The sequence below is a fragment of the Dasypus novemcinctus genome, chromosome 18, assembly GCF_030445035.2.
Source record: "Dasypus novemcinctus isolate mDasNov1 chromosome 18, mDasNov1.1.hap2, whole genome shotgun sequence".
NCBI classification, from domain to species: domain Eukaryota; kingdom Metazoa; phylum Chordata; class Mammalia; order Cingulata; family Dasypodidae; genus Dasypus; species Dasypus novemcinctus.
This window is the reverse complement of record NC_080690.1, coordinates 60,142,349-60,270,768: the sequence shown is the minus strand read 5'-3', so window position 1 is coordinate 60,270,768 and position 128,420 is coordinate 60,142,349. Positions and strand designations below refer to the sequence as shown.

The window sequence follows — 128,420 nt, the reverse complement described above, 5'->3', positions numbered from 1 at the left end:
TAAATTTGCCTCTCAGTGCTGCCTTTGCTGCATCCCATAAGTTTTTGGTATGTTGTATTTTCATTTTCATTAGGCTGAAGTTATTTCCTAATTTTGCTTCTGATTTCCTCTGTAACCCATTGGCTGTTTAAGAGTATATTGTTTAATGCCCACAGGTTTGTGAATTTTCCCTTTATTGCTCTGTTATTGATTTTTAGCTGAGCTTTCTTGGCCTGCCCAGCAAATGCAGCCCTTCAGGTAACTGTCCCCACAGCCCTGAGGAAACTCTGAGTCTTTAAATCTCTGCCCCTGCCCCTTTCCAGGAAGGGTTGAAATTATGGCTGTGCTCAGAGCCTGAACCTGGCAATCCAAATTCACTAATCAAAAGCCATTATCACTTTGAATGGATTGTACAAAGCATGGGACTGTGTAACACAGTGAATCCTGTGGTGGAAGATGGGTTGTGGTTAACAGAACAATATGAGAATGTTCTCTCATGAACTATAAAAAATATATAGGGAAAGCAGACTTGGCCCCGTGGTTAGGACGTCCGTCTACCACATGGGAGGTCCTCGGTTCAAACCCAGGGCCTCCTTGACCCGTGTGGAGCTGGCCCACGTGCAGTGCTAATTCGCACAAGGAGTGCCGTGCCACGCAGGGGTGTCCCCGTGTAGGGGAGCCCCATGTGCAAGGAGTGCATCCCGTAAGGAGAGCCGCCCAGCGCCAAAGAAAGTGCAGCCTGCCCAAGAATGGCACCACAGACACAGAGAACTGACGCAGCAAGATGACGCAACAAAAAGAAACACAGATTCCTGGTGCCCTTGATAAGGATAGAAGTGGTCACAGAAGATCACACAGCAAATGGACACGGAGAGCAGACAACTGGGGGGGGAGGGGAGATAAATAAATAAAAAATAAATCTTTTAAAATATATATATATAATACTAATACAGGGTGTTAGTAATTAGTGAGTTGGGAGAAAAATACACCAAAAATAAGGTATGGGCTATAGTTAATAATAGTATTTGATAACACTTTTTCATAGTTTGTAACAAATATTACACAACAATGCAATGTTGTGGTGGTGGGGTGACGTATGGGAACCCTGTATGATTATATGCATGTCTGTTTTGCAAGTTCACTACTTTTACTACACACTTATTGTTTATGTATGTCCATGAATGAATGATATACTTCATTCAATGAAGTATATTCAATGATATACTTCATTTTTTTTAAGGAAAAAAAAGGCCATGATCAGCAATCAACTGCACACTGCATTGGATATTCTAATACTAAAAATTTATTCATTATTTATTTGGAACTCAAATTTAACTGAATGCCCTGTATTTTATCTGGCAACCTCAGATCTAGCTGATTATCATTAATGGCTGTTAACATCACTAAGACAGATGCAGAAGACTCATTTAATAAAATTAAACATCAACTTATGATTAAAAACCACTTAGCCCGCACACTAAAAATAGAAGAAACTTCTTCAACACAATGAAGTGTATTTACAAAAATATTACTGCAAGTATCACACGTAAGAGCAAAGTGTTGAAATCTCTGCTTTGTGATTAGAAGCAAGACCAGAATGCCTCCTAACATCATTTCATTCTGTGATGCCCCCATCATGCCTTTTATTCAGTGATGTATTGAAGAGCCTAAAAAAAGATATAAAATTGAGAAAAGAAGGACTTTCTCATAATGAGCCCCTTATTCATAGACAACATTGTTGTATATGTAGAGAAGCCAAAAGGATCTCCAAAAAAGTTTTAAAATTAGTAAGTGGAGATTTCTGGCTCCAGATGAGATGGCACAGGCATATTTCTTCCTGCCCCTGTCTGCTAATACATCTAAAAATCCTGGAAATAATACAACAGGTGGTCATAGGGAGACTCTGAAATGTGGAAAGAAGGCAAACTGGCGAGGGCTTGAGAAACAACATGATGGATGGCCCAGTATCCCCAACTCCTCACCAAATGGCAGAAGGAGGCACAGGCCCGGTGGCTCTCTGGCCCACCATGTAACAGCTCAAGGCCCCCAGATAGGTGCGTCTCTCCCTCATGAGTGGCTCCAGCAGTGAGATCAAGCAGGAGCCCCGCTGGCAGCAGGCAGAGTGGGGAAGGGCTCTTTACCCCATCAGGCCAGTGTCTCCCATCCCCAACCTGGCAGCACCATGAAGCCGAGAAAGTACCTTCAGCCCCTACTGACTGTGAGCCCCACCCGCACCAGCAGATGAAAAAGAATAACACTACCAGGGCTCTGAAAACTTAATCATCATGGGACCCACAGTGCACAAAATAGGCCAGGACCTGCATGCTTAACCTAAAGAGGGTAGCTGCCTACTAACACAGAAGCATTAAATAGGATACAGAGTCTCCAGTCATAATATCTAAAATGTTCACGATATAATAAAAAAACCACATCATACCAAAACCCAAGGAAATCATAACTTGAATGAGAAAAGAGAGGTGCCAACACTGAAATGAATTAGATGTTGGAATTCTCTGATAAAGATCTTAATGTAGCCATCATGAAAAAATCCTTTACAAGATCGGATGTGGCTCAAGTGGTGGAGCCCCCGCCATGCATAAGGGAGGCCCTGGGTTCGGTTATGGTGCCTCCAGAAAAACAACAACAACAAGCAAAACACACACACACACAAAACAACTCAGAGGAGCTGATGTGGCTCAGTGGTTGAACATCGGCTTTCCACATAAGAGGTCCCTGGTACCTTAAAAAAAAATCCTTCATCTTACACAACACAGTAAACCCTAAGTTAAACCATGGACTTTAATTAATAGTACAAATATAAAAACGTGCTATCATCAATTTAACAAATGTTACATACCAATGCAAGGTGTTGGTGGTGTATGGTGTATGGGAATCCTGTATTTAATGCATGAATGTTCTGTAAACCCACAACTTCTCTAATAAAAAGATTGAAACAAGCAATTAAAAATACCCTTGAAACAAATGGAAAAAAATCACCAAAGAAATAGAAAATATAAAAAAGAACCAAATGGAAATTATATAACTGAAAAATAGAATAACTGAAATAAAATCTCACTGGAGGGAAGCAGATGTGGCTCAAATGATTGAGCTCCCACCTACCACATGGGAGGTTCCAGGTTCTGTTCCCAGTGCCCCCTGGAGAAGGCGAGCTGGAGCCACAGGCAGTCATGGCAAGGTGACACAACGAAGAAACACAAAGAGAAAAGACAGTGAGACACAACAAAGCAGGGAGCTGAGGTGGCTCAAACAATTGAGTCCCTGTCTCCCACATGAGAGGTCTTGGGCTTGGTTCCTGGTGCCTCCTAAGGAGAAGATGAGCATATACAGAGAGCACACAGTGAACGAACACAGAGAGCAGACAGCAAGTGCAAACAACAAGCGTGGGGGGGAGGGCGGGGGCAGATAAACAAACAAAATAAATCTTTAAAAAAATCTCACTGGAAGGGCTCAAGACCAGAATAAATATGAATGACAGAAGAAAGAACAAGTTAACTTCAAGATGGAACACGCAAATTAGCCAATCTAAAAAAAAAGAAAGAAAATAGGAAAAAAATTAAAAATTAATAAAATCTCAGAGAACTGCAGAACAATTCTGACAGATCTAAAATTGGCATCTTCAGAGTAACCGAAGGAGAGAAGAAAGAGAATGAAGCTGGAAAAGTATTTGAAGTGCAAGACAGTGCCATTCATCGGCCTCATGGGATCTAAGTCCCCTCTCAATCATAAGCGAAGTGGGCATCACCATCCTAAAATCCTCCAGCCTGAGGAAGGAACAAACATAAAGGGGAATGCAACTGTGTACTAAGGTAGACTTACTATTATTCTAGCAATGGAAGATCTTGTATAAAGACAGTGGTCACCAGAGGTTCTGTGGGGAAGGAGAGGGAAAAATGGGTGTAACATGGGGCATTTTTTTCCCTTTTTTCATTGTTTTATGGGGCATTTTTGAGACATTGGAATCATTCTGCATGATATTGCAATGACAGATCTAAGCCATTAGACATTTTGTCAAAACGTATAAAATTGTGCGGTGCAAAGTGTAAAACATAATGTAAGCTATAGACTATGCTTAGAATTAAAGCAATGTTTCAGTATGTGTACATCAATTGTAACAAAAGTATCCTACTAACGAAAGAAGTTATTAATGGGGGAAAGTGGGGAACAGGGAGGGGATGCGGTATATGGGGTATATGGGAATCCCCTATATTTTCAATGTGACATTTATGTCTAATCTAAAGCTCTTTAAAAATAAAGAAAAATAAATAATAATGACAAAGAAAAAGTATTTGAAGAACTCAATCAATATAAGAGCATTTTCATTACTCATTTTTATATGATGAGTAACTCCCCAAATTTGGCAAAATACGTAAACCTACAGATTCAAGCAGATATATAAGATAAATCTGAAGAAATCACAAAAAAAAAACACAGCATAATTAAACTTATGAAAACTAAGGTAAAGAAAAAAATCTTGAAAGCAGCAAGAGAGAAAACAAATTACCTACGGGAAGCACTGAGCAAATGATAGCAGATTTCTCATCTCAAACCACGGAGGCCAGAAGAAAGCCACACATAATTATCAAGTGCTAAGAGAAAAAAATGCTATCAACTGTGAATCCTATATTCAATGAAACTATCAGAATGAAGGAGAAGTAAAAACATACTCAGATGAAGGAAAACTAAGAGACTTTGTCATTAGCAAAACTAGCCTTAAAGAATGGCTTAAATTCCATATGATAACCAAAGAAGGCTCAGACCGTCAGAGGGAAGGAAAAATAACAGAATGGGTAGAAAAGGGGGGGGGGGGTAAATATAATACTACCCTTCTCATGAGTTTTTTCAATCATACTTGATAATTGACACAAAAAATTATATTATCATCTGCTGTGGCTTTCAATGTATATAAAGGAAATACTTAAAATGTATTTTTTAAAGTGGGAAGGGATAAAGGGACCAGTATAGAAGTAAAGTTTATACACTTCAATCTAATTGGTAAAACATTGATAAATTAGACCATTATAAATTATGTTTGCATATTGTAATATCTAGAGAAAGTGCTAAGAAAATTATACAATGCAGTATATTTAAAAAGCATATAAGTCAAAATAGAATTTTTTTCTTCCTCCCCTCCCCTTCCCCTGCCCTGCTGTTTTCTATTTTGCTGTCTGTGTTCATTCGCTGTGTGATCTTCTGTATGTATTTCTCTTTTTGTCTTCTCGTCTTTCTAGGATTCGATCCTGGGGACCTCTGATGTGGGGAGAGGTTCCCTGTCAATTGCGCCACCTCAGTTCCTGGCTGCTGCTGCACTTCACCTTGACTCTTGCTGCATGACTCACTTGCATGGGCACTTGGCTCACCTCGTAGGCACTTGGCTCTCCACACGGGCACCCACATGGGCACTCGACTTGCCACACAGGCACACTTTCTCTTCTTCTTCACCAGGAGGCCCCAGGGATCAAACCTGGGTCCTCCCATATGGCAGGTGGAGGCCTTATCACTTGAGCCATATCCACTTCCCTAGAATTTTTTTAAATGCCTGTGTAACCCACAGGAAGGCAAGAAAAGGGAAACAGAAGGAATACAGAGAAAATGAAAGATAAAATGCAAACTTAAGCCCAAATATATAAATAAGTACTTTATTTTGGGGGGAGGGGATTTTTTTATTACATTCAGAAAATATGAGGTCCCCATATACCCCCCACCCCCTTCACCCCACTCCTCCTCCCATAGCAACAATCTCCTCCATCATCATGAGACATTCATTGCATTTAATGAATACATCTCTGAGCACTGCTCCACCTCAAGGTCAATGGTCCCCATCATAGCCCACACTCTCCCACGTTCCATCCAGTGGGCCATGGGAGGACACACAAAGTCTGGTAACTGTCCCTGCAGCACCACCCAGGACAACTCCAAGTCCCGAAAACACCTCCACATCTCATCTCTTCCTCCCATTCCCCACACCCAGCAGCCACCATGGCCACTTTCTCCACATCAATGCCACATTTTCTTCAATTACTAATCACAATAGTTCATGAATAGAATATCAGTAAGTCCACTCTAATCCATATTCTATTCCTCCATCCTTGGATTGGTTGTGTCCACTCCACACCTATATCAAGAGGGGGCTTAGATTCCACATGGATGCTGGATGCAATCCTCCTGCTTTCAGTTGTGGGCACTCTTGGCTCCCTGGTGTGGTGGTTGACCTTCTTCAAATCCATGTTGGCTGAGTGGGGTAAGTCCAATAAACCAGAGTGTAGGAGCTGAAGTCTGTTGAGGCTCAGGGCCTGGCTATCATATGGTTAGTCCAAAGATTCAGATCCTCTGGGTATGTATTAAACCCCAGCACCAACTACAGTTCTGGTAAATGTAACAGGAAAGGCTAGTGAAAAAAGATCACATCTGAATCCAGCTCCATCACACAGAAGCACAAACTCCAAAGAAGGGCCAACTGACATGGCACTGACCTCCATCTGCCATGACCATAGAACTTGTGGGTCTCTGTAGCCCTCAGAAGAACCAATACCCGGGGTTGTATCTACTTTATCTGTCTCTGGGATTCTGCTCAGGTGTGCATAAGGGTGACCCCTCTGATGACCTCCCAGCTCTTTTTTGGAGACTCATAGCTATATAAACTCATTTGTCCTTTCCATTTCCCCCTTGATTCAGGTCAAAAAGCATTTTTAACTCCTGGTGTTATATGTAGACTGAGATATTCTGCTGGTCCAAATTGACCCTTGTATTCGAGGTTATTTTCTAGTTACATCATCAGCTGGTACTTGGTAGTAATCCCTCAGCACCAGGGAGGCTCATCCCCGGGAGTCATGTCCCACGCTGGGGGGAAGGCCATGCATTTACATGCTGAGTTTGGCTTCAAGACTGGCCACATTTGAGCAACACGGAGGCTCTCAGGAGTAACTCTTAGGCACCCTGCAGTCCTAGGCCTTGTTCCTATTTCAGGTGCACAGGCTCACAAGCATAGTCATTAGTATCAAGGGCTCATTGTTGGACCTTCATTCTTTTTTGGTCTTTGCCATTGCACTTGGGCAAATAAGTACTTTAAATGTAAATGGTCTAGATAAATAAAAGGCAGAAATGGTGGAGTAACTGAAAAAAAAAATCATCCAACTATAGATGCAAAAATCCTCAATAAAATATTTAGCGAACTGAATCCAGTAATGTGTAAAAAGAATTATGTCCTACAACCAAGTGGAATTTATTGTAGGAATGGAAGTCTATTTCAACAGAACAGAGAACCCAGAAATAGCCCCCCTAAATATTCCCAGCTGATTTCCACTGACAAATTCAATGGAAGAAGCCCAGTCTTTCAAACAAATGGTACTAGAGCGATTGGACATCCATAAGCAAAACAAATAAACAAAAAACCTTGGCCTAATAAAAAATTAACTCAGAATGGATCACAGATGTAAATGTAAAATGTAAAATTAAAAAAAACTGTTAGAAGACACAAGTCTAGGCAAAGAGTTCTTAAACAGAAACCTAAAGCAAACCCATAAAAGTGAAATTTGATGAATTGGACTTCATCAAATTTCAAATGTTTGCTCTGTGAAAGACCCTGTTTAAAATATGAAAATACAGCTATAGATTGCTGGGGGAAATGTGTGCAAACCACATATCTGACAAAGGACTCATCTATATTGAAGATCCAATTAGAAAATGGGCAAAAGACATGAACAGACATTTCATTGAAGATGATATATAGATGGCACATAAGTACATGAAAAGATGTTCAATATTAGTAGCCATTGGTCAAATGCAAATTACAACCACATATATTGGAGAGTGGTTATAGCTCAGTGGTTGAGTGCCTGCTTCCCATATACTAGTCTCAGGATCAATCCCCAATACCTCCTAAAAATAAAAACAAAACAAAATCTTTACACACCTATTAGAATGGCTAAAATGAAGGAAAAACAAACACACACCAAGTACTGGCAAGGATGTGGAGAAACTGGACCTCTCATACATTGTTGCTGAGAATATAAAATGGTACAGCCACTGTGGAAAATAGTATGGAGGGTTCTTATAAAGCTAAACATGCACTTAAGATATGGCCCAGCAATTGCTCATGGCATCTTTATTCATAATAGCACAAAACTGGAAACAACCCAAATGTCCTCCAGTGGGTGGTTAGTTAAAAAAAAAAAAAAAAAAGGAAAAGGAATGAAATCTTTACAATTTGGATGAATCTCAAAATCATCCTGAGTTTTAAAAAAGGCTAATCGCTAAAGGTTACATTTATTTATTTAACCTTCTTGAGATGGGAATAGGATAGAGACGGGGAATGGATTAATGGGCACCAGGTTGCCAGTAGTTAGGGATGAGGAGAAGAGGGCTATAAAGAGGTAGCACAAAGAGATATAAAATGGATGAAATCCGGGAATCGGATTTGGCTCAACTGATAGAGCATCCGCCTACCACATAAGAGGTCCAGGGTTCAAACCCCGGGCCTCCTGACCTGTGTGGTAAGCTGGCCCACGCACAGCGCTGATGTGCGAAAGGAGTGCCTGCTATGCAGGGGTGTTCCCTGCATAGGGGAGCCCTGCGTGCAAGGAATGTGCCCTTCAAGGAGAGGTGCCCCACACAAAAAAAGTGCAGCTTGCCCAAGAGTGGCATCGCACACATGGACAGCTGATGCAGCAAGATGATGCAACAAAAAAAGAGACACAGATTCCCAGTGCTGCTAACAAGGATGCAAGTGGACAAAAGAAGAATACACAGCAAATGGACAATGGGGGGGGGACGAAGGGGAGAGAAATAATTTAAAAATTAATCAGAAAAAAAAAGGATGAAAACTGAATAAAGTATAGATTGTATCAATGTCACTTTCTTGGTTTTGATGTTGCACTATAGTATGTAAGGTCTATTTTTTCTTAGAGAAGTTATGGGTTTATAGAACAATCATGCATAAAATGTAGGATTCTTACAAGTATGAAAACTCTTACCATTAGGGAAAACTAGGTGAAAGGTACATGGGACCTATCTCAACTATTTCTCAACTTCTTGTGAATCTATAGTTATTTCAAAATAAAAAAAGTTTAAAAACCAATAACTGAAAAAATTAATAGGTTAGTTTAGCAAGTTTCCAATTTTCAGAAGAAAGTGACTGTTTTATCAACCAGACTAGTTAGAAAATGAAATTTTAAAAAGATTTAAGTAGCATAAAAATATAAAATGCTTGGGAGTAAATCTCCTGAAAGTTATTCAAGACTTTTTCATAGCAAGCAAAAAAACATTGGGATAAATTAAAGAAGACAAAGAGATGGATCTACACTGTGCTCAGAGGTTGGAAGGTATTGATTCTATTAATTGTAAAGACCTCAGTTCTTCCCAAATTGACCTAGAGGTTCAATGCAATCCCAACTCAAGTCCCAGCTTTTTGGGGATATGTGTATGTAAGTGCTGACAAATTTATTCAGTAATGTATACGGAAATACCAAAGACTCAGGAGAGGTAAGACATTGTTAAAGAACAAGATGAGTTAACTATAAGGCCGTGGTAAGTAAGACAGTATGGAATTACTGCAAGGATCGACAAATAGACCGATGGAACAGAACAGAGTCCAGGAACGGTCATTGCATATATGAGGGGTCAGCAAACTTTTTCGGTAAAGAGCCAGATAATAAATATTTAGGCTCTGTGGGCCGTAAGGTCTCTGTTGCAACAACTCCATTCATTGCAACTACTCCAGTCATAACAGCCATTGACAATAGCAAATGAATGGATGTGGCTGTGTTCCAAAAATACTTTAATTAAGGAAACAGACGATGGGCTGGATGTGGTCCATGGGCCATAGTTTGCGGATCCTTGGCATATATAGTTGCTTGGTTTAAAATAAAAGTGCACCTGAGTCCAGGCTCCACATCAGCAGGAACCTGCCCCAAGCTGCCTTACCACGTGGACCACTGGGACCTTGCCCCAGGGGAGATTGGAAGGGGCCTGAAGCTGGGTGTGAACCATCAACCAGGAGGCCTCAGGTGACCTCTGATGTGGCAGAATCAATGCCTCATTAGCCATGGGGGATTTTATCCAGTTCCACCCATGGTGCCAGACTCGTCTTCCCCCAGTTGTGATAGAATAGCAAGAGGGTTTTACACTCTGTCAGGTAGTGTTGCCAGATTTTGTCTAGGTTCTTTTTGTTGTTGTTGTTGTTGTTGTCGTCGTCTAGGTTCTTGACCATGGTGCAGAAATGAATTTCAGGAGCACCTCAGGTGAGTTAGGCCAGTCATTTATTCAGGTAGGGAGGGAAGAGAAATGGAAGAAAATAACAGACCATGGGTCAAGGTAAAGAGGAAGGGGCTGAAAAGTGATAAAGCAGGCTGATTTACAGACTACAATTCCTCATTACAGATGATAATAAATGCCCAAGTTTTACTTATGTGTTGATCCATATGGGAGGAGAAGGTGGCTAGAATTGGGGTCCAAAGTGGGGGAGAGCAAGTTCAGGCCTTGCACCTGCTTTTTGAACCATTAATTATCCCACCCCTTTGCTAATGTCAGGGGAGGGGTTCCAACTCTTTACTGTTTTGATTGATTACCTCACCCATCAATCCTCTGGAAGGCCCAATGATAGAGTTCTTGGGGAATATCCAGGGCTTCTCCTGGCTTCTGGAGGAAATCTTGTTCTGAATGGCAGAATCTTGCGGGGGGGGGGGGGGGGGTCTTTCAGCAGGCATCTTGGGGCTATAGATGTTCACGTGGACTTCTCACCAGGTTCCAGATCCATCTATTGATTCCCTAGCTTACCTGTCAGCTTCAGTAGGATCTACTGCCCTTAAGCAGCAGGAAGTAACTACAGAAGAATGATCATCACCCCACAGCATCCCCTTAAGAATAAGGGCATGAACTCTCTGAGGGGGGAGTTGAGGCAGGTTACTACAGGGAAATGAGGAGAAGATGAGCTACAACATGGCTGGGGGATCCAGCCAAGACCTTGACCTTGACCGTGAGGTCTCAGCTGGGACTCTTTCCAGGTAAGGTAACCAGCAACAGCTGGGCCCCTCCCCTTAGCATTGGCAAGGGGAGGAGTAATCAATAGTTTAATAAAGGTAACCCCAAAAGCCAAATCCCTCTCTCTGCCAAGAGGATACCACATCAAATCTCGTTGCATATTTCCATCTTTCCATTTCTCAGCAAGCTCTGTTCTTTCCCCCATTTCACTGGCCTAACATAAAAAATAAAAAAAAAGTGGCACTGCAGAGCAGCAAGGAAATGATAATCTTTTCAAAAAATGGTGCTGGGGCAATTGAATATCTTGGAAAAAATTAAACTAAACCCCAATCTCACAACTTACACAAAAGCAATTCTAGACCAATTGTGGATCTAAATGTGAAAGACAAAACAATAAAGTTTCTAGAAGATATAAAATATCTTCTCTGACCTTGGCAAGGATTACTTAACCAGACAGTGATAAAATAGGCTATATTAAAATTAAGAATGTTTTAAATCATTAAGAAAATGAAAAGACAAGTCACAGTGTGGGAGAAATATTTCCAAGACATAAAACCAACAAAGGGCTAGTATCCAGAATAAATAAAGAATTCATACAGATGACTAAGAAAAAGAAAGACACCTCGATAGGAAAATGGGTAAGAGACTTGAATAAATATATTCCCAAAACCACAATCACACAATTTAGTACATTACCAAAACCACAAAATCACACAAAAAGGAGAGCCAAACAGCCAATAAATATATGAAAAGGCTCAGCCTCGTTAGTAATTAAGGAAATGCAAATTACAATTATATAACACCTCCAGATTTGCTCAAAGCACAAAGAACAAGGCCTTGAAGTGGTAACCAGAGAACGATGAAAAAACACTCATACGCTGCTTGCGGGGGTGCAAATTGGCACAACAGTCTTGAAACCTGGTAGTGTCTGCTAAAGCTGAGCCCGAAGACCTGGCAATTCCATGACTAGAAGGAAATGAAGCACAAGTGAACCAAAAGACAGTGTTCATTAGTCTAAACTGACAGCAAAAATAAAAGAAAATAAATAAATAAATAAATAAACTGACAGCAGTCCAAATGCTCAACAGCAAGAGTGTAGTTTTAAACACAAACAAGTACCATCAAGTGATGAAAACGTAATTACAGTTATGTGAACAAGGATAAGATTGAGTGAAAGGCGCCAGATACAAAACAACAGAGACTTAGGATTCCATTTACGTCAAATTCAAAAACAGGCAGAATAACCCGTGATGTTAGAAGCCACAATCACACTCAACCTCAGGAAGATAAGGCGTGGAGCCGATAGCGACAGGCAAGGCTTATAATGAGGACTTCTGAGGAACCAAAAACGTTCTCTTTCTCAAGGTAGCTGAAAGTCATAAGGGTGTGTTCATTTTTTCTTTTTTCTTTTTTCATTTTTTATTTTCTTTTTTGTTTTGTTTTCCTTTTTTAGTCTATTTTTTGTTTTCTTTTTTTCTTTTTTAGTCTTTTGGGTTTTTTTAATCTATTTTATCTTTTTATTATATTTTTGTTTTGTTTTTTCTTTATTTTTTCTTTCTATTCTTTGCTCTATTGGGTATGTTCATTTTGAGATAATCCCATGAGCTGTATAAATTTATTTGTGCCCCTTTTTATATATGTATTTTATTTCATTAAAACAATTAAAAATATACCTATTAATCATACTACAATGGTTGTCTATAAGGAGGAAATGGAAATAGAAAATGAGGATAAAAGGAAATAAACAGATGGGGAGGTGGGTGGACAGATGAGATGGGAGTGCCCTGAGAAGAGCTCTAGAATCTTGGACAGTAGGCACTATCTCCGGGTGACTATTTAAGTCTGAATTAATTTAAATCAAAATTAAGTTAAAATTTCAGTTCCTCAGGTGCTTCAGTCACATTTCAAGGGCTCAGTAGCCACATATACCTATTCCTGACTGTATTACATGGAATATAGAACATTTTTATCATCACAGAAAGTTCTATTAGACGGCGCTGCTCTAAGTGGCTCAGTATAGGTGGACATGGATGAAATCTTCCAGAGAGCGGGAGGAGTCAAGAGAAAGAAGCAGAGAGAGACTCTGAGAATCACCAAAGTTAAAGGGAAGATTACAGGAAACAGACTAAACTTGTACAAGATCCAGAAGGGAGTGATATCATGGAAGCTAAGGGATTAGAAACTTTCAAGGAGGAAGTGTTAACGGCGAATGTTACAGAGAGGAACTAGAGCCAAGTGGCAAGTAACAGGCCATTGGAGAGTTTAGCAAAACATTTCCAGTGCACATGGAATTCAGACTGCGGTGGGTAAACAAGCACAGGCAGGAGCACAGATGTACCAGGACCCCCTGTGTCCATGAAGTGAGGAAGTAGATAACCAGCGCCATAGAGGAGGCATAAAAGAGATCCGCTTCCGCTTGGGTTCTCAGGAGAATGACTCAAGCAAACGGTGAGGTCCAGGTTCCTGAAGCATGGAACGAGTGGGTGGACTGTGGGGAGGGGCATTCCAAGAGGAAGGGGCTGCATGGGTGATGGCACAGAGGGTAGAGCTTGCAGGGCGGAAGGTGCAGGAAACGGGACGATCACCCTTGAGATAATCCTGCCAAGAGTCTGGACTCAAATTCATAGGGACAGGAAGCCTGGAATGTTCTTGAGCAGGAGAGGAGCAAGATGAACCTCTGGGAAGTTAGTGTGGCAGTTTACGCAAGGTGCAGGAGTTCCTTATAGGAGTGGAGAGAACCCTCATGGGATCCAAAACATGAAGGAATGCAGTTAGAAATGAGCAGCAAACTGAATTTAGCTGGAGAGAGTCCCCCTGTGCCCTGGGTTTGTAAACCCGGGCAGGCCAGGGGGTCCCAGGCATCCGGGATGGCACAACCAGCACAGATCCCGCCCCTCCTGCCACAGGGAGAGGCAAAAAGGCTCAGACAAACAAATGCCCCTTGTTTGGGCTCAAAGTAGGGCTGTCGGTGGCGGGATGGGTGTGGTTTCTCTGACCATAAGGAAATGTCCCCAGAGAATGTTTCCGGGGTCACCAGTGGGGTTTCTGAGAATAGGTACGGTGGGGTAGGGCACAGGGATACGTCATACCTCAAACACACACCCCTTGGGCTCCGAAAAGAGTGAGAAAGAAGGTCCCAGTGGTAGGTGTCCAGAGACTGGCAAGCACAGGGTCTACTCTGTGAGATGTCCCACCAACATGCCATTTCCAGGAGCCTCAGCTACAGAAAGCAGCACGGAGGGGTGTCAGAGCAGGGCGCATCTCTCCAGGGTCAACCAGGGAGATCCCGAGGCTTAGAGGAGACTGAGGGTCAGAGCCATCCCTGAAGCTCACTCTAATTCTCAGCCTCCCCACCCCTCAGTTCTCGAAGTGTCTCAGACTACAAGATGGGGATCTGACCTAAAGGCTTTGGCCATTTCCTTCCCAGGAATCCTGGCATCTCTTCCCCCCAGGGGCCCAAGCATCCGTCCCCTGGAAAGCACCCACTCCCCTGGGGTCCCCCACCCCTGCCTGCTTCTCCTTATCTCTGGCACTTATCCCGCCTCCTGTTTACTCACTTCATTTTCCTGGTTGACTTTGGGTCCCAGTCAACTCTGAGCCTTTATCTTTCCTTGTGCCCTGGCAGGGGGGTGGGGGGGAGACAAAAGCCCCCACCCACCCTGGCCACTCAGGGACCCTGGGCTCAGTGATAAGAGGACAGGAGCCCGGGGGTTGGCATCTGCTGGGGCATTAACCTGGAGGTAACTCCAGGCTCTGCAACTGCTGGGTCCCGGGAGACTCCCCAGCAGACAATGAGTCTGACTTGTCTCAGAAATCGTACACCACCTTTTAGCCGGCTCCTTTTCTGTTCCCCCTGTGTGACCCGGACCCCCGTCTCCCATCCCAGTAGAACTCTGGGGCAGTGGTCACCCAAAAGCTGTCCAGCTAGGCCCTTTTGAGAGGGAAAGAAATAAACCTCCCCAGGAAGTGGATCTGAGAGTCTGTGTGGAACCAGGAACCGGAGGCCTCCGCCCCTCTTCACACATAGCCCCAGCCATCAGTTCCCACTCTGCCCCCCTGCCTAACCCTCCCCCAAGAGCCTGCCTCCCATGTACATGGTCTTTGAGAGTTTACAGAGAGCCCCTGGGAGGTAAATAAGCCCAGTGAAGCTAGTTGGATGTGCCCATTCCACAGATGAGGAGACAGGGGGCCCTGGTGGACCAGGGATGGAAGTGGGGGTGTTATGTCCCACCCCACCATCCTGGGTCAGGACCTCAGATTCCTGCTCCATCCCCCAGGCACCTGGCCCTCAGCTGTGCCCAGAAACAGGATGTGGGTGGCTGGGAAGCAGGGGACAGCCCTTGGGGGTTGGGGAGCAGCCAGGACCCGGATACAGGTCCTGTCTGGTGTTCCTGGCAAAAGCCAGCAAGCAAGACCAAACGCTGTCTCCACCATCTCCTTCCAGGGACCCTGGCCCTCAGCACCCTGCTCCCCAGCTGTCTCCCTTAGGGACACCACCCTGCCAGCACTGTGTTTCCAGGAGGCTCCCAGGGCACGGCCACCAGCTGTTCTCACACCCCTCCCAGGACCCAGGTGTCCAGGCTTGCTCCCCACCCTGCCCAGGTCCTCGGGCCTCCCTAGTCTTTCTGAGCCCTAAAACCAGCAGACGCTGGGAAGTTGGCACCATCTGCCTGGCAGCTGGCCCAGGGTGTGGCCTGAGGAGCCACGAAACTCCACTATAAAGCCCAGCCCATGGGTGGCCCTGCAGCTCCAGGGACCTGCAGGTAAGAACGGATGGGGTCCCCTTTGGCAGTGGGACATCAGGCCCCCTCCTCTCCCCCCCGCCCCAGGCCTCCCCATCCTACCCCAAACCCACTGGACCTCCGGTTCTCTACCCTTGTCCTTGGATCCTACCCTCCCTACCACCCCCCAGATTCCCTGAACAGCCAGCTCCCCCCCACACTGGCCCTTGGCCACTGGACCCTTGGGTCCTCTCCCGGATGTGGTCTCCAGTGGAGGGGGGCGGCAGACCAGCCTGCTCTGACCCTGTCTCTCCCCACAGACATGGGTTCGTGGTGGAGCTGGTGGGTGCTCTGGGCCGGAGCAGCCCTACTGTGGGGTAAGTCTCTCTGTGTCCTTGCCTGGATCTGAGGACCCTGCCTGCCTGATCAGCACCCTCCATCTGTGCCCCCCCGCCCCCACAAGCCCAGCTCCCCAGTGTCACCCCCAGGCCAGCTGAGATGGGAGAGGGGCCCTGGGGTTCTTCAGAGAAACGTGGTGGAATTCACCCTCTCTCTCTGCTCTTGGGGGAGGCCGGTGAAAACCTCAGGCCCCAAAGTCAAGTGTGCTAGAACTACCACTTTCTTGGTTTTCTGCAGCTCAGCTCACCTCAGCTTTTCAATGTTGAGACTTCATTCTGCTGGGGTGATGGAAAATTTTAGTAACATCATTTTTTGGAGGGTTTTGTCCTCAGTTCTCCCAAGGTTGTGCCCCTGCCTAGTCTCAGGCAGAAACAAAGGACTGGGGGAGGGGTCCTCCAGTCACCCTCCATCTAGGTGGCGTTGAAACGCCCACTGTCCCGGCCCTCCCACCCCACTGCCCAGCCCCGTGGGATGCTGGGATGATGTTCATGGCCCCTCTTGGTCTGCAGGCAGGCCTTCTGTGGCCCTCACCTCTCCGAGACTGTTTAGCCTCTCCCTCTCTCTCCTCTCAGCCTTGGGGAATCTCTTCCTGGTTGGGGTGCGTAGACTTCCGGGAGACATTTTGTTCCTACTCCCAGAATCCCCTTCTTCCTTAGCCCGGTCACACAGACCCTCACGACTTGTGGAGACAGACAACACAACCGGGCAGCTGAGTCCAGTCAGACTGGGCCCCAAAGCGCTTAAAACAATTTTGGGCTGGAGATTTCACACGAGAAGTCGGATTGTTAGCTTCTCTTGAAAAAGATACAGCATTAAAAAAAAAAACACAAAACCTGAGGCCACACCCTTCCTCAAAACAGTAGGCCAGTAGCAGTCACCCTCTTCGGAGGGCACGTGAGCGCGTCTCACGCCTCTGCACCCCTGGCGCGGCCAGCAGCGCTCGAGTGTGAGACATCTGTCTGCGTTGTCCAGGCTTTTGGAAAACAAAAGCCAGAAAGGCTTGCGGGTAGGTAAATCCTGCATGACGATCAGCAAAGGAAAGAAGAGAGAGGGCAACCCCGGAGTCGGTACCGTGTTCGTGTCATTCAGGCCTCAGGCGAGGGCTTGGCCCTCTGAAGGGGACGGCTGGAGAGATGGACCCTCCGCTGTGGTCTCTCACTCCAGGGCTGACCCAGGAGGCCACGGGGGAGGAATTCCTCACAGCCTTCCTGCAGAACTACCTGAGCGGATACAGCGAGGCCCAGCTCCGCCTCCTGGTCGCCTCTCTGTCTGACAGCCCCGCCTCAGTCTCGGTCCTCAGCAGGGCCGACGGCACCTCGCAGACGCTCACGGTGAAGCCCGGGCAGTCGGCTGTGGTCAACATCAGCTCCAAGGCTGAGATGACCGGCAGCGGCATCTTCCAGCATGCGGTCGTGGTCCGCTCTGACCGCCCCATCTCCGTGCAGTCCGTAAACAGTAAGCCCAGCACAGCGGAGCTGACCCTGCTGTGGCCCGTCCACGCCCTGGGCACGGAGTACTTTGTGCTCACACCCCCCGGCGCCTCATTTGGTAACGTCTATGAGTTTGCCGTGGTGGCCGGGCCAGCAGGTGCCTCGGTCAGTGTCCAGCTGAAGGGGTCCGTGACATTCCAGGGCAAGCTCTACCCATCGGGCAGTGCCCTGAGTGTGACTCTGGAGCCCTATGCTGTGGCGCAGCTACAGAGCACAGCTGACCTCTCGGGGTCCAAGGTCACGGCCAGCCGGCCAGTGGCTGTCCTCAGTGGCCACACCTGTGCCGTGAAACACACGCGCTGCAACCACGTGGTAGAGCAGCTGCTGCCCACGTCCGCCTGGGGGACCCGCTACGTGGTGCCCTCTCTGGTCGCCCAGGCCCGCTATGATCTGGTCTACGTCGTTACCAGTCAGGCCACGAAGCTGACCTACAACCAGGGGGGCACCGCCGGCTCCCGCGGGCTGCAGATGGGTGACGTGGCCAACTTTGAGATCCAGCCGTTCCGTCCACTCTACCTGTCCTCAGACGTGGGCATCCAGGTCCTGCTGTTTGGCACGGGTGCCACGATAGGCCAACTCACCTACGATCCCTACCTGGCCCTGGTCCCGGACGTGGCAGCCTACTGCCCCGCCTACGTGGTCCAGGGTATGCCAGACTCTCACGGCCCTGGTGGTGGCAGAGACGAAGGCGACCAGTGGGCTGGCCATGGATGGGCAGGCGCTGGGAGCCAAGCTCTCCTGGACGGCCGTGCCAGGCAGTGAGTTCTCGTATGCTCAGGTGGACCTTGGCACTGCCGGCCGCATCCACAAGGCCAAGGCCTCTACCGACTTCGGCATGCTCACCTTCGGGCTGGCCCCCGCTGTGGGCTACGGGACAGCAGCTGCCTGCCAGAGTGAGTGATGGGCAATGACCCCTGGCTCGCCCTGGCCACCTGGGAACCCTTCTGTACCCTCGCTCACTCTTTCCTCTTTGCCACGCACCTGCTCCTCTGTGGCTTCCTGGCTTTAGCTGGGCTGCCCCCCCATCTCGATCCTCATTGTCATTCCTTCCTGGAGGCAAACATTTGTAACACACTTCAAGGAGCAGCTGGCGAGTGACTAACGCTGTTTGAGGGGTAAGCTGTCGATATGAGGGTCAGATGCCAAGAGACTTTGCAGACGGGGAAGTGGGTGGAGGAAGGGCTGTTTTCTTTTTCTGTGCCCCCCCCCCAAGGCAGGACCCTAGACACTAGGGGTTCCCAGAGGTCACCTTACTTCAAGAACCACTTTGGACTTGAATAGTGAGGACAATTCAGGTAGACTAGGTGAGGGGTGGGTGATTGATTATAATAAGTAACACTCCATTAACACCTGGATTCAGTTCCAAACACTGCCTGGGTTTTAACTTATTTAAACCTGACACCACTGTATTACAAACAAGGAAACTGAGGCACAGGATGTTTGAATATCTTGCCATCATATAATTGGTTGAGCCAGGACTGGAATCTTCACAGCCTGACACCACATTCTTTTCCACTCTACAGAACTGCTTCTGTCTTCCATTTTCTGCTCTTAAAAACAAACAAACAACAAAAACACCACCCGTCCCTAGTCTTTTAACTGGGGAGGTAGGCACATGGGAGCGGGGACAGGGAGACAGGGAGAGAACAAACACAAATGAAGATTTCAATAACTGCTCGTGCACTCCTATTCTGCCTTCCTGCATTCAGAGCTGAGCTGTGCTGCAGGAAACAAAACTTTTAACAGGGTAGCTCCCTCTCTGTGAGATTCTCGACCTCAGTTTCCCCACCCCAAAAATGGACGATTGTGAGCGAACTCCCCGGAACGCCCCCGGCCAGAAGATCCAGGATTCCTCCCCTTCCCTTCCCACCCCCTCCGTGGACACAGCTGACTTTTCTCCCTTTCCACCCCCGCCTCCCCTCCCCAGCCAAGCAATCCCAGCAGGAGCCCCTAGCCACCTGCCGCGCCCAGGGTGACCCCCATTATACCACCTTCGACGGGCGCCGCTATGACTTGATGGGCACGTGCTCCTACACGCTGGCAGAGCTGTGCAGCTTTGACCAAAGCCTGCCCGCCTTCATCGTGGAGGCCAAGAACGAGCACCGGGGCAGCCGCCGCGTCTCCTACGTGGGCTTGGTCACCGTGCGCGCCTACAGCCACACCGTGTCGCTGGCCCGTGGGGAGGTTGGCTTCGCCCGGGTGAGTGTCCAGAGGCTTCGGGTCTTAATGCCTTCAAAAGCGGAGGCAGAGCCCGGGTGTCAGACCCCAAACCCGAGCCCTTTGCTTGGGATGGAGGGTGCAGGGAAGCGAGCTAAAGAAGGGGCAAGGAGCGATTTGAAATTCAGTAGCAGAACCTTAAAATACTTTTTACCTGCAGTTTCACTTCTAGAAAGTTTAAAGATGCATAGAGATGTGGTTATATACAAAAAAAGGAAAAAGACAGCATATGCCAAGATGGTTTATGGAAAATAAGGGGGGGAGACACTATCTAAATGTCCAACAATGGGGGATTTTTAAAGTGAAATTCCTACATTTATTGAGCACCTGCTATGAGCCGGATAGGTTTCTTAGCACTTAACGTGCATTAATGCATTGAATGCTGATAACTCTGTGGTGGTAGGCACTAGTATTAACACTTTCAGGTGAGTAAACTGAGGCTGAGAGAGGTGAGTGACTTCCCAAGGGCTTAGAGATAGGAAGGACCTGAGCTGTGAGCAAAGCAGGCTGATCCTGAATCCCTATTCTTAATCCCCACAGCTGTTCTGCCTCTGGTAAATGAATCACTACTCAGCCAATACAAAGAGCAGGCTAAGGCAATTACTGCCCCCCTATCGTGTTATTGTGAAAATGTTCAAACATCCAGAAAAGTGAAAAATTGTACAGTGAACAGTCATATGCCCATCACCTAGATTCTATGGGTAACATTTCACTCTTGTTCCTTTGTCACACATCCATCCCTCAGTCCCTTCAACAGTCCCTCTCATTTTTTGATACACATAAAAGTTTCAGACACTTCACCCCTAAACACCTCAACATGTATATCACTAACTAGAAAAGGGGGGGGGGTGGCTTTGTACAAGCGTGTTTTGAAAAATACCTATACACACCCACTGTTGATGGTAACTAATCACGAACGCAAATTTGAATCGAATCTATATTGATCAGCGTTACACCAAAAGTATTTTGCTGTCATTAAACATTTGACATGATCATAAACTTAAAGGGTGCATTATATGGAGGTTTTTTTCGGAGGCACCGGGGATTGAACCCAGTACCTCCTACATAAGAAGCAGGCATTCAAACTACTGAGCTACATCCTCTCCCACCCTTTGTTTATATAACCATTCACTTGTGAATACTTATGCTGTTCTTAGTTTTTCTCTATTATAAAATAATGTCAGAAAGAAATCTTTGACCATACATATTTTGTTTTAAGGAAAGAGTCCTAGAATTATTTTTTGAGGACAGGGCCTCATAACTGGGTCAAACAACTGAATGGCTCTATCATACCATTAACTAGAATACATTATTTTTACAGTTGTTTTTTTCTTACCTTTAAGAAAAAAAATGTATATATTTTTATATTTTTAAAATATTTGTTATGATAATAAAATTCACAAATCTTAAATGTACAGTTCACCGAGTTTTGACAAATGTGCAACCCAACCCCTATCAAGATTTTGACTATTTCCTTTACCCTGCAAAGTTCCCCCATGCCACTTCTTGGGCAATCCTTGACCCATCCCCAGAGCCAACCACTCTTCTGATTTTTTTCCATGTTAATTATATTTGCCTGTTCAAGAACCTCATATAAATGGAATGAAACTGAGCTCTTTTGTGAAAGGTTTCTTTTGCTCAGCATAATGCTTTTGAGAGTCATCAATGATGTTGCAGTTATTTTTTTAATAGGTAAACGACATACCCAAAAAGTCTCACTTGCACCCCTGTTGTCATCTCCCCCACCCACTTCCCATAGTTAACCAGTTTTATTGTTTTCTTGAGTTTTCTTTGAGGGTTTCTTTATCCCAATACAAGCAAGTATGAACAAATATTCTTATCTTTCCCCTTTCTTAGGAAAAGATAGTGTAATATATGCACTGTTCTGCACCTTAGTTTTTTGCATCTCTCAGTACATGCTGGAACCGTTTCTATGGTGCATTCTGGGGCAGTTTCCACAGTACATTTTGGAGCTGTTTCCTATCAGTGCAGAGAGCCTCCTCATTCTTGTTCACAGCTGCACAGTTCTCCCTTGGTTGGACGCAGGGTAGTTCCTTTAACTAATTCCCCATGCACAGGCACATTGTTCCCTGCTGCAAGCAGTATTGCAATGCGTGTTCTTGTACCTCCTTCATTTTGTGAATGTGCATGCAGATCTGTGAGACTGATAACCTGGTGGATTAAAGTAGGAATTCTTGAGATCTAAAGAAATTGAGGACAAGCTCAGGGGAACTTCAAATCCCTTAAAATTACATGCAGGATTTTGTCCATGCTGTGCATTTTTTTTCCAGAGAGGGGGGCCATAGCTTTTGTCAGATCTTCACAAGAGGTCAGGGACTTGACAAAGGATTAGGGCTGCGGGTAGATAGTGATAGGATGTACACAAGACATTTTTAGGGGGGGAAAGGAGTTCATGAAATGGTGACTTCTGCCTGGTCTAATTATTAGTTTCGAATTTAGTACACATGTATGTAAAGGTAGAAACAATCTGACAGTCTCAATTAATGTGCGTGTGTGTGCGCACGGCGACGGCAATCTGGGTGATTTCCTCTTTTTGCTCGTGTGCATTTTCTAAGTCTTCTGTAATGCACAAATACCACTTGTGTCACTTACCAATGGAAATCACTGCTTTCAGTGGACAGCGGACTTGGACAGCCATCCCGAATGGGGGTCCGTGAGGGTGGGGCCCTGGTCTGCCTCAGGCGCTGCTGTGTCCCCCGCACAGGCTTTGCTGGAAGCCTGTGGGAACGGCTGCCCTGGCGTGACCACGCCCCGCCCTGGCTGTGACTCTCAACCTTCACGTCCCGGCTCTGCCCCAGCTCAGGGGCTGTGTGAGGAATGAAGAATAAGATAGAGACGCTCAGGAAGAGCGCCGTGGGCCTGGAGGACAGAGGGACACGTGTCTTTCTCCTGACCAGGCTCGCCCTCGGCTCAGGGCGTCTGCCTTCCCCTCTCTCCCAGCACCCTCAGCTCAGCTGACCCTGCCTCTGGGGAGCCTTCCTCGGCTTCCAGGTTTGGCTCTGGCCCTTTCTCTAGTCTCCGGTGCCTCCCCTGTCTCGCCCCCACCCCTCTGCCGGTGCCTCCCCCATCCCAGTCCTGCCACTCTGAACTGTCACTGTCTGGTGACACGTCTGTCTCCCCCACTGGCCTGGGAGCCCCGAGAGGTCAGGGCCTGGGGCTTGTCTTGGTCACCACTGTGTCCCCAGGATGCCCAGCCCGGGGCAAGGCACAGAGCGCGTGTCCAGTGACTGTCCGTTGAACGCAGCAGTGGCCTCATTCGTTTCTTAAGCGCCCGCTCTTTCACCAGGCACTGTTCTGGACACGGGGCGTCGGGCAGCGAGCACAGCAGACGAAAACCCTGCCTTTGTGGTGTCGACATTCCAGTGCAGTCAGACGGATGATAAACATACAATTAGCAAATTATAGGGAATATTAGAAGGTTCAAAGCTACAGGGAAAAAGTAAAGGAGGGAAGGTGAATAGGGAGAGGTGAGGGGCTGCCGTTTAATTTAGGGTGGTCAGGGAAGGCCTCCAGGAGAAGGTGGCGTTTGAGCAAAGATTGTGCAAGAGGCGAGGGCACACGCCACGTGGACTTCTGGGGAAGAGCGCGGTCGGGCCCCCTGCCCCGGGCTGGCAGGAGCAAAGACCCCGAGGCGGGAACAGGCTGGGGCTGCGGCAGTCCCAGAGGCGGGAGGAAGGGGAGCAAATGGGAGGGGAGGAGGCCGAGGAGCCCGCGGGGGTCTGACTGCCCTGTGCCCGCCCCCCCCGCAGATCGACAACCAGCGCTCGCGCCTGCCCGCCTCCCTGAGCGAGGGACGCCTGCGCGTGTACCAGAGCGGGACGCGGGCCACCGTGCAGCTGGACTTCGGGCTGGTGGTCAACTACGACTGGGACTGCCAGCTGGCGCTGAGCCTGCCCGCGCGCTTCCAAGACCAGGTGTGCGGGCTGTGCGGCAACTACAACGGCGACCCCGCCGACGACTTCCTCACGCCCGACTGGGAGCTGGCCCCCGACCCCGTGGAGTTCGGCAAGAGCTGGAAGCTGGACGACGGGGACTACCTGTGCCAGGACGGCTGCCAGGGCGACTGCCCCGCCTGCACCCCCGGCCAGGCCCAGCACTTCCAGGGAGACCGTCTGTGCGGCATGCTGACCCGGCCTGACGGCCCCTTCGCCGTCTGCCAGGGCGCCCTGGACGCGGGCAGCTTCCTGAAGGAGTGCGTGTACGACCTGTGCCTGACGGGCGGGGAGCGGCTCAGCCTGTGCCGCAGCCTCTCTGCCTATGCCCAAGCCTGCCTGGAGCTCGGCATCTCCGTCGGGGACTGGCGGTCACCAGCCAACTGCCGTGAGTGACGCCCCGGGGTGGGCGGTGGGAGCGCATGGGAGGGGGGGGGGGGCAAAGGGCTCCTTTATCTGCTCAACCCAGAGCACTTACTGGGGTTCAGCCTGGTGCTGGACAGTGCCAGGGACACGGCCACGGCCCAGACAGCCACGCTTGACTCCCCTTGAGCCTCGGGCTGGGACAGACATGTTAGGTAGGGACAGCCCAGGGGCGCCGGGGCCGGGCGGGGGAGGCCCGGGATGGGAGACATTCACAGGGGCTATGGGAGCCCAGAGCAGGTGGCTGAGGCAGCCTCGGAGGTCAGGGGACTTCCCAGAGAAAGGCGTGGCCAAGCTGACACTGTGGGAGGGGCTGGTACTAGCCAGAAAAAAAGGGAGGGGAAGAGGGAGCCAGGCAGAGGCACAGAGGGGCAGAGGTGCGGCAAGAGGGGTAGGCAGGGGTGCTCCAAGGCCGAAAGCGGGACATTTCCTTTTCTTGCCCTTCCGTGCCCACCTGCTACCTTCTGGATAAGGTCCAGACTCCCTAATCATCCTTCGTTCACTCATCCACTCAACACGCTTTCCCTAAGCCCCTATCTGGCCCTGTGCTGGTGAGGTTGAGGACACAGGGGTGACCGTGCCCTCGTGGGGCTCCCAGAGAAATGTTCAGGAGGCAGAAAGGATGGGGCAAGGGAGGAGGTGGCTTGAGATGGGGACTCTGGGGAGATGAGGGGTAGGGTGGGGACAGCAAGTCAGAGGGAGCCACTGCGGCCAGTTTGGGTTTGTCTTGGTCACTGCTGTGTCCCCACTGCTCAATAAGTCCCCTTCCCCCCAATTCCCCAATGCCTGGTGCAAAAGAGGAACCAGTGATTTGGAATGAATTTATTTCTGAAACATTTCCTGAGCAGCTACTATGTGCCAGGCCCTGTCCTCAGTGCTGGGGATGCATCAGTGGCTGAGACAGTCCCGGTCACAGAACTCACTCCCAGGGGGGAGCCGGGTGGGGCTGACAGTAAGCACCTGTGCCCTAAATAGCTTCAGAGAGCAAGTGAAATAAAGCTCATGTAATAAAAGCAACCGGATATTTGCAAAGAGGGTGGTCAGGGAAGGCCCTTCTGAGCAGGTGACATCGGCTGTCATCCCCAGGATAATGCAAGGAGGCAGCAAAGCAATTAAAATATGACTCTCCTAGGGCACCTCCTCTGTTACATGGATTAATCCATTTAATCCTCACAACAACCCTGGGAGTTTGGTACTGTTATTATCCCATTTTACTGATGGAAAACTGAGGCCCAGGGAGACTGAGTCACCAAGATCACACAGCTAAGAAGGAAAGAGCCAGGATGTGAACCCAGGCTCTCTGGGCTCCAGTGGCCTCCCTCTTAATCACACGCTGTGCTGCCTTTCTGAGGAAAGTTCAGTGCAGGTAGAGGAGACAGCCAATGCAAAGGCCCTGAGGTCAGCTAGAGAGGAACAGTGAGGAGGCCACTATGGCTGGAGCGGAGTGAGCCAGAGGGAGAGGAAGAGCCAAGATGAGGGCAGGGAGGTGAGGGGTGGATCCTGCCGGGCCTAGAGGACTTTGGCTTTTACCTTGAGGGGGAAGGTACAGCTGAAGCCTCTGGCGTGTTCACAGACTCCCTCTGGCTGTGATGGGGATCAGACTGTGGGGGTGTGGCAGGAGGGGAGACCAGGGAGGAGTCTGCTGGGTGGACAGGACCAGGGAGGGCTGGGGCCTTGCAGCGGAGAGGCGGGCGCAGAGGCTGGCTTGATTTTGAGTCCCGTGCTCACAGGCTGCGCGGGCAAGTTGGTCCAGCGGATGGCGGGGTGGGGGTGGGCAAGGACCTCTCTGAGGCTGGGAGCCTGAGCCCCTGGAGGGAAGTCAGGGGTGCATTAAGGAGATGGGGAGCTCGGAAGGAGGGGCGGGGCTTGGGGCAGGGTGATCCGCCGCGCTCTTGCCAACTCGCCGCAACGCGCCCGCCTGACCCGGGCTCCCCTGTCGCCCGCAGCCCTGTCCTGTCCCGCCAACAGCCGCTACGAGCTCTGCGGCCCCGCCTGCCCCGCCTCCTGCAACCCCACGGCCGCGCCGTCCAACTGCTCGGGGCGCCCGTGCGTCGAGGGCTGCGTGTGCCTCCCGGGCTTCGTGGCCAGCGGCGGCGCCTGCGTGCCCGCCTCGTCCTGCGGCTGCGCCTTCCAGGGCCTCGCGCTCGCGCCCGGCCAGGAGGTGTGGGCCGACAAGCAGTGCCGCCGGCGCTGCACCTGCAACGGCGCCACGCAGCAGGTGACCTGCCGCGACACGCAGGGCTGCCCGGCGGGCGAGCGCTGCCGCGTCCAGAACGGCCTCCTGGGTTGCTACCCCGACCGCTTCGGGACCTGCCAGGGGTCCGGGGACCCGCACTACGTGAGCTTCGACGGGCGGCGCTTCGACTTCATGGGCACCTGCACGTACCTGCTGGTCGGCTCCTGCGGCCAGGACGCGCAGCTGCCCACCTTCCGGGTGCTGGTGGAGAATGAGCATCGCGGCAGCCAGACTGTGAGCTACACGCGCGCCGTGCGCCTGCAGACCCACGGCGTGGAGGTGGCCGTGCGCCGGGAGTACCCTGGGCAAGTGCTGGTGAGTGCGCGGCAGGCGGAGGGGGCCGGCGATCCCCGTAAAGAGGAGGGGCCCTGGACCCCAGGTCGGGCCGGGGGTCCCTGAGGAGACTTTGTGGCCATTGGTTAAGGCTCCGGGCCCAAGCCGCCTTCCTCTGGCTAGCTGTGTGACTATCTTTAGGGGCCTCAGTTTTGTTCTGTTGTTGTTTGTTTTAAAGGAGGTACCGGGGATTGAACCCCAGACCTCCTACGTGGGAAGCAGGCCTACACTCGCTTTTTTGGCCTTCAGTTTTATCCTCTGTAAGACCTGGATTCTAAGAGGCCCACGGAACAAGGCGGTGGGTGGATTCAGTGAGTTCACAGCTGTACGGTGTTTTTAAAAGAGGGCTGAGAGGACAAGTGTTCAGTGAGCCTCGGCTGTTATTTTTGTTATGACCCCTCTAAAATTGTAGATGTGTGCACTTTTCCAGAGGAGGATGGATTTTCAAAGAGTGAGGTGACGTAGAGGTTGAGGATAAGAGCAGGGGGCGCAAAAGAGGTCCTGATCAGCTTCTCAGGCCCGGGGCCTCCGTTTCTGGGCCGAGGGTCTATGACTCCCTAAATTGTTAAAGGGACCACCGTCGAGGGGAAGTGGAGACCCACTGGTGTTCCTCTCTTTAAAAAATAAAAAGCTGAAAGTCGAGAAGTGGGGCTGTGAGATTCACGATAGATGATATTGACTACTGAACAGTTTGGGGCTGTGGCCCAAACCTCGGGGTGGGAGGTGCATAGAAAGTGGGGACAGAGAGCTGTCAGTGAGCCACACACAGTGCTAAACCCTTTACACGCCCCAATCTGTAATCCTCACAACAACCTCAGATTAAAGGAAATCCTAAAGCAGAGGGCATAATTATTAATATTTATGTTCCCATCTCTTTGAGATGACATTTAAACTGAGCCTTGACTAATAATAGCCAACATGTATTAAATTACTTCATATCAGTCCTGTAAAATAGCTAGTTGTGTTAGGTGAGAAGACTGAGGCACAGAGAGGTAAGTCATCTATTCAGGGTCACACAGCTAGTGAGTGGTAAGGCCAGGACTTGAAGCCAGACTGTCTGGCTCCAGAGTCCATTTTCTTTCTTTCTTTTTTTTTAAAGATTTATTTATTTTTATTTCTCTCCCCTTCCCTCCCGACCCCTGTTGTCTGTTCTCTGTGTCTATTTGCTGCATGTTCTTCTGTGTCCGCTTCTGTTGTTGTCAGCAGCATGAGAATCTGTGTATCTTTTTGTTGCGTCATCTTATTGTGTCAGCTCTCTGTGTGTGCGGTGCCATTCCTGGGCAGGCTGCACTTTCTTTCGCGCTGGGCAGCTCTCCTTTCAGGGCTCACTTCTTGCGCGTGGGGCTCCCCTATGCGGGGGACACCCCTGCATGGCAGGGCACTCTTTGCGTGCATCAGCACTGCACGTGGGCCAGCCCCACACGGGTCAAGGAGGCCCGGGGCTTGAACCGCGGACCTCCCATGTGGTAGACGGACGCCCTAACCACTGAGCCAAGTCTACTTCCCAAGAGTCCATTTTCTTAACCACGACTCTCTGTCGCCTCTACTAAAGAAAGTGATAGCGCAGGCAGGGAGAGAAGAAGCAGGTATTCCAGACAGAAGGAACAGCAAGTGCAAAGGCCCTGAGGCAGGAACAAGCATGAGGGGTTGAGGGCCAGCAAGGAGGCCAGTGGAGCTGGAGTGGGAGTGAGGGGAAAGTGAGGTGGGCCATGAGGCAGGGGCCTGGGAGCTACGATGGGGACTTCTGATTTAAGCTGACACCTGAAGGACCAGGTGATGAGTGATGGTACCTAGGCATAAGGAACAGCAGGTGCAGAGGCTCTGAGGCTAGGCTGAGTGTGAAGAATTCAGGAGCAGATCATGGAGGTCAGCGAGGCTTTACCTGAGAGAGTGGGGTTGGGAGGATGGGACAGCGCTGTTGCTGGGAAATGAGGTCAGAAAAGTGGGGACAAGCAAGGTTCAAATTTAAGCTGAGACCCGAAGGACGAAGGAGAGGCAATCAAACAAAGAATAGGGCTGTGGGCTGTGGGAGGCAGTGGGAGGGCTGCAGGCAGGGGATACAGAAAGTGCAAAGGCCCTGAGGCTGGACTAAGCTTGGTGAGTTCACGGGAATATCAAGATGCCTATTGGCTGGAGTTGATTGAGTCCAGGGGTGATGGGGGGGGCGTGGCATTGGGAGATAAAACAGATAGCTAGGGGGCTCAGATCAAATAGGGTCTTGTCGGCCCTGGTAAAGGATTTGCATCAAAGCTGACACCTAAAAAATGAAGTGGAGGGAAGCGGATTTGGCTCAACAGATAGGGTCTCTGCCTACCACATGGGAGGTCCAAGGTTCAAACCCCGGGCCTCCTGACGCATGTGATGAGCTGGCCCACATGCAGTGCTGATGTGCACAAGGAGTGCCGTGCCACGCAGGGATGTCCTCCGCGTAGGGGAGCCCCACGCCAAGGAGTGCGCCCCATAAGGAGAGCCGCCCAGCACGAAAAAAGTGCAGCCTGCCCAGGAATGGCGCTGCACACACAGAGAGCTGACTCAGCAAGATGACACAATAAAACAAGACACAGATTCCTGGTGCCGCTGACAAGAATACTAGCGCACACAGAACACACAGCGAATGGACACAGGGCAGACAACTGTGGGGGAGAGAAATAAACAAAAAATAACTCTTTAAAAAAAAAATGAAGTGGAGGTGTCCAAGTGAAGAGTGATGGGTATTAGTCCAGGAAGAGGGCACCGCAAGTGCAGAGGCCCTGAGGTGGGGCCAAGTGTAAGGAAGCCAGGCAGCTGGAACCGAGTGAGCGAGGGCGGGCCACAGAGCCACCAACACGCTAACCCCGGGTCTCCCCGTCCTTGCCCAGGTGGACGGCGTCCTTCAGTACCTGCCCGTCCAGGCGGCAAATGGGCAGGTGCAGGTGTTCCGCCAGGGCAGTAATGCCGTCATTCGCACCGACTTTGGCCTGACTGTCACCTACAACTGGGATGCCCACGTGTCTGTGAAGGTGCCTGGCAGCTATGCTGGGGCCCTGTGTGGGCTCTGTGGCAACTTCAACGGGAACCCAGCAGACGACATGGCGCTGCGGGGCGGGGGCCAGGCTGCCAGTGCACTGGCCTTCGGGAAGAGCTGGCAAGAGGAGACGAGGCCGGGCTGTGGGGCGACTGAGCCGGGGGACTGCTCGAACCTGGACTCCCTGGTGGCCGAGCAGCTGCAGAGCAAGAAGGAGTGTGGGATCCTGGCGGACCCCAACGGGCCTTTCCGGGAGTGTCACAAAATACTGGACCCCCAGGGTCCTATGCGCGACTGCATCTATGACCAGTGCCTGGTGCCAGGCCAGTCTGAGCCGCTGTGTGATACGTTGGCCACATATGCTGCTGGATGCCAGGCCCTTGGGGCCACTGTGTACCCCTGGAGGAGTGAAGAGTTCTGCCGTGAGTACTGGGGTGGCAGCTGGGGGCTCAGATGTAGGTCTATTCAAAATATCGGTAATTCATTGAATCCTTACAATAGTCCTATGAGGTGGAGACTGTGGTGATACCCATTTAACAGATGAGGAAACTGAGACCCAGAAAGGTTAAGTTCCACGTCCAGGATCACAACAGCTAGGAAGTCATAGATGGGGGGCACATAGCAAATATTTTTTAAATGACTGAATATATCAGTGGCCCAGTTCTGATCCAAACATGGCAGCTGTCATTCAGAAGTGAGCGTGGATGCTGCCTTTAGAAGGAGCCTCGTCCTCTCTCCAGTGCTCCTTGGTCGCCTCCTGCTTCCTTCTCATCTGCAACATCTGCTCGGTCCCGTGGGTTGCCATTCTGCTTCAGATGTGGGCCAGGAATGGCTTTCCGATGCTTTTGCTTGCCAGTAAAGACGTGAAAAGCTATGCATCCCCTCACCTAATTTTTAAATTTAAAAATTAATTATTGAACTATAATACACATATTCAGAAACATGCACACATTATAAGTGAACAGTTTGTTGGATTTTCAGCAAGAGAACAACCTGCATAACCAGTTCTGAGACCCAGAAAAAGATCGTGAAAAAAGTATATAGAAAAACAACCTGGCCCCTTCATGCCCCTTTCCCAGCACTGGTGCCCCAAGGAGTAACTGATATTCTGACTTCTAACACTTTTGAACTTCATATAAATGGGACCATATAGTATGTATGCCCTTCCTCATTTTTAAATGATTATCTCTAGTTTTTCATCCTCAGTATAAATAGTTACAAAAAATGTCATTTTCAGCAAATGGCAATTTTTGACTTCAAAAAATCTTTTTATTATGGGAAATTTTGAACACACCCAAGAGTAGAGAGAATAGGATAATGAACCCTCATATATCCTTCATCTAGTTTGCACAGTTATCAGCATAATGTTGACACTTTAAAAGTAGAATTATTTCACTTGGGCACTCTTTTAAATGCATCCAACACTTAGCAATTTGGTATGTATTAGTGTGTCTTGAATAAAAATACATTATGAATACATGAATATCACGTCATTCCTTTTTCTCCTTCAACTTATATTCATTTATTCATTTGACAAATATTTATTGAGCACCTGCTATATTCTAGGCACTGTCCTAAGCACTGGGGATACCATAGGGAAAGAAAACTGAGAAGGAAAAAATCCTAGTCCCTCTAGAACTAATATTGCATTAGCTTCTAATTCCAACACAATTTAACCTAACATACTTGTCTTTTTTGATCACTGCATCAGTTACGTTTTGCTGTGTAACAAACAACCCCCAACCTTAGTGGATTAAAACAACCGTCCTTATTTCTTGTGATTCTGTGGGTTGCCCGGGTTGTTCCTCTGTTCCGGGCCAGCTTTTTGGATGGCTGTGTTCTGCTGGGGGCTCAGCTGGGGCCCATGGCCTTGCTCATGCATCTGGCTTTGTCAGGCTGGTCGCTTGGGGGGTGGGCTAGCTGTGACTGTCTGTCTCTGTTCCACTTGGTCTCATCCTCCAGCAGGCTAGCCCAGGCTTCTTCACATGGTGGTCCCAAGAGTCCAAAGAGCAGAAAGAGTGCGCAAGCCCCAGTGCACGAGCCTCTGCATCGCGTTTGCTAACGTCCCATTGGCAGGAACCGCAGCCAGGCCCAGAGCCCAGGGTGGTCCTGGCAGTCGTCCCCTTTCGCACAAAATGTACTTTGGTGAATAGAAGTTAAGAATTTCGAGACATTCCTGCGACCCTAAGGCTCTAGGGGTTCAAAAAAAAACAGCCATGGAACGAGTTGTCATTACAAATATCATTAGTACATGACTGATAAAAATATTAAGGAAAGAAAGGAAAGTATTAAAAGCATCTTTTAGTGAGATGGATGGGTCTTCACCCCTCATCCATCAGTTCATGTATACTGTTAGAATGAGACGGGTCAGTATCAATTCTGATCCTATTTTTCATTTTTGTCAATCAGATGTTTATAAGCAGGTGGGAGCGGAAGGAGTTTCGGTAGAGCAAGTTCATGCCAAGCTTTGAACTCCTTCTGAGTAGTAGGGAAAACCGTCAACAGGGAGGCACTGTACACTTATTTTTCATGACCTTTGAGCAGCAGGTTCTCTTAGCCATTTCTTTGATTTTTGGGGCCCGACTTGTTACCCAGCAATGATTAGTCATCGGTTAGCTCCACCACCATTTGAAAGCGTCCCTTTACGTCCCTGGAAGTTTTCGCACCCCAGGGCAGCATGCCGTGTTGAGATTCGGGATGGGTGGGGGCCTGCACAGTTCCCTTCTGTAAAGTGGGAGAAGCAGGCTCCGTGGAAGGGGCAGCGGGAAAGAGAAGCAGCTCTCTCACAGGCACGTTCTCAGGCCCGTCATTTCAGGTAGGGCATGTGCAATTACTGACCCTCCTCTAAGGGTGCTCTGTTCTCCTTCAATCCTCACATCCTCACAGCCACCCTAAAGGGCAGGATTGTTCCCATGCCTGTTTTACCAGATGAAGAAAACTGAGCCATAGAAATGTTAAGTAACTTGTCTGAGGTCACACAGCGGGCCATGTGATTTGAACCCAGGCCTGCCAACTTCTGAATTTGTGCTGTTAACCGCTAAGCTCAGTGGCCTCTATGGAAAGCGAGGCTCTTTTTCTTTAAAACTACCCTTGCCTTCTACCCCTCAGAAGTTCTAGCCAAGTGGGCTGGGAGGGCTTAGACAAGCAGACGGAGACCTAGGCGGAGCTGACCCCATGGACCCCGCACAAGCTTCAGCACTCACTGATATTTTGCTATTCTTGTTTCCTCTACTTCCTCCTCCACCCGCCCACCCCTCTTTCTTTTCTTATTTTGCTAAAATATTTTAAAGCAAATTCCAGACAAATTAGTTATCATCTAAATACTTCAGTAACATCTCTAACAGATACTTTAAGGAAATGTAACCACAATGCTGTTACTACGTGAAACAAAAATTACACTAAATGCTTAATATCATCTAATCCCAATCTGGATTCAAATTTCCCCAAAAATTTGTCTTTAAAAATGTCTTTTTGAGTTTTCATTGGCCAAATAACTCTCTCAATCTTTCAGTCTATCATAGCTCCTCTACCTTTTCTCCCCCAACATATTATTATGAAAATTTTTGCATATACAGAAAAGTTGAAAGAGTTTTACAGTGAATACCCATATACTCATTGCCTAGATTCTACAATTCACATTTTACTACTTGCTTCATCACATATCTATTCTTCCTCTATCCACCCTTCCCTTTTGTTCATGCCATTTATTTATTGGAGGAAAACAAACAAACAACAAACAGATCATTTGTCCTGCAGAGTCTCCTACCTTCTGGATTTGGCTAGGTGCTTCCTTGCATTGTCATTGAACTTGTCGCCCTGTCTCCCCGAGTCTCCCATGAACAGTTATTAGATCTAAAACAGCACCACCCAAAAGACTTGGGCCATGCTGGAAATGTTCCATACCTGCCCTGCCCAGTGTGCTAAAGCCACCAGCCCAGTGTGGCTGCGGAGCATATGAAGTGTAGATAGTGCAACTGAGGAACCAAGCTACGGTTTCATTTCATTTAATTAATTTAATTTAAAAACAAATACTGTATTGGACCGCCCAGTTAGAGGCTTGATGGGGTTCAGTTTTGGGGGTTTTGGCTTGGAGGAAACTCCTGCCTCATAGACTGCAGTGACGAGTTTGGGGAGGGGGGCAGGACGCTTGGCCCTGACAGCCCCTCTCCCTGCAGCGCTGAGCTGCCCGCCCCACAGCCACTACGAGGTGTGTTCCTACGGCTGCCCACTGTCCTGCGGAGACCTCCCAGTGCCCGGGGGCTGCGGCGAGGACTGCCGCGAGGAGTGCGTGTGTGACGAGGGCTTCGCTCTCAGCGGCGAGTCCTGCGTGCCCCTGGCCTCCTGCGGCTGCGTGCACGAGGGCGTCTACCACCCGCCAGGCCAGACCTTCCACCCCGGACCTAAGTGTGACTCCCTTTGCCACTGCGAGAAGGGCGGCCTGGTGTCCTGCGAGCCCTCCGCCTGCGGCCCCCACGAGGCCTGCCAGCCCTCCGGCGGTGCCCTGGGCTGCGTGGCCGTGGGCTCTGCCACCTGCCAGGCGTCGGGAGACCCCCATTACACCACCTTCGACGGCCGCCGCTTCGACTTCATGGGCACCTGCGTGTACGTGCTGGCCCAGACCTGCGGGACGCGGCCCGGCCTGGAATCGTTTGCCGTCCTGCAGGAGAACGTGGCCTGGGGCAACGGGAAGGTCAGCGTGACCAGGGTGGTCACTGTCCTGGTGGCCAACTACACCCTGCGGCTGGAGCAGAGGCAGTGGAAGGTCACGGTGAGAGCAGGGGCTGCGCACAAGGCCGGAGGGCAAGGGCTGGAGGGCCGCCTGTGGGGAGGGGCACGGGCAGCCTGCGGTCCAGGGCCCAGGGCACAGAGCTCAGGGCAGGTGTGGAGGCACGGGGTCCCCAGGGAGCGGAGGTGCCGGTGGGAGCCCAGGGTGGGGAGCCCAGGAGGGAGGAGGCTCATCCCCCTCCTCCCTGCCCCTTATCCCCCTCCTCCCTGCCCCTCGGCCCCCTCCTCTCTGCCCCTCGACCCCCTCCTCCCTGCCCCTTGGCCCCCTCCTCCCTGCCCCTTGGCCCCCTCCTCCCTGCCCTTCACTCTCCCTCCTCCCTGCCCTTCACTCTCCCTCCTCCCTGCCCCTCGGCCTCCCTGCTCCCTTCCTCTCAGCCTCCCTCCTCCCTGCCCCTCGGCCTCCCTGCTCCCTTCCTCTCAGCCTCCCTCCTCCCTGCCCCTCACTCTCCCTCCTCCCTGCCCCTCGCTCTCTCTCCTCCCTGCCCCTCGGCCTCCCTCCTCCCTGCCCCTCCCTCTCCCTCCTCCCTGCCCCTCACTTGCTCTCCCTGCCCCTCCCTCTCCCTCCTCCCTGCCCCTCGGCCTCCCTCCTCCTTTCCCTACATCATGGCCCTTCTCCTCCTCCATCCCCTCCTCCCCCCTCAGTCCCTGGTCTCCCAGCCATCATCAGGACAGTCAGAGGTTAGAAAAGTTCAAGGGTGAGAAAGGTCCGAGAACAGGGGACAATCAGCTGACCCTGTCACCCCCTTGCCAACAGCAGCAACAGCTCCAGTTTGCACACAGCAGGCCACACACCCTGTTGGCTGCTCGGCACTTCACAGCCACCACAGTAACTGGAGGGAACAGGATTTGCTCCAGTTATTTTTAGGGGGGTGGCACCGATCACTCACCCCAAATCCCCCCACATAGGTGGGACCTGAGCCGGGGGTGGTCTGCCTGGATACAGCCCGCTTGCCCCTGGGCTGTCCCGCAGTGCTTTTCTGACCGAGTGGACCATGTGTGAGGAACCTGGCGTTTTAGTTACTCTGCAGGGTTTCCCCAGGACTCCCACTAAATCGCAGGCGTGTCGCCATTGTTCTAGTGAGGATGCTGATAAGGAGCTGGCTTTATCAAGGACCTCTCTGTACCCCGAACATGCTTCTGGTGCTTTAATACAGTCACCAAGCATCTCAAGCTCCTGGCACATAGTAAACTTAAATAAGTATTAGTTGTCCCGGTTCTCATTATTTGCATCTCCCTGAATCCCCTAGCTTCCCTATGAGGTAAAAACAGATGAGGAAACTGAGGCACAGAGGCTAAGCCACTTGCCCTTAACCACTACCCTGTCCTGCTTGGGACGTGGGTGTTTTTAAGAGACTCGGTCGGGGGTGCATCTTTCTCCTGCCTTCTCCCCTGATTCCTCACATCTCCAAAAACAATCCAGCACAGCTCGTGTCTGCCATAACGAAGGACAAGCCAGTGTGTTGGTCAGGGGTGGATTTACAGGGCTTCGTGGGTGCCCAGCAGGCTCCCACTGGAACCACCGGCCCTCAGCTCATGGGCTTGACGTCCACTTCCTGGGGAATTGAGCCTGACTTTCTACCCACTGATGCTCAAAGCAAAAACCCTCAGGGCCTACTTACTTTTCCAAATAAAAGCTTTCACTAATAACTAGTAATAATGATACGTATGTACCAGAGCGCTCTCCCCGTGCTGGGAACTTTTCTTGGCACTTGATAAATATGAGTTAGTTAATCCTGACAGCAACGCTATGAGGTAGGCACCATTTACCCCACTCGAGGGATGAGGAAACAAAGATCGGTGACCCGCCTGCCCAAGTCATGGAGATAGTAAGGGGCAGAGCTACGTTTGAACCCAGGCAGGTGGCTCCAGGGTCAAGCACTGCATTGTTAATCTCTGCATCGGGCAGGGGATAAAGGATTGCTGGTCAAGCGGTTACTCCATCAAGACCCTATTGTTCTACCCATTTTACAAAGAGGGAAACTGAGGCCCGGAGCAGTGAGATCACACCGATGCTCCGTGTCCGGCGGGGGCTTGGGCGAGGCCTGCCCCTCCGAGGGTGCCCTCTGAAGCACGGCCTCTCCCGCCTCCCAGGTGAATGGCGTGGACATGAAGCTTCCCGTGGTGCTGGACGGGGGCCGGGTCCGGGCCTCCCAGCACGGCTCGGACGTCGTGATCGAGGCCCACTTCGGCCTGCGCGTGGCCTATGACCTCATGTACAATGTGCGGGTCACCGTTCCCGGCAACTACTACCAGCAGCTGTGTGGCCTCTGCGGGAACTACAACGGGGACCCCAAGGACGACTTCCGGAAGCCCGACGGCTCGCAGGCAGGCAACGCCAATGAGTTCGGCAACTCCTGGGAGGAGCCCGCGCCCGGCTCTCCCTGCGTGCCGCCGCCCCCCTGCCAGCCGGGCGAGGACTGCGACCCCAAGTGCCCGCCCGAGCTGGAGCAGAAGTACCAGCAGGCGCAGTTCTGCGGGCTCCTGACCAGCCCCACGGGGCCGCTGGCCGCCTGCCACAAGCTGCTGGACCCCCAGGGCCCCCTTAAGGACTGCGTCTTCGACCTCTGCCTGGGCGGCGGGAACCAGAGCATCCTCTGCAGCAACCTCCACGCCTACGTGAGCGCCTGCCAGGCGGCGGGAGGCCACGTGGAGCCCTGGAGGACCGAAGCCTTCTGCCGTGAGTGCAGGGCAGGGTGGGGGGCGGGCCCAGGGGCTGGGGGGGGGATGCACGGCGCCGAGAGAGGGTGAGGTTGAGGCCCGGCAGGGGCAGCCCCCGGGGCCTGCAGCCCTCCCTGGGCTCTGACCGCTGCCCCCACCCCCTGCAGCCATGGAGTGCCCCCCCAACAGCCACTACGAGCTCTGCGCAGACACCTGCTCCCTGGGCTGCTCAGCCCTCAGCGCCCCCCCACAGTGCCCGGACAGCTGTGCCGAGGGCTGCCAGTGCGACCCGGGCTTCCTCTCCGACGGCCAGGCCTGTGTGCCCATCCAGCAGTGCGGCTGCTACCACAACGGGGTCTACTACGAGGTAGGGGAGGGGCTGTCCCAGGCGCGCCTCCCCACTGCCCCGCAGCCCCGGGGCCTGTCGACTGGGCCCCCCAAATGTCCTTCTCTCCTCTCTGTGGTTCCACCTGGCCCAGTATGTGCTCTCCCACCTAGGTCCTCCCAGCCCCCAGTTTTGCTCTCTGGTCTCTGCCTCCACAGAGCAGTTGAAAAGACCTTTCTAAATAGGACCTCACACGAATAATTATAGTAATACTAGCAAATACCTAGATGGTCCTTACTGTGTTCCTGTTACTATTTTAAGTACTAAGTATACTATATATAAATATATATATACACACACACAAAACTTTTTGTTATGGAAATTTTCAAACGTGCAAGAGAACAATGTAATGAATCCCCTTGTGTCCATCACTTAGCTTAAAAAATAATCAATATTTTCCCAGTATTCTTCCATCTCTCCTCCCCTTTTCTCCTCAATCTGGATTATTTTATTTTTAAAGATTTATTTACCCCTCCTCCCCCCATTGTCTGCTCTCTAGGTCCATTCGCTGTGCATTCTTCTGTCTCTGCTTCTTTCTCTTGGGCAGCACCGGGTACTGATCCTGGAACCTTCCAGAGTGGGAGAGAGGCACTCAATCTCTTGCGCTGCCTCAGCTCCCTGGTCTGCTGTGTCTCTTATAGTCTCTCCTCTGTGTCTTTTTGTTGCTTCATCTTGCTGTGCCACCTCTCTGCTCGGGTCAGCACTCCTGCATGGGGCAGCACTCTGCTCGGGTCAGCTTGCCGCACGGGCCAGGTGCCTTCACCAGGACCTTGGACCTCCTATATGGTAGACAGGAGCCCAATCACTTGAGCCACATCCACTTCCTGATCTGGATTATTTTAAAGCAAATTCCAGACATCTTTTTTCATCCACACTTTACTCAGTGATACTTACATAGGGAGGTGCTATTGGTATCTATATTTACAGATGAGGAAATACAAAGAAGTTAAGTAACTTGCCCAGAGTCACAAAGTTTGGAAATGGCAGAAACAGGCTCCAGTCCCAGGCAGTCTGCTGCTAATCACTGTCTCATACCATTCTCCCCAGACAGCAGATATTTTGTACATGTTTTAGAACAGACGAATGAATGAAAAGTAAGTGAGCGAATGACTTGGACCCCAAGGTCATGTTGTGCCTCAGTTTCACAGACAAGGGCCACCTTACTGAGATGCCCCTTCATGTCCCCTGGGCCCCTCTGTGCCTGGAAGCCCAGAGGTGCTAGAGTCGGCTCCCGGCAGTGCCTCCCTGACAGCCGTGCCCTCTGTCCCCACAGCCTGATCAGACAGTACTCATTGACAACTGCCAGCTGCAGTGCGTGTGCCGCTCGGGCCAGGGGCTGGTGTGCCAAGACCACAGCTGCAGGCCGGGGCAGGTGTGCCAGCCCTCGGGGGGCATCCTCAGCTGCATCACCAAAGGTACGGGGCAGGGGCTGGAGGACAGGGGCTCCCACGGTGGCAGGCACGGAGGACTGAGGCTGAGGTCTCGGGGCTGGGGACTCGCGGGCTGGGTTCCCAGGACCAGGGAGCAGGGTCCTCTAGGCGCAGCCTTGGCTGCGGGGACCCTCAGGGCTAGGTTTCCCAGGGCAGGGTCAGAGACCCAAGGGTAAGGCAGGGGTTAGCAAACTTTTGTCTCTAAAGGGCCAGATTCTAAATATTGGGGGCTTGTGGGCCATCAGTCCTCTGTGGTGACTGTTCAGTGCTGCCATCACAGGAAAGCAGCCACAGCTAATGTGTAAGGCAAGGGCCATGGCTCCAAAGGACCTTATTCACAAACACGGGCAGCCAGCCCGTGCTGTCGTTTTCCAGCCACCACTGTGAAGGCTTGGGCTAGGGGCTTCAGACCCCAGTGCCACGGGCAAGGTGGACTGGGAGCCCAGGTACAAGGACAGAGGCTCCCAGGGCAGACGGCAGAGACCCCACCGAGGCTGGGCCCCACTTCCAGCCAAGGAGCAGAGATTTCTAAGAGGAGAGCCTCGGACGTGGGATGCCCCCACGACTAAGGAGAGACCAGAGCCACTCCCCAGGGCTGGCTTCTTAGGGTGATGGGCAGAGAACCCCCCAGGGCTAAGGAAATGGAACGTCCACAACTGAGGGCAGGGGCGTGGAGCTGCCCAGGGCTGAGGGGCAGGATAACAGGACTCCCAGGGCTGGGAGGGCCACGGGCCGGGATCCTGTCAGGAGATGGAAACCACACGGTAATCTCAACAGGGAACGTTGAATATCGAGTTTTGTACTTGGAATAGGGGATGATCTAGGGTAAGGGGTAAAGACCATGCTAACGAATGCTGGAACCATGGATGGGGGAGCGTCCTCCACCTCCAAGACTGAGGCAGAGCACGACCCCCACCCCGCCCAGGCTGGGATGCAGACCTCACTGGGGAGGGGGCGGCTGCAGACACTGACCCTTAGAGACGTTTGTGCAGGCGAAATCCCGCCACCAGATGCTGCGGAAACTCACTGAGAAGCCACCTGCTGGGGCACCCGGGTGACTCGCTGGGAAGCCAGCTGGGGCCAGTGGGACTCGCTGAGCGGGTGTCCCACATGCCACCAGCCCTGCGTGCACAGGAACAAGGAGAGAGCGGAGCACACCGCAGCGGGAGAAGCCCCCTCCTCCTGCAGCGTCTGGTGCCCTCAGCGGATAAAGCTGACCTCTGGGGGTGGAGCTAGAGCTTTAAGGCAGGGGTCCAGAAGCTGGGCTCACAGATGCAGCGACCCTAGGGACTTTTGGGGGAGCAGGGTCTCAGCAATGAGACTCCTAGGGCCAGGATCTCAGAAGCAGCGTCTGGTCTAGGAGATTCCCAGGGTCAAGGTCTCAAACGGGGGATCCCCTGGGACCCGTGGGAACCTGGGGCCCATGTCTTGGACACAGACAACACTGGGGCTGGGGTCTCGGCCCGGGTGCCCCCAGACCCTGGAGTCACACCTGGATCTCTGGGGCTGCAATCTCAAGCAAGGGGACCCTGGTGTCTGGGGCTTGGCCTCGGCGAGCCGGGTCTCAGACGCAGCCAAGGGCAGGGCCCGCGTCTCAGATGCGAGGGCCCTGGAACCCGGGCCTTGCCAGCGGCGCTCTCGGGGCCAGGGCCTGGCATGGACGGTGGCACACGCTGGGGAGCTGCTGGCCTTGTGCTCGCGGCCCTCCAAGTTCTCATCTCCTCTGCCCCCAGACCCCTGCCACGGCGTGACGTGCCGGCCGCAGGAGACGTGCCGGGAGCAGGGCGGCCAGGGCGTGTGTGTGCCCAACTACGAGGCGACGTGCTGGCTGTGGGGCGACCCGCACTACCACTCCTTCGACGGCCGGGACTTCGACTTCCAGGGCACCTGCAGCTACGTGCTGGCCACCACCGTCTGCCCAGGGGGCCACGCCCAAGGCCTGACACCCTTCACCATCATCACCAAGAACGAGAACCGCGGCAACCCCGCTGTGTCCTACGTGAGGCTCGTCACCGTGACCGTGTTCGGCATCAACATCTCCATCCACAAGAACGAGATCGGCAACGTCCGGGTAAGTCCACAGCATGGCCCGAGCCCCCCGGGACGGGCACCGTTAGAGGTTCAAGGTTCTCCACCTTCTGGGTCTGAAATAAAAAGGCCACGAAAGCAGCAACAATTGGAGCGGAAACATCAGCCTCCTCTTGGGAGGGGCCTGGGCCCAGCCCTGGGCTGTCACCCCTGCTTTTTAGCAGGGCCTGGCTCCCGTCCAGACTTCCCCACTTACAAGCTCTGTGACCTTGGGCCAGTGGCTTTCCTCGGTGCGTCTCCGTTTCCTCCTCTCTGAAAAGGGGGTCATAGCAGGGTCCAGCCCACAGCAAGGGGGTGCCTGCCAAGGGCTTGAGGTCTGGCCCAGGCACCCGGGGGCTTGTGAGGGAACCAGGAGGAAGCCCAGAGACTCAGCCATGGAAAGGGATTCGGGGAGATGGGGAGCAAGTGCGAAATGGAGGTGCAGGTTGATGGAGGCTCCCAGGGAGACAGGGAGGTGTGGAAGGGGGTAGGCGCCCCATAAATGACAGTGAGCGAGGGGAAGAGAGGTCCAGAGACACAGAGATGCAGTGAGACCAGAGAGAGAGAGACCTGGAGGGAGAGAGACCCAGAGAGGGACAGAGAGAGAGAGAAACTGAGAGAAATAGAGAAGGGTAAAAGAGAGAGCTAGATCTAGGTGAAGAAGAGTAAGAGAAAGAGGGAGAAAAAGAGGGAGAGAAGGAGAAGAAGGGAAAGAAGCAAGGAGGGAGGGAGGGAGATGGAGCTCAAGAGGGGTCCAGAAAAAGAAGCGCTCCCCAGACCAGAGCCTGAGCCAGGGCAGACACCCCTGATGATTGTCCAATGACTGCACAGCCGGCAGCCATGAGGAAGGCCCTGGCAGCTCCCACCCCTGGCAGCGCACGGGAGGCAGGCAGGGGGCTGCCCGCAATGACCGGGGTGTGCCCTGCGCTCCCGCAGGTGAACGGTGTGCTGACGGCGTTGCCTGCCTCGGCGGCCAGCGGCCGGCTGACCGTGACCCAGGGCCCGGGGAAGGCGGTGCTGTCGACTGACTTTGGGCTGCGGGTCAGCTACGACTGGAACTGGCGCGTGGAGGTGACGCTGCCCAGCAGCTATCACGGCGCGGTGTGCGGGCTCTGCGGGAACATGGACAAGAACCCCAGCAACGACCAAGTCTTCCCCAATGGCACCCTGGCTCCCTCCACACCCGCCTGGGGCGGCAGCTGGAGAGCCCCCGGCTGGGACCCCCTGTGCTGGGATGAATGCCAGGGGTCCTGCCCGACGTGCCCTGAGAACCGGCTGGAGGAGTACGGGGGTCCCGGCTTCTGCGGGCCCCTGGCCCCTGGCGTGGGAGGCCCCTTTGCCGCCTGCCATGCCCACGTGCCGCCCGACAGCTTCTTCAAGGGCTGCGTTCTGGACGTCTGCCTGGGCGGCGGGGCCCAGGACATCCTTTGCCAGGCGCTGGCCGCCTACGCTACCGCCTGCCAGGCCGCCGGGGTCACCATCGAGGACTGGAGGGAGCAGGCCGGCTGTGGTGAGAGTCGGGGAGCACTGCGGGGGTGGAGGGCTGGGGCCTGTCACCAAGAGGCTGGCCTGGTCCGATCCCAGCCCCTCTGGGTCTGCTCGTTCCTCTCCCCGTGGCCCTCTGTCTCGTTTTTCTCTGCACCTTGGACTCTTTCTGTCTTGTCCGTTTCCCTCAGTCTGGGCCTTTCTCTGTCTGTCTCTGTCCCTTTCTCTTTGCTCCTCTCTTCACCTGTTTCTCAACATCTTTCTCAGTCTCCTTTACTTCTTGTCTCTCTCTGGGTCTCGGTCTCTCTAGCTCTTTCATGTCTTTCTCCGTCTCTTTGTACTTTTCCTTGTCTCTCTCTCTCTCTCTGGGTCTCTGTCTCTCCATCTCTTTCTCCCTCTCTGTCTCTGTCCCTCTTTGTCTGGGTCCCTGTTTGGGTGTCTCTCAGTCTCTGACTCTCTGCGTCTCTTGCTCTGTCCCTCCCCTGTGTCTCCTTGCGCCCTGTCCTCACACCCACCCCCTGATGCCGTTCTCTCTCTTTCTCTCCCTCCTGCCCCTTCCTCTGCCCACAGAGATCTCCTGCCCTGCCAACAGCCACTATGAGCTCTGCGGCCCACTCTGTCCGGCCACCTGCCCACCCCCCACGCCGCCCCCGTCCCCAGACCTATGTCTGGGTCCCTGCGCCGAGGGCTGCCAGTGCGATGCAGGCTTTGTGTGGAGTGTCGACCGCTGCGTTCCCCTGGACGGCGGCTGCGGCTGCTGGGCCAACGGCACCTACCACGAGGCGGGCAGCGAGTTTTGGGCTGACGCCACCTGCTCCCAGCGGTGCCGCTGTGGGCCCGGGGGTGGCTCGCTGGTCTGTACCCCTGCCAGCTGCAGTGCGGGCGAAGAGTGTGCCCTGCTGCCCTCAGGCCAGCATGGCTGCCGCCCCGTCAGCACGTCAGAGTGCCAGGCCTGGGGGGATCCCCATTACGTCACCCTGGACGGGCACCGATTTGACTTCCAGGGCACCTGCGAGTACCTGCTGAGCGCGCCCTGCCCCACGCCACCCAAAGGAACTGAGAACTTTACCGTCACTGTAGCCAACGAGCACCGGGGCAGCCAGGCCGTCAGTTACACCCGCAGTGTCACCCTGCATATCTATGGACACAGCCTGACCCTCAGTGCCCGCTGGCCCCGGCAGCTGCAGGTGAGGAGGGCTGCCAGCCAGATAGCAGCACGTGCCAGCCCTGGGGGTGCCTGGGGCAGGAACGTGTCTGCCAAGCCAGAGAGCTCCTTCTACGGCTTAGCAGGGGCATGATGGACTGGTTCAGAGCATAGGCTGTGAAGCCTGGTAGTTTAACCCTCTCTGAGTCTTAGTTTAGTCCTCTGTAAAATGGGTCTAAGAAAAGTACCTACTCCAGAGGGTGGTATGAGGAGCCAACAATGTCATGCTTGTAGATACTCAGAGCGAGGCCAGTTATAGAAAAACTACTATTTTTAATTCCATAATCATCATCATCACCAACTTCAAGAACAGACATTTTAAGTGACTTCAGCTGGGTGCACTGGCGCCACAGTAAGACAAACGTAGGCTCAAATCCTATTTTTGCCACTTATTAGCTGTAGGACCTCAGCCAAGTTACTTGACTTACCTGTGCCTCAGTTTCCTCATCTGTAAAATGGGGATCTCAATAGTACTTCCCTCATTGGGTATTGTGAGGATTAAGTGGCACAAAACATGTAAATCAGCACAGGGCCTGGCCACAGAAAGTGCCCACGTTTGCTGTTATTGTTTCTCATTAGGATTATCATTTCTTATTAGTAAGACAGGTGGTTATTATATTCCTCATTACTGTCACCAGCATTTTCATTACTTGGGCAGAAGTCACAAAAGGCATAAGAAACAGCAAGTGGTTACGTACTTGGGGTCTGTGAACCGTATAGTCCAGGTTGGAATCCCCATCATGCTGCTTACTGTATGACCGTGAACAAGTCATTTAGCCTTTCTGTGCCTCAGTTTCCTTATCTGTTAAAGTGGGCTATCTCCAGGGTGTGGTGAGCATTAAAAGAGCCAATACTTGTAAAGCACATTAAGGAGTGCCTCCTGGTACTGTATTTGCCCTGTGTTCTTGGGCGAGCCATTTGGCCTCTCTGTGCCTCCCTTTCCTTATCTATAAAGAGATAATAAAGAGTGTCTCATAATAGAGCTCAGTTCGGTGCCCGGCACACTGTAAAGGGCACTAAATGCTGTCCCTATTATTACAAGAGGGGAGAAAACCAGGTGACCTGGGTCCCACAGCTAGTAGGTGGCAGAACCGGGATTCGAACCTTTTCCCGAGCCGTTCACTCCTGTCCCCGCCTGCAGGTGGATGGCAAGTTCGTGGCGCTGCCCTTCCAACTGGACTCGCGCTTGCGCGCGTACCTGAGTGGAGCCGATGTGGTGGTGGCGGCGGCCAATGGGCTCTCGCTCGCTTTCGACGGGGACAGTTTCGTGCGCCTGCGCGTGCCGGCGGCGTACGCGGGCGCCCTCTGTGGCCTATGCGGGAACTACAACAAGGACGCGAAGGACGACCTTACGGCGGTGGGCGGGAACCCGGCCCGCTGGCAGGTGGGCGGCGCCCCGGGCTGCGGGGAGTGCGTGCCCGGGCCGTGCCCGCCGCCGTGCACGCCCGAGCAGCAGGCCCCCTTCGGGGGCCCCGAAGCCTGCGGCGTGATCTCGGCCCCCGACGGCCCGCTGGCGCCCTGCCACGGCCTGGTGCCGCCCGCGCCGTACTTCCAGGCCTGCTTGCTGGACGCCTGCCAGGCCCAGGGCCATCAGGGAGGCTTCTGCCCTGCCGTGGCCGCCTACGTGGCAGCCTGCCAGGCCGCTGGGGCCCAGGTCGGCGAGTGGAGGCGGCCGGACTTCTGCCGTGAGTACTGCCATGCGGGGCTCAGCTGGGCGGGCCTTCCCCCTCCCCTCATAGGACCCTAAGACAAGGGCCTTTCCCTACATGGAGGGGGGGGGGGCGGGTAGGGACCACCCTATCTACCATGAGCCTCCTTGGCATTCACACACTAGTATACACTGGGTCGGGTACCCCAGTGGGAAAGACCCGAGGCACCTGGTCAGAACTCCCTTGGATTCACAAGCTCAGACACTGTAGTGGATGACCCTTAGTCACACAGCAAGATACACCTGGTCAGACAGGTATCCTTGGTCGGAGAAACCTAGTGAGTTGCATCTGGTCAGATGGCCCTAGACTGTTTCACATCCTGAAATACCCATGGCCAGACAGAACTGGCCAATAACCCCAGACAGGGACACCCCTGGTTAGAGACACTTGGTTAGATTTACACTAGTCAGATCCATGGCCCTGACATAGCCCTCCACACACACACACACACACACACACATTCACGGTCAGATTGCTCTGGGCAGTTCAGTCCCCTCAGTCAAACGTCCTTGGTCCCATTCCCCTGTCACCTGCCTGCAATCAGATAAACATGGTCAGAGTCACACCCTGAGACAGGCTGTATCCGAGAGACACGACCGGATGCCCCGGGTCAGGCCCCCACAACTGGATGCACTCCGCATCTTCACACCCCAGGATCCAGCTGGTCAGAAACCCCAGGGAGATTCACGTCCTGAGGTACCCTGGCAGAAATACGCAGCCAAACTCACCTCGTCAGGGTCACTCCATCTGTGGAGATTCTCAGTCAGGTCAACACAGAACCTGGGCAGATACCACGCCACCCCACCCTGCCCTGGGGCCGCACACTGAATCCCACAGTCAGATGTACTTGATCTAGCAGATTCAGTCAGGAAATAGGCTCTGTCAGATGGGGTTAGTCAAAGACAGATTCACCCAGTCAGGCTCACCCACACAGCCTCTCCTTGCCCCCAACCCCCCTCCCCCCATACCTGCCAGGCTCATCGCCGCCTCCTCCCCACAGCCTTCCAGTGCGCAGCCCACAGCCACTACGAGCTCTGTGGTAACTCCTGCCCGGTGAGCTGCCCAAGCCTCTCAGCGCCTGAGGGCTGTGAGCCAACCTGCCGCGAGGGCTGCGTCTGCGACGCTGGGTTCGTGCTCAGCGGCGACACCTGCGTGCCTGTAGGCCAGTGCGGCTGCCTCCACAATGGCCTCTACTACCCGCTGGGTGAGGCCTTCTACCCGGGCCCTGAGTGTGAGCGGCGCTGTGAGTGCGGGCCCGGCGGCCACGTCACCTGCCAGGCGGGTGCGGCCTGCGGGCCCTACGAAGAGTGCCGGGTAGAGGATGGTGTCCAGGCCTGCCACGCGACGGGCTGTGGCCGCTGCCTGGCCAACGGGGGCATCCACTACATCACGCTTGACGGGCGTGTGTATGACCTGCATGGCTCCTGCTCCTATATCTTGGCCCAAGTCTGCCGCCCACAGCCTGGGGACGAGGACTTTACCATCGTGCTCGAGAAGAATGCGGAAGGAGACGCCCAGCGCCTGCTGGTCACGGTGGCTGGCCAGGTCGTGACCCTGGCTCCGAGGCTGCAGGTGAGTGGGCAGAGCTCTGCCTCAGAGGGCGAGAGGGGACATGGCCCCACCCTGAGAGTTCTGAGGGGACACTGCCCTGTCCAGAGGGCCTGAGGGGGACACAGCTCCACCTGTGGACCTGTGAGTTCCTGACCCACCTCACTGATCCTTCCACCCAGGTCACCGTGGACGACGAGGCCGTGGACCTGCCCGTGGCCGTGGGGCCCGTGAGGGTGACCGCCGAGGGCCGGAACATGGTTCTGCAGACGGCCAAGGGGCTGCGGCTCCTCTTTGACGGCGATGGCCACATCCTCATGTCCATCCCTAGCCCCTTCCGTGGCCGGCTTTGTGGCCTCTGCGGGAACTTCAATGGCAACTGGAGCGACGACTTTGTCCTGCCCAGTGGCGTCTCGGCCCCCAGCGTGGAAGCCTTTGGAGCTGCGTGGCGGGTGCCTGGCTCCCCGCAGGGCTGTGGCGAGGGCTGTAGGCCCCACCCCTGCCCCGTGTGCTCGGCAGAGGTGACAGCGCCGTATGAGAGCAACAAGGCCTGTGGGCGGCTCCGGGACCCCAGGGGCCCCTTCGCCGGCTGCCACAAGGCGCTCAGCCCCTCCGAGTACTTCCGCCAATGCGTGTACGACATGTGCACCCAAAAGGGGGACACCACCTTCCTCTGCCGCAGCCTGGCAGCCTACACAGCGGCCTGCCAGGCAGCCGGCATGGCCGTGAAGCCCTGGAGGACAGACAGCTTCTGCCGTGAGTGTCCCGGGGCCCCTCTGAGGACCCCAGACCACTTGGGGGCATCTTCCTTCCCTGCTCCCTCTGTCTGCAGCCCTCCCTGGTCTGCTTCTCCCACATCATGCTCTGCTGGTTTCCCCCGTGCTTCTCAGGCTGGCCCATCCCAGAATCCTTTCAGGGGCCCACTCTCCCCAAACCAGCTTTTCCTTTGGACTCTCTCCTAGTTTCTATCTGCAAAGATGTGGTAGGGAGGTTTGGAGCTCTTACAATAAAGGTCAGGAGCTCTTACAGCAAAGCCTAAGTCTGCGGTCCAGTCAGACCCCAGGTCAGGACCATGTTTGCTCAGACTTTCCGATGACAAGGCTGTGGCCCCTCAACTCCCCAAGGCAGGACGGTGTACCCGCAGGCATCTCTAGACAGGCCGGGTCCCCGCGAACCTCCAAGGCAAGGCCGGGTCTCCTCCAGTCTCCCCAGGCCTTTGAGCTCTTCTCAGTGCTGGCCCAACCCTGACCTCTCTCCTCTCTGCCAGCCTCGGGTCCAGTGGCCCCCTGGGGCACCTTGCCCTGGGTGTCTGTAGGGTCCCTTACACCTGCTGTGTTCTCAGCTGATGTCAGCATTTCGCCCTAAACCTGTTCCTCCTCCCTGGTCCCCACCTTGGGACAGCCACGCCACCCTCCAGTCACTCAGCCAGAGCGCAGTGGCTCACCCTGGACCTTCCCCTGCACCCCCACAAACTCTGGTCTCTCCCCCCCGCCCCGTCCCAGCCCCAAACCTCCGCCTGTGCCTCCCCCGATCCCTCTGGGCTGTCAGTCTGTCCTACCATATGGGAGCTCTGTGAGTGCAGGCTTGGGGCTGTCTTCATCACTGTGTCCCCAGCACTGCCCCGCCCAGGGCCAGGTGGGCAGCAGGTCCCGCTGGCCCTGCACGGCCGCCTGCTGGCCTGACCCTGTCCCGCCACCTCCCGCTGCAGCGCTCCAGTGCCCGGCCCACAGCCACTACTCCAGCTGCACGCGCTCCTGCCAGGGCTCCTGCGCGGCTCTCTCGGGCCTCACGGGCTGCACCACCCGCTGCTTTGAGGGCTGCGAGTGTGACGACGGCTTCCTGCTCTCCCAGGGCGTTTGCATCCCCACCCGAGACTGCGGCTGCACTTTTCACGGCCGATACTTGCCGGTGAGCAGGGCTCAAAGTGGGCAGGGAGGGTGGAGGGGCCTCAGAGACGCAGGGCTTGGATGCCAACCTCAAACCTGGGAACAGAGGGGCTGCCACCATCTGCCAGCTGTGTGACCCGATGCTGGTAACATCCATGCAGTTTCCTGGGGCCACCGTAACAGATGACTACAAATTTGATGGCTTAGAAGAGCAAAAATGTATTTTTCCACAGTTCTGGAGACCAGAAGTCTTCATTAGTATCCCTGGGCTAAGATAAAGGAGCCGGCCAGGTCGTGCTCCCTCCGGAAGCTCTAGTGGAGAATCCAGGCCTCACCCCTTCCAGGGTGGCTGCCGGCATTCGTTGACTTGTGGCCTCTGTGATCACGAGGCCGGCGCCTCTTCAATGTTGCTGTAAAATCCCCCTCTGCCTCCCTCTTATAAGGATACATGTGATTGCCTCTAAAGAGCATCTGGTTAATGCAGGATCATGGCCCCATCTCCTGCACGGATGTGAGAGGGCCGAAGGGCTGAGGCCGTTTCTGCCATGCACCACATGACTGTAACCTCGCCCCTTTCTGCACACAGGTGAACTCCTCCCTGCTGACTTCCGACTGCAGTGAGCGCTGCTCCTGTTCCTCAGGCACTGGCCTGACGTGCCAGGCAGCCGGCTGCCCGCCAGTCCGGATATGCGGGGTCCAAGCCGGGGTCCGGGAATGCTGGGTCCCCCATGGTCTCTGTTCCTTCTACACGGGTGCCAACCTCACCACCTTCGATGGGGCCCATAGGGCCTTCGGTTCCCCTGGCATCTATGAGCTCTCTTCTCGCTGTCCCACACGGCGGGAGACCAGCCCCTGGTACCGTGTGGTCGCTGATGTCCGGTCCTGCAATGGCAAGGCGGAAACTGTGAGCCAGGCTCATATCTTCTTCCGGAATGGGCTGGTCACTGTGAGCCCGAGCAAGGGCGTGTGGGTAAGCCTGGGCACAGGTCTCCCCTGGGCTTTTGTTCTTTGTACTGCAGGGTCCCCTGTACTCCTGCCTGCTCTGCTGCCTGTCTCTCTTACTCTTTCTATCCAGGTCTCTGCCTGTTGGATTTGTCTCAATATTTCACACTTAAGTTCCTCTGCACTGGCTGAGTTCCTAAGGAGTAAAAACACACTCAAGTAACTTAACTTTTGTTGTTAGTATTAGACTCCTTTGGTTGTACGTGACAGAAAACCAAATTCAAATTGCCTTGAGCAAAAGGGAATATATTGTCTCTCATAACTAGAAAGTCCTGGGATAAAGCCTCAGGAGTGGCTGGATCTGGGCGCCCTGGCAGTGCTGTCAGGAATTTGTCCCTCTATCTCTTCAAGTTGCTGTTCACCAAATCAGTTTCATTTCAGGCAGGCTCTTCCCTCACAGGGCAAAGATGACCTCTACCAAGAAACTGTTCTCTATGCAAAAGACAGATGTTCTTAAAGTGTGAATCAGATCAGGTCATTCTGCTTAAAACTCTACTGAGGGGAGCGGATGTATCTCAAGCAGTTGAGTGCTTGCTTCCTATGTGGGAGGTCCCAGTTCAGTCCTTGATAACTCCTAAAAAAATAAAAACAAACAACAAACAAACGGAAAAACCAACTCAAGGAAAGCCGATGTGGCTCAGTGTTTGAGCACTGGCTTCCCACATACAAGGTCCTGGGTTCAAACCCTGGCCCCAGTACCTAAAAAAAAAAAGCTCTACGGAGGATTTCTAAAACAGTGTTCCAAACTTAGGCCACCTCCTTTCATGGCTTACAAGGCCTTACATGATCTGATTCCTGCTGGCCCCACTGACCTCACTGCCTGCTAGCTACACTCCAGCCACATTGGTCTTTTTGCTATTTGTACAGCAGACCAAGCCCGCTCCTACCTCAGGGTCTTGGCATTTGCTGTTCCCATTGCTGCAGTGCTCTTCTCCCACATTTTCCAAAAGTTGGCTCCTTCTGGTCCTTCAAGTTTCAGTTCCAGGAATGCTTCTACAGAAGGGCCTTTCCTGACGACTCCACCTACAGAAGCTTGCTCTCTCCATCCCAGTCTTGATCCTGTCACCCTCTTTTATTTCCTTCAAGGCGCTGACCACTATCTGAAGTTGTCAGTTATTTACTTGTTAATGTTTGTTGCCCTTCTCCATCATTAGAGTATAAGCTTCAGGCAGGCAGGTATCCTTCCCGTCTTGGTCACTACTTTGCCCCCAGTACCCAAATCAGGGCCTGACACCTAGAGAGTACCCAGGGAAAATTTGTGTTTTTGAATGAATTCTGCCCTTTTCTGTGCCAGGCCACATGCTGGGTAACAGATGAGTCAGACCCAGTTCTTAAGCTTGAGGAGCTTGCGGCCTGGTAGGACTTGCCATTCACTTCTCCTCCTATCTTCACTCCCTCTACCCTTCACTCCCTCTATCCATCCTCTTTCCCTCTCTCCTTCCATCTTCTTTCCTTCTACCCACCCACCCACTCATCCACCCATCCATTCATCTTTTCAGCTGTCTTCTTATCTCTCTAGTCATGTCAGAGGAAGACTCAGAGACAAAAGCATTTGGGGCAAAAACCACTTTTCTTTTGAAGAAGGTTCACTAGAGAATCTAACTTTAGAAGGCTTAATTCATCAGCTGAACAAAACAAAATTTATTTAAAGGAAAAGACTTACAAGGTTACCAAGGTTACTGAGTCCCTAGCCAATGTAAAGAAATAGTAATTTTCTCACAAGTATTATACCTGCCAAGGTCGTTACTTAACTTTAGACATCAGCATTGTAAAAATAACGGTTAAAGTTATTTTTGTTAGGGAATAAGTAACTTACAGGACATGCAGGATGACCCTGCAGTTTTGTTTGTTTGATTGTCTATCTTTCTGGTGCAAAGGCTTTCCCCCGACCTTGGAATGTTGTGTGCATGCCTATCTACCCGCCAGTCCATCTCTCCATCCCTGTATCCATCCATCCAGATCTCCCAACTATCTTTTCATGGATCCCTCTGTCCATATAGTACCTCCATTCAAGGCTTCATCTCTTTCAGCACCTGCCTCTCTGATCTCGCTGCTTGATCTTTCTCGGGGTATCCCTCCTAGTAACACCCAGCTTTTCTGTGGCTCTGGTCTCACCTCTGTGCTTTCCCCCTGCCCTGCTCTAGGTGAATGGTCTCCAAGTGGATCTCCCAGCTCAAGTGTTAGAATCTGTTTCTGTAAGTCAGACACCTGATGGTTCTATGCTAGTCCAGCAGAAGGCAGGGGTCCAAGTGTGGCTTGGGACCAATGGGAAGCTGGCAGTGATGGTCAGCACTGACCATGCTGGGATGCTGTGTGGAGCCTGCGGAAACTTTGATGGGGATCAGACCAACGATGGGCTTGACTCCGAGGGGAGAGTGGTGATGGAGAACTGGAGAGCACAAGACTTCTCCCCATGGTGAGGGATGTAGTATTAAAAACAAGGCTTCTAATGGATGTGTCATGATGATGGGAACGAGTGTTGTTGGGGGGGGGGAGAGGGGGGGTGGGGGGGTGGGGTTGAATGGGACCTCACATATATATTTTTAATGTAATATTATTACAAAGTCAATAAAAAATAAAAAAATTTAAAAAAAAAAAAACAAAAAAAAAAACAAGGCTTCTTGGGGCAGGGGTACCTGGGTACTCATGGGACGGGGGAAGTCAGGGTGGGTGCTCAGTCTGCAAGAGGAGGTGCTAAGCGTCTGTCTCTTGCAGTCACGGCTGATCAGTAATCCACCAGGAATGAGGACACGAAGACCTGATCCACTGGAGGTTGCAGTGTTTGAAGAGGATGCATTGTGTATTGCAGCCCTGCTCCACTCCTTTACTGAGCCACTGAGGCTAGGTGTGAGAACACTGAATAAATATCTTAAGCTAAACTTCATTCTGGTGTTTCTGACTCATGCCTTCTCAGCTGGCTCCCTGACTCTCCCTGCATAGCACACATCAGGTGCCTAGGGAATCTGGCACTTGATGACTATTGGGGGTGAGAGGGTGGATGGATGAATGGATGAATGGATGGATGGATGATGGAGAGATGGATGATTGGGTAGATGGATGGAGAGAAGAGTGGAGAAATGTGAAGGTGGTGAGTTGGGGGAAATGGATGATTAGAAGAATGATGAATGGAAGATGAATGATTGGATGGAGAGAAGGAGTGGAAAATGGAAAAATAGATCAATAATGTGGTAGATTGAATTATGTAACCCAGAAAAACATGTTCTTAATCTTAATCCATTCCTGTGGGTGGGAACCCATTATAAATAGGACCTTTTGATGATGTTATTTTTAGTTAAGGTGTGGCCAACTGGTCTTAATCCTATTAATGGAGGCCTTACAGAGAAGATCACAGAAAGAAAGCCAAACAGGAGGAGTAGAAGTTTATAGTCAACAGATCCCATGTGCATTGGGATCTGAAAGGAGAAAGCCATGTGCATTGCTATGTGTCAGAAAAGCCAAGGACCCAAAGTTCACTGAGGTCAGTCTTAGAAAACCATAGTTTACAGAGAGAAAGCATTGCCTTACTGATGCCTAAATTGTGACAACTTAAAAATTAGAAACTTGTGTATGGCCACAGACACCATAAACAATTTTCACATTTGTAATTACTTAGGCGGATGACTCCCCAGATTTCTCTCTGGTTAAGACTTCTCCTTGGATTCCAGAATTCTATACTCATTTGCATACTTGATTTTTTACTTATATGTTTCCCAGGCATCTCAAAATCAACAAGTCCAAAGTCTTGTTTCCCTTCCAAACCTGCCCCCCCATCTTCCTCACATCAGTAAATAGCACTGTCAATACCCATTAAGTCCAACAGGTAGAAAATGGGGGCTCGTTCTTGATTCCTCCCTCCCTCTTCCACTCCATTCAGTTCATCCACAAATCATGTTGACCTGTATCAAAATATACCCAATATCTGCCTTTTTTCCTATGACTGCTATCACCACCTGGTACAAGCTGTCATCATCACGAATATCGACAACGCAACAGCCCACCTGCTCTTTCCCTCCTGTAATTTATTCTTACAGCCACTAGAAGAATCTTCTAAAAAGTATAAATTAGATCATTGGTTACAAATTTCCCTTATAATTAAAATTAAATTCCTTCACCTTGTCCTGCCTTAAAAGCCCTGCCAGCCTCTCTCAAATCATCTCCTATCACTGTCCTCCTTGCCAATTACGATTTGGAAACCTGATCTTTCCATTTATTGAACATGCCAAATGTTTCCACTTCAGTCCTTTGCAATATGCCTTTCCCTCCACTTACATTACTGGCTTCTTCTCATCCATCTTTGAAATGTCAACTTAAATGTCACATTCTTAGATAGGCCTTCATGAGCATCCCACCTAAAGTGAATCCCATTCTATTATCCTCTTTCCAAGTCTCTTGCTTCCCTTCTTCCTAGCACTTATTATATTTTACAATTTACTTTATTTGAATTTCTGTCTAATTAAAAATTACTTCAAGGGAATAAACTATATCTGCCTCATTTATCACTATATTCCCAAATCCTTGCACAGTAAACATTTGTTGAATGAATGGATGATCAACAAATGTGGATGAAAGATATGTAACATACCTAATAAAATATTAATATCCACAATATACTTAGAGCATCCTCAAATCAATAAGAAAAAGAAAAGAAACTCAATTAGAAGAAAATGGATTGAGATATAACAGGCAATTGGCAGAAGAAATTTAATTATGTTGAATGCATATATCAGGTTCTTCAGGTACATTATTTCTGAACTTCACAACAACCCAACGAAATGGGTATAGACATAAAGAAATAAGCTGAATAACATGTTCAAGTGCAAAAGGTTTGTAAATGATAGAGCCAAGATTTGAATAGAGGTGTGTCTGGCACCAAAGCCTATGCTCTCCACTGAATCTTGCTGTTGAATCTCACCTAGGCCCAATTTCTTTTAAAGAAAAAAGAGGTCCTTAAAAATTAAGAAGAAAAAATAACAGTCCCATAGAAAAATAGATAAAAGAGCTGAATATCTCATAGGAAAAGAAATAAAAATGACCCTTAAATATAAGGAATGCCCAGTCCTGCCCATCTTAAGAGAAATGCAAATTAAACTACCCCAAGATACTACTACTCAGATACTACTACTATCAGGTTGGCAAAAACACAAAAAACTGACAACATAATTTATTGACAAATTTGTGAGTAAAGGAATGCTGTCCTACATTATTGGTGGGAATGTGTTATCCGAAAGGGTCAAAGATGGTCACTGTGTACTGGCCTCGTATGGCTCCCACGTGGTCTACATTTTCACAGCAGGCTTGGGCCATTCGCCCAAAGCCCACTGGCACCAAACTCAAATTTTTATACGTTGTATTGCTTTAGATATAGCCTATATAAGCATATTTTAGTCTTTTAGAACCTTACTACTTTGCATATTTACATTTGCTTAGCTATTAAAATGTTGGGTAAACAAAAAAAATTTTTTTAATGATTACCTATGAAGGGAAGGAGGGAGACAGGATGGAAGGAAGACTTCTGTGAATATGACTTGTTATAATAGCTTTGGCTTGGAAACTATGCACATGTTTCACATAATAAAAGAAATTTAAGATTAAAAACCTAAAAATTAACAGCAAACCAAAATAATAAACTGAATTGTATATCAAGTTGGTGGCATATCTAAAATGAGAATATAATTGTTTCAAATGATTGTAAATTACAGTATTTTTATTACACTCTAAAGATGAAGAGAAGCAACTAATAATTCTTAAACAACATTCAGTAGTCTGATTTTAGTCCATAAGTAATATTGTAATTTTGAAACCATAGTTAGGTATATTGTCAGTTACGTTAATGACATTAAAGCATTAAGATTTTCAGCATAAAAGAAAGCATATATAAGTAAACACTAAAAAATGCTAAGACCACATAATCTAAAGTTAGAACTAATAATACTATGAACACATGAGTCTCTTTCTAAAATACACATATATATTATATATTTACTGCTCCATTTAAGAGGCCTAGTAATAGCAATGGCAACCCACTATGAATGAGTATCCTGAACACCCAGAGAAGGGAATACTATGAACAATTTATATTGATAAATTTGGCAATTTAGAAAAAATAGGCTGATTCCTCAAAAAGAGCAAACTACCAAAAGTCAACCAAGATTAACAGTAATCTGAAGAGTCCTATAACCCTTAAAGAAATTTAAAAGCTCCCAACCAAAAAGTTTCAGGCCCAGATGGTTTCTTTCACTGGTGTATTACACCAAACATTTAAGGAAGAATGAACACCAATTTTACACAATTTCTTTCAGAAGGTAGAAGATGAAAGAACACTTACCAACTCATTTTATATGGCCAGTATTATCCTGATACCAAAACCAGATAAGAAAGTACAAAGAAAAGAAAACTACAGATCATTATCTCTCATGAACTTAGATGCCAAAATCCTCAACAAAACATTAACAAATCAAATCTAACAAAGTATAAAAAGAACTATAGACCATAATCAAATGGTTTTTTTCCAGGTACACAAGGCTAGTTCAACATTTGAAAGTCAATCAATGTAATCACCATATCAACAAGCTAAAGAAAAATCATATGATCATATCAGTGATGCAAGAAAAAAAGCATTTGGCAGGAAGTAGCTGTGACTCAATCTATTGGGCTCCCATCTATCATATGGGAGGCCCTGGGTTCACGTCCCAGGGTCTCCTTGTGAAGACAAGCTGGCCTGTGCCCCTGGAGAGCTGACAGCCCGCTCCCATGGAGAGCTGGTGCAGCAAGATGATGAAACAAAGGGAGTCAAGCAGACACAGAAGAACACGCAGCGAATGGACACAGAGAGTGCAGACAGCAAGCAAGCCACAAGGAGGGTATAAATAAATAAATAAATAAATAAAGCGTTTGGCAGAGTCTAACACCCCTTTCATGATTAAAAAAAAACACCTCTCAGCAAGTTGGGAATACAGGAGACCTACTCCAACTAAATAAAGAGCATCTAAATAAACCCTATGGCTGACATCATACTCAGTGGTGAAAGACTGAATCCTTGTCCCTAAGATGGGAACAAGGAAAGGATTTCTACTCTTAGAACTCTCATTCAACATCATGCTAAAAATCCTAGACACTGGAATAAGGCCAGAAAAAGTAATAAATGGCAAAAAGATTGGAAGGGAAGGACTAAAACTGTCCCTATTAGCAGATGACATGATTGTCTATGTAAAAAAAAAAAAAAAATACCAAGGAATATTTTTTTAAAACTCCTAGAACCATTAAGTGAATTCACGAAGTCAATTCATCATAGGCTACAAGATAAACATACAAAAACTCAGTCACTTTTCTATATATTGACGATGAACATGCAGAAGCTGAAATAAAAGTAAATATTTACAATAGTTTGAAAAAAAAGTGAAATGCTTAACAAAATATGTACATGATCTGTGTATTAGTCAGCAAAAGGGGTGCTGATACAAAATACCAGAAATTGGTAGGTTTCTATAAAGGGCATTTATTTGGGGTAGGAGCTTACAGATACCAGGCCATAAGCATAAGTTACTTCCCTCACCAAAGTCTATTTTCACATGTTGGAGCAAGATGGCTGCTGACATCTGTGAAGGTTAGGCTTCCTGGGTTCCTTTGGGCTTAGCTCCTCTCTTTTCTCCACATAGCTGTAGACTATGAGGCTCTCTAGACCTTACCTCTCTCCAATGTCAGCTATAGACTATCAGGCGAATGGCTCTGTCTCTCTCCCTGGGGCTCCAGCTTCAGCATCAAACTCCAACATCAAAACTCCAACATTAAAAGCCCTTAACTCTGTCCTTTGCCATGCCTTTTATCTGTGAGTCCCCACTCACCAAGGGGTGGGGATTCAACCCCTAATGACATGGCCCAATCAAAGTCCTAATCGGGGAGCAGATGTGGCTCAACTGATAGAGCATCCACCTACTATATAGGAGGTCCAGGGTTCAAACCCAGGGCCTCCTGGCCTGTGTGGTGAGCTGACCTACGCACAGTGCTGCCTCATGCAATGAGTGCCATTTCATGCAAGGAAGACCCCCAAAGGGATGCCCCATGTGCAAGGCATGCTCCCAGCAGTGAGACCTACCCCATGCAAAAAGTGCAGCCCAACCAGGAGTGGTGCCACACACAAGGAGAGCTGATCAGCAAGATGACACAACAAAAAAGAGACACAGATTCCCAGTGTCACTGAGAATGCAAGCAGAAACAGAAGAACACTTAGCAAATGGACACAAGAGAGCAGACAATGGGGGAGGGTGGGAGAGAAATAAATAAAAAATAAATCTTGAAAAAAAAAAGCCCTAATCATATCTTAATCACACCTAGGTACAGACCAGATTACAAACACAATCCAATATCTATTTTTGGAATTCATAACCATGTCAAACTGCTATACTCCGTATGCTGAAAATTACAAAATGTGGATGAAAGAAATCAAAGATGGCCTAAATAAGTGCAGAGACATACCATGTTCATGAACTAAAAGACTCAAATAGTAAGGTTGTCAATTCTCTCCTATCCTGTCAAAATTCCTCTTTGGCAATTTGAGATTATTTTATGTATCCCAAAAAGAGGAAGATTATGTTTGTAAACTAATCTGTTCCTCTGGGTGTGATACCCTTTGATGGTATTAAACTCAGCTGAGATGTCTTTGATCCAATTACCTGTTAAGATTAGGGTTTTTAGATTTGACTACGTCAGAAGGTGTGACTCAGGTTGAGTCCCTGCCCTTTGCTGGGTCTGATATAAATGAACACTCACTCAAGAAGACACACAGAGAGAACTTTGTCATTTTTTATCCTACCATGTGACAGAAAAGAAAAGTCTAAAACAGTTAAAGCCCCAGGGAGAGATGGACCCTTTGCCTAATACCTTACAGCTGACCTTGGGAAGACAGCCACTACTGATTAAGAAGCCCTGAGAGACAAGTCCTGAGAGACAGCTGAGATCAGGAAAAAGCTGGACCCACAGAGCCTCAAGAGGAAGCGGAAGCCCTGCCGGGAAGGCTGAAACCCGGCAGAGATTGCCCGCCATCTTGCTTCAACACGTGGCAGCTGATTTTGGTGAGAAAGTACCTCTTGTGGTATCTTAAGTTGTACTTTCCTTGGCCTTGGGACTGTAAGCTTTTACCCCAAATAAACACCCTTTTAAAAAGCCAACAGGTTTCTGGTTCTTTGCATCAATACCCCTTTGATGGACTAAAATACCCTGCAAGGTTTTGTAGCTATAAATGAGCTTATTGTAAAAGTTATATAAAAAGGCACAGGCTCAAGATTAGCTAAAATAGGGAAACGGACTTTGGCCCAGTGGTTAGGGCGTCCGTCTACCACATGGGAGGCCCGCGGTTCAAGCCCCGGGCCTCCTTGACCCGTGTGGAGCTGGCCCATGCGCAGTGCTGATGCGTGCAAGGAGTGCCGTGCCACACAGGGGTGTCCCCCGCGTAGGGGAGCCCCACGCGCAAGGAGTGCACCCATAAGGAGAGCCGCCCAGCGCGAAGGAGGGAGCAGCCTGCCGAGGAATGGCGCCGCCCACACTTCCCGTGCCGCTGACGACAACAGGAGCGGACAAAGAAACAAGACACAGCAAAAAGACACAGAAAACAGACAACCGGGGGAGGGGAGGGGAATTAAATAAATAAAATAAAAAATTAAAAAATAAATAAATAAATAAATAAAAAGATTAGCTAAAATAATTCTGACAAAAAAATAAAATAAAGTAGGAAGAATCACTGAACCTGAAAATAAGGCTTACTATATAACTGTAGTAATCAAGACATTGTGGTATTGGTGAGGGAAAAACATATAGCTCAATGGAACAGAATAAAGACTCCAGGAAAGACCCACGGAACTACCCTCAACTGATTTTTGACAAAGTTTCTAAAGCAAATCAACGGAGGAAGGATAGGCTTTTCAACAAATGGTGCTGGAGCAATTGGACATCCATAGGCGAAAACATGAACTGGAATCTAAACCTCACACCTCATATAAAAATTAACTCAAAATTGATCTTAAACTTAAAGGTAAATAACTATAAAACTTTCAGGGAAAAAAAAAAAAGGAAACACTCTCCAGGATCGAAGTCTAAGCACAGAGTTCTTAGACTTGACCTGAAGGCATAATCCTTAAAAAAGCCAATTTGATAAATTGGACTACATCACAATGAAAACTTTTGCTCTGTGAAAGTCCATGTGAAGATGATGAAAAGAAAAGCTACAGGTTGGCAAGCCATGTATCTGATAAACGACTAGTAATTGGAATACATAAAGAAGTCTCAAAAAGTAAAAAAGCAAACAATGCAATTAGAAAATGAGAAAAAGACACAAAGAGACATTCTATTGAGGAGTGTATACAGATGGTAAATAAGCACATGAGAAGATGTTCAACATCATTAGCCATTAAGAAAATGTAAATTAAAATCACAATGAGAAATCATTATGTACCTATCAAAATGGCTAAAATAAAAAAGAAGCAGTGATAACACCAAATGCAGGTAAGGATGTAGAGAAACTGGATCACTCATACACTGCTGGTAAGAATGTAAAATGATACCGCCACTCTGGAAGACAGTTTGGCAGTTTCTTATAAAACTAAACATTCAGTTATCACATGACCCAGCAATTGCATTCTTGTATCAGTGCCAAAGTCTTGGTTATGAATTTGCACTACGGTTTTACAAATGTTACCAATGCGGGAAACTGGACAAAGTGTACAAGAGATCTCTCGGTATTATTTCTTACAACTGCACATGAATCTACATTAACTGTGTCCTCCGCTCCCAGTCTCACAAGTCTGCCATCAAGGTTGTAGCTGGGGCTGCCCACCCAAGATAGGCACCTGAATTACATCTGCAACACCCCTGTCCTTTGCCATGTTTGGGGAGTGACATCCATCATACAGGACCAACTTACATTCCAGGGGAGAGGAGTATACAGGGCATGTACACCAGGGGGCAGGAATCTTTGCTGCTTCCCACAGTTATGAAGGAGGAAACATTAATTTTCACCCCATTTTACAGAATAGGAAACTTTGGCTCAGAAAGCTGAAGTCATTTGCCAGAGATCACACAGCTTATAAATGGAAGAAGTGGGAATCTAACATAAATGTGTGAGCCTCCAGAGCCCACACTCTTTTAAGTGCTTCTTGGTGGGGACTCTGAGCTCTGGGGCTGGCATCCCAAGCCTCCTAGAAGCCTCTTTGGAACACAAAGGCCCTGACTGCTTCCTCCACCTCTGTGTGAAAGTCCACGCTGAGACCACCCCCACTCCCACGCTCCCCCCACCATACCCTATGCTGACAAGGCCAGTGTGCGCGTGTCTATACTCTGCATCCTGAGATTCTCTCCTCAAGAGAATTAAAAATCACCATCTTGCAACCCCTAATTAAATGTTGGATCAAGACAATGATCATCAATGGATGCTAAAATCATTAGGTACACAGTTGAGGAGGAACTTTATAGTGCAGGGATCAGGCTGTCCCCACTCGAAACCACAGGTGAATCTTAACGTCAGGAGAAGTGCAACAACTTGACATTTTGCACATGCTGAAATCGGAAGTTCATGGCACTACCCATGAAATTGTCTTGCTTCTCTGTTCCCTACCACCACTCCCAAAAAATAAATTGAACTTGCCTGGAATCAAGCCTTTGGTTCTGAGTTCTGGTCGACAGGAAATACCAGGGGAAAAGGAACAGGCTAAATGACACAACAAGGAGGCAATCAGCCGAAAACAGATTAGGACGTATGATAGGACAAATGATTCAGTTTCTTCAATAGCTCCATGACATTAAAAAAAAAAAAAAAGGAGTGGTGGACAGTTTTGAAATAAAAGAGACCTAACTGGGAAGGGGATTTGGCTCAACTGATAAGAGCATCCACCTACCACATGGAAGGTTCAGGATTCAAACCCAGGGCCTCCTGACCTGTGTGGTGAGCTGGCCCACATGCAGTGCTGAAGCACGCAAGGAGTGCCGTGCCACACCAGGGTGTCCCCCACGTAGGGGAGTCCCACGCACAAGAAGTGCACCCATAAGGAGAGCTGCCCTGCGTAAAAAAAGCACAGGCTGCCCAGGAGTGGCACTGCACACATGGAGAGCTGACATAGCAAGATGATACAACAAAAAGAGACACAGATTCCCGGTGCCGCTGACAAGAATACAAGCAGACATAGAAGAACACACAGCAAATGGACACAGAGATCAGACAAGGGGGCAGGGGGAGGGGAAAGAAATTTTTTAAAAAAAGACCTAACAGAAGGGAGACTTTGGGGGTACCAGTAATGGGTAATGTTCTATTTCTTGACTTGTGGTAAGTAGATGGGTTGTTCTCTTTGTGTACAATTTCATGCCCTTTTCTCTGTGCATATCATACTTCTAAAAGAATTTAAAAATAATTAAATTATAATTTCTGAAGATTCTTGACCAAAATATCTATATAAGTGAGTGAGAAAGAAAGTGAAAAAGAAAAAACAACCAAATATAAGGAGGGGACCTTAACTGGATCTTGAGATGAACAAATCAGCAATTTTTTTAAATCACGTTTTTTAGACAATTTAGGAAATCTAAACATGAACTGTTTATTGGATTATATAAAGAAATTATTGCTGGGAAGTGGATGTGGCTCAAGCAATTGAGTCCCTGCCTACCACATGGGAGGTCCCAGGTTTGGTTCATTGTGCCTCCTGGGGAAGAGGAGCAAGACAGTGAGTTGGCGCGGTGGGGAGGCAAAGTAAGCTGACACAACAAGATGAGGCAATAAGGAGACACAAAAGATGAAAGACAATGAGAGACACTACAAAGCAGGGAGCTGAGGTGGGTCCAAGTGATTGAACGCCTCTATCCCACAGGTTTGGTTCCCAGCGCCGCCGAAAAAGAAGGTGAGCACACAATAGCACATACAACGAGGGGGTGGGGGGACAAATAAAATAAATCTTAAAAAAAAAAGAAATTATTGTTGATTTTGTTAGGTGTGGGGAAACAGATGTGGCTCAAGCAATATAGGAGATCCAGGGTTCGATTCCTGGGGTTCCTGGCGAAAGGTAAACTGGCCCACATGGTGAGCTGGCCTGAGCAGAGTGCTGGCCCACGTGGAGGGCTGGTCTGCACAAGAGAGCTGGTCCGCACAGAAGTGCCAGCTGATGTGGAGAGCTGGTCCAGCAAGATGATGCAACAAAAAGAGACACAGAGGAGAGACAATAAGAGACACAGCAGGCCAGGGATCTGGGATGGTGCAAGAGACTGAGCACCTCTCCCCCATTCCAGAAGGTGCCAGGATCAGTTCCTGGAACCACCTAAACAGAAGATAAGCAGACAGAAAACACACAGAGAGCAGACAGCAAGCCCAAAACAATGGGGGAGGGAGGAGAAATAAAATAAATCTTAAAAAACAATTTTTTTTTGGTTAGGTTGTGACAATCAACTAAAAGGTTGTCCCCTTTTTAAAAAAGATGCATTCTTGAGTATACAGGGGTGAAAGAACATAAATAATAACATTTGCTTTGAGGACTCCAGTAACTACAACAAAAAATTGATGTTGGGGCAAGAGATAAAGCAAGGATGACAGCATATTGATGGTTTGTTGATGAATACATGGGGGACTTTTGACTTTTGCAATACATTTGTTTTAAGTCCACCGAGTCTTCAGGATCCCATCTTAATAGCCTCTGAAGAATTCAGCACACTGGTGCTAATATGGGTTTTCACTTAAATGTGTCTCCAACACCAGTCCTTATGACTGTTCTGTGGCCATTCCTTCCATTCTTCAGTAAATGTGTTTGAGCACCTTCTATGTGCCAGGCCTTGTTCTGGGCACTGGAGACATAGTGGGGAAGAAGACAGAAATGGTCCCTGTCTTCCAGGAGCTGATATTCCACACTGAATCATTGCAGATCGTGACCAGTGCCGTGATGTGCTGGCGGGGTCTTGGGCTGGGTAGCCAGGAAAGTCTCTCTAAAGAGATGACCACAGAACTGAGTTCTGAATGGGGAGAGGAAGCAAAGACCTTGGAAAGAGCATTCCATGCAGATAAGACAGCAACCGCAAAGGCCCTAGGGAAGACACGAATTGAAGCAGGTATGGCTGGAGTGGAGGCAAGTAGTGGGAGAGGAGGTGAGAGAGACAACGGGCCTGGTGATGCAGAACTTCACAGGCCATCGTAAGGACTCTGGTTTTTCTGAGTCACCTGAAGAACCACAGGAGGGTCTGGAGCAAAGAGGGACATGATCAGACTTGGGTGTTAACAGGGCCCTTCCGGGCATGTGTGGGGAATGAACTGTGGGGCAGGAAGGGAGCAGGGAGGCCAGTCACAGGTGCCGTGACAATGGACAACAGGCCAAGGCTGGGGTTGTGAAAGGGTGATAGAAAGTGGCAGAATTCTGGGTTTATTTTTGCAGGAATTGATGACAGAATTGGATGTGGGGTATGAAAGAAAAGCGTGTCAGTAACTTCAACGTTTTGACCCGAGCACTGGAAAGATGGTGTTGCCATTTGCTGAGATAGGGAAGGTTGTGCAGGGAGCAAATATGAAGACAAGATGAGGAATCTGACTTTAGTTACATGTGGTAGCTTGGAGGTGTATAACCCAGGGAACAAATTTGAAGGGAAGATGCGGAATTTGGCTTTAGTTATTATATTAGTCAGTCAAAGGGGGTGCTGATACAAAGTACCAGAAATCTGTTGGCTTTTATAAAGGGTATTTATTTGGGGTAAAAGCTTATAGTTACAAAGCCCTCAAGAGTCCAACTCAAGGTTACTTCCTCACCCAAAGTCAGTTGCCACATGTTGAAGCAAGATGGCAGGTGTACCTGTAAGGATTCAGCCTTCTTTCCTCTTAAGGCTCCATGGGCCCAGCTTCTTCCAATCCCAGCTGTCAGCTGGCATAGGGCTCAGCTACTCTGTTCTCTTCAGCTGCAAACTATCAGGTGAATGGCTCATCTCTCTCGGGAGCTCCAGCATCAAGTTCCCTCCTCATCAGTGTCTATGGAGCTCTCTCTGTTTCTATGTATATCTTCTCCTGTGTTCTCCTTGAATGAGTGTCAGCATCCGTATATATAGCCCACGAAGGGGGCGGGGACACAACCCTGCATGCCCTAATGACACAGTTGAATCAAAGCCCTAATCTTAACATAGTCAAGTAAACCTAAAAGCTTTGAATTCAATACACTCAAAGGATATCATTCCCAGAGGAAAAAACTAGTTTACAAAGATAATCAATATTTCTTTTTGGAATTCATAAATAATATCAAACTGCCACAGGTAGCTTGGAGGTACGTTCCCCAGAAAAATATATTCTTATACTTAATCCTTTCCTGTGGGTGTGAATCCATCGTAAATAGGACGTTCCTTCAGTGGGGGTGTGGATCAACTGACTCAGCAAATAACTACGAGCCATACTAAGAAAATGGAAGACATGGCCCAAGAAAAGGAATATATCAGAGCCCCAGAAGAGATGCAGGATTTGAGAGAACTAATCAGCGAGATACACACAAATTTCCAAAATCAAATTAATGAGTTGAAAAACAATATGGCTAAAGAGATAAATGGCATCAAGGAGACAGTGAAGGAAGTGAACGTGGTTCAAGCGACTGGGCTCCTGTCTACCATATAGGAGGTCCAGGGTTTGATTCCCAGGGCCTCCTTGTGAAGGCAAGCTGGCCCACTTGGCAAGCTGGACTGAGTAAAGAGGTGGATCACACCGAGTGCTGGCCCCCATGGAGTGCTAGTCCACACAGAGAGCTGGCACAGCAAGATGTTGCAATGAAAAGAGACAGGTGAGAACAATAAGAGATGCAGCATACTAGGGAGCTGAGGAGGCGCAAGAGATTGAGCACCTCTCTCCCAGTCCAGGGTTGGTTCCCAGTGCTGCCTAAAAAGAAGGCAAGCAGACACAGAAGAACACACAGCATATGGACACAGATAACAGACAGCAAGCAGAAAACAATGGGGGGGGGGAGTAAATTTAAAAATAAATCTTTAAGAAGACAGTGAGTGAGTGCAAAGAAGAATTTGAAATCCTGAATAGAAAAGTAACAGAGCTTATGGGAATGAAAGACACAATAAGTGAGATCAAAAACACATTAGAGGCATACAACAGCAGACTCAATATAATAGAAGAAAGAATAAGTGAGACCAAAGAGAGAACAGCTGCAATTGAAGAGAGAAAGGAATGGAAAAATTTGAGCAGAGGGTCAGAGAGTTGAATGAAACACAAAACACAACAATATACATGTCATGGGAGTTCCAAAAGGAGAAGAGAATGGAAAAGGGGAAGACAGAGAATATGAAGAAATGATAGCTGAAAATTTCCCAACTCTCACAAAAGAAATGAATTTACATGTCCAAGAAGCATAATGTACTCCAATCAGAATAAATCTGAATAGACGTGCTCCAAGACACATACTATTCAGAATGTCAAATGTGAAAGATAAAGAGAAAATCCTCAGAGCAGCCAGGGAGAAGCAAACCATCACATATAAGGGACTCCCAGGAAGACTGGGCACAGATTTCTCTTCAGAAACCATGGAGTCAAGAAGACAGTGGTATGATACAATTAGGATACTGAAAGAGAAAAATTGCTAGCCAAGAATTCTTTATCCAGCAAAACTGTCCCTCAAATATGAAGGTGAATATAAAATATTCACAAACAAACAGAAACTAAGAGAGTTTGCAAAAAAGAATCCACCTTTCAGGAAATATTAAAGGGAGCCTTAGAACCTGAAATAAACAGGATGGGAGAGACAGAGACAGAGACAGAGAGACACAGAGAGAGAAAACGCCAGCAATAGTCACAGAAGCAAGAAGCTGAAAGCAATGAAACCCAGAAGAGAAGGGAGAGACCAGCAGGTACTGCCATGTACCCTGCCATGTGGTAAAGGAAAAAGGATCCCTGGCAGTGGGTCTTCAGGAAGAAAGCATGACCTTGATGATGCCTTGATCTGGACATTTTCACAGCCTTAAGTGCAAACTAATAAATTCCATTGTTTAAAACCAACCCATTTCATGGTATCTGTTTTAAGTAGTCTAGCAAACGAAAATGGGTACTCTAAAATTAAGAGAACAGAGAGACGAGGGGAACCAGTAAGGAAACAGAGAGGGTAGCCAGTGAGGAAACTAGGAGAAGACAGAAGTCCTGAAAGCCAAGTGAAAACAGGAATGAAGTAGGAGGGAGTGTCAAATGCCACTGATGATCAAGTCGGATGAGGATGGAAAATTTATCATAGGCTTCAGCAATATTTAAAAATCTTAAAAACATTTTAGAGGTGTGATGAAGGGGAAAACCTGACTGAAATGGGTCCAATAGAAAATACGAGAAGCGAAGACAGCAAGTATAGAAAACTCTTTCAAGGACTTCTGTTGTAAAGGAAACCAGAAAGATGGAGTGATGGCTGTAGGAGAATGTGGGGCCAAGAGAAGTTGTGTGTCAACATTTTAAAAATATAAACAGTTCAAATGTATGGAAAAGTTTAAAGAAATGGATAGTGAATCTCCCCCTCCCCCGCCCCCCCCCCATGTAGAGTCTGTAATTAACATTTTGTTCTACTGGTTTTATCCCCCATCTATCATCTATCAATCCCTCCATCCTCCTTCAATCCATCTTTTTAAACACACATTGTAAAATAAGTTGTAGACATCAGCATACTTCCCCCTAAACATTTTAGCATGTACCACATTAACTGGAGTTCAGTTTCTGTTTACAATTCTTTCTGTGGTTGAGGGGTATGTAGCAGTTTGATATACTTATGAATTATAATACCAAAAATAGATATTGGATTTTGTTTGTAATCTGGTCTGTACTTGGGTGTGATTAAATTATGATTAGGGCTTTGACTGGGCCACATCAGTAGGCAAGGCAAAGGAGAGAGTTGGAAGTTTTGGATGTTGGAGTTTTGATGTTGAAGTTTGATGCTGAAGTCTTAGGCTGGAGCCCCAGGAAGTAAGCTCACAGAAGAAAGAGAAGCAAGCCCCAGAAAGTGAGGAACCTTGAACCCGGAAAGAAGGAAGCCTTGGTTAGAGAGGAACTCTGAGGCCAGAGAAAAGCAAGACCCGGGAAGAGAGGAACCCTGGAAGCCTGAACCCTTGCAGCCGTTGGCAGCCATCTTGCTCCAACATGTGAAAATAAACTTTGGTGAGGGAAGAAACTTATGCCTTATGGCCTGGTATATGTAAGCTCCTACTCCAAATAAATACCCTTCATAACTGGTATTTTGCATCAGCACCCCTTTGGCTGACTAATACAGGGTGTAAATTTGTATATAGTGAAATGTACACATTTTAAGCACATCATTTGCTTAGTTTGAGAAATAACACAAACCCCAGCCAAATTTCAGAATATTACCTTCACCCCAAAAAGATTCCTTATGCCCTTCCCAGTTAATCCCCATGTCTTTGCTGTTTGAAATGGGAGAAAAAAGAGCACATTTGTTATCGGATGGGAACGAGCTGAGAGGGGAAAGCTTGCTGGAGCAATGTCCTTGAGTAGGCGAGAGTGGGGGCGAGGGTGGGGGCCAGGGCACAAATGAAGGGTTGACTTAGGAGCAGGGCTGGTCTAGCCCTGGTCAGAGCAGGAAGGCAGGGTGGATGGTAACAGGGCCGGGCTGCTAGTAGACATGGGGAGGAGAGCATGTTCAAGTTCTTTTCTGATTTCTTCTATTACCTCAGTCAAGTAGGAAGCAGGATCATCAACTAAGAGTAAGAAAGGAGATGGTAAGTTTTGATGAGAAGAGAAAGGGGGGGAAATCTTTCAAGACAATAGGTCCAGCCACTTTGGAAAACGGCATTATCAGTTTCTTTAAAAATGAAATATATGCTTATTATATGATTCAGTCATTCCATTCCTAGGCATCTTCCCGAGGGAAATAAAAGCATATGCTTACACAAATATTTGTACATGAATGTTCATAGCAGCATTATTCATAATAACCAAACACTGGAAACAACTTAAATGCCCATCAACAGGTGAATGGATAAGCAAAATGTGATATTTCCACATGATGGAATATTCAGCAACAAAAAGAAACAAACTACTTATATGTGCAACAATGGGGAACATGCCAAGCAAAAAAGAGAAAGACTGTATTGTATGACCCCATTTATATGAAATGGAGTGAAGGAAGAGTTCTGAAACTGATAGATTGTGGTGATGGTTACATACTGTATAAATTTACTAAAACTCTTTGGACCATATACTTGAAATGGGTGGGTCTTATGGTATGTAAATTATGCCTGAATAAAGCTTTTAAAAATCAACACATGTTAGCAATACTACTAATAGGACAAAAGAAGAAACTGGGGGCATGAATGAATGAGGTGAAGGTGGTAGGGTCCTGGGCAGCACTGAAGGTTCACTTGGTTTGTGGTCATCAGTTGATAGTGAGACCAGAGCTATTGTGTGTTTTCCTCCATCCAAATTCACCTGCCAAAGTACATGTGTAAAGTAGGTAGACAACTGGATTAAATTGGGTGAAAAAGGCAAAGTCAGAAGAAAGTGCATCCTTTGAGAGCATGAATGGAGGAATGGTGATAATGAAGGATTGGGAATCAGGTTGGGTCATGAAGGGAAGTGAGGTCATGGGCGGGGTGGTGAGGGATAGTGAAAAGACATTGGAGCAATAGCTTTAGAGGGAGTGAGCTGGAGAGACAGGAGGTGAGGGGCAGAGTGTGGGAGGCGCAAAAGTGAGATTTTGGAGGGGCTGCCATTATGGATTGGGCTGTCACTGCTTGGGGACCGGTTTGTCTCCCTCATCAGGCAAAGAGCTTGGGGAGGTCAGGCCCGGGAGCTGCGCCCAACGTCAAGGTCTGGCGTGACCATAAGAGGCAGGGGTTGGAGGAAGGACAAGATCACTGGAGGAGAGGTGGTCACAGAACCGAGAGGTCAAGGTGGTCAAAGAATCATCTACCTGCCTAAGGAAAACACCAAGAATTATGACAGAAGCAGCACGAGTAACCAAGTAAAAATGAGCCTGGAGCTAAAAGTATGGAGAAGTGAGCAGGAGTCACTCAGGAGCTGAGTGGGCAACAAGGAGATGTATTACCTTCAAAGTTAGGGGTTTAGGAAGCAGGCAAGGTTTGGGAGTAACAGTGAGGAGCAAGGAGGATCTTACGTCATCTCCAGGCTCAGTGGGTATGAGGGCCAAGTTGGAGAAAACAGTCCCCCATTGGAAGTTTTGCGCGGAAAGGTGTGCCTTCAAGGGTGAGCCAGGTTGTGTGGTTAGAGCAGGAAGGAAAAGGGAATGTTTAAAGAAGCCCTTAGTGCTTCCCCCATCCCTGCTCTGACCCCTCTGTGTGGGAAACAAAGGCATGTTGTTTCCATGGAAGCAAGATACTTCCTTGACCACCGAGTCATGCTGTGTCCATAGCTATATGTGCAGGTCATAAATCTAACAAGGAGATGTATACATTCAGGTAGAACGGGACAACCTGGGCAACAAGATTTATGGGTATGTTTTCTCAACAACATAATAGAACATTGAAATTTTTTACTTTGATTTATAATTGTAGATTTTGATCCATTGTGTCACACAGGTTGAGGTAATGGGAATAGTTAGCTAGGATAGTTACTGGTTCTCATGATTGCTTGGGGTATATAAAGAAGTCCCATGTTGGGCACCAGATGTCAGAGTTGCGGACCCAAAGGGTATCGGGAATGAAAGACAAAAAGAGATTGGGATCAGGGGATCTGAGAGCATTGAAGCCTCAAGCTCATCAGACCCCCTGATCCCAATCTTTCTTTGTCTTTCATTCCCGATACCCTTTGGGTCTGTGACTCCGACACCTCTGGGCTGTCAGTGTCTGGAGACACACCTATCTCCCCCACCAGAATGGCAGATCCCAGAGGGCAAGGCCTAGGGAGGGCAGGGGCTGGGATTGTTTCAGTCACCAGCATGCACAAGACCAGGTATGCAGTAGGTACCCATTAATTACTCACTGATATTGCCAACTTTAGGTCTGCAGAGCAAGTTGGCAGGTGAAATACCCCAGAGTCAGGATATGGTGCCAGGAGCCTAGGAAATAGAACTGGCTACCTTAAATCTGCACTGTACTAAGTATTTCTGTCTTTTAGAAAAAAATTTTAATTTGAAGGCAAACAGTAAAATCCATAAGAAATGGACAACATTGTCCTGAATTGGAATCATATGAATTATTGTACTGTTCCTGGAAATCCAAAATAGACTCAGCAATTTCATCCTGTTTTGAAAAGTTTAAGTGGATATTCATCTTAATATTTAAACAAAATTTCAAGAATGATTCTGTGTGAATTGGTGGCATTGCATGGCTGGCATACCCTCCACAGAAAACTGGAAACAGCATGGATTCATTCATTCAACACACAGTCACTGAGCACTCATTCTGCACCTGGACCTGCTCAAAGCCTCAAGAGACATAGCAGTGAATGAAACCAACTCAGTATTTATCTGAGCTATAGCCTATAGGATAGTGGACTCTGCTAGAGGTCATCAGTAACTTCTCAGAGTAGCACTTCTGTTTTGTTTTGTTTGTGGAATGCATACAGGGGATGAACATAAATATTATAAAATTACCAAACATAACGTTCTTAATACATAAGCAGAATCTGCTCACTGCTCACCTCCTCTGGCCCCCACCCTGATCTTGTCCATCCTCGTCTCCTAACTGGACCACTGCAGCGGGTCCCTCTTGGTCTCCTCGCTCTCATTCTACTCCCACAGTCTGTTTCCCACAGCAGCCAGAGGGACACCTCTCCCCTACTCGGAGCCCTCACACGGCTCAATCTCATTCAGGGTAAAAGCCGAAGGCCTTCCCAAGTCTCGTAAGTCCCCATACCATCTGTGTGTCAACCAAAACCCCCTGGTGGAAATCTTTTCCCACATGGATGCAAGTCTCACTCCTCATCTTCTTTAGTTCTTTGCTCAAAAGTCACTTGATATATTCCTTGACCTCCATATATATATATATATATATTTTTTTTTTTTTTAATCACCCCCAACAGTCCCTCTCCTCCTTATTTTCTGTTCTTTTCTCCAAAGCACTGATTGCCTTCTAGCATTTGACAAGTTTTACTGACTTGTTTGGAGTTCATCTCCCCCATTAGAAGACAAGCTTCCGGAAGGTGGAGGTTTTTCAGTCTTCACTATTGTATTCCCAGCGCCTAGAACAGTACCTGTTATATACAAGAATCACAGTAAATGGTTTTTTGACTATACGAATGGGAGCCCAGCGTCGCTCCCTGTTCTTGGGGTGTGCAAATGGGTGAAGGGAAGGTTTTTGGGTAGTTAGCAAGGATAGGGAAGAGGGGCAGACAGCACAGCCCACGCGAAGGCTTGGGCATGAGTCCTGAGTAGTGGGGATGAAGGGGGCGTGGGGAGCGTGTTTAGGGTAGAGATCCTAGGACAGGTAAAAAACAAGAGCTCAGAAACCGACAAGACAGGGCGGCGCCGAGAGCCGGCCGCGGAACCTCCGCCCATCACACGCGCGGGTCTCTGGGAGGGGCTGGGACTCCGAGGGGCGGGGCCGGGGCTCCGAGGGGCGGGACCGGGGCTCCGAGGGGCGGGGCCGGGGCTCCGAGGGGCGGGGCCGGGGCTCCGAGGGGCGGGGCTGCGTGAGTGCGTCATCGCCGTGCGCTGCCTCGCGCCTGCGCTCCTTTCCACGTGCGAAAGCCCCAAACGCGTGGAGTGGGAGCAGCTCAGAGTCCGGAGCCGAGCAGTTCAGCGCTCCCCATGAGGCCAGGTTCAGTCCGGGGCTTGTGGTCGGGGATCAGGGACTGGGGCCAGTCCGGAATCTGGGGTGGATACGGCTGGAACCTGAGAGGCAGGGCTTTGGCCTGGGGGCAGGAGTTCTGAGCCAGTTCCGGTCTCATGAGGGCCGAGGGTCTTGGTTCCGGTATCATGTGGAGCGAGGGTACTGATTTCGCCCTGGGTCGATCCTGAGCCTGGAACTCGGGTTCTTGTTCTGGGAGGTTGGGCTTGGCTTCAGAGATCACGGTCTTGAGTCGAGGGTCTTGGACCTGGGATTGGATTTCCTGCATAGAGTTTTTTTCACTTGGCTATCATCAGGGGTCCTGGGTACTGGGCCGGGGGCGGTAGTCGAGCGTCCTGACCCAGAGTCTGGACGCAGGCATCTGGGGTCTTGGATCTCTGGAAGTGGTTTTGGAGAATCTGTTTTGGATTGGGCCTGGAGGGTCTCTGAATTTGGGTCCGATAACTGGGTCTGGGAGGTCCTCAGTTTCTCTCCCTTGTCGCCCCCGCCCCATCTCCCTTGTCCCCAACCCAGCTTCTCGAGGAAGGCCGGGAGTAGATGAGGACTCCCTGCTTGATAGTGTACGGTCCTCTCGCTTATCCCACTTTCCCGCTCTCTACTCCTCGGAGGGCGAGTCCCGGAGTTGTGCGGAGTTTATGGGCCTGGTGATTCCCAACTCACCGGGGAGAAGAAACTCGACAAACACAGGATTCCTGGTCCTGGGGGAGGGTTGTCTCAGCGCAGGAGTGGTTTTTTCATTCGCGTTGCCCGAGATTCTGACGGACACACCCCTGCTGCTTGTGGTAGAAGAGTCCTGCCTTTGACAGCCGAAGGGACTCCGTTCAGAGTTTCAGTTAAGGCTCTGCTGCTTAACCTACGATGTGACCTCGGCAAGTAGCTTTACTTTTCTGAGCCTCAGGTTCCTCATCAGTAAATGGCGCCCAGATAGGGTTAAGAGAGATTATGTAAAAAAAAGGGAAAAATAATTGGCACAGAATTTGATATATAATTTCTTGGTATTGGCACTAATTGTTATGATTTTCAAGAGGATCAAAATCAAGGTCCTTCTTTCTGGCATTTCAGCCCTTCCTATGCTTGACCTCATCCCCTCTTTGTTGACCCAAAAGGGCCTTTTTCCGTTTATAGGTTTTGTTTTTGTTTTTGTTTTTGTTTTCTGGAGGGGGGTTGAAGGGAAGTGGGAACGATTTGTGGATTAATGTCTCCCTCCTAGACTCTTTCTCTTCCGTGTTTGCGGATCCCCTGAGGTGGGAGTGGGAGTGCTAGGCTATGTGTTTCTCAGCCCCAGGCCCTGGCTCACCAGCAGGCGTCCTATAGTCTGTGCTTCCCCCCAGAAATAGAGTGTGAAGTTGTAGAAATTGTCAAGAACCAGTTCTTCAGTGAGGATTTTAGTCTGAGAGGGAAAACCTTTGGGAAATGTTGAGCAGGGGCATGATGCAGCCTGAATTTGTTTTTGTTTTTTTTTTTTAGTGAAATACTGTATCTTGGAGGCAAGCTACAGGGGTTTTTGTTTTGTTTTTGGGGTACCAGGACCAGGAATTGAACCCAGGACCTTGTATGTGGGAGGCCAGTGCTCAACCACTGAGCCACATCAGCTCCCCTGTGTTGGCTCCCTCGTCCGTGTGCTCATTTTCTTTAAGGGGCACTGGGAACCAAACCCAGGACCTCCCATGTGGGAGGCGGATGCTCAACAGTTTGAGTTACATCAGCTCCCCTGACATGTTTGAAAGAGATCTTTCTTCTCTGTAGAAAAGAAGCTTTAGGGGAGCAAGAGTGGAGGCAGGTGCACCAGTGGAGAGGTTGTTGCTGTAATCCATCGAGAGATGATGGTGGCTTGGACTAAAGTGGTAGCAGTGAACATGGCTGACAAGTTTACTTGATTTAGAAATATATTTAGAAGGTAGAGCTGACAGGGGAATGTGGAGTGTGGGAGAAGAGTCAAGGATAACCAAGGGTTCTGACCTGTGTAACTGGAACGATGGAGTTGCCATTTGTTGAGATGGGCAAGGGTGTGGGAGGAGAGCTGGTTTTAAACCCAGAGGTCTGTGGGAGACCCTCTCCCCTTCCCAAAAAAGAAAACCTTCCAGAAATGTGAGTGAACATGCATTTTCCTGAGGAGTGGGTACTTCCAATACATTTTCCTAAGAGCCCCAGGACCTGAAATGGACTAAGATACACTTGGAATCTCTGGGACTAAATGTTAACACTGGTGCCTGCTGCACCCAGTGACACGCCCCCACCTCCCAGGCCTGGGCGCTTTCAGAACTGGTCATGAGGCTCATAGGCGAGGGGCTTCTTCTCTCAGCAGTGGGGAGAGGGAACTCATTTGTGTGAGTTTGAATAATAAATTGTCAGGCAATGTACCAGGTGAAGTGCTTTGTATCTTTTAAGTCATGTACTCTTTACAGCTTGATGAGGTGGGCCCCTTATTATCTCCATGGCTCTGATTTACAGAGGAAGTTTTAGGGCTCCCAAGAACTTTCCCTCTTCTCCAGGGTAGCTGAGTGGCGTGACGTCTGTCCTTGTACAGGACGCACAAGCTGCTGAAGGGAGAGACCAGGCCTTTCCTCACCACTCACCCAGGCAGGACCCCGGGCTTTGAAAATCACCAGCAGGCAGTAGATAGTCATCAGCTCATTTAATATTCGTCAAGCCCAGACTTTGTGCCAGGTGTTATGTGGGGTGCTAGGGATACAGTAGTGACCCCAACAGCTCTGACTATTTGAAGCTTGATTCTAGTGGGGGGAGAGAGACAATAATAAATATATTTAAGGTGCTCGGTACAGTCATTGATAGGATGAAAAATAAAGCAGGGAAAGGTAAGGCAGCCCAGAATGCCCTTCTGAGGAAGTGGCAAAATCAGCCCGATGGAAGCGAAGCCACCAGGTAGGGTGGCAGCCAGCAGTGCACACTTAGAAGCCGGAGCAGGCTTGGCAGAGTAGTGGTTAGAGGCATGGGCCTGAGGGTGGTGGTTCTCTATTTGGGTTCCATGTTAGAATCACCTGGAGAACTTTAAAAAGTCCCCAGGCTCAGGCCCTATCCCAGACAAATTAGTTCAGAATCTTTAGGGCTGCGACCTGGGTGGCTCCAAGGGATTAGCCATGGGTAAAAACCATTGCTGTAGGGCCGGCGGGGGGGGGGGGGGTTCTTAACCTTTTTTTGTTTCACGGACCCCTTTGCCGGTCAGGTCACAACCACGGACCCCTTACTAAGTCCACACTGTGTTATGCATTGCTTGATAAATATATCACACCCGCACAAGAGTAATGTTTTTTTGAATTTCCATTCAGGCTCATGGACCCCTGGTTAAGAACCCCTGATGTAGGACTTTATAAACTGGAGAAAGGAATTTTGATTTCATTTTGTGCATAATGAGAAATCTTTGGCAGGATTTGGGCAGGGAAATGAGGACATCTGCTTTGCTGTTTTAAAAAGATCAATCACTCTAGTTGCTATTTGGAAAGTAGACTGTAGAGGGAGTAGAAGATAAAAAGTAAATAAAACTACCCCTCAGTTATGGTTAGGAGTTTTGAAAATTAAACTTCATTTTTAAAAAATTAAATGGGGGAGCACATGTGGCTCAAGCAGTTGAGCCCCCGCCTCCCACATGGGATGTTCCAGGTTCAGTTACCAGTGCCTCCTGAAAAAAAACAAAAACAAACAGTAAGCAAAATGAGAAAACCAACGCCAGGAAGCCAGTGCGACTCTGGTTGAGCAACGGCTTCCTACATACGAGGTCCCAGGTTCATTCTCCAGCCCCTGGTACCTCAAAAAAAATAAAAAATAAAAATAAGTTAGACGCATGGAGTTGAAACCTAGAGTATAAGTTGTTAGGAGGTAAGAGGAGGACTGCAAAGGAGTACTGATGCTTAATGTATGTAGAAGTTTTAATTAACTTGACTGTAAATGTGTGGAAATGGATAGAGTTGATGGTAACACATTATAGTGAGCTGCAGGTGGTCTATGAATGGGATTGTGGCTGCAAAGGTTGGCCTGGGGATGTAAATGTCAACTGAAGGAAAGCTAGAGAATAATTTAGGGGCTGAATAACAGTGAACCCAGAGGTAGATCAGAATTGTGGTTGATGGTACAGATGCAAGAGTGTCCCTCTGTGAGCTAGAGCAGATGTACATTACTATTGCAGGGTGGTGAGAATGTGAGAAGCATGGGAAAAATGCAATTAATGTTACCTATGGACTATAGCTAACAGCAGTACTGTAATATTCTTGCATCAATGCCAAAGATGTACTATGTCAATAATGGGGATATGGAAAAAATATGCCAAATGTACACAAATGGACCATAGTTAGTTCTAGTAGTCTGATATTGTCTCATCTGTAACAAATGTTCCACAGTGGTGTGGTGTATTGGTGAAGGGTTATTGTATGGGAATTCCACACATGTGCATGATTGTTTTGTAAGTTCACAACTTCTGTAATAAAAATATATTTTGAAAAGTTAAGTTAGGGATAACTTTAAAAATCTACATGTTCATCTTTAACACCATCAAGAAACATGAAGGGTGGGAATATAATGCACCTTTATGAAAAGTTAAGCTTATTATTGAATGGTTTACATCAACTGAGATCATTTTAAACCGTCACCAATTTTCACACTATTTTTATAACTCATAAATAGTACTTCAGGGCTTTTGAAACAACAAAAAGGGAGTAAAAAAAAAAACAACTTCATTTCAACTTCAAAAATAACAGACAAAAGGCAGCTTAACAAATTATGGAAGTATTACTTTTAAAAATCCTGTACAGGCACATTTATCTTATTTAATCCTAAAAACAAAGTCAGTTGTTTTCTCCAGTGTTCCAAAAGATGACTAAATAAGCGCAGATTGGTTAAATGACATCACCATCGTCTCTTTGTTAATGAAGAAAATGGAGGGAGGGGGGAGATGATTGAACATATGCACTTAAAAGGCAGGCGTTTTAAAAGTCCATTGCAGGGAAGCCAAATTTTGCATGCCTTAATTAGTACCAGAAGAATTCCATCGCTTCAAATAATGGTAGCTCAGCACACAGTTCACTGTGTCCTGAAGTGATGAAAATAATATGTCTGAAATGTTTCTTAAGCTTTCAGTCTTCCTGGCAAGTCCTAAACTGCTTATAAGCAGCTGTCCATCCTTAAAGAGCAATTCCGTTTTTATCTTGGTTTTGCCCTGAGTTGGGAGAGACTTCTGCAAGCTTGGAAGCAGGGCCATCAGTTCGTGGAGAAAGACATCATGCAGACTCCCCTCTGTTTTGGGGTTGGGGTTTTTCTTCCCAATACAGGGCTCTCTTTGCAGAGCACGAAGGTGTTTCCAGGGTCTGGGGACTCTACTGTCACGATAATGTGCACACGGAATTCACTCTTCTTCAAACTAATATTGATAAAGCAGTGAATTCTGTGAATCCACTATTCAGCCAAGAAAGCCAGAATTTTTAACAGTAACCTGCCTCGTCCCATATATTCTTTCCCTATCCTGCACCCCTAATACTTCCTTTCCAACAACCTCTATCGTGAATTTTGTCTTAATCATTCCTTTGCCTCTTTCATTTTTATGTTTACTACACATATATGTCCTCCACAGCATATCATTATTTTAATTTTAGTTTGGTGAACTTTATAAAAAGGATATTGTGTTGAATGGCATTTGCTTTTTTCACTCAGCATTGTGAGTCTAAGATTTATCTGTGCTGTTGTGTGTAGCTGTTGGTAATTTTTATTGTTGGTTGGGTATAGTCCCCGTTGTCATTTATCCGTTCTACCGATGGGCATTTGGGTTGGTCTGGCTTTTCCTGAGTTTGTGAATATTCTTGGCCATGTGTGCACGTAGGCACACGTTTCTCCAGATGCCCTCCTGGGTGGAATTGTGGGTGTAGGATTGTTAAACGTTTCAGGCTTCATTGTCCTGACTCCTGTTTCTTTTTCTCGCAGGTTTCAGCCCCCGTGGGGGCGGCTTCGGAGGCCGAGGGGGCTTTGGTGACCGTGGCGGTCGAGGTGGAGGCCGAGGGGGCTTCGGCGGGGGCCGAGGGGGCTTTGGTGGGGGCCGAGGCCGTGGCGGAGGCTTCAGAGGCCGCGGGCGAGGAGGAGGAGGAGGAAGAGGTGGTGAGTGCAGTTTTCCCTAGGCTTGGGGGGCAGCAAGGGAAGAGGTTTGGGGTCTCCCTCTTACCGCATCTCTCTTGTAGGTGGAGGATTCCAGTCTCCTGGAGGCAACAGGGGTCGTGGTCGGGGAGGAAAAAGAGGAAACCAGTCGGGGAAGAATGTGATGGTAGAGCCTCATCGGCATGAGGGTGAGTGAGGAGGGGAGGGAATCTGCCGAGGGGTGGGATGGGTGGGGTGCCATTGTCCTCACCCCAGCTCTGAAACCCTCACACAGGCGTCTTCATTTGCCGAGGAAAGGAAGATGCACTGGTCACCAAGAATCTCGTCCCCGGAGAATCTGTTTACGGAGAGAAGAGAGTCTCAATCTCGGTACGACCTGGGCCCCAGCTGATGGTAGAAAATAACCAGCAGTCTGGTCTTCCTGCTTCCAGCCTGGCCTCCCCCTCCACGTGTCCTGCACATACCAGCCAGGGATCCTTGTGACTTCCCTCCTCGCATGCCTTTTGTCACTCCCTAGTGCCTTTAGGTCGGTCCTGAGTCCTCTCTGGCCACATGTCCCCCTAACCAAGCTGCACTGACCTCCTTGCTGTGCCGCCACCTGACGTTTTCTTCCCTCACCTGTGTGTGAAGCTGGCTCCTTTCTGTCACTTGCGCTACTAGTCAGGTGTCCCCTCGTCTTTCTGACAAGTCTGCCTTTCACCATCCTGTCTGTTGAAAGTAGCCCCACCGCCCATCCCCGTCCCTCAGTCCTCGTCCCTGGCCCTCACTGTCCCATGTTATTCCCTTTACGACCAGGTGCACAGCTGCTGGCTTTTCCACTGCCTGGCATGCTTTTCCCAGATAGCCCTCATCTCCCTCAGGTCCAGTTCGCACAACTCCTTCTTGGCTTATTCCTTGCCACCTTTCCTCATTTTCACCCAGTCCCTTGATGTGTTGATATCTAATGTATGTTTTATTTAGTTAATTAATTGTGTACTCTTACGGAGCTGGGATCTTTGTCTTGTTTACTGCTGTAGCCCCCACATCTAGACTAGGGCTAGCTCATGCAGCTCCTAGATCAGTAAGTGCTTATTGAGTGAGTGCCGAGGACTTAGTGTTACCTGATAGTTGTTTTTGTTTTTGTTGTTGTTGTAAAAATGCAGTTTCAGTTGTAGTATTATCTGATAGTTGTTTTTTGTTGCTGAACAACTCTTGTTGTTCAGTCCTTTATTGGGGGGTGGGGGAGGTTTGAGCTTCTTCATGAAGGGAAATTGAGAGCAGGAGCTGCAGGCCCAGGTGGGAGCTTACGGCTGATACGATCCTGTGACTCTCTGTTTCTGTGTCATCCCCTCTCTTTGAACCAGAAAGCTCCATGAGGGCAGGACTGCATCTGTCCTGTTCACTGCTCTTTGTCCATATAAATTTCTCTGTCCTTCCCGCTCCTTCGTCTCTGCTTGTTGTCTGCTCATTGGTTTTGGGTTTGTTTTTTTTGGCTTTTATAAAGGGTATTTATTTGGGGTAGAAACTTATAGTTACCAGGCCATAAAGCATAAGCTACCTTCCTCACCAAAGTCTATTGCCACATGTTGGAGCAAGATGGCTGCCGATGTGTGCCAAGAGTTCAGGCTTCCTGGGTTCCTCTCTTCCTGGGGCTTCTCTCTAGCTCTTTCCACAAGGCCAGCTGTAGACTATCAGGCAACTGGCTTTGTCTGTCTCCCCAGGGTCACTGGTGTTTTTTTGGTTCTTTTGTTTTGTTTTGTTTTTTTGCTCGTTGTCTCTTTTTTTCTTTAGCAGGTACTGGGAACTGAACCCAGGACCTCCGGTGTGGGAGGCAGGCACTCAACTGCTTGAGCCACATCCACTTCCTGCATTCATTTCTTGTACAATAATGACCATCCAATCCTTTTCAAGGGCATGGGCTGTTGGAGAAGAGCCCAGCACTGACTTCTTTCCTTATCTCTCCTGGCCCAGGAAGGAGATGATAAAATTGAGTACCGTGCATGGAACCCCTTCCGCTCAAAGCTGGCAGCAGCAATCCTGGGTGGTGTGGACCAGATCCACATCAGACCGGGGGCCAAAGTGCTCTACCTAGGGGCTGCCTCAGGCACCACCGTCTCCCACGTCTCTGACATCGTAGGCCCGGTGAGTGTGTGCTGGGGGAGTCTATGGGAAGGTGTTTTAAGAGCAAGCAGTGAGGTGAGTGGGAGAGAAAGCTGCTGCCCTTTGCCAGCCTGGAGCCTGGGTCCTGTCTATGTGGCATGGAGCCAGGCCCTTCCACCCTAAGTGGCCACTTGAATCAGAAGGCCTCATTCAGCCTTGCTTCTGGGCTCCTGGGCCTGGAGAAAGGGGAATGGGCATTAGAAGGGCCCAGAGCTGGAAATATAGAGATCAGACTATTTGAATTGGTTATCCTCTTGAAAAATTCATGTCTCAAAAATCCAGGCTGCTGGTTGCTTTCTCTTGAAAGAACTGGAGATTGAAGTTTCTGGGCCTGCATTTCAAGACACCCTCTGTAGAGAGAGCCTATGCATCTCACTTCTGGACCTCTGGCTCATTTCATGATCACAGACTGTGTAATTTAGTGGTTGAAAACCCCAGGTTCTGATGCCAGGCTCTGGATTCAAATCCCAGCTTAGCCATTGAACAAGTGATGTGGTTTGGAGCAAATTGCTTGTTCTTCTTGTGACTCAGTTTACTTTACCTCTCTGGAAAATAGACTTGTGAAGATTAGACAAGTTAATTTCTGTAAAGTGTTTTTGAGCGGTACCTGGCCTTTTGGAAATGCATTTAGTTGCTGTGCTTCATCACTGTGCCTTGACTTCCTGTTTTTTGTTTTTTTTGTTGTTGTTGTTCTGAGAAATGGGAGAGAAAGAAGAAATACCAACCAAGAATTGATGCAGCCTCCTCTAGGCAGAGAGAGCAAGTTTTGGCTTGTGTGGTCACCTTTTAAACTATTAATTGGGGCCCCAGGTGTTATGGGTTACTCCACCAGTGGTGGAGGCCAGTGGTGAGGCCTGTTTGTGGCTTCCTGTTTTTAAGCCTTCATTGAGAACCCGGGCTAGCAGATCAGTTAATTTGGTATTTGGGTGGCTCTGCCATTTACTTGCTGAATAACCCTTAGCTGATGACTTGACTTCCCTGGATGTCAGGTTATTCATCTGTAAAATGGCCATGATAACAATAGTCATTAAATGATAGGATTTTGATTTGAGGATTTGCATGCAGAGTATAGGCCCAAAGTAGGGGCTCAACTTGCGTACTAGTGTGACTGCTGTTTTTATTTGGCTCATTTTAGGATGGTCTGGTCTATGCAGTCGAGTTCTCCCACCGCTCTGGCCGTGACCTCATTAATCTGGCCAAGAAGAGGACCAACATAATTCCTGTCATCGAGGATGCTCGGCACCCACATAAATACCGCATGCTCATCGGTGAGGGGCTCTGGGGGTTTGCCCGTGTGGGGTAGGACAGGCTGCTCCCAGAACCAGGTTTCCTGGAAGAGGCCGTCTAAATCCTGATTCGGTTTGAATTGGAGAGGATGAGCAGGCCTCTCGAGTCTGCACGAGTGTAAAGGGGTGGGGGGCCAGGTTGAGATTGTGGAGGTGAGGACCCCGTTCCTTGAAGGGCCAGCCTTCTCTCCTCCCCTAGATCCCTGTGTTTCTAGCCTCCTTGCAAAACAGTACTTTCAACCCTGTTCCTGACTTGTGTATAAAACCCCCTTCGGGAGCCCCCACTCATCGTCTGATGAGATCCTAACCCAGAGTACACAAACAGAGCATGGGCCTGACCCACCAGGGGCCCTTCTTAATATTTTAATGTCTTTTTTTTTTCTTTTCTCTGATTAGAAAATAAATGATTTTTGTTTTAAAACAAATTCAAAAGCATAATATAAAAATGGAAAGCCTTATAAATAACCCGAGGTAAATGATGTAAACTATTTGATGTCTGCTCGTCCCAAATTTTAAAAAGTCAGTTTTCATCATGCCATCTTTTTGTTTGTTAAAGCTCAGTCCCCCTTCCATCACACTGCCTTAAAGACATTACTTTTTTATTCCACTGGTTTTTCTGTGAGTTCTTTTTTTCCATGCTGTCATACCATACTTTTTTTTTAAAAAAAGATTTATTTTATTTATTTCTCTCCCCTTCCCCCCCACCCAGTTCTCTGTTCTCTGTGTCCATTTGCTGCATGTTTCTTCTTTGTCCACTTCTGTTGTTGTCAGTGGCATGGGAATCTGTTTCTTTTTGTTGTGTCATCCTGTTGTGTTAGCTCTCCATGTGGGCGACGCCATTCTTGGGCAGGCTACACTTCTTTCCCACTGGGCAGCTCTCCTTACGGGGTGCACTCCTTGCACGTGGGGCTCCCCTACACAGGGGACACCCCTGCATGGCAGGGCACTCCTTGCACGCATCAGCACTGTGCATGGGCCAGCTCCACACGGGTCAAGGAGGTCCGGGGTTTGAACCGCAGACCTCCCATGTGGTAGACAGACACCCTAACCACTGGGCCAAGTCCGATTCCCAAATACCATACTCTTTATTCTGCAACTTTTCATTTGACAGTCCTTCAGACACTCTTGCCTGTTAGTGCTCACCTTTACTTGCCTTTTTGATGACATGTCTGCCTCCCCGCCCAGACCTGGGAGCATCTCGAGGGCAGGGTCCGGGTCTGACTCATCTCTTTGTCCCCCAGGCCTGGCCCAGGGCTGGCCACAGAGTAGGTGGCAACCATGGTTTAAAAGGAGGGATGAATGACATGGCTGTGGGTTTTGGACCCATCTTGGGAGCACTGTAAGGGATGGGGGTTTGGGGGGAGGGAGTGAGACTGGAGGCAGGGAGACTCTGCCAAGAACCTGCTCATGACAGGATGCAGGCCCCAGGCGAGGAGCTGGGAAGCTCTCTGGGGGCCTGACTTCTAACTGCCACCCCTCTCTCCCTAGCAATGGTGGATGTGATCTTTGCTGATGTGGCTCAGCCAGACCAGACCCGGATCGTGGCCCTGAATGCCCATACCTTCCTGCGTAATGGAGGACACTTTGTCATTTCCATTAAGGTGAGGTCTTGATGGGGTCTAAAATGGGATGGGACTGTCTCAGGATGGTTTCTTCTCTATCTTTGTCCAACAAGCAGCCAGTCAAAACAAGGGGGCGTCCATTCTCCCTACTCCAGTAAATCAGTTCCCAGCCCCTTTCCCTGCTCCAGCCCCTGACCATTTGCATAGCATCTCTATTTAACACATGATATTAAAATGTCTACAAAATTAAAAGCTTTGGATTTAGAGAATAGCATGTAGTGGTCAAGTGCGTGGTCACTGAGTCTGACCATCTGAGTTTTAAATCCCAGCTTGCAGTGTGATTTTGAGCAAGTTACTTAACCTGTGTGCCTCACTTCCTTCGTTTGTAAAAGAGAGATACCAGTCCTATCTCTAGAATTGGTGGAAGAATTAATGTATGTGAAATATTTAGAACAGAGTCTGGCATAGAGTTTTATACTAGATAAGTGTTAGACGTATTTTTTAAAACTTCACTTTGAAATACAGAAAACTTTCCCATATGCCCTTCACCCAGATTGACCATTTGTTATCCTTTTGCTATATTTGCTGTTATTCTCAGCTGGGTATTACTATTAATAGTAATTAAAGAAGGAAAAACAAACAAATCCTGGATGTGAACTTCAAAAATCGGTTTTTAAATAAATGGGGCTCTGTTTAAAGCTTCCTGGGTCAAATCCAAATTAAAGGCTTATTTAAAGTAATTAAATTAACATCCCCACACATTTTTTTTTATTGATCTGTTTTATTTTCCTAGGCACTCCATATGTTCTTGAGGAATTCTTGTCCCTCTAATTGAGGTCATAGCAGGACTCCCCAGGATGGGAGTTTAATAGTTTATTTATTGTGTGGGTCTCCACCCACTGATATAACACTATGACAAGATAAACACATATGCCACAGAAATATGCCCCAGGTGTGCCCTATCCCATATATACCCACCCTACACCAGTAACCCTCCCCTGCTATATTTGCCAAAAGAACATTCCCAACATTGTAATTTAACCACAGACCTCCAAATCCCCGGAGGTCACCTGCTCCTTCCCCCAGACTTCCCCCCAGTTCCATGGATAGTCCAACCCAACCCACCTGCCCTACTCCCCCTCACAGACCGGTGGAGGTACCGAAATGACCACATTCTCTCCTTTTCTGCCTTAAGAGGGACAGAAAAGATTGTTGGTCTCTGAGCCTGCGTTTCAGTGAGTTTCCAATGAAAATAAATACTTCTGATTTGAAGAGCAAAAATGGAAACCACAGCCCAAAGCCTTGTTGCAGACTTCAAATCCTCTCTCTATAGGCCAACTGCATCGACTCCACAGCCTCTGCCGAGGCCGTGTTTGCCTCTGAGGTGAAAAAGATGCAACAGGAGAACATGAAGCCCCAGGAGCAGTTGACTCTAGAGCCCTACGAAAGAGACCACGCTGTGGTCGTGGGTGTATACAGGTGAGCAGGGGCCCAGAAATCCGTCAGGACGGAGCAGTCTGTCCCTTGCTCCCAGAGCTGTGCGGGTCAGTACTGGATAGGAGTGCCGTGGGCCTGGAGACTGGAGACCTCCTCCCATCCCGTCTTTCTCTCACAGGCCACCCCCCAAGGTGAAGAACTGAATGAAGTCCACAGCTGTCAGGAATGCGAGAGATTGTGTAGCTGCTGTTGAAACGTGTGTTTTTCTATTAAAAGACTCATATGTCGCTGCTGTTTGCTGCTGATTGCTCGAGACATCGGGTTTTGGCTGGGCGTGTGCGCCCATGGACCACTTGGCGGGGGTGGACTTGCTCAACCGGTTACACAGCGCATGCTCCGTTTTTAACTGCCTCCTGCGCAGCCGTAAACCGAATTTCGGCGCCTAGGCGGGGCTGGCGGCTCACGGCGCTTGTATGCGGGTAGCGCCCGCTGAACGCAAGCGCAGAGCGCTTCCTTGGGTCACGTGACGCGAGCGGATGGGAGGGTGGGGGCGGAGTCCGGGGGCGGAGTCCGGGGCGGGGGGGTCCGGTTTGTTGTGGTCGCCATTTTGCTGGTTGCATTACTGGGTAATCGGGGCCCTGGCTCGCCGCGTCCGCCGGATACCCTCCGCCAGTGGGCAGGTCTGAGCTCGGGCTTCCCGAGCAGTTTGAGTCCTCTTGCCTGCGCCCTCAGGTAACGACGCGGTGGCGGGCGGGGCGGCACGCGCTCGCATGGAGGGGGAAGGGCGGAAGTCTCCCTGCCCGCGTCGCCGCGAGACTGAGCACGAGCCCGCGGGCGGGGGGGGGGCGGTGTTGGGGCGCGCCGGCAGGTGCGGGCCGAGCCTGGCTATTCATAGTTGGATTCCTGGAAGGGGCCGAGCCCGAGGGAGCAGTCTTGGGAGGAAGGCTGGGAGGGGATAGCTGGGCCCCGCTCCCGCCCTTTGTTTGGGCTCGGCTCCGCTGGCTGCATCGTCGTTGCCTAGCAACAGCTGTTCTGGGCTGTGATTCGCTGGGTTCTGGGCAGTGGCAACCAATGGTATGGTTGTTGCCATGGTAGGGTGCGGACTGCCAAGTTCATTCCGGCCCCGCCCGCTGGGTCTCCGCAGACTGGGGCGGGCCTCTAGGGTGGGGGGCGGGACGCCAGGGTCCCCGGGGGCGGGTGGCCACACTGGCCGGCGGTGAGAGAGTTAACCCGCCCCTCCCCCGTCCACCTGCTTGCCCTTCCCCCGCGTGCCCCGGACTGACCCTCGTCCCCGCCTCCGGCAGTGGCGGCTGCTGTTGTCACCCACCGGGCGGTCTGTCCCAGTTGCCCTCCCCGCCGCGGGGGTTGCCGGGCCGGCCGGGCCGGGGACAGGCGGCCGCCTCCTCATCGCCGCCACCGCCGCCATGCTGGCTGCCCGCCCGCCCCACTGGGGGCCCCACCGCGCCCCAGCCCCCAGTGGGCCCCGCGCCAGCCCTGACCCGGGTAGGGGGTGGGGGCTGGAAGAGACGGTTCTGGTGTGGAAGGTCCCTGGGGAAGAGGTTTTTCGGGGAAGGGGGCCTCCAGGGAGGGTAAGTCCAGGAAAGTGGAGCTATCCTGGAGTGGCAAAACCTCGCCTAGGAGCGAGGGATCTGACAATGGGGAATGGAAAATCCCATAGGGAGAGGGACTTTGGTGTGGTGGGACACCCTGGGAGGGGGAAGCTATGTGACATTTGAGGAATTTGGTTATGTGGGCTTCCTAGGAATGACCCTGGTAAAGGGAAGGACGAGAGAAGAAGGAGTTGTGGTAGAGGGGGAAATAAGATCACTGAAAGCCATGAGAAAAGACATGTCCCCCTTGCTCCCATCAGATGTGGGTTGGAAGGGGGACATTACAGTAACATGAGGAAGACCCCTCCCATGTGGGAACTGGGCTGTGGTGTGGGAGACTACCTGGAGGGGTGGTCCCTGGTTAGGGAGGACCCGATAAGTGGAAGAGATCTTTGCATGATAAATGGAGAAGGGTCCCTTGGAAAGGGTGCACCCAGGTGAATGAGGCTGCCAGAGGGTAGGACTCTGGTATGTAGAGGATCTCAGATAACGCTGGTGGTCAGAGGACCAGTTCTGATATGGATTGGGGCTCTTGTAGAAGACCCTGTTAAGGCTTGGGGAGCTTCTAGAGGACTCTTATGTAGTTTCATGGGACCCTTGAGTTCTCTGCATTTGGGGATATACTGGAAAGGGTAGGCCTTGAAGTGGGGGACCCTTGGTGATGGTGGATGAGATCGTGATATTCAGGAAGACTGCAAGAGGGTGGGATCTTGTATGAAGGGCCCTAGGGAGGGCCATGAGTAAAAATGAAAAGCAAAGAATGATCCCTACTCCCCATACCATCTGTGGTTTCTATCTTTTTTCTTCTTTCTTCCTCTCCCCAATTATTGGTGTCTTTCTGTCCTTTCCTGTCTTGGCCCAAATTCCCTGTTCTTGGCCTGGCTCCTCACCATCCTTTTCATGTGCCCCTGTCTTTGTTCCGCCTCATTCATTTATCTGATGATCATTTGTCGAGGGGCTCTGCTTTGCTACCCCACCCAACCTGCCACTTTTCCCTCTCTTCATTGCGACCTGTTACTCCATCTTTCCCCACATTCTGTGCCCCTGCCTTCTATCTCATGCTTACCTGTTCCCGCGTGGTACTGTCCCACACATCCCCTTGTTCCATGTTGTTCCCCTGCCTCCCCGCCTGCTCTCAGGTCTCAGCGGCGGTGGCAGCCGAGGTGCAGGATGCGAGAAGGCGCCCCCCGGCCGGGCTCCCGCTCCAGGCCTCACTCCCCTGCGGCCCTCTGAGCCCACCATGGCCGTCCCACCGGGCCATGGTCCCTTCTCTGGCTTCCCAGGGTCCCAGGAGCACACGCAGGTATGCGCTCACCCAGCTCCTCACCTGCCTGGGCTCGAGGGAGGCTGGGGATAGAAAGGATTCAGGGCCAAGAGCTGGAGTATGGTTGCCCAGGACAATCTTCTAGGGTGTGAAGGGCCCCCCGGGAGCAGAAGATAATAGAAGAGATACTGGCAGAGTCAAGGGTTTGGAGAGCCTGGGTTCAAATCTTGGCATGATGGTTAAATTACTTCTCTGCTTCCGTTTTCTGATCTATAAAATGGGGCCAATAATGATACCTACCTCACAGGGTTGTTGTGAGGATTCAAGGATCTAACTAAGTGCAGTAACATGCTGAGAACTGTGCCTGGCACATAGTCCAATAAACTTTCACTAAGAAAAAGAAGTCCAGAAGTGAAAGATCTGGAGGGAGCGGGTGGGGAGGAGGGTTGAGACTGAAGGGTCTTGGGGCCAGCAGGGCCTAGGTGGTACAGGGTAAAGCTCTCTAAGAGTAGAGGCAGCTGAGACTCTGCGCTGTAGAGCTGGAAATGGGGTGAAACGGGAGGTCCAGGGTGCAGGATCCAGATTCTCAAGACCCTTTGAGTGAAAAAACTGGGCAAAGATGTTTACAGTGAAGGAGGACAGGAGTGAAAGTTGGGAACTCCTTAAGGGATGAGGATAAAGTAGAAAGGGGGATACTCACAGGTGGGACAACTGGAATGGGTGGGGAGGGTGGGGGGTAACTTTCAGGCCAAAAGGTTGGGAAGGACAGAGGCCAGGTTTCTCGTATAATCCCTCCCACTGGAGTTCAGAAAGGAGAAAAGGTGGGGATGAAAATGTTGGCAAAGGGCCCAGGGTGAAAGGCCAGGGGTGAAGAGTTCACGCATTTACTAACATGACCCTGTTGAACGTCCACTGTGTGCCAGGCTCTCCTCAAGGCACTGGAGACACAGCAGGAACAAGGCAGATGTGGAGTTCCTATTCTAGGGGTGGAGACAGAATGACCGCATAAATAGGTGACTGGGGAGTAACGATGAGCCATCTGCCTCCAGGATTCTCCAACTTGAGGTTGGAGGTGAAGGGTCTTGCCTTTCCTCAGAGCCCACCCCACCCCACCCCACAGGTATTGCCTGATGTGCGGCTACTGCCGCGGAGGCTGCCCCTGGCCTTCCGGGACGCGACCTCTGCCCCGCTGCGCAAGCTCTCTGTGGACCTCATCAAGACCTACAAGCACATCAATGAGGTGGGCGGGCCTGGGAGACCCTGGGCTGGGGGTTCTGACTGCAGGCATGGGTCGCTCACTGGTCCTCACCTCCCACTCGGCGGCTGGGTAGGTATACTATGCGAAGAAGAAGCGGCGGGCCCAGCAGGCGCCGCCCCAGGACTCGAGCACCAAGAAGGAGAAGAAGGTCCTGAACCATGGTTACGATGACGACAACCACGACTACATCGTGCGCAGTGGCGAGCGCTGGCTGGAGCGCTACGAGATTGACTCACTCATTGGCAAGGGCTCTTTTGGCCAGGTGCGGGGCGCCCCACCCCCAATCCAGGGATTGGGAGGCCTGGGCACCCACTGACATTGACCCTTTGACCCAGTGGTAGTTCAGTGGCTTCAGTCCATGCTGGGCCACTCACCCCAGCCCAACCACTTAGTTTTGCTGTGCCTGGGTTTCCTTTTCTATGAAATAGTACAAATAACAGGACCTCCCACATAAAGTAGTTGTCAAGTGTTCACACCAGTGCTAGACCCATGGTGGGCACTCAAGTGTGAATTTTTATTATCGATAGTGTTTTTAGTGGGCCCCATTGGCTGAGCAGAGTGAGGCCAGGGGGAGAAGAGAGGAAGAGGTACCTGGCTCTGCCCTGTCTTCCGCCTGATCCCCTGTCCCCCGACTTTGTCACATGCCCTGCCCTGGCAGGTGGTGAAAGCCTATGACCATCAGACTCAGGAGCTGGTAGCCATCAAGATCATCAAGAACAAAAAGGCCTTCCTGAACCAGGCCCAAATTGAGCTGCGGCTGCTGGAGCTGATGAACCAGCATGACACTGAAATGAAGTACTACATAGGTGAGGCCTGGGGCGGACAGGGCCGTGGGTGCCTGAGATGGCAGGAGCTGTCTAGGGATGGGTCACGCACTGCAGGAGGGGCTGAGGTCCTCAGGCAGGATTTGGTCCATGCTGGCCTGACGGCAGGGATTCTCCTGCTCCTCTCAGGATTTTCCCCCTATTCACAAAATGATGGCCAAAGTTTATTGAGTGTTCACTCATGGCCAAGCTCTGTTGTAGGCACTTTACATAAATTAACTCCTTTAATCCTCACCACAACCACATGAAGGAAGGGCCATTTACTGCCCACATTTTGGAGATGAAACAGGCATACTGGTCCTAGCCTAGCACTTTACAAGGTTGCAGTTTGTACTCAGCAGAGCTATGGTTTGAGCAGACAGTCCACTCCAGAGCCCTTTGCTCTTAACATCAGGGTCGGCTGCTGCTTCTCTTTGCATGGTTCTCATAGAAAGAGCCAGTGGATTTTAAAAACGTGTTTCTTTTCAAAGGAAACTTTACATTCCTACAGCTAGTGGATAATCAGCAAACACAGTTTAGAGTAAAACAATGTTGTAAAATTAAGGAGGACCTGAGGAATGGTGTTAAGCATCTATTGGCACCTAGGGTTTAATCAGGTTTGACAGAGATTTGCAAAGGGAATTAACTATGAATCAAGTAATGAATCACATAAAAACTTCCTGTTAGCAGGTGGTACTCAAAGGCACAGTACAATTTGGCCGACACTCAAAAAGTAGGGAGGGGCACCCATCTGCTTCCAGCCTCACAGGTGATGACTGTGGGACCCCCGGCACCACCAGCCCGCTCTGAGCCAGTTTCTTCTCTGTCGGCCCCTTTCTGTCCTCTCCCACGCAGTGCACCTGAAGCGGCACTTCATGTTCCGGAACCACCTGTGCCTGGTGTTCGAACTGCTTTCTTACAACCTGTACGACCTCCTGCGCAACACACACTTCCGCGGCGTCTCGCTGAACCTGACCCGGAAGCTGGCGCAGCAGCTCTGCACGGCGCTGCTCTTCCTGGCCACGCCCGAGCTCAGCATTATCCACTGCGACCTCAAGCCTGAGAATATCCTGCTCTGCAACCCCAAGCGCAGCGCTATCAAGATCGTGGACTTCGGCAGCTCCTGCCAGCTTGGCCAGCGGGTGCGGCCTGGCCCTAGCGGGAGCCGGGGGCAGGGCTGCGGGCTGGGTGGGGGTGGGGGAGGCTGAGCTAGGCTGAGCTAGGCTGTCGGGTGCAGCCTGAAGTTGCTGACCCTGGGCGAGGAGGTGTACGAGTATGGGGCCAATGGGGAATGAGGTAGAGGGGCTCTATCCCTGGGTAGAGCTGCCCCCGGGGAAGGGGCGGGAAGAAGCTGGAGGGGCTGGGGCCAGGTGTGGAGCGCGGCTTGGGCGGGGTGAAGTCAGAGTGAGCAGGGTGAAGTCGGAGTGAGCGGCGGGCTGGTTTCCTTTGTTCTGCTCTGGAAGCTGGGGATGGGCGGGAACTTCGTGTGCACCTGCCTTTAATGCCGGAGTGGTACAGAGGCTTGAGACGGGTCAAGTGGGAGGTGGGAAGGGCCCGGGGACTGCACCCCCTGGCTGGTGACTGAGAGGGGCCCAGGGTCAGACCTGCCAGCCGAGACTCAGGGGGTTGATGACTGAGCTGGTGGGCATAGCCTCAGAGTTTGGAGCCCCCATTCCTTGACCTGAGGGAGCGGGAGGCTCCTAGTTGGGTCCTCTTAGCTTGTGGATGTCATCAGAACCAGCAGGGGAAGCTGGGCCCTCTGACCATTGCCCTCCATCCCCCACCAGATCTACCAGTACATCCAGAGCCGCTTCTACCGCTCACCTGAAGTGCTCCTGGGCACACCCTACGACCTGGCCATCGACATGTGGTCCCTGGGCTGCATCCTTGTGGAGATGCACACTGGAGAACCCCTCTTCAGTGGCTCCAATGAGGTGGGCCCCAAGATCGGGTGTCCTGGAGGGGGCTGGGAAGCCCAGCTGCCTGCCGGCCCTGACACCTGCTTCCTCACAGGTGGACCAGATGAACCGGATTGTGGAGGTGCTGGGCATCCCGCCAGCCCCCATGCTGGAGCAGGCCCCCAAGGCTCGCAAGTACTTTGAACGGCTGCCTGGGGGTGGCTGGACACTACGAAGGACAAAGGAACTCAGGAAGGTGCGGTCCCTGCCCATGCCCCTCCTCCCACCCCGGGTGGCCCCTCACTCTCTCACACTTGGGGCTCCCTCTCTCCTTGTTTCCTTTCCTTTGTGTCTTTTCCTTCCTTCCTTTGCCCCTGTCTGTCCTTTTCTTCCTCCCCTACCCACCCCGTCTCTCTTGCCTACCCACAATTCTTAGCTTCTCTCCTTCCACTGTCTCTCCTATGCCTCTGTTTCCCCATGTGTGTCTCCCTGCCCCTCCTGCCCACTGACGGCCACTCTCTTGCCCCCCCTCCCACCCCCTCCCTGCCAGGATTACCAGGGCCCCGGGACACGGCGGCTGCAGGAGGTGCTGGGCGTGCAGACGGGCGGGCCCGGGGGCCGGCGGGCGGGGGAGCCGGGCCACAGCCCCGCCGACTACCTCCGCTTCCAGGACCTGGTGCTGCGCATGCTGGAGTATGAGCCGGCCACCCGCATCAGCCCACTGGGCGCCTTGCAGCACGGCTTCTTCCGTCGCACGGCCGACGAGGCCACCAACACGGGCCCGGCAGGCAGCAGTGCCTCCACCTCGCCCGCGCCCCTCGACACCTGCCCCTCCTCCAGCACCGCCAGCTCCATATCCAGCTCTGGTGGGTGCCTAGTGCCTGGGTAGGATAGAACAGGGGTGGGGGGCAGCTCTGGCTTGGGCCTGATCTGGGGGACCTTGCCACTAGATTTCACCCGGAGTGTTGAAATGGACTGATCCCAAACTCCACAGTGGGCTGGGGCAGGAGAACATTGACTGGCCTTCACTTGATCCCAGACTGGGCTTAAGCTCAGACCACTAAAACTGGTTCTGACTTGACACCTAAAATTGAACCCTCATCCCAAATCTCAAATCTGAGTTTGACCCTTCAAATGAGCCCTGTTCCTAAAGCCTAAACCTGGGCCTTGGTGGTGAACCCCATTCAGCTTCCATGTCCCCTGACCTAAGGCCTCTTCTCTTTCCCCCTGGTGCTTCCAGGAGGTTCCAGTGGCTCCTCCAGTGACAACCGGACCTACCGCTACAGCAACCGATACTGTGGGGGCCCCGGGCCTCCCATCACTGACTGTGAGATGAACAGCCCCCAGGTACTAGGGTCTTAGAGGCTTTGGAGGTAGGTGGCAGGGTCCTGGGGCTTCAGGATCCAGATCTCCGTCACCCACTGCTCCTTTGCTTCTTTAGGTCCCACCCTCCCAGCCGCTGCGCCCATGGGCAGGGGGTGATGTGCCCCACAAGACACACCAGGCCCCTGCCTCTGCCTCGTCACTGCCAGGAGCCGGAGCCCAGTTACCCCCCCAACCCCGATGCCTTGGCCGTCCCCCATCACCCACCTCACCACCACCCCCGGAGCTGATGGATGTGAGCCTGGTGGGCGGCCCTTCAGACTGCTCCCCACCTCACCCAGCGCCTGCTCCGCAACACCCGGCTGCCTCAGCCCTCCGGACTCGGATGACAGGAGGTCGTCCACCCCTCCCACCCCCCGATGACCCTGCCACTCTGGGGCCTCGCCTGGGCCTCCGTGGTGTACCCCAGAGCACAGCAGCCAGTTCATGACCCTGCCCCTTCCCTGGGGCCCCCCTGAAGCCATACCCCCCCATCTGGGGGCCCTGGGCTCCCATCCTCATCTCCCTCCTCGACTGGAATTGCTGCTACCCAGCTGGGGTGGGTGAGGCCTGCACTGATTGGGGCCTGGGGCAGGGGGTCGAGGAGAGGGGTTTGGCCATACCCTCCCCACTAAAGACTGGACCCTTGGCCCTCTCCCCCCCTTGTTTTCTATTTATTGTACCAAAGACAGTGGTGGTCTGGTGGGGGCAGGGGAAAAAGACCCCCCTCACCTCAGGGCCCTAGGAGGGGGTGGGGGCAGGTAAGGGGAGATGGCCTTGCTCCTCCTTGCTGTACCCCCCAGTAAAGAGCTTTCTCACATGCGCGCCTGAGCGTTTGCAGGGCCTCGGGTCCCCTTACCCAGCCTGCAGAGGCATGGTGGGGAAAGGTGTTTGGGGAGGGGATGCCGAAAGTGCTTCTTGGTACTGGATCTGCCCCTTCTGTAGAGGTTATGGCTGTTGGCACAGACACGGAACTGCAGGAGGTCTGGGGCTATGGAATCCTAGCCAGGGATGCTGGATACTGGTCCACGTTGGCCTTTTCCATCTGGGTAAACTAGGACCTGCCCTGTCTCTGGGAAACATCAGGTTCTGACCTGATAAGTTGGGGTTTCTGCAGTGTCTGTACAAGAATGGCTCCTTAGGCCAAGCAGGTGGTCAGTAGGTGCTCAGTGCCCACAGCAGGCTCTATTGATGCCACCTGGGGAGTAGCAGGCTGTGGGTACACTTTTACTCCCAGACATGCCCTGTTAGGAGCCAGTGAGATCAAAGTTTTGAGATTCCCAAGCAAAAAGATGTTCTCGGGGTTCCAGGTAAGTGGACCTGTTTCCATGACAACAAACTTCTGTCTCCCGACTGGCCAGTCAAGAGCCGCCGGGCTCACAGGGTGCCTACCGTTTCCCACTACTGGGGCGCGGGGCTTCCTGGGAAATGAAGTTCTCTGTAGCAATCTGGTGTCGCATTTTTCGTTGGTGAACTACAAAGACCAGAATTCTGTTCGCTAACACGTTTGGGGGCAGGCTCTTAGGCAGCCAATCGGAGCGAGATGGGGCCCGGATGTTTACTGTGGCCAGCGGAGGAGGAGAAGGCCACATTGCGCGCAGGTGTTCTCCGATGCTCGGGGGAAGTGGGCCGTTGGCGCCGTCCGGGTAGAGGAGGTAGGTTAAGCGCTCGCCCACGCTGAGGCCTGAGCCGTCCCGTCACGGGCGACATCACTGCCCGCTGTGCCTGGCCTGGCTCGCTGGAAGTCCCAGTCGGCAGGAGAGACAGGCCTTCTGTACGGACCTGTATATGTTCGCTAATGGAGCGGCGCGGGATACAGTGAGAACCCAGAGCAGACACGGGCAAGGAAACCTGAGCTGGGGCCTGAAGGGTGATTGGGGTTGATAATGGTCAGGTGGAACGGCTGGTGCCAAGGCCGCGGTGAGAAACAGCCTGGTGTGTGGATGTGAAGTGCAGGTGATCTGGTGTTGGTGGAGAGGATGTTGAAAGTTCTGTATGAATTAGATTGTGATAGATTTTATTGGCCGCTTAGGGAGCTTGGACTTTATCCTGAGGGCAATGAGAAGTCATGATAGGGATTTTAGAAGGGAAGGGATATGGCTCCGTCTGCTGCCATGGGGTAGGATAGGAGAGGGGAATGACTGATGGGAAAGAGGCTAGGGCCTGGGAGTCCAGGGTGGCGACTGGGCAGGAACCGGGTCAAGAGATGTCGGGGCTGGATCAGGCAGTGGCTTGGGTGGGAGGGGAGGAAGGGTGGGTGAGAGTGACATCCAGCAGCTGAGTGGACAGGTGTGGGACTAAGAAGTTGCGGGGGGCGGGAGAAGTGGAGAGAAGTGGGAAAGGACTAGCTCCAGCACATAGAACAGTGCCTGGCAGATTGTGTGTACTCAATAAAACGTTTTGAATGAACAATCCTATGAGGCCCCATACTACTATGATCTCTGTTTTGCAGATGAGGGTACTGAAGACTTGCCCAAGATCACTTGCTAGGAAGTGGAGGGCTTGGGATTGAGTGGGTGTGAACCAGTGGCTTGCAAGGTGCAAGATGTGAGCTCAGAGACCTCAGCAGGGGTCAGATCATGGAGGTCCTAGGAGGAGTTGGGGGGAGGCATAGAAATGTATATCCCAGATACCTCTTTCCAGTTCACAGCCTCTGCCCTGAACCCCTGTTTACTTGATCTCTCCTCATGAATGTCCAGAGGTATTTAAAAAAAAATCATTGCCAAAGTGAACTGGTCTTTTCCCAATAACCCGCTCCTTCCTCTTTCTTCTCGGCAAATGATACTTGTCCTTGACTCCTCTGTCTTGTACCTGTGTTAGGTCCATCACAAATACCTTCAAAGTATATTCAGAGCCTGATGCTTCTCCCCACCTCCACTGCTGTTACCCTAGTCCTGTACTGATCTCCAGCCACACCATTGTGGCACTCTCCTCAATGGTCTCCCCAATCCTCACAGTCTTTTCTTCAGATGCAAGCAGAGGGACTCTGAAGACCTGTGTCAGATCATGTACCTCCCCTACTCAGAAACCCTCCTGGCTCCATCTCACAGATCTTAAAATCCAAAATCCTCACCTGGCCTGCAAGGCCCTGCATGATCTGCTCCTATTACCTCTCTTACCACCTATTCCTCTCTCCTTGCTCTCTCTTCTCCAGCTGTACTGGCCTCAGGGCCTTTGCTCTTGTTCTCCCTTCGCCCAGAATACTCTTCTCCCAGATAGCCAAGGCTCACTCCTTCACTATCATTAGTGAAGGAGCATCTTCTCAGTGAGCCCTTCCTTGATCACCCTTCTGAGACTGTACCACCAGCATTCATATCCCTCTTCCCATCTTTAACTTTCTTCTTAGCATTAATCATTATCACTGTCTAACATGCTATATAATTTATTTAATCTTGCTTATTGTATGTCTTCAGGAGACTGTAAGCTTCATGAGGGCCATGGCTTTTGCTTACTTCATGCTTTTATCTCCAGCTCCTAGAGAGCACTTAATACATAGTAGAGGCTCAGTATATATTTATTGAATGAATGAATAAATGATTTCAGAGCATGGGTCCTGATCCAGTCCATCCTTAAGGATTCTATGTTTCCCCTTTCCATAGAACTTTAAGGAACTGCCTTAAATTTTTTTGAGGACTTAAAACATTCAACAAGTATTTCATCTTGCTTCTGCTTTGTGCTCGGCATGGGGTACACAACAGAGGACCAAAGAGTCTCCCTGTCCCCAAAGAGCTTACAGTCCAAAAGAGGAAGTTCAGACAATCAAACAATCACACAAATGTGAAAATATAAAGAAGGCAGAGAATGCTGTAAGAGCACACGACAGGAATTCTAATCTGGATTCCAGGAAGTAAAGTTTGGGTTAATTAACTCTATTAAGAGGGAAGTGTATGTTTGTATGTGATTGTTAGAACTCAGATGCTGAGGGGAACAAGAGGCCAGATCATCTAGATCCTATAAGGAGTTTGGGTTCCTACCCCCTGGGCAGTGGGAAGTTGTAGAAGAATTTTAAGCAGTGGAAGGGGGCACAGTCAGCTATTCATTTTTAAAGGTCCTGAGTGATTGTTGTATAGGGAATTTATGATCTGAGATTAAGGAATTGAAGCAGCGAGACCAGTGAGGTGGGTAAGACTGTGAGATTAAAACAGCTGCAATTAAAGAAGGTTACAAGTTTTTTGCTGTTTCTCCCATTAAGATGTGTAGTCTCCTTCCCATCACCTTGACTCTGGGCTGGCTCTGTGATTGTTTTGATCAATAGAATGCAGTAAAGTGACGCTATGCCACTTGGGGGCCTTAAGAGGCCTGGCAGCTTCCTCTTTCCCTCCCTCAGAGACCTGAACTGCTGTCAGAAGAGGTCCAGCCGCTCCACTGGAGGAAGAGATGGAAAGAGAGAGGCCCAGCCAGCCTCCAGCTGCCTGAGCTATTCCAGCTGATATCCCAGACATGTGAATGGTGCCACTTTAGATATTCCATCCCCATTCAGCTCCCAGCTGGCACCACATGGAATAGAGATGAGCCCCTGAACTTTGCCCAAATTGCAGAATTGTTAGGTAGTAAGCGGTTGCTATTTTAATCCACTACGTTTGAGGTGGTTTGTTACCCAGCAATAGCTAACCAGAACAAGTCCGTATTTTTTGAAATCTTAACCATTTTGTGTATTAACTCATTGAATCCTCACAGTTACACTATGTGGTAATATTACTCCTCCCACTCTACAGATGAGGAAACTGGCACAGAGAAGGTAATAAAGTACTAGCAAGGTACCTGGCACACAGAGTGCTGAGTATGCACAAAGGCTATTATTATTAGCATCATGTTCCTCATCATTAACATTTCCTTAATTGTTTAAGAAATGGTAGTAAGATGAATAAAAGCAGTATTATTCCACTCACTAGTGGTGTGATTTTAGAGCAGTGATTTCCCCTCTGCAAGGCTCAGTTTCTTCACTGGGGCAGGGAGATTCTAATAATATTCATCTCATTGGATTATCGGGAGGAGCACAGGGTGACATGGAGCAGACACCTCCAGGTGAAGGCATGCTAATTGTCATGAAGCCTGCAGCCAAGGTTGTTGTGGAGAGTGGCCGTCAAGGATAGGCTGTGGACATTGTTGTGGGCGGTGACCACAAAGGTGAAACCTAAGAGAGAGACGGGAAAAGTCACGTCCTTGGGGATATTACTAAAGTGCTGGATCAGGCCTCACCTGAAGCTGAGATTACCTCTGTACTTTTCCACTGGGGGGCCCAGTAAGTCTGTCTTTATGGTTTAGGCCAAGTTGAATTGGGGTTTCAGTTGCTTGTAACCCAACAGTATCCTGACTCCAGGGTTTTAATCACTTATTTGTACATTCAACAATTAGTTGAAAACATACCATTGTAAGTGTTGATGTTAAAATAGGAAACAAGACTCTTAAAAATTCCAGTTCCTGTGGTGTTTATATTCTAGTGGGGAAGACGGATGGTAAACAAATAACTATTGGAGATAAGCACTATGAAGAGGTTGGAGAGAGAGAGAGTGGCAGAAGGTGCTGTTTTATTCATAGGTGGAAGGGTAGAGAAGCCAGCTTTGTGGACCTGTTAATGGAGGGACCTGAGAAAAGTGTGGAAGCCAGCCAGGCATATATTTGGGAAGGATCTCCCAGGTAGCAAAAGAACAAATCCAAAGACCTGAGGCAGTGTCAGAGCAGCAGAAAGGCCAGGGAGCAGGACCAGAGAGGACAGGAGAGGGCAGGAGATGAGATGAAGGGAGAGCCACGGGCTGTAGGGTGTGGGTTTGGGGAGAAAAAGGAGCCCTCAACAAAAATCTAAGGTTTTTAGCCTGAGTGGAGGAAGGAGGGAAGTATCAAGAAGATTCAGAGGCTTCAGGCATGTTCAGCGGCCCAGTGGACTTCCTGAGCAAGTGGGGTCTGGCAGGGACAAGATCCAGGCTAGAGATGTCAACCTGGGAGTCACTGGCATAGCCATGGCATTAGAGCCCAGGAGGAGAGCAGTAAGGGAGGGCCCGTGGTTGGAAATGAGGTCTGTGAGAGCAAGCAGGCCCACGAGGAGATGGGAGATGGTAGCAGCCTGGATGAGAACAGTCTAGAGTCAGATCAGAGAGCAGAGACTCTTTCCTCTGGGCCCGTGGTCTCGGCCTTTCTTTGCGCCTGCTGTGTCTGCTGTTTGAGGGCATCTGGGCTGCCTCCGGCTGGACTCCTACCGACTCTGTGGCCTTCCAGCTGAGGCTGGAGGGTTCCTAGCCTGGGGCGTGTCTCTTGGGGGAGGTTGCCGTGGCTGGGCAGGAACTCCAAATATTCACATTTGCAGCGTGTTTCCAACAGTTGGTACATTGGAAGCTGGTGGGAACGGGCAGCAGCGTATGTGTGAGATGTGACCCTCTTTTGGTTGGGTGCGACAGATCATTTACACAGCCTCAGACAGGTCCTGGATTGGGAGAATGGGGGAGGAGTTGCCAGGAAGGTAAGCTCTGGGAGGCTCTGGGCTCAGAAGGGAGAAGGGCCAGGGTGCTGCTGCTGGCCCTTCAAGTGTTCTCCAAGTAGACAGAGACATGCAGTACTCACCCAGGAGAGACCCTGGCGGTGGCTGAGACAGCTCCAGTGGGGAAGGAAGGCAAACCCATCACCAGAAAGATCGGGGCTGGGACGGGGGCAGCTGGTCTGGCTGGGATGGGGAAGTCAGGGGAGCTTTGGGAACCCAGAGGAAGCTCCTGACCCAGCCTGGGGAGTCATGGAGAGCTTCCTGGAGTAGGAAGCACAACACGAGATGAGATATGAAAGAAGAGTTCAGTGAAGGATGTCTGGTGACTGACTTACCTGTAGCCAAGTCAGCGGACACTAAAAATTTTTTCCTTTTTATTTGAATGATTTTAGGTTTACAGAAAAGTTGCAAAGATAGTACAGAGACTTCTCATATGCCTTACAGCCAGCTTCCCCTAATAACATCTTACACAATCTTACATAATTATGGTACATTTGTCAAAACTAAGAAATTAACACTGATTTTTGTTCTCTTCTCTAAACTCCAAACTTGTTCATATTTCATCCATTTTTCAATTAACATTCTTTTTCTGTTCCAGGATCCAGTCCAGGACACCATGTTGCATTTATTTGTCATGTCTCCATGGTCTCCTCCAACCTAGGATGGTTTATCAATGTTTCCTTCCTTTTTATGACCTTGATGGTGTTGAGAGTGCTGGTCAGGGATTTTGTCGCCTGTCGCTCTGTCTGGGTGGACTCTCCTTACGGATAGCCGGGGCGGTGGGTTTGGGGAGCAGTACCCCTGAGGTGACGCTGACCTTGGTCCCGAGGTTCAGGGGGGGACCGCCAGGTTTCTCAACTGCTGTGGGATGGTTTTGCCCTTTCCATACCCTGGTTTTGAGAAGCAAGTCACTAATTCCAACCCACACTCGAAGAGAGGAAAATTTACCTCTACTTCCTAAAGGGAAAACTGTAAAGAATTTGTCTCCATATGTCAAAACCGTCACAGGAATTAATAAATATTATGGGGAAGATCCTTTGAGGTTATACACATGCCCCATTTCTCCTTAAAGTTTCACTGTGTAAAGCATTTGTCAGTGGATCTTGTTGACCACATTTTTTTTTCTGTGATGTTATTGTGATTTTCCTTTTTCCCTCATTTCTTCTATATTTTTTATTTGGAATTTTTCCTATATGGAAGATTTGTCCCTTCTATCCCATTTATTTTGTTTATTCAGTCATTTGTTTACATTAGTATGGACTTGGGTATTTTTTATCCTTTGAGTATAAACCGATACTCTCAAATTAATTTTGCTGTTCAGGTTGTTCCAGCTCTGGCGAGAGGAGCTCTTTCAGGCTGCCTGCTGTGTCCTTTGCTCTCCATCATTTTTTTCCTCAAGCCCTTCCTTACTTCCTGCAGGATGCTCCCTGCTCATCTTGTATTTTCCCTGCCATTTCTCTAGGGAGCCCTGTTTCCTTTTAGTGGAGGATGGTGATCTGGGCACTGGGTGTGTGCATTGCTGCTGGGGTGTCCCTGCTTCTGGTCCCTGTCAGGTGGCAGAGCTGGGAAATACCTGTGGGCGTGCTAACCCCTGTGGGCACATGTTTATATTCCTGTATCTTTTTCTGTGTATAAAAATGAACCTGAGTTCCCACTGATACCTGACTCTCCTCTAACACCACAGGATTTGTTTTCACCTCCCCCCTCCCCTTGCTTTGTGACTTCTCTCTCTGACACTGAGGAACCCTGCTCAGTGGACACTCTTTAGTGCTCGTCTTATTGGCCATCTTGGCAGGAGGTGGCAGGATTGACCCTGCCCTTCTCTGGCACACTCTCCCCTTGGTGTCTGTGACGCTCCTCTCCCCCAGTTTTTCTCCTACATCTTGCCTCGTTCCAAGAAGTTCCTCTGTTTTCACCTGCCCCTTAAATGTTGTGTCTTCAGGGCTTCGTTCCCCCCTCATGCTCTGTCATCTTACGCTCATCTGTTTCTACGGACACCCTGTTTCTATGGACACCCATGCTGTCCCAAGTCCTGACTTCCCTGAACTCCAGACCTGGGGGTCCTATGGCTTCGTGGACACCTCCCCCTGGGTGTCCCTGGGCCCCTAAAACCCACAGTGTCCCAAATCCTCCCCCCACCCCTACTCTTTGTCCGTGCCACAGGGGTGGCCCTTCCATTCCTCAGGCCCCCAGACATAACGCTGGGCCTCATCCCGAAGTCTCCTTCCCCACCCCTGCCTCCCAGCCACCCGGAGCCCGCATGCACTGCGGGGCGTCTCTTACACCTGCCCCTTCTCCCCTTTCACAGCCCGCCTTGGCCCAGCCCCCTCCTCTCCTGCCTTGTCTCTGCCCTGGCCGCTTCCCTCAGCTGCCAGCCTTCCATCTCACCCTTTAACCCACCTCCCTTGCAGTTAGAAGGATCTGCATGAAGCACGAATCCGACCTTGAGCTGCTGCTGCTTGAAGCCTTTCCGTGTTTCCCCAGTGTCCTTAGGACAAGCTCCAGGCTCCTTAGCCTGATCCCGAAGCCTCGGTGTCTTCTGGCCCCTGACCTTCACTGCTCTCCCCTGGGTGCCTAACTTCTTTGATTGCCTTGAACATGACCACTGCACTCACTTGGGTCTCTGTATAGACCCTCACCCAGCCCCAACAACCTTCAGCCCAGCCAGTCCTGCCCCATCCACACCCCACCCACTTTCTCAGATTATTTTGAAGCAAGTCCCATACGTCGTCATCTAGAAGGAGCATGACTAAAATGGAACCAGTGGTCATTTCTGACCAGAGTAGGGGTAAGCTTTACTTTTTTTTTCTTTCCAATGAGTATGTTTTAACTAAATACTAACTAAGGAAGAAAAAAAATCACACTGTGTTTGAGTTTAAGGGGTAAAGAGTTTTCCAGCATCACCTTATTAATTTAAGAATTTTATAGCGGTAGGAAGAGAAGAGAGATGTTTCTAGAACAGTCAAGGCCAGAAGGAACATTTAAGGAGTGACTAAGTTTCCTTTTGAATCACATCAACTGACGGAATTTTCACACTATCGTGAGTTTTCACAATTCTCACTGTAAACATGACTTATGTAACTTAACAGCATTCTACAGGCTTTTTTTTTTTTTTAAGAAGGTACTGAGGATTAAACCTGGGACCTTGTGCATGGGAAGCAGACGCTCAACCACTGAGCTACCTCTGCTCCCCAGTGAGAGTTGGTTTTTCCATTTTTTTTTGTTTTTAGGAGGTACTGGGGCTCAAACCCAGGACCTTATACGTGGGAAGCAGGTGCTCAACCTCTTGAGCTACATCCAGTCCCTTCCACAGGTATTTGAAAGAACTGCATTGGATTTTGTGCATGTAAAAGGAAGGTTACTAAAGTATGTTGGCATTGGGAGAATTCTTCTGTTCTGACGTCAGTGACTATTGAGAGTGAATTCAGTGTAAAGGAACAAGCGCATCTGCTCTGAGACCTTTTCAGTTTTAAATCTAGCTAGCAAGTGCTTCAGTAATGAGCACCAATATTTATTTGGTCCTTCGTGCCAGTCACTGTTCTGAGCCCTTTCCATGCATTTGTTCAGCAATCCTCAGGCTGCAACTACTTTTATTATCCCATTTCCTCAGTGAGGAAACTGAGGCATCTACAGTTAAAATAATTAGCAAGTAAGTGACAGCCCCAGGATTTGAACCCAGGAGTCCCAGTTCCTTAGTCCCTGCCTTTAATCCCACTCCACCTTTGTACCTTGCTCCTTGATTCCGTTTTGAAAAGAGAAGGGCACACGCATTTCTGATCCTGCACTTTCTCCCTTTGCGAAGTGGGGCATAAATCACTTTACTCTTCAGCTACCTACAATCCTTTTCAATATCCCCAATTATTTGTAAAGAAACATTTTAATGTTTTCAGGGGAATTTTCAAACATCTCCAAAAGCAGAGAGAAACCTCTAATGAACCCCTTTGTCCCCAGCACCCAGCTTCAACAGTTAGCAGCCCACAGCCGCTCTTGTTTCATTCATTTCCTGCCGTTTCCTACCCTGCTCAGTTATTTAAAGCAAATCCAGATGTTTACTCAAGGAAATTTTTAAAAGAGGCTTTCCCTGCTGGCATACCGGCCTCGCTCCTCATTCTCGGCCCCTTTCCCCTCGTTTTCCAAATGCGGACAGGCCTATGCGTGCGGTGCAGTGCTGCTGCCACCTGGCTCTGGCCTGGCTCCTTTCCTGTAACCCTATATGCCAGGCGTTTCTCCACATTGCTCTGAGGCCTGAAAATGGCCCTCTTAACGACCATGGCAGGCTGGTGTTGCCTTGGCAAGCCTGTCCCCGCAGGAGGACATTTAATCTGCTCATGGCTTTTGGCCATGATCGTGGCCTCTTGCCTTATTTGGATTATTTTCTGGATCCGACCTCCTCTCCAAGCCAGGTCAGGCTCCTGTTATACTCCCCTCGTCCACCGTCACTTCACTCCCAGCACGGTTAGCCTTCTCGTAGTTGAACTTGGATACTCACTCATTGCATGGGCGAGACCAGACCATTAAGTCTGTCTGTATCCCTGCTGCGTCCCCAGCGTCACCCAGCACAGGACCTGGCACTCAGTAGGTGCTCAGTACTGTTGTGCTGAATGGACAAACGAGTGAATGTACACCAAGCTCAATAGTTAGGCTTTTATCATGAGGTCAGCAGGAAGCCACACAAGTGTCTTAGGTAGAACTGAGATGTGGGCAGGCACATGCATCCCCTGCCATCTTGTTAAAATGCCTGAGATTCTGCGTTTCTAACACTTCAGGCGATGCCAGTGCTTGAGTAGCAAGGGTCTTTCTGTGCTAACCAGCAGCAGCTGCTAGCCACACGTGGCCACTGAGCACCTCACATGTGGCTAGTATGAACTGAGATGTGCTGTGCGCATAAAATACCCACCAGATATCAAAGACTTGGTACGAAAAGAGAATGTAAAAAGCTCATTAATAATTTTATATTCATTACGTTAATATGGTAATATTTTGGATATATTGGGTTAAATAAAACGTATTATTAAAATTAATTTCACCTGTTCCTTTTTTTCCTCCTAATGAGGCTACTAGAAAATTTAAAATCACAAATGTGGCTCACATTTGTGGCCTGCAGTATGCTTCTCTTGGCCAGTGCTGGTCCAGAACACTCCACACTCCCTCTCACCTCTGAGCATTTGCATGTGCTATTTCCTCTCTTTGGAAAACCCTTCTTTTTTCCTACTCCCCTCTCCACAACTAATTCCTAATAGGTTTCAGGTCTCAGCGTCAATGTTTCCTCTTCTGGGGTGGGTCAAGGTGCCTGTTTGGGGCTCCACAGCTGCTTGGCTTCCCCACATCCTGGGCCATCCCAGCCCTGACACCTCTCCCGTGCTTCCCCATCCCACCCCATCCTTCCGCCTGGGCCGCCCCCACCCCAGCCCGACCATCACCTGGGATATCAGCATGTGTGTTTCTCTCTCCTTTAGACCAATTAGTCCATAAGGATGGGGACAAATGTGTCTTGGTCACCACTTTATCTTCAGAACCTGACACAGTCAATAAAAGTTAACTGAAGTAATCAATGACAAGTCAGGTGGGGTCAGCACATTTGACAGCGGGCACTGGCCTGGGGGCCATCTTTAGAGGGCCTGCGTGGCCTGCGCTGATGCAGGGGCAGCCGGGGGCTTGCCGGCACCGACGGGCCGCGCGCTCGGCCTCCTCTTGGTAGAAGTGCCCTTCTGCCTACCTGTCCAGGACTGACTCCTATAGCTCCTCTCGGCATCTGTCCTCTGCCAATGGCACATTTCTGAATGTGAACTTGATGTTTTCTTTGTCATTTTGTACCAGTTTTGGGTACAACACAGATTATTTTTCCCAGTCTGAGATTTCCCTTATTCTTTTTAATTGCATAGAAACGTTGATTTTTTTTTTAAGATTGCTATTAAAAAATAGTTGTCATTCTTTTCTTTTGAGATTCTTCTGTTGATTCAATACCTTTAATGTGAAAAGAATCTCAACTTCATCAGTAATCAGCAAAAGAAAACTTAAGGTCATCCTGAGGTCAGCGTCCTCTAGGTCCAGCTCGCCCGCTCAAGTCCCCCCATTGCTGTGGTCCCGCCACTCTCTCCCTGTCCACCACGTCCTTCCGTTTTCACCCCCCTGCCCTGACCACTGTCCCTACTCATAAGTTCAAAGTTGTAATCACTTGCTTGCAAACAACCTAAATTCCCTTCCTCCTCTTTTCTGGCCCTATCCACTTGACTAAAAGACAGCCCTGAATTACATAAGCATCTAAAGAAAGCAAAAAGGCAAAGGTCATGCAGATTCTGTTTTATATCCTCAAATCAACAAAAATAAAGATACCTGGGGGAGAGGATGGGGATTATTAGCAGGACATCACATATACTGCTGCTGGGAGTGCAAATTAGTTCAGTTCTCTGGAGAATAGTTTGGTGTGTGTATGTGTGTGTTTTAGTTTTACCCAGTTGAATATATGAGTACCTTACACTTAGCAGCTGTAGTTCTAGCTACTTACCTGAGAAGAAGTACTTGACCATGTGCATCAGGTAAGATGTCCTGGAAAGCTGATAACAGCACAGTCTGAGAGCAAAAAAATCAGCAACCCTGATGCCCAATAAAGGAGAACAGAAAAACTGATAGATGCACATGATGGAATATTATACAGCAATGCAAATGAATACAGATACTTAAAAGAATGACTATTAGAAACATAACAAAATTCAGAATCTACATAAGATGATACTATTTTGATAAGGCTCAAAACCAAGCAAAAGGAAATATTGCTTAGGCACACAAAAATAAATGATCAAAGTACATTCTAAAAAAGCAAGGGATGAGGGAAGCTTCTGGCATTTGTTGCACTGTGTATTTAAAATGGGTGTCATGTAAATTGCACCTCAATAAAGTTTAATTTTTAAAACTTGTTCTGCCTCTGGGTAAGCAATGTAAGGAGGTGATAATAGGGCAGATGCCACCAACTGATGTCTCAGCTGTCATGCTGAGGATGGCAGGGCAGAAAAAGGAAAGGACCTAAGTTCATGATCATGTCACTGAGCCACTTTTTCTTCACTGCTATATCTCTAGCTCCTAGAACAGTTGGCACTAAATAGTGCTCCTAGAACAACTGGCTCACAATAAATGTGTATTTTTAAGTAAGAATTTTAATTGATGTATAATAAAATCTTTAAACATGTTTGAGTGGGTAAATTAAAGAACTGTGGAACCACCATTGATTTCTTTCTTTTTGAAATAGTGCATTTCCCTATGATTCAAGCCTTTTGATTTGAGTCCTCTTAATCTGCAGCCAAAAGCACTTAATTGGCAACCTTCCTGGTGAGTGAGTTACAGCTAAGTTTTTTTAGGGCACCTACTATGTGTTCAGCTGTTTGAAGGCTTTGCCTCCACAATGTCTTTGAATCTTTACAACACCCCTGTGAGCTTAGTTTCATGACTCCTCTTCCACTGAGCAATTGGATCTAAAAGAGATTGCAGATTGGCCTGCTTGGTCTTGCCATCTGCCAGATGCCCCCAGGGTCTTGACACATTACTCCATCCGTCCATCCCCTTCAGGGAATCCCAGCACTGTAGTCATATTTAAGATCAGCAAGTTTTCTATATTCACCCCACTGGCGCCATTGGAGGCAGCCCAGGTTTCAATTATCTTCTCCTTGTAACACCACCCCAAATCTCAGTAGCTTAAAGCAATTAATTAGAGTTATCTCTTGTGGTTCCATGGGTTGACTGGGCTCAGCTGGGTGATTCTTGCTGGGGGATGCCATACTCTTGCAGTTGGATATCATCTGGAACCGTAGACATCTGAAGGCTTTCCTGGCTCAGCATCAAGTTGGATCACTCATGGCTGGCAGTTGCTGCTGCTGCAATGGTCTTGGGGTGTCGGCAGGAGTGCCTAGACATGGCTTCTCCATGTGTCTCGGGTTTCTCAAAGCATGGTAGCTAGGTTCAATAGAGGAAGTGTTCCAAGAATGAGCTTTCCAAGAGGCCCCATCAGAAAGCTGCCAGGCTTCTTATGATCTAACTCTGGAATGCCCAGAATGCCACTTCCTCTATGTTGTATTGGTCAAACAAGTCACTAAGGACAACTGGGTCTCAAGAGGAGGGCAAGCAGACCATCTCTTGATGGATGATCAGCTGTGGTGCTGCAAGAAAACCCAGGCCACGTGGGTGTGTGATTATTCAAGCCAACAGCCAGCATTAACTAGCAGACTTGAGGAAGCCTTGAAGACTCCAGCTCCAAATGCCACTTGACTGTAACCACATGAGAGGCCCTGAGTAAAAGCCGCCTGGTGGAACCCAATTAACCTCCAGAAATGTGAGCAATAATAAGTTGTCATTGTTGTTTTATGTCACTAAGTTTTGGGTGACTTGTTATGCAGCAATAGATAACTGATACACCTCTCTCCCCAAGGGTAATCATGATGCTGACTTCTACCACCATAGATTAGTTTTGCCAGGTTTTGCACTGTATATAAATGGAATAAAGAAATACATGGGGAGCAGGTGTAGCTCAGTGGTTGAGCACTTGCTTCCCACATATGAGATCCCAGGTTGAATCCCCAGTGCCTCCTAAAAACAAAAAAAAAAGAAAATACATGGACTTCTGGTTTTCTTTTGGCTATGATGTGTGTGCTTGGGCCCATCTCTCTTCTTTTTAATTTCTGTCTTTCCCCTCTCCCCACCCCCAGTTGTCCGCTCTCTGTGTCCATTTGCTGTGTGTTCTCTAACCACTTCTATCCTTATCAGTGGCACCAGGAATCTGTGTTTCTTTTTGTTGCATCATCGTGTGTCAGCTCTCCGTGTGTGTGTGATGCCATTCCTGGGCAGACTGCACTTTCTTTCACGCTGGGTGTCTCTCCTTAACGGGGTGCACTCCTTGCACGTGGGGCTCCCCTACACAGGGGACACCTCTGCATGGCACAGCACTCCTTGGGCGCATTAGCACTGCACATGGGTCAGCTCCACACAGGTCAAGAAGGCCCGGGGTTTGAACCGCGGACCTCCCATGTGGTAGGCGGACACCCTATCCACTGGGCCAAGTCCACTTCCCTTGGGCCCATGTTACGAGAGTTTTAGAGGGTCCACATTTTGGCTTTTTGGTTCTCTGCCCTCTGAGGATGGTGTAGTGGACCTCGATTATATTGGCCTCTCCCACATTCATTCCCGTTTCTGGTTACAGTGCCCCAAGTCTTCTCCTGCACTCTTGGTCTTTGTGCTTTGGGTGCAGCAGAATCCACCTGCTGGTTCTCAGGGGTGAACCCGTAAGCCAGGTCTGGCTGTTCATCTTCCTGACCACAGTGCTACTTCAGAAATGTGCCTGTGACCCAAGATCTAGCCAGTGAGAGGCAGAGTGGGCTTTTCTGCTGGGATAACAGGGAGGAGAACTCCTTTTATTGTGCAGGTACCTGGCTGGTAGAATGTAAGGCCAGAACTACTGTGAGAGAAGAGCTTGTCTGAGAATGAAGAAAGACAACACAGAGAGGAAATCATGGCTGAGACGTAGAGAGAGAGTCCTGACCACCTCCTTGGTCCCTGAGCTCAGCTGCCCTGAAGGTGAACGTACCCTGTTTCAGTTAGATGAGCCCACAAAAATACCTCTTTTTTTTTTTAGGCAGTTTGGATTGGGTTTTCTATTATTTGTAGCCAAAAGAATCTAGCAAGGAGCTATATCATTTCTTCTTGCTGGACTTACACCCACATGTGGGGAAGAGAGAACAACATAGGAAAATGGCTCCTAAGTGTGAAACCCGAACCAGAAGCATCAACCTCATGAGAAATGCTCATTTTTTGGACCCAACCCAAGACCTTTGAATCACAAACTCTGGGGATAAGCCCAAGCAACAGTGGATTTTTTTTTAAGGAGGTACCGGGGATTGAACCCAGGACCTCGTACATGGGACGCAGGTGCTCAACCACTTGAGTTACATCTGCTCCAACAGCAGTGTTTTAAGAGGCCCTCCAGAGGCTGTGTGCTAAAGTCTCAGCATCACTGTAGTAGATCCTAGTGGAGCAGAAGGAAAATGGACTCTGGAGCCAGATTGTGTGTTCAAGTCATGTAGACAACATTGCCAGGCTCTCTGATTTTATCCTGCTTCCCATTTCTCATCTTTAAAGTGGTGTTATTATAGCATCTATTTTATAGTGCTTTTATGTGGATCAAAAAGTTAATAGAGGGAAACGGACTTTGGCCCAGTGGTTAGGGCGTCTGTCTACCATATGGGAGGTCCGCGGTTCAAGCCCCGGGCCTCCTTGACCCGTGTGGAGCTGGCCCATGCGCAGTGCTGATGCGCGCAAGGAGTGCCGTGCCACGCAGAGGTGTCCCCCGCGTAGGGGAGCCCCACGCGCAAGGACTGCACCCATAAGGAGAGCCGCCCAGCGCGAAGGAGGGAGCAGCCTGCCCAGGAATGGCGCCGCCCACACTTCCCGTGCCGCTGCCGACAACAGAAGCGGACAAAGAAACAAGAAACAAGACGCAGCAAAAAGACACAGAAAACAGACAACCGGGGGAGGGGAGGGGAAATAAATAAAAAAATAAATCTTAAAAAAAAAAAAAAAAAAAAAAAGTTAATAGAGGTAAAATGCTTAATATAGCACCTGGCATGTTTCATGCTCATTTAAAGTTAGATCTGTGGTTCAGAGACCTGGGTGGGCTTGTTAAAACAGACATTGCTGGGCTTCATCCTCCTCTCAGAGTTTATGATTCACTAGGTGGAATCGGAAAATGTGCATTTCTCACAAGTTCCCAGGTCAGGCTGATGTTGCTTGTCTGGAGTGCCCCACTTTGAGAACCAGTGAATTAAATGTTCTTATTCCTGGTCTCCAGCTCTCTTTCGAATGGCTCTGCAGTCACCTCAGGTGCTCTGGAATTGCTCTTTCTGCTGATTCAGACCTCTGGCTTCTCTCCCTCCCCTCTGGCATCAGTTTCCAGAGTTGGATTCTCCCTGGCTGGTAATCAGAGCTCTGAGCCCAGCTCTCCGGAGCATAGCCCCAGCCTCCACCTGTTCAGGTTGCCTGATTGATGGCTCCTTCAACTACAACTGTTCCTTTTTTGGCAGCCTTCAGAACTGTCTCCAGCTTTCTTACATAAGCAGACACCTTTCCTCCTAACCTTTGGGAATTGCCCCATCATTCCAGACACTCTGGTTGTCCATTCCAGTCCTCACTCAACCCCTACCGCAGAAGCTTTTTTTTTTGCTTTGCTGATACAAATGGCTTTAAATGCAAGCCTTCTCCAACAAACTCCTGTGTAATTTAGCCCTGCTGGCTGGAGCAAAATGATCAGAGTGGCTGGAGCTGAGAGTGTGAGGGAAGATGGCAGAAGATCAGGTCAAACAGATAGCCAGAGAACAGATTGTACACATTTTTATATGTCATGGGAAGAGCTTGGACTTTACCACAATAATAATAAACATTTTTCTTCATTTATTTTAAATGAGATATATATGCAGAAAAATATGCACGTGTTACACAGTCAAAAGAAAAATTATACAGAGAACACCCATGCAGCCACCACATAGGTAGGAAATGAGATGTTGCCAGTCAAAATCATCCCTAACATCTGTGGACCCTGGACCACGAGTACGAATGGAATCTCCCTGCCGACAGCTCACATCCTCCTCTTCCCATCCCTGTCTCTGTACTGCACACTTGAGAAGTTTTTCACACATCTACGAGGACACCCCAGTCTGTACGCCAGACTTCCCCAAATCACCTCTTGCTTAGACCTTGGATCTAGGGGGCACAGCCTTTTCTGGGGGTGGAGAATGGACGGAGGAAGAAGCCCACACAGGTGTTGGAAGCAGGTTTGAGAACATTTAGGCAGGGAATTCTAGAGAACTGGGTTTTCTGAGCATGGTCTAGAACTACATTGTCCAAGGGAGCAGCCAATAACCAAATATGGCTATTTAAATTTAATCTAAATAAAAATTCAGTTCCTCAGTTACAATAGCCATATTTTGAGTGCTTATAGCCATATTTGGCTAGTGACTATCATAGTAAACAGTGCAGATATAAAATATATCATTGCCATAAAGGAGGAATAGAGAAACAAAAAAGACATGAGACATATAGAAAACAAAAAGTAAAATGGCAGGTATAAATCCAACTATATAAATAGTAACATTAAATATAATTGGATTAATAATCCAATAAAAAGGCAGAGATTGTCAGACTGGATAAGAAAACCACCATATCCTGTTGGAGACACATTTTAGATTAAGAGATGCAAATAGATTGAAAGTAAAAGGTTAGACAGAGATATATCATGTAAACAACAATCACAAGAAAACTGGAAGGGCTATACTAGTACCAGAAAAATATAGACTTTAAAACAAAATGTTACTAGAGATAAAGTGGGACATTTTATAATGCTAAAAGGATCAATCTATCAGGATTATAGGCAATATACACAGTTGTAAACATGTATGCATCTAATAACAGAGCCCCCACACAGTGAAGTGATGCACCAAAAAAGATGATGACTTGCACGTGGAACATTCTCTAGTATAGGCCATATGCTAAGCCATAAAAAAAACCTCAATAAATTTAAAGGGTAGAAATTATACAAAGAATGTTCTTTAATCACGATGGAATTAGATTAAAAATAACATGACTGTGGGAATTAAACAACACACTCTGAAATAATAGTCAAAGAAGAAATCCAAAGGAAATTAGAGTATATTTTGAGATGAATGAAAATGAAGACACATACCAAAATATATGGGATTCAGGCAAAACAGTGCTTAGAGAGAACTATATGTCTATAAATAACTATATTAAGAAAGAAAGATCTCAAAGCAATAACCTAACCTTCCTAACAGTAGAAAAAGAAGAACAAACTAAACCTAAATCAAGCAGAAAGAAATAAAGATTAGAGTGGAAATTAAACAGAGAATAGAAAAATAATAGAGAAAAATCAATGAAACCAAAAGGTGGTTCCTTGGGAAGATTAACAAAATTTAGAAACCTTTTCATAGAATGACCAAGAAAAAAGACAATTACTAGAATCAGAAATGAAAGAGGCAATATTGCTACCACTCTTAATGGAAATATAAAAAGGATTATAAAGAAATACTATGAACAATTGTATGCCAATAAATTAGAAACATAGAGAAAGCAGACAAATTCCTGGAAAGTCACAAACTACTGACACTGACTCCAGAAGAAATGGACGATTTGAATGGACCGGTAATGAGTGAAAAGATTGAATCCGTAAACAACAACAACAACAAAACCGCCCAGGCCCAGGCCACTTCACTGAATTCTATCAGACATTTAAAGAAAAATTAATACCAATTCTTTACATCTCTTCCAAAGTACAGAAAAGGAGGGAACATTTCCTTCCTATGAGGCCAGTATTACCCTGACACCAAAACCAGATAAAAACCAGGAATGAAAACTGCAGACCAATATCTCTCATGAATATGGATGAAAAAAATTCTTTTAAAATCAAATCTAGTACTATATATAAGAATTATACATCACGACCGAGTGGGATTTATCCCAAGAATGCAAGGGTGTTTCAACCTATGAAAATCAATCAACATAATATACTACATTAATAGCATAAGGGGGGGACAACACATGATCATTTCAATAGAAGCAGAAAAAGAATTTGACAAAATCTAACACCCTTCCATGATTAAAAAAAACAAACTAGGAATAGAAAGGGACTTCCTCAACCTGATAAAGGGCATCTAAGAAAAAAACCCAGGTAATACCCTTCTTAGTAGCCAAAGACTACATTCAGGAATAAGACAAGGATACCTGCTCTCACCAGTTTACTGGAGAGTCTAGTCAAGGCAATTAGGCAAGAAAAAGAAATAAAGGCCACCCAGATTGGAAGAAAAAACAAGTAAAACTATCTTGGCAGATGGCATTCTCTTATATATAGAAAGTCCTATGGACCCCAGAAAAAGCCAAAGTAGATACAACACTAGGTACTGGTTCTGAAGGCTACAGAGACCCACAGGGTATATGGTCATGGCAGATGGATTTGGAGCTCTGTGCCATGTCAGAGCACCCTACTTTGGAATTTGTACTCCTGAGTGTGACGGAGATGGACTCAGATGTGACCTTTCTACACATGCCTCTTCTCTCATTTTTATTGAACCTGTGGTTGGCAATTGGGATGGTGTATACTCAGGGGACTTGAATCTCTGGACTGCCTATGTACCAACTGGGCCCTGAGCCTCAGCAGAATTGCATCTCCTACTCTCTGGTTTGTTGGACTTACCCAAGTCAGCTAACAGGGAGGTGAAGATGGTCAACCACCACACCAGGGAATCAAGAGTGCCTACATCTGCAAGCAGAAGAATTGCTTCCATCATCCATGTGGAATCTAAGCCCCCTCTTGATCTAGAGGTAGAGTGGACATCACCATCCCAGGGTCCACAGAATGGAGGAATAAAATATGGATTAGAGTGGATTTACTGATATTCTACTATAAAACTATTGTAACTAGTAATAGAAGAAATTGTAGCATTGAGGTGGAGAAAGTGGCCACAGTAGTTGCTGAGGGCAGGGAGAGGGAAGAAGAGATGTGATGTGGGGGCATTTTTGGGACTTTGAGTTGTCCTAAATGATATTGCAGTGTCAGATGGTGGACTTTATATATCCTTCCATAACCCACTGAATGTACTGGGGGAGAGTGTGAATTACAGGATAAACTATTATCCATGTGGTGCAGCAGTGCTCCAAAATGTGTTCACTGAGTGTGACAAGTGTGCCACAATGATGGGGGAGGTTGTTGGTGTGGGAGGAATGGGGTGGGGGGCTGAGGGGAATATGGGAACCTCTTATGATTTTTATTTTTCAATTTATTTTTTAAAAGAATTTTTTTTTAATTTCCCCTTCCCCGCCTCCCCCCCTCCCCCCAGTTGTCTGCTTTCTGTGTCCATTCGCTGTGTGTTCTTCTGTGTCTGCTTGTATTCTTGTCAGCGGCACCCGGAATCTGTGTCTCGTTTTGTTGCATCATCTTGCTGCGTCAGCTCTCCAGGTGTGCAGCGCCACTCCTGGGCAGGCTGCGCTTTTTTCACACTGGGTGGCTGTCCTTACGGGGTGCACTCCTTGCACATGGGGCTTCCCTATTTGGGGGACACCCCTGCATGGCATAGCATTCCTTGCATGCATCAGCACTGTGCATGGGTCAGCTCACCACATGGGTCAGGAGGCCCTGGGTTTGAACTTTGGACCTCCCATGTGGTAAGCAGATGCCCTATCCGTTTGGTCAAACCCACTTCCCTATGTTTTTTAATGTAACATTTTTTGAGATGTATGTATCTTTAAAACACTACAATTTACAAAAATGATGGGGTTGGGGGGTGAGGAGTGGGTTATATAGGAACCACTTATGTTTTTTAATGTAATGTTCTTTGTGATCTATTAACTTTAATAAATAAATAAATAAAAGAAAGTCCTATGAAATCCACTACAAAATTACTGGAACTAATAAACAAGTTCAGCAAGTTTGCAGAATACAAGATCAAGACACAAATAGTGTTGTGTTTCTATACAGTAGCAATGGACAATCTGAAAATGAAATCAAGAAAACTCCATTTATAACAGTATCAAAAACAATAAAAGACTAAATTTAACAAAAGATGTGCAAAATGTATACTCTGAAAACTGCAAAACTTTGTTGAAAGAAACTAAAGAAGATCTAAATAAATGGAAAAACATCCCATGTTCATGGATTGGAATTTTAAATTGAGATGGCAATACTCCCAAAATTGATCCACAGTTTCATCATAATCCCTACCAGAATCCCAGCTGAGGTTGATAGCTCAAGGGTACAGGTGGTAAAATGTTCTAAGATTGACTGGTTGCACATGTCTATGAATATACTGAAAATCATTGAATTGTACACTTAAAGTGGGTGAATTGTGTGATATGTATTGTGTGATATGTATTATGAAATTGTATTTCAATCAAGCTGTTTAAAAACCAACCAAAAGAAGCAAACTTGAAGTTTCTTTTTCTTATCTCCCAAGGCCAGATAAACACAAGGAGAAATGCCCAGACATGACTTCTCAGTGCCACATCTTGCTTACTCAGTGGATATACCTATCTGAGCTATGTTCTAGTGAAAAGAGATGACCTTTGTGTCCCAATCACAATGACTCACGCCATCCTATAGGAGAAAAGTTTAAGTCCCCTTTTTCACCTGGTGTAAAGAACATCACTTTAAGACAGGGGTTCTGAAGAAGGGGTCTGTGAGCTTGAATTGAAATTTTAAAAAAACAAAAAACACATTATTCTTTCGGGGACGTGTTGGTGTGGATGTGATATACTTATAGTGTGGCCTTAGAAAAAGGTCATGGTTTTCACCTGACTGAGAAAGGGGTCTGTGGAACAAAAAAGGTTAAGAATCCCTGCCTTAAAGTCTTAGTTGGAAATCAGTGTGTTACGCTCTTTGCATGGAGCATACAGGCTCAACCCACAGGCTTTCTCCCTTAGCTAGCTGGCATCAGCCATGGAAAGCACCTGCCGCCAAGGAGCTAACGTACTCACGTGTAACCCTTACGGTGCGTCTTCTTATAGAAATCACTTGATTCTTTCATGACACCTAACTGCCATCTGGCTACCCCAGTCTAACAGAAATGTTCCAAAAGTTTTGAACCTCACAATGAAGAGGTCTGGTGCCCATCCTTCCTCTCCCAGAGGGCCTCTGTCCCTTAAGTGATTTTCCTTTCCTCTCCCCAGCAATCAGGGATAAATACCTGCTTTACATCTGGGTGGCTCAAGAGCCATTCTAGTCACTTTTCCAGAACCCAAAAAGGTCTCTTCCAAGAGGACTTGATATTTCCACTGCCCAGAACAGAACTTGTCAGGATTTTAAAATCTCTTTCCAATAAAGTAAAATGCTAAAATGATTTAAAAGATAATAAAAAATTAAAAGTGCTAGGTATAGAATGCAAAGCAAAAGGCTTTCCTCTAAGCTTATCTTAATATGTCTTATCTGGAAACAAAATTAATACACAGAACAGAATGTATCTCCAAAAGCCATATAAATTTCAAAATGCATATGGTAATTAATACATGACAGGCACTGTTCTAAGAGCTGTAAACGTTCTAATTCATTTAATCCTCGTGACACTCTGTGAAGTAGATGTTAACTTACCTCCATTTCACAGATGAGGAAACTGAGGCCCAGAGGGGTGATGCACTTGCCGCGGGCTGCCCAGCTAGGCGCTGCAGACACAGGCTCTGCATCCGGTCTGGCTGGCTGGTGGAGGAAAGCGAGGCAGAAGAGGAGTGGATGGGCTGGGCAGCAGAGGGACCAACCTCGCCCAGGCACCTCCGGGCACTCTGAGCACGGAGTAGAGGTCAGGACCCCGTCATTCTCCCCCCTCCCTGCCAGGGCTCCCCCGCTCCAGCACCCTTAGCCCTCAGCTTTAGACGAGTGCCCAGTCTTCTTTCAAGCAGCGTTAATGAACCTAATCTTAGAATTAAGATGGTTCAGGGAAGCGGACTTGGCCCAGTGGTTAGGGCGTCCGTCTACCACATGGGAGGTCCGCGGTTCAAACCCCGGGGCCTCCTTGACCCGTGTGGAGCTGGCCCACGCGCAGTGCTGATGCACGTAAGGAGCGCCCTGCCACGCAGGGGTGTCCCCGCATGGGGGAGCCCCACGCGCAAGAAGCATGACCCATAAGGAGAGCCGCCCAGAGCGAAAGAAAGTGCAGCCTGCCCAGGAATGGTACCACACACAGGGAGAGCTGACACACAAGATGACAACAAAAGAAACACAGATTCCCATGCCGCTGACAACAACAGAAGCAGACAAAAAGAACATGCAGCAAATAGACACAGAGAACAGACACCTGGGCGGGGGGGTGGAGAGAAATTTAAAAAAAAAGAATTAAGATGGCTCATTAAGCAGACAGGGGAGTGACGTGCAAAAGGCCTAGGGTACGATGGGATATTTTTTTAAAAGTAGGAGACAAAGTCATTCATCACAATTTGCCCATAATGTAAAGACTGTCTCTGCCTACAGACAAGAAGGGAAGGAAACAAGAAGACAGTGGACTTGGACACTGTAAGAAGATTCACTCTTTTCTATAAATACTGTCTTAAAAGTAAACAAAACCCTTTACATGTAATCAGAGATGTTGAGAATTTTTTCGACTTTTAACATTGTTGGGTTGTTTTTGTGTATGTGGAAACCTTTTTTAAAAAATAACTATTTTATTTCAGAAGAGTTCTAAGATTACAGAAAAATTGTGAGGATAGTACAAAGAGTTCCCATATACCCCAAACCCAGCTTTCCCTAGTATTAGCATCTTACACTGTAGTATGGTACATTTGTCACAATTAATATTGATAGATGATTACTATTAACTAATGTCCATAGTTTATTCAGATTTCTTTACTTTTTACCAATGTCTGTTGCTCCTAGGATCCCATTCAGGATAGTACATTATATTTAGTCATCCTGTCTCAGGCTCCTCTCAGCCTGTTTTTGATGACTTCAACAAGTTTGATGTACTAGTCAGGTGTTTTGTAGAATGTCCCTGAAGTGGGGTTTGTGTGATGTTTTTCTCAAGATTAGATAGGTCATAGGAGGAAAGTCACAAAGGTAAATTACCGTTTTCATCCCATCTTATCAAGGGTACATACTGACTTTGTACCCTTGATGCTGACTTTGATCATGGCTGAGGTAGTGTTTGTCAGGTTTATCTACTTCCTTGTTTTTCCCTAACAAACCTGGAAAAATATAATGGAATTTTAAAAACTAGGCCAATGTCACTCATAAACACAGAGAGAAATTTTCCAATAAAATATTAAGAAATTGAACACAGCAGCATTTTAAAATCACTTAAAACAAACAATAGGAATTGCTTTCAGAAGTACAAAAATATCTCAACGTTAGAAAATTTGCCAGTGTGTTTCAGCACATTCACAAGGTAAAGGAGGAGCAATATTTGATCATCTCAAAAGATGTGGAAAATTAATTTTAGAGGATTTAACTCACATTCCTAATTTTTTCAAAGAAGTGCAAAAAAAAAAAAACATTTGAAAAGTAATCCCTGTGTGATAAAGACTTTCCTATGTGAGGTAAAATACCCAGCAGCCATAAATAAAATGTTAAATAAATTTGAACCCCATTCAAAGTAAATATTTCTGCCCAGCATTATGTTCCATAGATAAAGTCGAGACAATTCAGGGGGAGAAAAATGCAACACAAATAACAGTCAAAGGTCCAAGACCTTACAATAAAAAAAAAAAAAAAAAAAATGTTGCCAACTAATGAGAGAGACCAAAAATTCTACCATCCCTCTCTCTTTTTTTCAGCTTCCTCCAGCTATAGGGGCAGGGAACTGGAGCACAAATTCACCATTCCTTAAAAGTTGTAAGAGAGAGAGAAGACAGAGAGGATAGTCAGAATCCTAAACCATCTTAACCACAGATCCCAGAATAGGGAGAAGTGCACACGAAACAATCAAAATTATACCAGACAAAATACAAGAAACAACAGTGTTTAGATCCTGAATATCAGGCAACAAAGAACAAAGATTTCTGAGAGAAGAACAAATGAGGTGAGTTCTGTAACTGCCCCAGTGGACTGCCTGAAGACTTTCCAGTATGCCACAAAGGGAGGGAGACCCAGGTGACACCAGCAGACTCTTAGTTGAGGAGATGGAGCTGACAGTCAAGAAAGACCAAAGTAGCTAGAATTCACAGGCTAGAGTGCTAGAACTGCACAGAAAGCAAACCTGGGGATCTGCAGAGGTTCCCTCGACAGATACAGCAGAGCTCTGATTAGCACATGCCTATGACGAACCTGCCCAAGGCAGGGGAAGGAACCATCCTAAAGGATTAATGAGCAGTGAGTCATGCTCAGTCAGGGATGGGAATAGTTCTTGCTCCAACCAGCCAGATTAAAAATCTCGTAATTCATGGGGAATTAGGTAGGTTATTCAGGAAGGTCTTCCCACAGTAGTGGGGACTAATTAGCAGTAGACTGAGCACTACTCCAGCCTGCCTAAAAAAATAATTAAAGCAAACCCCAAAAAGCTAAAATTGTTTTTCTCAAGTAATTTAACTGCATACCTGATCAAATATGAAAATATTTATAGGAGTACAAAAATCTCCAGCATCCAAAAAGGTAAAATTCACAATTATTGGCATCCAATTAAAGATTACCAGGCATGCAAAGAGGCATGAAAACATAACCCATAATGAGAATAATCAATAATCAAAAGCATACAGAACTGACACAGATGTTAGAATAAACAGACAATAACATTAAAAGTTATTGTACTATATTCCATATGTTCAAAAAAGGTTACGTGGAGGCATAGAAGATATTAAAAACAAACAAATTAAACTACTAGAGATAATAACCAGAATATCTTAATGACAAATACACTGAATGAGGTTAATGGAAGTTAGGCATTGCAGATGATAAGATTAGTAAACTTGAAGACACAGCAATAGAAACTGTAATAAGTTTCTTTTGCAGCTATAACAAATTACCACAGTTTAGGATCTCAAAGCAACATAATTTTATTATCTTATAGTTTTGTAGGTCAGAAGTCTGACATGAGACTCATGAAGCTAAAACCAGGGTGTTAGCAGTGCTGTATTCCTTTCTGGAAGCTCTAGGGGAGAATTCATTTCTTGCCTTTTCTAGATTTTAGGAAAACCCACATTCCCTGGCTCCTGGCCTCCTTCCTCCATCTTCAAAGCCAGCAACATTGCATCTCTCTGACCATTCTTCTACTATCCCATCTCCCTCTGTCCACATCTGGGAAACATTCTGCTTTTAAGAGCCCATGTAATGGGAGCGGAGGTGGCTCAAGCAATTAATTACGTACCTCCCTCCCACATGGGAGGCCCCAGGTCTGGTTCCTGGTGTCTCCTAAAAGGAAGAAGAGCACACAATGAACAGACAGCAAGCACAAACAATGAGGGAGTGGGGAGAAATAAATAAATAAAATAAATAAATCTAAAAAAAAAAAGAACCCAGAACCCATATAATAATATTGGGCCCACGCAAATAATCCAGAATAACCCTCACATCTTAAAGTCCTTAATCACATCTGCAAAGTCACTTTTGCCATATAAGGTAAAACAGGTTTGATGGATTAGGAAGTAGACATCTTAGGGGGGTGGGGGCATTATTCTACCTATCACACTATCTACATAAAACTTACAGGGGAGCAGATGTGGCTCAAGCGGCTGAGCACCTGCTTGCCACATGGGAGGTCCCCGGTTCAATCCCTGGTGCCTCCTAAAAATAAACAGCAAGCAAACAAACAAAAAAGCAACTCAGGGAGCCGATGTGGCTCAGTGGATGAATGCTTGTTCCCACGAACAAGGTCCCAGAGTCATTCCCTGGCTCTGGTACCTAAAAAAAAAGAGAGAAAAGATAACAAAAAAAAATATTGCGTGACTGAGCTGTGGGCCAACTTTAAGTAGCCTAATATCTGGGTAATTGGAGTCCCTGAAGAAGAGCAGAGAGAATTACAGAAAAAATATTTAAAGAAATAATGGCCCAATACTTTCCAAACATTGTGAAAACCATAAACCCACTGGTTTAAGATGCTGGATGAACTCCAAGTACAGGGGCCATGAAGGAAACCACACTAAAGCACATCATAATAAAGTTATTCAAAAGCAGTGATAAAGGGAAAATGTTTAAAGCAGCTGGAGAAAAGAAGGCATGTTACATACATAGAACAAAGTTAAGGACGACAGGCTTCCGGCTGACCAGGATGGTTGTGTAAGACACTGTGGGATACCATTCCTCCTACAGAATCTTTGAACAACTGGAAAGAACTAGCAGAGCATTCTTCCTTAGAACTCTGAGAAACAATTAAAGGTTGCCAAATCAAGAAAATGCCTCTTTTAAAAATGGTAGTATAAGCTCGTGATGCCCTTGCTGGTCCCTCCCCAGTCTGTTCTCCTTTGGTGGGAATCTGGCCCTGTTCCAAAGGGAAGAGAGTGACCCCTAGGTGCATACTGTGGTGGCTGTATGTCAGTTTATTGGGTGGCAGCTTGGAAATATGTCTCTCATCTACTCTCCTAGAACTTGCCTGCAGGCAGAAGCAGCTTGCAGACAACCAACGTAATATAAGAAACCATTAAGTAAAAGTAGCCTGGAGCAAAGGATTACTGTTTTAAGACATATAATAGAGTATCCAGGAGGGAAGAAAGATGATTTCTTAGGGAGTAGAGGGGTCATTCTAATTCCTGTAAAGGGGAATTCTTGGTCACTATAAAGCACAAGCCAAAGTCAAAAAACAGGTTCAGAAAAGACACAGAGAATCCTGCACTTCACATTTGCCTTGGGCTGATCTTGATAGGAGAGCTAAACTGTGAAGGAGAGTACCAGTCAATGCAGAGCCAATTCGCAAAGACTATGAAAGGTGTTTTTGGCATTTGTTTGTTTGTATTTGTTAGCTCCTGGCACTCAAGGGAATCTCTGTCATATCATTAGCTGAATATAAATTTAAGGAACAGCTCAGAGACTAAATCCCATAGTTAACACTTTAAAATATTAATATGCACAGTGTGCAACAAAAGATTACAACAAAGAAACAGGAAATGATTGCCCATCTAAGGGGACAAGATAAAATTCCAGAAACCATCAATGAAGAAGACCAGACTTTAGACATACTGGACAAAGATTTTTAAAATGATTCTCAGTATGCTCCAGGAGATAAAGGAAAACATGGAGGATCACTCACAGCCAAAGCTGAAGACAAAACCCCTAAGAGGCTGGGCCCATGGAGCACCTCAAGAGTGAAGAGATGAGCCCTATGCCTGATTGCTCACAGCTGAGCTCCAGGAGATAGTAGATTTTGGAGGGGAAGGCAGGGATCTTGGCAGAGATCAGCCACCATCTTGCCTCATCATGTGGCAGGACTCCAGGATCACCAGCAGCTGACTTCAGTGAAAAAGCATCTCTGATGGTACCTTGATTTGGATATTTTCACAGCTTTGGAACAGTAAGCTTTTACCCTAATAAATGTCCCATTAGAAAAGCCAACTCATTTCATTGCTTTAGAAGTTCTGTGGCAAACTAAGACAAAAGGGGACAGCCAAGCTCCTGTAAACAGAGGAACTCCAAAACAACTAACAAGCAAAAGCCCAGAAAAGACAGTGACCCAATAAGACAGGGAAAGCCCTACACAGTGCATTTGCCTTGAGCAAATCTTCCTGATAGAAGGGCTAAAATTCAAGAAAATCTGTCTCATCACCAGCTAGTTACAAAACCAAGAAACAGGAACCCCAGGGAGTAAATCCAAGGGTTATCATTATAAAAATACTATAATTTACAATGTGCAACAAAAGAGTACAAGACAAACAAAGAAATAGGAAATGATGGCTGATCCAAATGAAGAGGATAAAAATATGGAGAACACCAACAAATAAGTTAAGAATGTAGACATACCAAACAAAGCCTTTTAAAAAAATGATCTTAAAAGTGCTTAAGGGGATGAAGGAAAGTACAAAGAATTGCAGAATATCAGTGGAAAAAAGAATGAGCAATATGAGGATCTAAGTAAAGAGACAGAACATTTTAAAAGGAACCAAACAGAACTACCAGAATTGAAGATGACAATAACTGAAATGAAAAGTGCCCAGGAGGGTTTCAGGAGCAGATGAGAGATAGCAAAAGAAAGAATCAGTGAACTTGAAGAAAAACACTTAAAACGAGTCTGGCTGAGGAGCAGAAAGAAAAAAGATATTTTAAAAGCAAAAATAGCCTAAGACAGCTATAGAACATCATCAAGCACACCAATATATATGTTATAGAAGGCCCAGAAGGAGAATAAAGTGAGAAAGGGGCCTAAGGAATAGTCAAATAATGACAGAGAACTTCCAACACATGGCAAAAGACATGAATATGTGCATCCAAGAAGCTTAGAGAGAACCAAAAAGGATAAACATGAAGAAAAATACACCCATTCATATATTGATTACACTATCAAATGCAAAGGACAAGGAGAGAATTCCATAAACTGCATGTTATATACAAGAGAATCCCAATAAGATTGAGTGCCAATTTCTCATCAGAAACCATGGAGCGAAGAAAGCAGTTGGTTGAAATATTTAAAGTATTGAAGGAAAACAATTGCCAGCAGTTTGATATGGTTATGGATTCCAAAAATAGATATTGGATTATGTTTATAATCTGGTCTGTACCTGGGCATGATTAGGTTATGATTAGGGCTTTGATTGGGCTACGTCATTAGGGCGTGGGGACTCACAGATAAAAGGCATGGTCAAGGACAGAGTTGAGGGTTTCTGATGTTGGAGTTTGATGCTGAAGTCTTAAGCTGGAGCCCAGGAAGTAAGCACACAGAGGAAAGAGAAGCACCCCCCAGGAAGAGAGGACCTGAGCCAGGAGAAGAACATAGAGGAATAGAGACAGCTCCTTAGATACGGCAGAAACCCCAGGGAGAGAGACAGAGCCATTTACCTGATAGTGTACAGCTGACCTTGTGGAGAAAACAGAGTAACTGAGCCCAGAGGAACCCAGGAAGCCTGAACCCTGGCAGACATCAGCAGCCATCTTGCTCCAACACGTGAAAACCGATTCTGGTGAGGGAAGTAACTTACACTTTATGGCTGGTAACTGTAAGCTCCTACCCCAAATAAATACCCTTTATAAAAACTAATCAATTTCTGGTATTTTGCATTAGCACCCCTTTGGCTGACTAATATACCAGCCAAGAATTTTACATCTGTCAAGACTCTTTTTCAAAAATGGGGCTGGGGGGAAGCAGATGTGGCTGGGAAACAAATGTGGCTCAATTGATAGCGTTTCTGCCTACCATATGGGAGGACCCAGGTTCGATCTCTGGGGCCTCCTGTTGAAAAAGAAGAAAAAGCGTGCCTGCGTGGCAAGCCAGTGCCCACACAAGTGCCCACGTGGAGTAGTGCCTGTGCAAGTGCCTGCATGGTGAGTGCAAGTGCCCACACAAGTGAGTCACATAGCAAGATGTTGACGCATCAAAAGAGAGACAAGGGGAGAGTCCAGGTGAAGCACAGCAGAGACCAGGAACTGAGGTGGCGCAATTTACAGGGAACTTCTCTCCACAGCAGAGGTCTCCAGGATTGAATCCACGTGAATCCTAGAGGAGAGAAAATGAGAAGACAACACAGAGAGCAAAAACACAGGGTAGGAGGAGGGGAAGGGGGGAAAATAAATAAATAAATCATTTAAAAATTAGACAAGACCAGAGGCCTAACTCGGCATCTGACCAGTGCCTGGGCTGCCCTACAGGATTATCAAGAAACCCAGCATTTGCTGGCAGAACCAGTTCCCAGTATTAAAGTAGAAACACATGAGAGCAACACCCGTTAAATTGCTGGCCCCAAGTTTCCCCCTTTGAGGGAGGGACTTTTAAACTTGAACAATTCCTTCCAGAAGAATACCCAATGCACCCCCTAAAGTACATTTCATGACTAAAATTTATCACCCGAATGTAGATAAGTTGGGAAGAATATGTTTAGATATCTTGAAAGATAAATGGTCCCCAGTCCTGCAGATCCACACAGGTCTGCTATCGACCCAGGCTTTGTTAAGTACTCCCAATCTAAATGATCCATTAGCGAATGATGTAGCGGAGCACTGGAAGACAAACGAAGCCCAAGCCATGGAAACAGCTAGAGCCTGGGCTAGGCTATTGCCAGGAACAATATTTAAATCGATCTAATCATCATGTGTGCATCTCTTGTTCTGCCAAGACTTCTTCCTTTTTTGTTTACATTTAATGGACACGGTCTTAGAAACATTACAGAATAAAAGCCCAGACATGTTCAGTCCTTTGGTGATTAATTTAATGCACATTAGTAAATCTATGTCTTGTCCTGATTCACTGTTGTAAAGCATGAGCAGAGGCTAGAAGTATCATCTGGATTGTTGCAAAATGTTTAAAAACAGTGGCCCCTCTCCTGCTTTTTATTCAGTTCTCCCATCATGGTTTAAGTATAAAAGCACTGGGAATGAAGGTAGTTGTCAGGGTTAGCTGCAGGGGTGTGGGTGTTTTTATTTTATTTTTATTTTTGAGGAGGGAGGTAGTTTTATTTTAGTTTTACGAGCCCTCCCTTTTATGGCAATCTAATTAAATGCATTGGTTAAAACAAGTTGTTCTTTAGAATATACCCTCTAGCCAAGTCTAACTTTAGAAGCTGTAGATGAACAAGCTTGACTGAACCAAAATGGGAACGTTAAACAAACGTCACAGCCATCACTAATAACATTGTGACTTTGCTGTGAAGTATAGAGTCCTACCTTCAAAACAAAACCTTGTGACTATTTTGTATGGCTTATCTGGAAACTTCTGTAAATCTTATGTTTTATTAAAATATTTTTTGTTATTCTGCTTTGCCTTTAACAGTTTATTTTACTTTGTTTATTTCATTTTTCCAATGTGACAATCATATTTAAAAATTAAAACACCGATGGAAAAAATAAATAAAATAAAATAAAATGGGGATGGGGAGGAAGCAGATGTGGCTTAACCACTTGGGTGCCCATCTACACATATGGGAGGTCCCGGGTTGGTTAGAAAGAAAGCTGCACCTGTAAGAAAACAAAAGCTCACCCGATTGTGGAGGAGAAAAGAATTTTATTAAGGATCTTGCAAGAACAGGCTCACAACCTGGATAAAATGGCCGGGGTACCAAACAACAAGAAACAATGATATTTATACCCTAAACCTAACACACAGGTCCCTCCCCTGTTCCCCATTGACTGGCCTCAGGGGTTAAAGCCCATCGAGATGTCCCACTCAGTTCTTTGGTTCAGCGCTCAGTTGCTCCCTTCACTCCGGCTGGCTGGGTGGCTTGGTGCTGCTTTCACTCCTGGTGCGCTTTTCAAATTTGGCCCCATCCCCATTTCTCACCATTGGCCCTTCTCGCTTTGACCCCTCCCCTAGCACTCACCATTGGCCGCCCCTCATTTTGGCGCCACTTTTCAAATTCCTGGTGGGCCAAAGCAGCTAGAACCCCTTTCCCTCCCTCCTCCATCGGTAGAGCGGGCTCTGGCTTCCCCTTTGTGAAAACGAAACTTAACCCTTTCCTACAGGTTCAGTTCCCGGTTCCTCCTAAAAGAAGATGAGCAGATGCCGCCTCCCACCACAGCAGAGCTAGACTCTGCTTCCCCTGCAAGGAGCTAGCCTCTGCCCCCACCACCACAAGCCAGCAGACGCCATAGCCCACGGGGCGTGGATGTGGCCCAGTCAGCTGACACTCACCTCTCATGGGAAGCCCCAAGTTCAGTTCCTGGTGCCTCCTGGAGAAGGCGAGCAGCAAGATGAATGAACCATCTGGGGAAAGGGGGTTAAATAAAGAAAATAAAGTAAATTTTAAAATCTTAAAAAATAATGAGGGAGAGATTAAGACGTTCGAAGATAAACAAAAGCTGAAAGAGTACATCACCACTAGGCCTGCCCTACAAGCAATGCTAAACGGAGTTCCTTAGACTGAAATGGAAGACAGTAGACGATTCAAAACAGCATAGATAAAAACCTACAGTAAAGGTAACCATTTAGGTAATTATAAATGCCAGTAGTGGCCGTTTGAAATCATTTTATGAATACCAGAAAGAGAAATATGTTTGTGGGCTGGTCCACTCCTGTGGGTGTGAGGCCTCTTTTCAACTGGACTACCTCATTGAGGTGTGACTCTGGTTGTTGAATCTCCTCCCTCTTGCTGGGTCCGATAAAAAATGGAGACACACTGTAAGAGAGAGCTCCGCCATCTTTTATCCTGCTATGTGACAGAAAGGAGAGGCTCAAGCAAGCAGCTGAGGCACCAGGGAGAGATGAACCATTTGCGTGATAGCTTGCAACTAAAATTGGGAAGAGAGTGGAAGGGCCAAGCCTGAGAGAAGAGGCCCAGTAAGAGATAAGCCCTACACCTGGTCGTCCTCCACTGAGCTCCAGGAGACAGTATTGCCCAGCAGGGAAAGCACAGACCAGGCAGAGATCAGTGACCATCTTGCTTCACCACATAGCAACCTGCCAGGATCGATAGCAGGTGACTTTGGAGAGAAAGCACCTCTTGCAGTGCCTTGAGTTGGACTTTTCACAGCCTTGGAATTGTAAGCTTTTACCCCAAATAAATACCCTTTATAAAATCCAGCACAATTGGAGAGGATGTGGAGGAATGGGAACACTCGTCCACTCCTGGTGGGAATGCAGAAGGATCCAGCCATTCTGGAGGACAGTTTGGTGGTTTCTCAAAAAACTAGCTACAGATTTGCCATATGACCCAGTAATTCCACTGCTGCGTATATGCCCAGAGAACTGAAAACAAGGACACAAACTGATATATACACACCAATGTTCATAGCAGCAGTATTCACTATCGCCGAAAGTTGATATTTCCTTCCTTCTGGTATTTTGGGGTTTAGTTGGTCTTCTTTTCTAATTCTTCTAGTTTTGAGGTTAGGCCTCTGATTTGAAGTCTTTCTTCTTTTTTAATGTGAGCATTAAGGGTTACAAATTTACCTCTAAGCACTGCCTTTGCTGCGTCTCATAAAGGTTTTTTTTGGGCTGGGGGGGAGGTACTGTGGATTGAACCCAGGACCTCATAGCTGGGAAGCAGGCACTCAGCCACTGAGTTACATCTGCT

At 48.6% G+C, this 128,420-nt stretch overlaps 3 protein-coding genes and 1 pseudogene across 8 annotated transcripts; all 4 read left to right on the top strand.

Moving 5' to 3' along the window:
• The first annotated feature begins 15,983 nt into the window (after positions 1 to 15,983).
• Positions 15,984 to 52,793, top strand: FCGBP (Fc gamma binding protein). Its single transcript, XM_004474022.3, has 19 exons — positions 15,984 to 16,072; positions 19,512 to 19,783; positions 23,572 to 24,142; positions 26,124 to 26,728; positions 29,605 to 30,172; positions 33,926 to 34,518; positions 36,627 to 37,212; positions 37,361 to 37,560; positions 38,852 to 38,993; positions 40,742 to 41,079; positions 42,012 to 42,585; positions 43,131 to 43,747; positions 44,906 to 45,449; positions 46,474 to 47,045; positions 47,204 to 47,777; positions 48,730 to 48,929; positions 49,494 to 49,877; positions 52,054 to 52,325; positions 52,625 to 52,793. Exons 1-19 carry the CDS (start codon positions 16,018 to 16,020, stop codon positions 52,632 to 52,634), a joined length of 7,677 nt encoding a protein of 2,558 aa, XP_004474079.2. The 5' UTR covers positions 15,984 to 16,017; the 3' UTR covers positions 52,635 to 52,793.
• Positions 16,584 to 19,505, top strand: LOC131274348 (IgGFc-binding protein pseudogene; annotated as a pseudogene).
• A 19,696-nt stretch (positions 52,794 to 72,489) lies between the features above and the next one.
• FBL (fibrillarin) lies at positions 72,490 to 85,441 on the top strand. 2 transcript variants are annotated; one of them, XM_004449578.5, is made up of 9 exons: positions 72,583 to 72,607; positions 78,563 to 78,733; positions 78,814 to 78,918; positions 79,005 to 79,099; positions 80,681 to 80,851; positions 82,005 to 82,137; positions 83,644 to 83,756; positions 85,051 to 85,196; positions 85,333 to 85,441. In XM_004449578.5, the coding sequence occupies exons 1-9, from the start codon at positions 72,598 to 72,600 to the stop codon at positions 85,355 to 85,357; spliced, it is 969 nt and encodes a 322-aa protein (XP_004449635.1). In that variant the 5' UTR covers positions 72,583 to 72,597; the 3' UTR covers positions 85,358 to 85,441. The 2 variants fall into 2 exon arrangements, with proteins under 2 accessions (XP_058136225.1, XP_004449635.1); XM_058280242.2 differs by lacking the exon at positions 80,681 to 80,851 and having other exon boundaries at positions 72,490 to 72,607.
• Positions 85,442 to 85,695: 254 nt separating this feature from the next.
• On the top strand, positions 85,696 to 94,169 carry DYRK1B (dual specificity tyrosine phosphorylation regulated kinase 1B). 5 transcript variants are annotated; one of them, XM_058280240.2, is made up of 12 exons: positions 86,384 to 86,657; positions 87,904 to 88,067; positions 89,149 to 89,268; positions 89,360 to 89,548; positions 89,945 to 90,092; positions 90,945 to 91,231; positions 91,877 to 92,023; positions 92,103 to 92,243; positions 92,538 to 92,573; positions 92,658 to 92,853; positions 93,228 to 93,334; positions 93,429 to 94,169. In XM_058280240.2, the coding sequence occupies exons 1-12, from the start codon at positions 86,579 to 86,581 to the stop codon at positions 93,798 to 93,800; spliced, it is 1,986 nt and encodes a 661-aa protein (XP_058136223.1). In that variant the 5' UTR covers positions 86,384 to 86,578; the 3' UTR covers positions 93,801 to 94,169. The 5 variants fall into 5 exon arrangements, with proteins under 5 accessions (XP_071065358.1, XP_058136224.1, XP_004449629.3 ...); XM_071209257.1 differs by lacking the exons at positions 86,384 to 86,657; positions 92,538 to 92,573 and adding an exon at positions 85,696 to 85,886; XM_058280241.2 differs by lacking the exon at positions 86,384 to 86,657 and adding an exon at positions 85,722 to 85,886 and having other exon boundaries at positions 92,538 to 92,853.
• Positions 94,170 to 128,420: the final 34,251 nt, after the last annotated feature.

Coding starts and splice junctions, on each gene's coding strand:
- FCGBP (XM_004474022.3), top strand. CDS start 16,018: ATGGGTTCGTGGTGGAGCTGGTGGGTGCTCTGGGCCGGAGCAGCCCTA. Junction 41,080..42,011: donor ACGAGATCGGCAACGTCCGG/GTAAGTCCACAG, acceptor GCGCTCCCGCAG/GTGAACGGTGTGCTGACGGC. Junction 42,586..43,130: donor GAGGGAGCAGGCCGGCTGTG/GTGAGAGTCGGG, acceptor CTCTGCCCACAG/AGATCTCCTGCCCTGCCAAC.
- FBL (XM_004449578.5), top strand. Junction 78,919..79,004: donor AGAGCCTCATCGGCATGAGG/GTGAGTGAGGAG, acceptor ACCCTCACACAG/GCGTCTTCATTTGCCGAGGA. Junction 85,197..85,332: donor GTGGTCGTGGGTGTATACAG/GTGAGCAGGGGC, acceptor TTTCTCTCACAG/GCCACCCCCCAAGGTGAAGA.
- DYRK1B (XM_004449572.5), top strand. CDS start 86,579: ATGCTGGCTGCCCGCCCGCCCCACTGGGGGCCCCACCGCGCCCCAGCC. Junction 86,658..87,903: donor CCGCGCCAGCCCTGACCCGG/GTAGGGGGTGGG, acceptor GCCTGCTCTCAG/GTCTCAGCGGCGGTGGCAGC. Junction 93,335..93,428: donor GTGAGATGAACAGCCCCCAG/GTACTAGGGTCT, acceptor TTGCTTCTTTAG/GTCCCACCCTCCCAGCCGCT.